We start from the raw sequence: 108,500 nt of genomic DNA, 5'->3' as shown, positions 1-108,500 counted from the left end.
TCAAGTTTGTAGAGAAACGTCGCAAGGAAAAGTGCATATTGCGCGCGACTGCATGAAACTCCCAGAGCTGCGACGGCTGCGTGTATGTATCCCAGCCTCAAGCATGAAACAGAAACCCCGCCTTTTACTTTGAGACTTGTGTAAAATAAAATACATCTGTTCTTGTATAAAAGCGAGATCTACTTTTGCGCATACAACTTGGTCAGTGGTCGGATGCAGAATAAAACGTTCCCGCGAGGTGTAGACCGATACTTAGCTGACGTCACATCGACCTTAGTCCGATATTAAGGGCATTAGAATAAAAATGCACCATAGTGATGTATTTTCTCGCTACTTTACTAATTCTGAATTGGAAACCGCAGTAGACTATCATTTCTACATTGGAAACCCTAATAAGTTAGCAAAATAAAAAAAAAAAAAAAAAAAAAATTGAGGCAATCATTTAAACTAATTTTATAAGTTTATAAACTGCCCAGTTTAAGTTAATAGAACTTTCAGATTTTTATTTTGTACTACACATGCATGTTAACTGCTTTTAGCTTGAAATATTGAGTGTGCTAACTCATACATAATGCCAGTGAACTTTACATTTTATCTCTTTGGCTGATATTAAATTTACCATGTAAGCTCAACTTAAATGCTTCAAGTACAGACAACCTAACTACACTGTTAAAAATTTTCCTGTAAAAAAACAGTAAAGAACTGGCAGCAGGGTTGCCAGCAAGTTACTGTAAAATTAACAGTATCTTGCTGTAGTTGAAATTTATAGTTTGCTACTGTTTTTGCAAATACAGCATAAAGCTGTTATTTTACTACCTTTACAGTAAAATACTGACAAAAGGATTAGCAGTTAATTACTGTTTATTTACACTTTCACAAGAGGTATATTTGCAGGATTTTACTGTAAACTACAGTAAAAATACACTACATGTTACTGTATAAGCTATTGAGTAATGGACTGCTAGCAAAAAGGACTACAGTGTGTTTACTTTTTTTCTAAACCTTGTGATTTAATAAATTATTCCTTAGTCTTGCAATAAAAAATACCATGTTTTAATAGTGTATAAATGTAGCCTTTGAAATAGTGACTTCAACTTTTAAGACAAATAATACAGCTTCAAAGTGTCTTTTCAAAACGTCTCTCTCTTTATTTGCAAAACCCCATTCTTGCAAAACATCTGTACAAAATTATAAGGCAATTGGTAAAACAAAGCCCAAAGCTAATTTGGGTAAATAAACTTACATTTCAGCCATATAAATAATAAATACTTATTATAACAAATAATAACAAATCTCTGTCTGTCCAAACACTGAACTCTGGACACAAACACTCAGTAAATAACTGAGAAAGTGGCTGAATGAATGACTAAAACAGTGTGTGTGAGTGTCTGAGAAAGTGTTTGTGTGAGTTTGTGTGTGTGTGAGTGTCTGAGAAAGTGTTTATGTGAGTTTGTGTGTGTGTGTGTGTGTGAGTGTCTGAGAAAGTGTTTGTGTGAGTTTGTGTGTGTGTGAGTGTCTGAGAAAGTGTTTATGTGAGTTTGTGTGTGTGTGTGTGTGTGAGTGTCTGAGAAAGTGTTTGTGTGAGTTTGTGTGTGTGTGAGAGAGAGAGTGTCTGAGAAAGTGTTTGTGTGAGTTTGTGTGTGTGTGTGTGTGTGTGTGTGTGTGAGTGTCTGAGAAAGTGTTTATGTGAGTTTGTGTGTGTGTGTGTGTGAGTGTCTGAGAAAGTGTTTGTGTGAGTTTGTGTGTGTGTGCATGTGTTTGTGTGTGAGTGTTTGTGTGAGTGTGTGTGTTTGTATTGAGTGTGTATGTGTGAGAGAGAGTGTTTGTGTGAGTTTGTGTGTGTTGAGTGTATGTGTGAGACTGTTTGTGTGTGTGTGAGAGTGTTTGTGTGAGTTTATGTGTGTTGAGTGTGTGTGTGTGAGAGAGAGTGTTTGTGTGAGTTTGTGTGTGTTGAGTGTTTGTGTGTGAGAGTGTTTGTGTGTGAGAGTGTTTGTGTGAGTTTGTGTGTGTTAAGTGTGCGTTTCAGAAATCCAGCTGCACTCGGTGTCACAGTTACAGTTGGTTTCCCACTGAAACAAGTGTTTAAAAAGTTAGATACAATTCCAGTATCACCAATGTTTTCAGATTAAAAGAGAAGGAATATCATGCATCCCTGCATAAAACTTAACATTATCAGCTGTACAGCTGCGTTTCCCAAAAGCGTTATATACTTCAACTTCATCGTAAGTAGATTGTAGAAAGTATTGTCACCAATGGTTTCTACAACCTATTTAAGCTTACAATGCTTTTGCGATTTGCAGCCCAGATCTGAACGTTAAAGTTGTTAACGTTATCTGACCACACTGACCGCTTGAGTGAGGTGTTTCTGCACTGTTTTGTGTGTCAGCTCAGACTCCAATCTCAAATCTGACATGCAAATTAACAAATTAACCCAAATCCAGTGCATTATTCAATCTGACAACAAATCACTTAAAGAAAACAATTTTAGTAAAAGAAACAAAGATCTTGGGCTTAAAGACAGAAATATAACATTACAATCAGCTTATTTAGTTGATATTGGGATCTGATGGCAGGTAGGCTACCAAAATCATTATCACAGCATAATATGAGTTGAACATAAAGGTAATGTTTTATGGCTATGCTAAAAAGCAAATCAAAAGGGTACTCACCTATTAATTCAGAAGATGAAGATGGGTGAAAAAAATCACCCCTTAAACACGTGTGGGCTCACTGTAGTCTTGTGTTCCCAAAAAGCAATGCAAAAAATAATGTAAAGTACTGTTTTCTTTCCTTTGAGCGATCAATACTGTAAAATACCGTAATATTACGTCTAAGTCATTTAACCAACCAAAATTAACAGTAATGTACTGCATTTAAAAATAACAGGATTATACTGTTGATATTTTGAAGTAAATTAACAGCAATTTTTAAGAGTGTAGCTAGTACAGTAAATGCTAGCATGATGAATGCATGTTATTTGAAAACACTATGCTTTAGCACAACACTGTGCATAGTGTTGAATGAGTCCAACTACGTTTTGGGGCCACTGTAGATGCTTTTATCCAGTAGTGTAGGGCATACACCATCTCAGAGGATTTTGCGTATGTCCACCTGATTTTGCGTATGCCCACCAATAAGTGATGATATGGCCGCCAGAACAACGAGTAGACTTTTGACCCAGAACTTTTTCAATCTACTTACGCCATGCCGCAGCACCTTTGGGTTGGAGTGGGGGCGGCATTACGAGGCACCCACACAGACCGCTACTGTATTCGTTTATTAATTAGAGTAATTATAAAGTAATAAAAAGGTTCATAGTAGCATAATGAAAGGAACATTAATAACACCTATTAATTTAAATACATATTTAACATCAAGTTACCATACCATGGCGGGCCTTCGTAAATTCACAGTATGCCCACCTCTTCAGACAGTACTACACAACTGCTCTTATCAATACTTCAAATAAATGTACCATCAGATTAGTTTTTCTGATCTAGTTGACCATTCAATATTAAAGGTTTCGCTGTCCATGGTACTACTCTGCCTAGTCCTAGACATAGACAATGGTTTACTTTCCCTCATTTTATTCTCATTGCCTCCAGAATAAATAATAAATTAAGGGTCAACTGGTGTTTGTAGTTTTACACTGTCATTTCTAAAATGCTATTCACGGTCACACTTTATTTTACAGTATCTGTGTAATATAAAGTAATATTAATTTACTACATGTATGTACTGTCTAATCTGCATGTAAATACACATTGTTATATAGTTATTACTATAGTTTTTAATTTTAGTAACATGTAATATGTGTAACAGACACCATCAAATAAAGTGTTATCCTATTAATTTTTGTTTTCTTCTATTTACAGTAGTACTATGTTATGAACAACATGCACATAATATGAAATTGTCTGGTAAAACTGCTTGTAATTACACATTTTCTATAGAAATAGGTTTAACAAGGACACTGTAATGTAAAGTGTTACCACTTTTCTTCATTTGAAAGTTTCAAAGCCTGCATTATTATTTATATTTAAACATGTCTTTGTCAAACAAGACAAACCTTTAATGTGTTCTAATGCCACATCAAAAACACTTCAGGTGTAAACATAATTAAAATGAAATTCTAAGTTATGAGTTTAGTAACAACAGGGGCAAAATCATGAATCATGGCAGAGTTGTAATTGGAATCGTTAACACAGCTGTAACGCAATCAAGAGTAAACACATAATGATCATCACCGTTTAGGCCACAGTGCTTTGTTAGGAATTGTCCCAATGCTTTGAGATCAATACTGAAGGAACTTTTTAGAATGCAGGAGAACTCTCTAATATTTATCGATCAAAGTCTAAAACAGTTCTGACATATGTCACAAATGGCTGTGCAAGAGATACATAATTCAGACTGTTCTCCCCATTGAATATTTGTTGTTTCACAATGTAGAATAGACATTCTGAAAAACACACAAACTATAACTTTTCTGTCTAGATGTGCTGGACAGTATATAACCATACAATTATGCCAAAACTGTAAAAAAAAAAAAAAAAAATTGTTAATTAAAGGGGGAAAAAAAGAATATCTGGGACGAAGGGAATTTCTGAATCAATGTTCAGCTATTTTTTCCCAATGTTGCTAAGCAACATGACAATTTCAGGATGAGGATGAAACAGCTCCAAATGTTTTGTATTTTGAATATATTCAATATATCACTGATGCCCATTACACATTACTGCATCACTCTAGCAGAGAATGAAAAAATCAATCCGCCCTTGGTGCTTGCTTGGATTTCAGTAGACACGTTGATAATCAAGTAAAAAAGAAAAAAGAAAAGAAAAAGACAATTTGAGATGTTTTCAACATTTCATTTAGTTCTCTTTTTATCAGGACAAATCTCTGAAACACACTGAAAATGTATTAGAAAAATTGCCTTTCATAAATGGTACACGTTATCTGCTTTTGAGTTGGAACATGATTTGGGCAAACACCATTGTTAGTGGGGGTTTCTTAGAAAACATCACTGAGTTTCTTTTAACAGGGAGTACTGGGTTTTATAACAGCATACTGCCTATGTAAGTTCTTGTAAAATACATATGATGACGCTGCTAATGGAAAATACATTTATTACATAGTTCATGGTTTCCCTATAGCCATAAAAAATTCTTCTTGGGAAATTTCCAAAAAACATGTATAATTAAGGCAAGATTCCAAGGTTATTTATCTCTATACATTCGTGCTCCTACAATAACAAAACAGGACTGTAATACAGTATTAATGGTGTACACTGACAAATTACACAAACTATATAAACAAAGAACTCGTACAGGGTTATATCAGGTTCCTTCAAATGTTATTTCTCCAAACAAATAGATGAACCGTCATCTTGAGTTTAAAACAGACTCAGAAACGCTGATGATCTGACCTCCATGTTTATTCAACCTTATGTAGATGATCCTAGGGTCTCCAACTGTTAAGATGGTACCCATACATTTCCATGAGTGTGGGGCTAAACTGTATGGAATATTCCAGATCCATAGTTGATCTGTGAGGAGAAGAAGATAAAACTGAAAACCAACAGCATACGTTATTGGGAACCCCCAGAGCAATACAATTTCCAAGCCTGAGTTCATGATTTTCCCGGATTTTGAATATTCGGATGTTTTGTTTGACATTTTAGTCGGAGGCGCGTCTGTGTTGTTTAAACGCACTATGAGACGCAGGAGAGGGAGATGAGTTGGCGCGCTGGTCAAACTCCGTCGGCGTGGCTTTCGAACAACGCTGCTGAGCATTCATCTAGCGAATCTCCGCACTCTCCCTAACAAAACGGACAAACTACATCTCCTCACCTGCACAAACAAGGACTTTTCAACCTTTGCTGCCTTGTGCTTCACAGAAACTTGGCTGAGTGAAGCCATTCCGGACAGCGTGTTATATCTGCTGGGCTTTCAGCTGTTCAGAGCGGATCGCATCACAGAGTTAACGGGGAAAACGAGAGGCAGTGGAACATGCTTTTACATCAATGAAAGTTGGTGTACAGATGTAACAACGTTAAAGAAGATGTGCTGTCCTAATTTGGAAGCGCGCTTTATTAACTGTAAGCCTTTCTACTCGCCGCAGGAGTTTTCCTGGTTTATTTTGGTGAGAGTGTATATCACGCCAAACGTGTGTTTGAATGCCGCTGCAACAGCTGGCTGATCAAATCACAGACACAGAACAACAATACCCGGACTCAGTTATTATTATTCTTGGGGATTTTAACAAAGCAAACCTCACAGGTGAACTGCCCAAATACAAACAGCACATCACATGCCCAACCAGAGACAGAAATATACTGGATCACTGCTACACAACAATAAAGGATGCATATCGCTTTGTCCCTAGAGCAGCTTTGGGACTGTCTGATCACTGTCTGGTACATCTTCTTCCAACCTACAGACAGAAATTAAAATCTGCTAAGCCTGTATTAAGGACTGTAAAGAGATGGACCAACGAAGCAGAGCTGGAACTACAAGCCTGCTTTGACTGCACTGATTGGAGTGTTTCTGAGGCTGCAGACACCAATCTGGACGAGCTCACAGATACTGTTACATCATATATCAGTTTTTGCGAGGATATGTGCATTCCTACTAGGACTTATTTAACATTTAACAACGACAAACCATGGTTTACAGTGGAACTCAGGCAGCTTCGTCAGGCCAAAGAGGATGCTTACAGAGTTGGGGATAAAGTCTTGTACAATCAGGCCAGGAACACACTGAATAAGGGAATCAGAGTGGCTAAAAGAAGATACTCTGAGAAGCTGAAAAACAAGTTTTCAGCTAACGACCCTGCATCAGTGTGGAGTGGCATGAAACAACTTACAAATTACAGGACTCCTACCCCCAACCCTGTGGTGGACCAACAACTGGCTGATGACCTGAATGTGTTCTACTGTAGATTTGAAAGGCCCAATCTCACACTCCACACCCACTATGATCTTCACTACACACAAACACCAACACCTCCTGCAACCCCCCTCCTCCCCCCTCCTGCAACTCAACCTGCACTTAAGATCTGTGAAGATGATGTGAGCCGCGTCTTTCGACAACAAAGGATAAGGAAAGCACAGGGCCCAGTTGGCGTTTCACCTGCATGTCTTAGATCCTGTGCTAACCAGCTGGCCCCCATCTTCACACAGACCTTCAATAGATCACTGGAGCAGTGTGAAGTCCCATGCTGCTTCAAACGTTTCACTATCATCCCCATCCCAAAGAAACCAAAAATCACGGGACTTAATGACTACTGACCTGTCACCCTGACGTCTGTGGTCATGAAATCATTTGAGAGACTGGTGTTGGCCCACCTGAAGGACATCACTGGACCCTTTCTAGATCCCCTTCAATTTGCTTATCGAGCAAACAGGTCTGTGGATGATGCAGTCAACATGGGATTGCACCATATCCTGCAACATCTGGACAGACCAGGGACATATGCAAGGATCCTTTTTGTGGACTTCAGTTCGGCTTTCAACACCATCATCCCAGCTATACTCCAGAATAAATTACACCAACTCTCTGTTCCCATGGCTATCTGTCAGTGGATTACCAGCTTTCTGACAAACAGGCAGCAGCTTGTGAGACAGGGGAAACTCACTTCCAGCACCTGTACAATCAGCACTGGTGGCCCCAGGGATGTGTGCTCTCCCCACTACTCCCTCTACACCAATGACTGCATTGCCAAGGACCCCTCTGTCAAGCTCCTGAAGTTTGTAGATGACACCACTGTCATCGGCCTCATCCGAGATGACGATGAGTCTGCATACAGAATGGAGGTTAAACAGCTGGCTGTCTGGTGCAGTCAAAACAACCTTGAGCTGAACACGTTCAAAACGGTGGAGATGATTGTGGGCTTTAGGAGGAACACCCCAACATTGACCCCCCTCACCATTCTAAACAGCACTGTGGCAGCAGTGGAGTCATTCAGGTTCCTGGGCACTACCATCTCACAGGACCTGAAGTGGGAGCTCCTGTCACCAAGACAAATTCCTTGTATGTGTAAGCATACTTGACAATAAAGCTCATTCTGATTCTGATTCTGATGATCGAGAGATTGCATTGAGAATGCATTGAGAGAGAGAGAGAGAGAGAGAAATAATTATCAGCTTGAGTCCAACAGAAATTCCAAGCATGCGCAGAACAGAAGGTTTCGACCTTTCCCTCGGGGTGACCTTTCTTGATAGATTCTCACCAACGGCACAACTACAGTGGTGAAAACAATATAAATATAAAGCGTTATGCACAAACCAGTGCGGTTTACTTTATAATGAATTATAGGATATACTTTAGACTTCTGGAAAAAATGGCAAAGCTTGAACAGCAGTGTCTATGGTAATCGGATGACACAATTGGATTCAATCGCAAAAACAATTGGATTCAAACGCATTGTCTTATTATTAGTTCAGTCTTGTGATTGGTTGTCTTTTTTACTTGTTACTTGTTGGTTCCCCCAAGCCACCGGCTCGATCATTGCCCTCTGAGATATCCCAGACAAGGAGAACTTTCGAACCTCCGACTCCGCCTAGACCCTCCGAGCCCTGGACTCCTGCCTTGGCCTGTCGATCCCTCAACATCATCTCAGCTCTACGTTCCCTCGGCTCCGCCGCTGTCCTTCAGCCTTTCGGCTTTACTGGGGTCCCTCGTCCCTCCAGCTCCTCTTTGGTCTGTCAGTCACCTGGTTCCACCTTGGCTCTCCAATCCTCTGGCTACGCCTCGTCTCTCCGATCCTTCAGCTCAACTGGGGACCTCCATCCCTATGGCGCCGCCTTGGTCCTCAGCCCCACCGGCTCCGCCTTATTCTTCTGATCACCCAGCTTTGCCTTGCTCCTCCGAGCCTCCGGCGCTGCCTTGGTCCTCCCTGCCTCCGGCTCCACCCTGGCCCTTCGAGTCTTCAGCTACTCTCCGGGTATCCAGTTCTCCATGGTTTCACCCCTCGAGCCTCTCACGGCTCCACCTTCCATAGCTCCGCCTCTCGAGCCTCTCATGGCTCAACCCCCCACGGGCTCCACCCTGGTCTCATGCTCCATCTCCCCCCCCCCCCCCAGCTCCCTCTTGAACTATGTGTTTTGGTTTTGGGGCATTGGGAGCTGCTCCTAGTGGGGGGGAGATATCAGGGTTATATGTGTTTTGTATGTGTTCCATGCCATGTTAGTTCCTGTTTCCTTGTCATGTGATCTTGTCATGTGTTTCCCATGTTCTTGTGTCTTGCCCTCATTGGTTCATTGTTTCATTAGGTTATTATCAGTCTTGTTATGTCATTGGTTCGTGGTTCATTATCTTATTATTAGTTCAGTCTTGTGATTGGTTGTCTTGTTTACTTTTTACCCATGTCTGTGTATTTAAGCCCTCATTTTTGCCAATGTCTCTTGTCAGGTATTGTTAATGTAATGTTGTTTGTGTAGCGTCATGTCAAGTTTAGTCAAGTTTATGTTTTGTTTCACGCTTGGATGCCACTGTAAATAAACTGCACTTGGGTTCTTCACATCATCATCGTCTTCGTCTGCCTGTTACTGCTAGCAACGTTACAGCTGCATATAGTGAAGCAAAAATACAACATCCACGCATGTGGATGCAGGGTCGCACAAGGTTAAAAAAAAGATCTGAGCATATGAGCAGCTGTAATAACTAAATATGTGGATTTTTTAAAGAAAATCCAGTGCAGAAGTCACCACCACAATGCTAGGATAGCTTAGGTGTGCTGGGTGGTTTCTTACTGGCCCAAGTCAGAAAAGCCCACCCCAGGGGTGCTTCTCATTTCTGAAATTGTGCATCCTTGTTTCCTTTCCTCGCTTCCTAGCTCCACCCTCTTAGGAAATGAGGAAGGGATGCAAGGAAAGGAAACGAGGATGCAGGAATCGAAGAAAGATGTTTTTGTAAAATAAAATGTCCTTGCTCACTCAAGCATCACTACAGAGCGCCGTCTCTGCACAGCTGCATTACCTCAGAGCGCTTGCTGTTATGTTGTTGAAACTTGATTTATTCATATATTCATAATAAATCCTAAAAATTCAAGATGCACTGTTGAAGTATGTGACAGTTATGGTTTATTTAAACTGCAAAGGTGAAACTTGCATTAAAACTGTTGTGGAGAATGTATGCGTGCATTAGGTGTTTCAACAAAAAATCTTGCACATAGGATGCTCCTGTGCTTCCTTGCTCAAGCGTCCTCAGGAAGCTTCCTCCAACCTCAGTCCTTGCCTTTTGCGATGCATTAAGAGAATTGATACGTCCTTTATGATAGACTTTGATAGGTTTCCGGGTCACTGGCATGAGGATGGAGCAGCAAGGAAACGAGGATGCACAATTAAAGAAATGTGAAGCAACCCAAGTCTACATGATATTCAGGTCTCTAAATATTGCTTGGGTCCTTCATTCAATGTAAGTCTTTGTAATTTTTTTCATTCGTTTTATAGTCCGCCAAGCAAAAATCACAAGTTTGAATTCTTTGAAAAGTGATAGAACATCTCTTCTCAAAAAGTCACACAATTTGAAGTATCATCCATGCCCTTGCACAAATGCCATAGAATAAAGGCCAAAGTTTAATACTTAAGGTTGGGGATTGAACAAATGAATAAGTTCTTTATGTTTATATAGTGATTGTGATATTTGCCCTAGCAAGCTCCACTAATGAATGATTTAATTAACAAAAGAATTCCAAGAACTTTTAATAACAGCAGAATTCTTTGAACAACAGGAATACTCAGTGGTAGAGCTACACAAACATTCATATCCAGACTTAATTGTTGCCTGGAACAGCACCATTATGCTTGAAGAGGAAATGAAGCACAATAAATGGAAACCATGTACAATATGTATTTTAAGGACATTGTCACGAACTCAAGGACTTCTCCTGCTCACCACCAGAGGTCTCTCTCACCCGCGTTCTGAAAGCATTATTAACTACACTTCCCAGCATGCCTACCTGGACTGATTACACTCACACCTGTTCCCTATTCCATGAACTATTTAAGCGCTGTTCAAACTCAAGTCAATGCAAAGTCTTGGTTTGCCATTGTTAACATTTCTGAGTGTTTATCCTTTTGTTATTGCCTGCCCATGTTTGACTCCTGCCTGTTTACCCTCTGTTTGATTCTCTGCTGCCTGCCTTTGATTATGACTGTTTACCTGGACATATACTTTGATTGTTTGCTGCCTGCAATAGCACTTAATAGGGACTAACTTTGAATCTTAAATTACCAAAAAGTGTAATAAAAAATAGTCCATGTGAAGCCTTCCAAGTATTCAGAAGACATATGATAGGTTTTGGTAAGCAAGAACACATAATGTAAGTAATTTTTCAGTAGAAATCTTGACTGTTGCACGTTCATAAGCGCTATGACAAAGCTTGTACACAGTGGCACTTGAGAACCTTAATATTCCTGAAAATTTTTCCTTGTGTGTTCCGCATAAGAAATTAAGTCATAGGGGTTTGTATCAACTTGAGTGAGTAAATGATGACAGAATTTTCATTTTAGGGTGAACTATTGAAAGAAGCATTCACAAAGAACAACCTCATTTTTAATTGTGTTTAAGCACAAGAGGATATAAAGCAGTCCTCAACAGTCTCCTTAGTGAATTAAAGAACTGGACTCAAGTAGCAACTGAGCGCCTTTCTATTCGAATTCACAATGGCTGCTACTCACTTTTTTGTGTTGGTCGTGAGCCAGTATGAAGAGCGGTGAGTGATGAGAAGTTCCAAGCTGATTTTGAAGGAAATTAAATCATCCTTTTCTCATCACTGAGCAGAGAAGCACTATCAGTTGGGTCAGGAACAGAGAGTAAAATATATTACGTTTGTATTAATATAGAGGTGCAGGTAGTGTTTCAGGTATAGATTTGATTCTGTCACTGGGTTCTGTCTGTATTAATATCTACATTTACATTTAGTAATTTAACAGATGCTTTTATCCAAAGCGACTTACAAATGAGACACATAGCAAGCAATTTGTCATACAAAGTTTATCTGCAGTATAGGACTACCAATTTCTCACAGTGGCTGGAGTAGTAAAAATGCTAGCTCAGAAGAAAGACAGAAAATGATTTTTTAAAGTTTTTTACATGAAGTGCAGTAGTAAGTGCAATTAGTGTGGGTTGATTAAGTGCTCGCGGAACAGATGTGTTTTCAGCTGGTTCTTGAATGTTGAGAAGGTAACAGCAGATCGTGTGGAGGTTGGAAGTTCATTCCACCACAGAGGAGCAGAGAAAATGAACGATCGTGAAATAGACTTTGAACCTCTATGTGATGGGACCACCAGGCATCGCTCATTGATAGACTGCAGAGAGTGAGTTGGAGTATAGACCTGAAGAAGTGAATTGAAGAGGGTGTGGTTACATTGGCTATCCTGAAAGCCAGAGTCAAAGCCTTGAATTTGATGTGAGCAGCTACAGGTAGCCAGTGGAGTGAAATCAAGATTGGGTGACATGAGCCCTTTTTGGCTGATTGAAGACCAGACACGCTGCTGCATTCTGGACCATCTGCAGTGGCTTAGTTGTGTTAGCTGGAAGGCCAGCCAACAGAGCATTGCAGTAATCCAGTCTTGAAATGACCAGAGCTTAGACCAGGTGCTGTGTAGCATATTCAGACTGGAAAGATCTGATTCCTGATGTTGTAAAGGGCGAAACTTCAAGATTGGGCAGTTGATGAGATGTATGCAGTGAAATTAAGCTGCTAATCTACCACCACTTCCAGGTTCCAGGCTGTTCTGGTTGGTGTTAGTATAGTTGAACCAAGATTAATAGTGAGGTTGTGGTCAACAGATGGGTTGGCTGGGATCACGAGGAGTTCTGGTTGAGCTGAAGGTGTCGTTCCTTCACCCAGGCCGAAATATCAGAGAGGCAGGCAGAGATACGAGCTGAGACAGTAGGGTCATGAGGCTGGAATGACAGGTAGAGCTGTATATCATCTGCGTAGCATTGGTAGGAAAAGCAATGTGCCTCAATGACCGGTCCGAGTGATGTTGTGTACATCAAGAAGAAGAGGGGTCCAAGCACTGATCCTTGAGGAACCCCAGTGGTCAGTTGGTGTGTCTTGGACACCTCTCTTCTCCAGGAGACCTTGAATGATCTGCCAGTGAGATATGACTCAAACCATCAAGCAAAGTCTCTGTGATGCCCAGGTCATTACAGAATGAAAGCAGGGGCTAAGATGAGATAAACTGTGAGATTGAGCATGACTGATGCTCTTATTAAAGAAACCATAATAAGGTACATATCACCTGGCACCTACAGTATAAGACATGTCACATTTAAAAACTCTTATTAGATCGAAAATTAAAATCAAATGCAATAACATAATTTTGTTCCATGTTTCCCATGACAACAATTCAAGAAATTAGTGAACAACTTGTAATGAAGAAATCTACTTATTTAAAATGACACTCATAATGTTGAAAAGGTGAACTTCATAGAAGCATATTCTGAAGGCAATTTTGAAGACTGTTATTGGATTTTTTTCATAAATATTTAAGCCTAATTATAAGATTTGCACATTTCAATTTCACAAATTTCAATCAAATTGAAATGAGTAATCTTAATTCTATAATTTAAATGCGTAAAATATTTTTTTTGAGTGTGACATTGCTGATACATAGAAAAATACTGTTGGGCCTCATGTATTCAGATAGAAGACAAAGGCAGGCCTAACACAGTCCTAAAAACCTAACCCAAGCCCCCACATACCAAGTCATAAATCTTACTGATAAAAATCGCGCCAAAATCAAAGGGAGTCCAAAACAGACTACAAATCCCATGAAGCCTTGCTCACTAAAGGATCAAACTCTCAACTCCTATTGGATGAGGCACACAACAGAACGTCCCTCAAACCATGACATCATCAGGAGTGGAAATACCTCTGAAATGCTTCCGGGATTTGCTTCCAGCAACTTTGTTCACCGTGTATAGACGCAGCTCATCGCTGCTCTCAGGTGCAACCTCATGGCACAAGGAAGTAATGTCCGACTTGAAACTGTGGCCATACAATCTCCATCTCGCTGGACGAATTGAGATTACTCTGTGTTCAACCGAACACTCTAACGGATCCGAAGGAGACCGCCGAGCAATCCGCATCTTCATCCGTTTGCCTGCAGGAGTGAAGAGATTAAAGATTTCTCTTCCAACTTCAATCAAGTCGACACCATCTGAGTTCTCCGCCAACCCACCGAGAATCAGTAGCCGTGCCCGCCAACAGAGCGAAGAAACGGCCTCAGGTCATCACCCGAGCCTCAAGGAACCGGGTCGGAGTTAAAGGACGGATGAACACACATTCTGCATCCTCATGTGATACAAGTAAGAGGTTTACGTCGGGGCAGAGATAAAATATTATTATTATTAATATTGTTATTCTTGTGTTTCAAGGTTTTTGCTTGTACAGTTACGGACCGCCATGTCCGCTCATTATTAATACTCAGGGCATTAATTATCATGAATTTGTTTTGCTGTATTGTGGTCCAACCAAATTGGACTGTTGTGCATTTTCGCCATGGCGGGTGAGACCGGCAAATAGAGTTTATCCATTAAAGAGTCAAAGAACGCGGGACTTTTACGAGCCGTCCACCGCATCTCTGAGCGATAAACTAACAGCTGCTTTCTCTCCCACGATCGCGAAATCGGCTTTAGGGCCGTCACTTTATTCTCTCTCTCTCGTACTAACCACACACACACACACACACACACACACACACACACACACACACACACACACACACACACACACACACACACACACCTTCATGTGTTATAGGATTATTTTGATTTCCATATCTAATCATATCACTGTTTAGTTTGTTGTTGTAATTCAGAAGTTTATTGACTGCATTGTATTAATTCTTAATTGATATTACTGCATAAATAAACTTTGTTTATATTACAAAGAGAAGTGTTTTAGTTTGTTTTGCATAAACCTGTGTCATGCTGACGGGATGTCAGTGCTCGGATTCAAGCCTTCATTCATTGTTTTCTTCCCGAAAATCGATATTCTTCGGATGTCGATTTTCCTAAGAAAACAATCTAATATTGAGACTGTTTTACTATCTGGTTATTAGTCCCTGATTCCAGGGTGGTGCCCCGTCAATGTTAATCCTTATTAATATTCTATTGATTTTTGATAATTGATAATTATCTTTGATGATTGTTGAATTTGAATGATCAATAAGCTAGTGCTTATTGAATAAAAATTATTGCTAATAACCAAACCCACTCCTAAACGTAGCGCACTACATTTACTGGAGCCCCATATGAGGTTTTAATGAGTTAGATTCAATTAATTAATTTAAATATTAATTAATAACTAAAGAAATAATTATTAATTATTTCTGATAGTAACACTGATCTAAACAACCAGTAAAGCCCTACAATACTATATTACTATGCTTTTAATTCAGCATAAATTAAAGGTAGTACAACAAATATATGATGTATATAAATACTTTACTAACTGAAATAATAAATAACATATTTTTTCTCATTTACAGCAATGAGGACTGTAGGTAAAAAGTGCTTAAATGTTTTGAAAATGTTGCAGTGCGATAAATCATAATGGTCCTAAAAACAGACTTCATTTTATTTAAGCAACTATTTTTTTTTTTAAATTAAAGAATCCTTTTTTTTTATTATTAATTAATTTATTTTAATTTTCAGGTGAAATATGAGCTGGATGTGTTCTTCAAACATTTTGTGAGATTCACCCAAAAGGGTTTTCAAGTTTTGTTTTGTTATTTGAAAAACAGCTGCCTTTCAAAACTTTCAATTTTGCCCTGGGTTTGTTTGGATCTTGCATTTGGAATGATTCATTACAATGACTATAAATTAATCCCCCGCTGGTGTTTTTGCAAGTGGAATAACTAATGGAAATAACGGCTTCTAAAAAAACTGTTTTGCTACAAAAGCAACAACAAGATACATCCTGATTATTTTCAAATTAGCAGCTATACAAAAATGCAATCTTCTTGAGTAAGCAAAAGAAAGACTCTTTACCTTGACAGAAAATTTCCAGTATTTCCTTTTGTGTATAGAGGGTAAGATATGGAAGAGTGTTTGCCTTGGTGCAGGAGAAGAAGCTTTCGATCATTGCACATTTGCTTTGTAAAGCCCAGGGTTATCTGTCTGTTTCCCAAAAGCTTTAATTATGAGTCTTAAACAACCCTCTGAGTGATGAAGTTTGTCTTACAGTGGAGGTGCACAAATATAATGCTTTGGGTGACTTTAAAAGGCAAAAACGTTTGTGTAACTCTATTATAGTTAACTCTCTGACACACAGTTATGTAAATGAATGACATTGGAACTGGCCCAGTTATAAACTGAATATTACATGAGAATATAACAAGGACAGTGACATGTCATATTTGAAACACACATACAGTCTGTTCTTTACTAATATCAGAGGCACAGTGGGTTCTGTGTGAGTCTGAGGCGAAAGGCCTTGGCGGTAATAACTTTTAGTTGAGCTTTTAGTGAGTGCTGTCTGTCCTGGTCATGACCCTTTGAGAAGGAGAATAGAGAGCCATGGATACAATTCTATCTTCCACCTGTGCCCACTTCAAAACACATTTTTTTTTATATATTTTTTTAATATATGGATCAGGCAGGGTTGGGGAGTAACGGAATACATGTAACGGGAATACGTATTTAAAATACAAAATATAAGTAACTGTATTCCAATACAGTTACAATTTAAATAATTGGTATTTAGTTACATTCAAAAAGTATTTTGATTACTGAAGAGATTACTTTGTATTTTATTGTCATTTGTTTCATTTAATATTTAGTCCTTTCAGATGGAAAACATTTATACATATGAATGATGTGATCCAAAGAGTGTTTGAACAGCGGTGAAACACTTTCTTATGATGTCATTCATACGAGCAGACAAAGAAGTAAGTTTGAAGTAAGTTTGGAGCAGAAGAAACAGAAATAAACCTTGTGTAAATTGTCAGCTTTACGTTAAGTTAAAATGCTATTTCTAGCCATTTTACATGCACGTTACCAGGCACGATCATATTTTTTATCAAGAAAATTCACGTTGAATCATAGGCTAATTTTTCCCCCCTAGTAAGACCTTTGATATTAGGGCAAAATTCATATTCTTGATAATATTTTTTGTATTGTTTTCCTGTAAAAATATCTAAAAATCCTTAAAACAAGATCAATTTGATTTATCTTGTTTTAGAAACAACACTGCATAAGATATTTAGGTTTTTCAGATAATGTATTTATAACATGTGTATTTTGTCTTACTGTACTGGCAGAGTTTTTATAGTTAAAACAAATGAAAAAATCTACCAGAGCTGAAGAAGTAATCCAAAGTATTTAGAATACGTTACTGACCTTGAGTAATCTAACGAAATTCGTTACAAATGACATTTTACAGCATGTATTCTGTAATCTGTAGTGGAATACATTTCAAAAGTAACCCTCCCAACCCTGGGAACAGGTAACAAATCAAGCAATTCAGTCAGAATTTTAATGGGGTCATGCCATGCTTTTATTTTATTTTTTTTTACTTTTATGATTTTCCTTGAGGTTCACTTATAATGTTAGTCATAATATAGTATTAATTGACCTTTTCCCACCCTTTCTTTGGCCCTCTGTCACATGGTTTTCTGTGCTCTTCCCTTTATGACTTCAATATACACGGCCACTGTTTTAATGATTGTCATTATTTTGCAAACAGCTCCTGCCAGCACTCGTGGAACTGTTTTTATTTGGGGGGGAAATACGGAATGTTCGCCGGGTGGGAGGTCGCACCCCGATCATTTTACCTGTCGACCGGGAGAGGGGATCAACCTCGACTGTTTTGCTGCCAAAATACGGGACGCTTGGTTATACAAGACAGTTGTGATGGCAACCACTAGCGAATTCTTCACTATTGTCTTTCATTGCACATGTATTAAGTATGATCCACATGCACTGGAGTCCTGACCATGGTTTATTTTGCGATTAAAAACGGCTGACTATACAATCCCTTACATATCAAACAAACACACAGAAACAGTAGTATTAAATTGGTTACTCACTGGCATTACTGTCATGTCCAATATATTTACATTTATTCATTTGGCAGATGCTTTTATCCAAATTGACTTACAAAAGAGGAATAATACATCATAAGTAATTCATCTTAAGGAGACAGCAGTATGAAAAGTGCTGCATTACAAAGTTTCACTAGCATCAGAATAGTAGTATCCAAGACAGATTAGAGGGTAACAAGAATATATAAAGTTTTTTTCTTTTCTTATGAGTGCATGGTTAAGTGCTCACAGAAAAGATGTGTTTTTAGCCATTTTTTGAAGAGTCTGCTTCACGGATGGAGTTGGGAAGGAGTGGTGTAACGTGCTCTTTTTGGTTCTTTGAAGACCAGAAGTGCTGCTGCATTCTGGATTATTTGCAGGGGCCTAATTATGCATGCAGGGAGGCCTGCAATAAGAGCATTACAGTAGTCCAGTCTAGTTATGACAAGTTACTGGACAAGAAGTTGTGTGCGGTTCAGAGAGGAACGGTCTTATTTTTCTGATATTGTAAATCTACATGATTGTGCTCTCTTTGAGATGTGCTCTGTGAAACTAAGTTGGTTACTGATAGTTACCCCTAGATTTATGACCATTTTGGAAGGCATTATTGTATTTGAACCCAGCTGAACGGTGATGTTGTGTTCAACAGCAGGGTTGGCTGGAAAGATGAGGAGCTCAGACTTCACTAGTTTAAGTTGCAGGTGGTGTTCCTTCATCCAGGCCGAGATGTCTGCCAAACAGGCACAGATTCGAGCAGTCACTGTGGTGTCGTTGGGCTGGAAAGACAAGTAGAGCTGTGTGTCATCGACGTAGCAGTGGTAAGAGAACCCATGTGTTTAAATGATGGGTCCCAGTGATGTTGTGTATATAGAGAAGAGAAGTGGCCCAAGCACTGAGCCCTGAGGTACCACAGTAAGTAGCTGATGTGACTTGGACACCTCACCTTTCCAGGCTACCTTGCTGGACCTTCCTGAGAGATAGGACTTAAACCAGCCAAGCAAAGTTCCTGTGATGCCCAGAGTGAAAAGGGTGTACAATAGAATCTGATGGTTGACCGTGTCAAAGGCTGCAGAAAGGTCCAGTAGAATCAGGACGGATGATCTCAGCGACTCAGTGACCGAGAGCAGGGCAGTTTCGGTGGAATGTTCACTTTTGAAGCCTGACTGATTGTCATCCAGCAGCTTGTTCTGCGAGAGATAGGCAGAGACCTTTTGAGTGTTTTCGCATGAACTGGTCTGCAGTGTTCTACTTTTGTTGGGTTAAGTGCAGGATTTTTAATCAGCAGGGTTACTCAAACCTGCTTAAATGTAGTGAAAAAATGCCTGTAAGTAGAGATGTGTTAATTATGTGTGTGAGTGCAGTTAGGACGGAGGGAGAGATGGCTTGGAGAAGGTGGGGAATGGGGTCAAGGGGACAAGTGGTGGTGTGGTTGGAGAGGAGGAGTTTAGAGACCTCAGTGTCAGTCAGAGGAGAGAACATAGAGATAGAAGAGATGCATACAGGAGGCGGGTGTTTGAGAGGGTGTGGTGCTGAGAATGTATTGCTGATGGCTGTAACCTTATTTGAAAAAATGTGGCGAAGACATCTGCTGTCAGTGAGGTGTCAGGCGGTGAAGGGGGAGAGAGGAATGTGTTGAATGTTCTAACTAGGTTTGCGAGTGTCTGTGGTGCTGTTGAACTTGTCCTGATAATAGGAAGTTTTTGGCACTGTTCCATTTTTCAATGTAAGTTTCTTTGCAAAGTCTGAATCATAATAGTTCTCAAAAGAATCCTTAGACAAATGTGCCAAACAAAATGATAATCCCACACTGATCAGGAACTTTGTTAAAAAATAAACTTCAGTTACACTTTCCTTATGTTGTTATCCTTCGGAAGGCTATGCAGAGATACTAAATTTCCACAGCCAGGAACAGCACAAAGTTTTTGAATTTTCCCCGACATCACAATCTCTTTGTTAGTTAAATAATTACAGCAATGTTCGCTCTGGGTGTATAGCAATGGCTGTACCTGTCCAGCTCTCGTTATTCACTCTGACTGCACACCAGTGGGAGGACCAAAGAGACGATGATGTAAAAAGGAGGCATTGATCTTTTGCTGTGGAGCCAGTCATGCATTAATGAAAGTCCCCAAGTGACATAGGGAAGTTGCGGAAGTAGAAAACAAGCCGTTTTTGGCAGCTTGGTGTCAATAAATGCTCTTTTTGGTCTTGGGAGGAAGTTTTGAGTTCTGAAACTTATTGTATGTTTTTATAGTATAATAAACTCTTGTCAAAAGATCAAGGAAAATTTGATTCCTCATGACATGACCCCTTTAAGCAATTAAATTAAGGGTTAGTTCACCCACTCATCATTTACTCACCCTCATGCCATCCCAGGTGTATATGACTTTCTTTCTTCTGCTGAACACAAACAAGGATTTTTAGAAGAATATCTCAGCTCTGTAGGTCCATACAATGCAAGTGGATGGTGATCAGATCTCCAAAAGCTCAAGTCAGCACAAAAGTAATCCATACGACTCCAGTAGTTTAATCAATGTCCTCTGAAGTGTTGCTATGGTTACGGACGGTGGCCGAGTGGTGCTTGATTGCCAGGTGTCGCGGGCTGAACATGAAACTTCAATTCACGTGAAACCGGGGTTACACGCAAACTCCAAAATATAACAGAGGAATTCAATCTACCAGACTCATATCCACCAAAAAAGCGACTGTTTGGGAGCATTTAAATGACTGACTGAACACGACGGGTGTAAAACATGCAGACACAAGTCATAGAAAGATAAACATCCTACAAATGGGACAGGATCCTTCACTAGTCGTCCAACAACAAACTAGTATATTGAATAATTTTTCGCTGTGGTGATTTTAAAGTGATGAATTAAAAAATGCAACTTTAATGTTTAAGAGTGCTGACAGCATGCGGTGCATTGCGTGTAGTTACTATCAGCGAGTAAACTTTGAAAAGTTGCATCTTAAATCGTCCTTATTATTTAAAGCATTGCTTGTGTATATTTACCACATTCAACAGTAAATGTCAATTTTAGTCATTATCGGACTTTAAATTGCCTGCTGTAAGCAACGTTACCATTATTATGCATAGTCCACAGGTTTCTTTGTAAGGTGTTGTGGACAGTATTTCTATAGAGTCTGTTGCCGATTCTTTATGCTGGAGTGTCTGACAGACAACGGATTGCTTTACTAAACTCTTGCAGAAGAAAAAAACTGTTGGATGCTGTGAACTACATGTTGCGCACCCACAGTAATCTTATATGTACACTTTTGAAGCACTCCGGTTACATTAGCACATCACTGAACTCGGGATGCACATAAGCACATGTCGTGCCCTAGATTCCAGATTACTGTCTCTAATTATACACCTCCTAATTATTTTTTGTGTATTTATCAGTTTTCTTATTATAGGGCTGTTTTTGCGTTCACATATCCACCAAAAATACGTCCACTAAGACATTCAGTTGTGATATGATATGCATTTTTTACATCAGTGCTAATTGCAAATAAAATAAAAAAATAAAAAAAACGGTTAAACGCGTTTTTTTCTCATACAAGCAATCTGTCAAAAACTCACACCGCAGCATCCCTAGATGGTGCTAAAGGAAGTGTAATAGAGCTTGAAGTCATAATCGCCAAGGAGACTGCTGTCAAGATGTACAGAGTTATAGGAGTTATATTTTGGTCTGTTCTCACCCAAAATGAAATATTTGGGTGAGCTGAAATATTATTCTAGAAATCTTTGTGTACAGTAGAAGAAAGTCATACACATCTGGGATGGGATGAGCGTGAATAAACAATGAGAGAATTTTAATTTTTGGGTAAAATATCCCTTTAAGTCTGGTACATTTGCGAATTGTGAATACTTTTGGAAGCAGAAACAAATAAAAATCAGAATGGACTGCTTATTGCTCAGTATTAACTAAATACTGCCTACTGTAGTTTAAAAAACTAATGGTGAAACAGTTTGCATTATGCAACAAATATAGTATGTAGTATGCAACAGCGTTGCCACATGACTTTATTATGTTTGTCACATGACCACGTGACGTGCATGTTTTATTTCATGAGTGGTGTCTAGCTATCAGCTCGGAAATAAAAGCGGTTATTGTGCATTTTTAATCCAATTTTGTGTCAAAACGCCTCAACTCTTGGCAGTCTAACGAAATAAGTCCAGAAAAATAGATTAAACATTGTGGAGAATAGTACTTCTTATTACAGCTCACTTATCACACTGGAGATGGAAGGTCAAGTCGACTACAGTGCATTCTATAAAAGAATACAGTTTCCTTTCAGTGTGCTCTGCTGTATACTGCACATTTTGGCAAATTATGTAAGTAATCAGTGTACACTATATACTGCATAGTAAGAGTAGTATGAACAGAAACAAAATAAACAATTTACTGCAAATAAATATACTAATTTAATAATTTATATTTATTAAATGTGCAACTAAAATGTAGTGCTTTATAAAATATCAATTTGATTTATTTGTGTTAATATGTATATAGGCTAACTTAAATGTAAATAGTAACATTTATCAGTGCTAATTTATAATTTACTGCTAAAATAAGGGTGCTAATATAATAATATACTAGACTGCCTATTTCTTCTTTATCCCCCAGGACCCACCCCCTCATCCCACTTCATAGCATCACCGACTTCAGTTATCAAAGACCAACGCTGCTATGGCAACCACAGAGGGCTTCTGCCTCAGTTCATAAACTAATGACACCCTCTGTTTCAATAGCACCATCGATTACAGCAACCATATTCTCACCATGATTAAAGGTCTTCAAACTGACACGACTGGGGCAAAACCCATACCGCTGTTATTATCATTTACTAAAGAATGTGTCGCCAATGACAGGGGGAATTTCTCTGCAATTACAGGGAAGAGCAATCAAACAGTGTTTGACAGAGACTGACATAAGTACTAGTGATTCCCAATGTTATCAGTAGAGAGTTTGATAGTTGACACTCAGAAACATAATAATATAATCATATCAGCAATTTCAAAATACAGAAAAGAAAAATAAACCTGGTATACTCTCCTTTCAGTATCAGGTGCCATGATAACATCCATGGCTTTCTTTTTCTCTACAAAACCACCATACCAATGACCATAATTCAGAACCTGTAATTTCGAGTTTGCTTTGCAAGTCATTGTTAAATATCATGGCACTTCCAACAATAGGATGACATTTCTGGCACCCTTTTCCACAAACCTGCGTTGGTAAAAAAGTAAACAGTAGTATTATTGAAATTTGTATGAGAGGACATACTTTGCCCAGAAATGGATTTGCATTGAAGTATATGCTTCATAACACATTATTACACGGCTGTCTGAGTAATTGATTCTGATTTTTCAAAGACCATTGTTTTTTGGCAACACTGTTTAACGCTCATCCAGGAAACACAGCTGTGATCGTGTTCTTTCTATCCACAGTGTCTACAAGTAAGTCAATGTATTTATTTATTTGCATTATTTACTCACCCTCATGTTGTTCTAAAGCCCTATTAATTCTCTCTTCAGTGGAACTCAAAAGTGATATTAGGCAGAATGCTAGCCTCAGTTTACTTTCATTGTATTGAAAAAAAGGTGCAATGAAAGTGAATGGTGAATGGTGAGGCTAACATTCTGCTTAACATCTAATGATGACCGAATTTTCATTTTCAGGTGGACTATCCCTTTAAGTTGCCATGTAATAAAGTACAGGCAACTGTTCATTAGCAAAGTGAAGGTTTAGTTTAGTGTTCCTAGACACGTGGTCTCTTTCTTGTCACAGAATAAAATCATCTAAACTCAAATCAATATTTCATACCCATTTATGTGTTCATTTGGTACAGTTAGTAGCCATGTAATAAGTGGAATAATGTACAGTCACCCAGTCAAGATTGCAAAATAAACCCCTTCAAAATAACTCCCTCTGCTTTGCTTCATGATCACCCTGTCAAGGTTTATTTTGCGATAATGACCGGCTGGCTCTACATTATCCCCACCATAACATATAACATTTATTCCTGATAAATAATTATGGTAATATTAATAATATAAGGCAAAACCAACATAAATCCTCTGCCTTTCTAATGAATAATATTCTACTTAAAAAGAACGATCCAAATGTTCATAATGTGATATGCTAATGTGATATCTCTCTTCTCTTATGACAGCAGTACAAAGCTGAAGCTTCTCAAACTGTGTACTTGTGCAACATAGTCTCAGCCACAAAACACTGTAGTTATGCAGCAGATGATAACGAGTCAATTTAGTGCCATCAACATGTTCTGAAGGCTATAGTTTGGGTTCATCTGCAATTTATGTTGTCAGTAAAAAAACAAAGTGCAGTTTTACAAAACTGCCATATACTTGACTCATGAGCAAAAAGCTCTTTTAAATCAATGACAACTCGACAGTTTATGCATACTGGCATACAGTTTTAGCTGTACAATATATGACTTCATCAACGAAGCACATACTTGTTCTGCTTCAATCAAGAAATCAAAGAATGTATCAATCAATTAATCAAGGCACTTTAATACTTTTTTACACTTTTTCATTTATAAATTTAATAAATTCTAATTGAATTTAAATTCATTATTATTTAAATAAGACTTAATGCAAATGTATACATTTATATAGCTTAAATGTATACAGTACAGAGTTTTTTTTTTCAATTATTTATGTAATTTTTATTTTCAATAAATTGAAAACACGTTTGTCGGAAATAAATGCTTGTGTGAATTAGAGAACTTGGGTGCCAGTAAATGACATTTCCTCATTATCAATTCTGTTTGATGGTTTTAAGCGCACCACTGCGCAGGAAACGAAATGGCAATTAATTGCACGTGTCACGCACACCCTTGTGCTTCACTGCCATCATCAATTAAAAGCAGCACTTAGCTTAACACGTAGCTGTCTTTTTGGACATCTCGCTCATCATATACAATGATGTACACTCGAGAAACACATTCACTCATTCTAAGAAGAGCTGCCATAATTAGGCAGAATGTAACTAAGCTAAGAGCTGTTATTTATTTATTCAGATCCTGGCCTGCAATTAATATCCACAGAGGATTTCCTGAGCAATCATTTGAACACTGAATTTCAAAGTAAATGCTGACCTTTCTTTAAGGCTGTGACTCAATGTACTTTGCATTACAGAAACCTTTCAACACTGATGCGGATGCATCATTGATGTGCAAAGCCATGTGTGAGTGTTACCAAGTTCAGAAGAATGTCAGTGGTTGATGCTACAACCAATCTTGGCTTAGTTACTTGTGGGGAATAACGCAGAGTTCAGTCTCACAGTGTTATTATCTTTGACAAAAACAAAACTTGCAGACCACTCACCAACTAAAAACATAAAAGAAGACGAGCTTGAGTCATGTAGTGTGTGCTAAAATAATTGGAAACAACATTTCCAAAATAAATTAAGATAATATAAATTTGATGAATGACCACAAATTAATTTGTTTTTGATAAACAGAATATTATAAAGTTGAAACCTTTCAAATCCACCTTTGTTAAACAAAAGTAAACATTTAGACATTAAGAAGGGGTTAATTCATAGTATGAATTAACCCCTTCACAAACCCAGTCGGAAAGGAAGTTTATTTGTAATGAAAGTGCCTGTGACTTTTGGGAAATACAACAGTCTGAATGCAGGCAGTTGTGTAAAAAGTCAGGGAGCCCGTGCTTAAAAAGAGGGGCATAAGTATATGTTTGGCCAATGAAATAGCAAGCACACTAGGCACAGATGACTTGCCATGAGAGGGATGTTACATCTAGGTTGTAAAAACTTGCGAATGTGTTTTAAGAAAACCATCCTGCCGCAAAACATATGTCTTGTAAGGACACACCGTTCGTTCATGCCCATGAAGAGGCCACGCCTCTAGTTGAGTGTACTTTAACACCAATTGGGCAATTCGCACCCTGCGACTCATAAGCCAGGGGCGATCGCATCAACGATCCAGTGAGAAAGTCTTTGCTTGGAGATGGACATTCCTCTCATGCATCATTCATAGCACACAAAGAGCTGGTCAGACAGTCTGAATTGGCGGGTGCGCTCAACATATGTGTGTAGCTGGGTGAGGGGGATTTAGCCATCCTGCCCCCTTAAGAAATTATGAATAAATCATGTTTGCCTATAGAGGTGCTGGCTTCAGGTGCGTGATACACAGATATAGTCATCACATAAACTTTGAGCATTGACGGCGTGAGCCCTGCGTCCAATCGCTCTTAAAGAAATGTAAGAATTTCAGGTATGGGGCAGGTCACTGGGTCTTTGCTGTGTGAAAAGCACCAATTAGTGAACACATGCATAAAGGCGTCTCGTGGGTGGTGCTCTAGCCTGTAAAATGGTGTTCATAACCAACTGAGCAATTCTGGCTCGTCCACTGTGCTCCATTCAAAGGGCACACATGTAGGCTTCACAGCTCTGGCTGGGGATGTCAAATGTTGCCTTGTGTTTGAGAGAGAAGGTCTTTCTTCAGCTGTATTTCCCATGGAGACCCGTCCAGTTTTTCTACCATCTCCAGAAACCAGGACTGATTGTGCCATTTCGGCACAATTAACAGGACTGTTTCCATGTCCACTCAGACTGATAACAGAATGAAGGAGGCGCACCGGGGGAAACGCATACTTGCCATACTTGGCCAGCGCGTCCTGCGACTTATATACGCCATTACTGTTGTGTTGTCTGAATGAATCAGAATGTGTTGATTCACGATGTCGGAATGAAAAGCTCTCATAGCTAGAAGGACAGCCAGCAGCTCTAGGCGGTTGACATGCCACGGCCATTTCGCACCTGTCCAGGTGTTGAAAGTCAGGTGTCCATCACACACCGTGCCCCAACTTATGTTGGATGCATCTGTGGTTAGCACCTTACTTCTGAAAATTTGACCCAGCATAACACCCTGTTGGTAGAAGGCCGGCGCTGTCCATGGTGCTAGAGCAGCCAGACAGCGCCAAGTCACCACGATGCGCATGAGCCCGAGGCTCTAGGTGCAATGTGGAACATTGCTTGAGTCAGTACTGGAGAGGTCTCATGTGTAACAGACCTAACGGTAAGACGGCAGATGCTGCCACCATAAAACCCAGCATTCTCTGAAATGAATTCAGTGGTAATGTTTTTCCAGTTTGAACTGAGACAGACACCGAAGAATGAATGGTCTGTACACACACATGCTCACGGAGTCGAGACAAACTCCTAAAAAGGAGATTTACTGGCTGGGGAACAGTGTGCTTTTTGCACAATTGACATTAGACCAGATTTTCCATATGGCAAAGCTGCAAGTGTCTTTGTTCGCTCAGTAGAGCCTCTGATTGTCTAGTAATAACCAATCACCGAGGTAATTCAAAACACTGAACAGACTGAAATGAAGGACTTTAAATTGATACACAGTTCCTTCGAATGCAAATCTAAAAAGCCACCTGTAACGCGGTGCAATTAGTATATGAAGTACGTGTCCTTCAGATCTATTGATGCAAACCAGTCCTGAGGACAGATGTGCACTAAATCTGTTTCTGAGCTAACATTTTGAATGGGCGCATCGCGAGCACAATTCAAGTGTCTCAGAACTAGAATGGGCTGAAGCACACTGTCCTTCTTCAGAACGAGGAAATAACGGCTGTAAATCCCGCTGTATTTATCGCAGTCTGGGGCAGTCTCAATCATGCTTTTTTTGCGAGAAGACTGTGAATCTCTGCGCGCAACACCGGCACACCTGTGGTCGGACCACAGATTGCAAAGCGCCGGTGAAGCGAAGTGGCCGGCATACAAATTGAATCAAATGACCGTGCTTGATCATTTTAAACAACAGTTTTGACACGCCTGTGAGGACTTGCCACGCATTCACACAGCGGGACAGCAGGCTAACAAGCTCTATCGCGAGAAGATTGTGTATTTCGGCTCGTGACACCAGCACGTCTTCAGACAGAACCATGGAAGACAGAACACCGTAGAAATGTTCGATCGTTTTTAGCACCCAGTCAGAAATACCCTTAAGGGCTCGCCACACATCCGAGGGCAATTTGGTTTGTTCATTGTATGATATAATGCGGCGCTCACCATTGAGAAGCGGTTGTGCATAATGTGTGGGCTTTGAAGCGGGAAAGCTCTTTATTGGAAAAGTATGAGTGTCTTGTGTATGTGCAACTAGCGCTATACTCTTTTTTGCATTCTTTATTGCATGTGATTGAATGTGAGACACAGAAAAAACATATTGAACAACAATATTCCTTTCCCGACAAACAGCAGTGGTACATAACCTTTGTCTTTCCCGTGGTCCACTTTAGTGAGGAGAGTGGAATCACTGAATAGGGTGCTGAATAGGGTGCATGCCAGGATTTTGTCAGTTTGTTATGAACTTCTGGGAAGAACGGGGCAGATCTGCAGAATGCGGTCGCTTGACGGTGTCCAGACTAAAAGAACCATTCATCAAGGCGAGATGGCTCCTCTGGAGGAGACCACTCGAGACCAAGCTCTTCGACTGCCCTTGAAAGGATATGAAGCATCTCCTTGTCAGTGGTGTGTGCATGCTCCTCGACCTCGCTGGGGGAAGGGGCAGCAATGTCCTCCATTGACCACTTGCCAGATGCAGCGAGACATAACATCATCCGCAGCATCAGAACTGCAGAACTTGACAAGGCCGTGCGCTCCTGCAGAGGGCCGAAGCTCGTCAAGCACATACTGTATCAGCATAGATGCAGTATATGGAAATTGAGGGGCTTGCGGTGCATGTGCCAGCACAAGGTCCACCTCATCCTGCTCGGCCTTGCGGCCCCACCATGCCTCCTCATGTAATCCCCGGGAGTCACAGAAGAGGGAGGTGGGAGGGCACGGGAGGCTGAATCATCCCTCAGAACGAGGGCAATTCACGAGCGAAGCGTCTTGAGACTCATGCCCTCACAGTGAGGGCAGTCTGTCTCTATGAGAGCTGTCTCTGCATGGGCGCAGCCCAGACAGCGAATGTAGCTCTCATGCTGATCTGACGGCAGGATGTGTCCCTCACATAAGGAACACTTATGGAATGACATCTTTAAAAAGACACAAACACGAAAGCAGCTCTTTTAGATTTATATATATATATATATATATATATACCGTATAGAAACATCCCTTTATTAGGACACTGTATTTTAAAGATAATTTTGTAAAAATCCAAATAACTTTACAGATCTTTATTGTAAATGTTTTCCATGCTTGTTCAATGAACCATAAACAATTAATGAACATGCACCTATGGAACGGTCATTAAGACACTAACAGCTTACAGACGGTAGGCAATTAAGGTCACAGTTATAAAAACTTAGGACACTAAAGAGACCTTTCTACTGACTCTGAAAAACACCAAAATTAAGATGCCCAGGGTCCCTGCTCATCTGCGTGAACATGACTTAAGCATGCTGCATGGAGGCATGAGGACTGCAGATGTGGCCAGGGCAATAAATTGTAATGTCCATACTGTGAGATGCCTAAGACAGCACTACAGGGAGACAGGAAGGACAGCTGATTGTCATCGCAGTGGCAGACCACGTGTAACAACACCTGCGCAGGATCGGAACTTCCGAATATCACACCTGCGGGACAGGTACAGAATGGCAACAACAACTGCCCGAGTTACACCAGGAAAGCACAATCCCTCCATCAGTGCTCAGACTGTCCACAATAGGCTGAGAGAGGCTGGACTAAGGGCTTGTAGGCCTGTTGTAAGGCAGGTCCTTACCAGACATCACTGGCAACAATGTCGCCTATGGGCACAAACCCACCTTCGCTGGACCAGACAGGACTGGCAAAAAGTGCTCTTCACTGATGAGTCACGGTTTTGTCTCACCAGGGGTGATGGTCGGACTCGCGTTTATCGTCGAAGGAATGAGTGTCACACCGAGGCCTGTACACTGGAGCGGAATCAATTTGGAGGTGGAGGGTCTGTCATGGTCTGGGGTGGTGTGTCACAGCATCATCGGACTGAGCTTGTTGTCATTGCAGGCAATCTCAGCGCTGTGCGTTACAGGGAAGACATCCTCCTCTCTCATGTGGTACCCTTCCTGCAGGCTCATCCTGACATGGCCCTCCAGCATGACAATGCCACCAGCCATACTGCTCGTTCTGTGCATGATTTCCTGCAAGACAGGAATGTCAGTGTTCTGCAATGGTCAGCAAAGAGCCCGGATCTCAATCCCATAGAGCACGTCTGGGACCTGTTGGATCGGAGGGTGAGGGCTAGGGCCATTCCCCCCAGAAATGTCCGGGAACTTGCAAGTGCCTTGGTGGAAGAGTGGGATAATATCTCACAGCAAGAACTGGCAAATCTGGTGTAGTCTATGAGGAGGAGATGCACTGCAATACTTAATGCAGCTGGTGGCCGCCCCAGATACTGACTGTTACTTTTGATATTAACCCCCCTTTGTTCAGGGACACATTATTCCATTTCTGTTAGTCACATGTCTGTGAAACTTGTTCAGTTTATGTCTTAGTTGTTGAATCTTTTATGTTCATACAAATATTTACAAATGTTAAGATTGCTGAAAATAAAAGCAGTTGAAAGTGAGAGGACATTTCTTTATTTGCTGAGTTTAAATATACATATATATACACACACACTCACACACAATATCACAATAGCTTATAAGGATATAAAACTCCTGCCGAAGCACTGCGGGCAGTCAGGATACTGAAGCAGCCTGTTCACCAGTGAAGTGTCAAGCGGAACACTGCTGGGGAGCGGAGTCTTCTTGTTGACATGAAGATCACGCCCGCTGACTCGTGTATGTCGACAGTGAAGTAGTAGAAGGCTTCTAGACGTGAGATGAATCGCTGTCTTGAAGGAAAAAAATCTGAGGAATGGTGTTTGCGTGCCTGCTTTTATACCAGACAGCTTTACGCCTAAAAGGGCAGGGCTTAAACACCATAGCCAATTTTAGAATTGCCGTTATTGTAGAAAGGTTTTAACTAGGTTTTACAGAAGGACACTCCCCCATAGCGTCAGCTTCCTGACATAATGTGAAGTGTACTGAGTTGTAAGGCAACAGACAATATCAGAGAGTAAAAACTACTGAAAACTAAACAAAAAAAAGGACACATTGAAAATAAAATAGAAATAAAAAAAACTGTTAAAAATATAACAAAAACTACCTTTGTTGGAGTAACGCTGAGGTGGGAGGTCAAAGGGCACAGGGAAGCCCTCTGATGAACTGGAGGCAGAAAACACGTTCTTCTCCACAGGAGACTCCAGAGAACTTTGTTCTGCAAAAACAATTACAAAACTAGGGATGGGCATTTTGGTCATTTTGTCTACTCGAGTACTCGAGTGGCAATGACATGTACATAACTGTATACATAATAACATGTCTAACAAGCGTCTTTCATTGCGTCTTGTTGTTCCAGTATATCGTCTATTCATTATTATAGGCTGTTATAAAATAATCTGTTACAAAATGTACAAAAGATTGCATAATCAAAATATAATGCATCATATTTTTCATTATGTGAAGATTCTCTGCCCAGCTCAATGAAAGAATGTGCACAACGCACGTCTGCCTGTTCTTCCTTCAGTTTACCATAGTAAACTTAGTAAGCGTGCACCAGTCTTTTTTAGTGACTGTCTGAACCGTCTATATTCAAATTGCAGTTGGCTTAACAGGAGACACCATAGCCATTATGTTTTCAATATGCTTGTTAAGCTGAAGTTCAGTTTTGAATATGCTGCATTCTGTTTCATTTAGCTGTGCTCTGTCTAGCTGTTTGAAACACTCGTCTGCTGTATATGCGCTGCTTCAGCGCATTGAGTCCACTGCCACATACCTGGTGTGTGTGTGTGTGTGTCTCCCCAAGTGTTTGCTCCTATGGGGAAAGCCGCGATGCTCCCTATTGTTGTTGCTGTGATGATTCATGAAGCATTCCATTCAACTCGGAGAGTCTGAATTTCCACCTTTCAACTGGGAAAAGTGCAATGGAGTGACACATTATGTCAGACTTCTAACTTGGCAACTCGTACGGAAATCTTCAACTCCCATTTCGTCGAGATGCAGGTGTGTGTTACATCACGCAAACATTTCGGCACTCAGGGCAGGGAGGTTTACAGTCAGTGACAAACATTCACTTTTATTAAATAATATCCATTAACGAGACAAAGTTCTTATATTAAAGGATATTAAAACGTGTTTAGCAAACGTTTTGCAGAGACAGGTGTTCAAAATACGGTTAATGACACTCTCTTTTGATTATCGTAACGATAGCATTGCAGCATCGTATATCAATTTGGTTGCCATAAGACATCTCTGACAATCAATGTACCCCTCAAAACCAAAATGTAATTAATCTCAAAATTATAAATTAGCTCCCTCTTTGACATGTTTGTGTTTAGTTGTCAGGTAATTGTCACTGAATTTCGAAATAAGTGAAAAGTCACATCATGCATGATCACCATCGATCATCGTTTTCATGATCGATAATTGCTGCAATGTCTGAGTACCCGAGTACTCGTGCCCATCCCTAAACAAAATGTGAACAATATTTTTTTCTGAAGGAAATATGAGTGGTGCTTGCCCGTGCAAAAGTAATAGTCAAAATGCTAGGATGTTGTAGGTGGTTGCCAAGGGGTTCAGGTCAAAAGAGCCCACCCCCTAGTCTCTATAGCTGTGCCCAGAATCACATACTGTCAGAATATATACTGTATTTTATGAAGAACGCACTTCTTGGCAGGTAAAAAGTATGTTATTTAGGAATGCATGCGAGTAGTACGAATAAATTCCGGAAATACACGAGCACTTTATTAGAAACACTATGGTCCTAATCAAGTGCCCAACATGGTCTTCTACAGTTGTAGCCCATCCGCCTCAAGGTTTGACGTGTTGTGCATTCTGAGATGCTATTCTGCTCACTACAATTGTACAGAGGGGTTATCTGAGTTACCGTAGCCTTTCTGTCAACTCGAATCAGTCTGGTCATTCTTCGTTGACTTCTCTCATAAACAAGGCGTTTCCGTCAGCAGAACTATTGCTTACTGGATGTTGTTTTGTTTTTGGCACTATTCTGTGTAAACTCTAGAAATTGTGTGTGAAAATCCCAGGAGATCAGCAGTTACAGAAATACTCAAACCAGCCCATCTGGCACCAACAATCATGCCACAGTCGAAATCACTGAGATCAAATTTTTTTCTCTATTCTGATGGTTGATGTGAACATTAACTGAAGCTGCTGACTCATATCTGCATGATTTTATGCATAGCACTGCTGCCACACGATTAGCTGATTAGATAATCGCATGAATAAGTAGGTGTACAGGTGTTCCTAATAAAGTGCTATGTAGGTGTACTTCATCTGGGAACTTGAGTATTGTCTCGTGACCCGAAAATATGATGTAATAACAACAACTGCAAAAATAATCTACTCTGGTTTTGTTAAGCAAGCATCATTAAAGCACTTGGTGTATATATAGCAATAACAGTTGAAAAGATCCATTCTCCATTTTTTTTTTTTTTTTTTTCAGCATTTGAGCATAATGCCTCCTTAGCTCCCGTGGGATTATGGGATAGTATAGTGTCCAGTTGATGTGCACTTCAGAATCTCGTTGAAAACAGTAGGTCATCCGGGTATTTCTTGCTTACTTTTTTCTGAATACTGAGGTTTCAGACATACTACTCCATTGGCATACTGTTATTGGCATACTATATAGTATGGAAATATGCATATCTGGACGCAGCTTCAGATATTCTGGTTCCTAGATATGGCTTGCGTGCGTTCTTCAGTTTAGGTCTATAGAATTTTGTCACCACTTTTACTATTCATCAGGTGAAAATTGTAAATCTGTTTACTTAGAAAAGAAATAGCACACCTGTCCTAAACAAGTCGCATGATTTGAGGTGTCATTCTGAAATGTAATACCTGGGGTAAGAGGTTTGTTCAAATCAACAGCAATTGTGATGCTTGCCTTAGCAAAGACCACTAATTAATGCTTAATGATTTCATGGAGAGTTAATAAGCATCCTATTTCAAAATACTCTTTGATTTTGTTTTCATGCTTGATTAAATTGCAGGCAGAGTATCTTTGAGTAGCGTTTTTCTGCAGTAAAGCATGGCAATAGCATAGCAAAATGTCCTGAGAAGTTTTTAAAAAATGTAGCTAGTGCACTACTCACACTGTCCAAAATCAAAAATGCCAAAAACCCAGTGAGAGACCCATTTATTTTAATATAAATAGACCTTAAGATCTGCCATGACTCCCATAAAAACAACTATATTTCAAGGCAGACAACACACTGCAAGAGTGCTTGTCAAGCTCTAATGAGAACACCGTGCATTCACTCATCCTGCTTCCAGTGGAATAAGTCAGAGGAGTGCAGGGCTGTTCTCGGGAAAGCTAAACTCTCATTTTTGTAGTAGGCATGAAGTTGGAGGGGGCTAGAGGGATTTAAAGGGTAGTGAGGAATATATCACCCAGACTCAGACAGCTAAAGCTTTGCACACATTTAAAAGGGAGGTGACTGGGGCTGTTTGCAGGCAGCATGGCAGACACTGTGATGCACTGTGATCTGTTTGGAGAATCAATAGTACCTTTCTGTAAATAGTCGGTTACAGTCAATAAGACTTTAACTTATATTTATGACTGCCGGAGTTAATACATTAACTTTTAAAATGTTTAAATACTGTTAGACCTAATTTGACAGTAAAAACTGCTTCATTCTGTTCTGTCCTCTTTCTACCACTTTGCATCCTACTGTGAGAGCACTAGCACAGGTGCGCAAGACTAAATATCATAGTGACTCGTGTTTATCAGTAAATGATAAGAGAAAGACCTTCTTAACAGCTCATTTGTTTAGAAATAAAATTCAGATGGACTTTCAACAAAAGTAATGTCATGTTGCAGTCTAATTTCTGAGGCAAATTTAACAATAAGCTCACGTTCGGCACTTTATATGCGCTAAATGATATTTCCATGGTGCGATTGAAGCCAAATATCTGTTCTGCTCTACTGTATCTCTGGAGCGCTCACACGTCAACCGGACTTCCCTCAATATCGTGGCGCAGATCACAAAACTGATGCGACCCATTCAATTCTAGTGAGAATTGTAACATTTTAAATTGCTATGGAGGAACTCCAACCTCTCAAACAGTGGACAGTCCCGACATGCTAAACAGCACTGAGGAGGAAAAGAGAAACACTGTGCATGCTCCAAAAAAAAAAGTTTTTTAAAATTATACAATCACCCTTACTAAAAATTATCAATATTTTACAGTAGTAACAGTAACTGTGATATTTTGACAAATTTTACAGTTTCACTTTAAATAATCTACAGTATTAGGCAGAATCTATTAGACTTCATTTCTATTACAACTGTGGCAGTTGTATCTACACTGACCTAATCACAATTATGAGGAGCCTTGCATGGTCTTACCTGTGCCTTATTTGACATTGCATTGTAAATATAAGGGCAAGTACATAAAGGGCTTTAAAGTCTGGACCTCCAAGACTACAACAAAAATAACGTCACTTGATACATGCCCTTATACTTGAAAACCATAAACAAAACTATGCAAGATTAAAGAAAATGCCACCCAGTCTACATTAAATACAGTTAATGTCCAATGTAAAATCTGGGTCCTGAAGCAAAACAAGTTGAGGACCACTGCTCTAGTATATATATGAATTAGCAGTGCCTGCATTTAATTGATATGTTCAATCATAATGAGTGTTTGTCAACACAGTGCTTTTGCAGAGGAATCTCATTTAATAGGAATAAGGTTATTTTTTGTTTTACCCTATTCATATGTAGTATCAACCAATAGATAAAAACATCACATTTCTACAACTTGCTGCCCTGGCTCTTACGTTTTTCACTAGCATCTCCAAGTCAACAAAATGGTTGACCTGACAATATGGTTCAATTTGAGCTATTTCAATTAAATATTTGTGCGTGTTAAACTTAACATTGATTTTCTTCAAAATTTCTGTAATAACATTGGCTGTGTCTCATTTCGAAGGCTGCATGCTAGGTAGGACACTTCCTTTGAAGGCTGCAGTATACAGAGTGTCCTCCTTTAAACAAGCCTTGTTTAAACGAGACGGCCTTCGTAGGACAAACGGAAACGTAACGTAACATGGTTGCTATGACAGCACGCCACTCTTTAACAAGCGCGAGCATTTTGAGTGAGAAGGTAACAAAGTCCCTCTGGAAGGGAATGCATGAGGTACATTTTAGGAGAGTTATAAAGATGTAAAGAGAAAAGAAAATAGATTTTACAGGTGTACTTTTAGTCTTACTTTATTTTAATTATATAATAATATAAATATACATATTATACCCTCTGCACCCATCTACTGAGGTACTTCAACTTTAACATTACTTGCATTTGAACATCATATTTATGGGCAAATTGGCGTCATTTCTTTTAGACATTTCAATTGAAGCAAAGAATTGTGGGTTGTGAGTGCCCACGAAGGATACACCTCATGCATCCTCCGAATTCCCGTGAAAGAAGGTCGCATTCGAGCCAACAAATGCGACCTCCAGAGGATGCAGCCTTCCAAACAAGACACAGCCATTGACTGCTTTGAGAAGCTGCTCACAATGCAACAATGCAAAAATAAGAAAAATAATTTAAATATCTATTTACGAATGCATGACTCATCACAAACTCTGTCCTCACTTCAGAAACAAACTTTGTTAACTTTTCTAAGTGCTAAATATGCTGTAAAAAAGTGCTTAAACTTGCAACTTTTTTTCACAAATATTTTTTTTTATTTGCTTTTAATGGTTGTATGGTGTTGAGCATGACTAAAGAGGTGACATGATGCTTTACCGGATCATTAGCTAATCGATGGTGTTTCGTTAAAAGCAAAAATAAGTCTGATCCCAGACTTTCTCAAACAACTAAACTTTAATAAAAGCACCACTGTAACAAACAGAAAATGTGACTCACTATCAAAATTGTAGAGAATGACCTCTAAAATGATATACAGTATACATAACAATATATATATATATATATATATATATATATATATATATATATATATATATATATATATAAATATTTATAACCTTTAATTAAGGTAAAACAATTAAAACGGGAAATATCTCATTTTTCTCAAACACTTTGGCCACAATTATTGGCACCCCTAGAAATTCTTATGAGTAAAATATATCTAAGTATATTCCCATTCATATTTTACTTTTTGTTTTTTTTGTTTTGTGCACCTGGGTGGCTAGGAACATGAAATTGTTCAGCCATGACTTCCTATTTCGTAGGGGTATAAATATGAGGTAACACACAGGCCAAATTCCCTTAATCATCAATCACAGTGGGTTAGACTAAAGAGTATGATGTGCGGAAAAAGGTTGTTGAGCTTCACAAAATGAGAAGTAGTGTTAAGAAAATAGGCAAAGCATTGGAAATGCCCATTTCCACCATCAGGGCAATAATTAACAAGTTCCAATCAACTGGATATCTTAAGAATCGGCCTGGAAAAGGACATGTCCAGTCACAGTGAGGAGGATGGTTCAAGTGGCCAACGAATCTCCAAGGATCTCAGCTGGAGAATTGCAGAAATTAATTGGGTCTTGGGGTCAGAAAGTCTAAAAAAATATATATCAGACATCACCTACATCACCACAAGTTGTTGGGAGGATTTCAAGAAAAAAGCCTCTGCTCTCATCCAACAACAAATCCAAGCATCTTCAGTTTGCCAGACACTACTGGAACTTCAAATGCAACCGGGTTCTATGGTCAGATGAAACAAAAAAATAGCTTTTTGGCAGCAAACACCAGAGATGGGTTTGGTGCACACAGAGATGAAGTACCCAATGCCCATGGTTAAATGTGGGGCTGTTTTATTCCAAGAGGTCCTGGACATCTTGTTCGGATACATGGCATCACAGACTCTATCAAATACCAACAGATAAAAAATAAAAACCTGGCTGCCTCTGCCAGAAAGCTTACAAGGGGCCCTGGTTGGAACTTCCAGTAGGACAATGATCAAAAAAAAAAAAAAAAAAAAATCAAAATTAACACAAAAATGGTTCACTGACGACAAAATCAAGGTTCTGCCATGGCCATCCCAGTCCCCTGACCTGAACCCCATAGAAAATCTGTGGGGTGAACTGAAGAGGAGAGTCCACCAACATGGACCTCTGAATTTGAAGGATCTGGAGAGATTCTGTATGGAGGAATGGTCTCAGATCCCTTGCCAGGTGTTCTCCAACCTCATTAGGCATTATAAGAGAAGAATCAGAGCTGTTATCTTGGCAAAGGGAGGCTGCAAAAAGTATTGAATAAAAGGGTCCCAATAATTATGGCCAATGCGTTTTGGAGAAAAATATTTATTTAATAATGAGATATTTCCCCCTTTTCAATTGTTTTACTTCAATTAAAGGTTAGATTTTTGTGATTATTATTATTTTTTTTAATGAAAGAACAAAAGGATAAACAATGCAGATTTTTTTTTTTTTTTCAGCCTTTGCTCATATTTACCAAGGGTGCCAATATTTTTGGCCACTACAATAATATAATTTCCATACCCAAACATTTAGCCTTTCATTCTGAAAAAGGCACGGAAATCACATCATCGCAAATTTGTAAAAAACAAAACCACAACATTGTTTGATAAAAGTTCAACTGAAAAAATAAATAAAAATAATAATTTTAAATTTAATCCAAATGAACATATTGCGTGAATCCCAAAATGGGTGGGGATCAGCGGCACATCGTTGTCTCTAATTGGTCAGGCAGGGCTCAACGCTAAGGATTTTTTGTACTGGCCCGGATGGGCCAGTGGTTCAGATTTTTACTTGCCCTGCCAAAATTTTCACTGGCCCCAACACAAAAATGAAAAATAGCTGTTTTTACCATCGTGGCTTTAAAAAATGAATCTGAAGCGATTTTTTTGTTGTTGATGATAAATATTAAATTTTTAAGACAATTTCCCCGAAAACTGTATCACATTTATAATTTGCAAGATATGATTCATGCCTTATGTATCACCATATCAGCACTTTACAGATATAAATTCATAAACTCATCATGTTAACCTCAGCTGTCTAGCCATTTTAAACTCTGTGTAGTTTTCACAAGCAGGATCAAAGATTTAGTCACTGAGTTAAAGATTTGATTACTGGCTGAATGTTATACACATATGAATCCCTGAGAGAGGAGACCATGCAATCGGTTGTGATGTGTCCAGTATATACAGTAGGTAGATATTAGGCCTAATCTGTAAATTAAGAGAGTGGATATAAACTTGATATTAGACAACCCAAACAAGAAAAACACTGACTGATACACAAAGCACAGAGAGAAAATATCTGTACAATTCAGAAACGAGAAATGCAACAGGTGTTATGAGAAAGATATGAAGCAGACTGTTTTAAATAGTCATCTTCACCCTGCAGCTGAACAGCTCTGAACATAATAATAACCATAGTGATTTTGCTTTTATTTACATGAAACACCATTAGCATGTTGAATAAATGTTTACATTTTGAAAAACTTTACCTAAATATATAGGCCTAGATTTCCAGCCACATGTATAACCGGGGTTTAACAAAGTTTATTAGGTTTTATTCTCTAAATGCTAAATAATGAGAGAAACTGCGTTTTTTTTTTTTACTGTCGGATAATACATCGTGATGGCGCCGCGGATGGCCACCTCGGTGTGGAGCGCTCCTATTTTTTTGTTGTTTTTGTTTGTTTGTCCTGTGTTTAGTAATCTTTTTCCAGTCACTTTTACCAGAAACGAACTGCTGAACATTCGACAGCATACACCAGTCAATCTTTTCCCAGATTTTGAATATTCAGACGTTTTGCTGGACATTTTAGTTGGAGGCGTGGCTGTGTTGTTTAGGAGAGGCAGGCGAGGGAGACGAGCAGGCGCGCTGGTCAAGCTCCGTTGGCGTGGATTTCGAACAGCGCTACCGAGCATTCATCTTGCGAATCTCCGCTCTCTCCCTAACAAAATGGACGAACTACATCTCCTCACCCACACAAACAAGGACTTTTCAACCTCTGCTGCCTTCACAGAAACCTGGCTGAGTGAAGCCATTCTGGACAGCGTGTTACATCTGCTGTGCTTTCAGCTGTTCAGAGCGGACCACATCGCGGAGTTAACGGGGAAAATGATAGGCGGTGGAGCATGCTTTTACATCAATGAAAGTTGGTGTACAGATGTAACAACGTAAAAGAAGATGTGCTGTCCTAATTTGGAAGCGCTCTTTATGAACTGTAAACCTTTCTACTCGCCATGGGAGTTTTCCTTGTTTAGTCTGGTGAGTGTTTACATCGCGCCAAATGTGTGTTTGAATGCCGCATTACAACAGCTGGCTGATCAAATCACAGACATGGAACAACAATACCAGGACTCAGTTATTATTATTCTTGGTGATTTTAACAAAGCAAACCTCACACGTGAACTGCCCAAATACAAACAGCACATTACATGCCCAACCAGAGACAGAAATATACTGGATCACTGCTACACAACAATAAAGGATGCATATTGCTCTGTCCCTAGACCTGAAGTGGGAGACCCACATTGACTCCATTGTGAAAAAGGCCCAGCAGAGGTTGTACTTCCTTCACCAGTTGAGGAAGTTCAACCTGCCACAGGCGCTGCTGATACAGTTCTACTCAGCAGTCATTGAGTCTGTCCTCTGCACTTCTATAACTGTCTGGTTTGGTTCAGCTATGAAATCGGTTATCAGAAGACTACAAAGGACAGTTTGGAATGCTGAGAGGATTATTGGTTGCCCCCTGCCCTCCCTTCAAGAACTATACACTTCCAGAGTGAGGAAAAAGGCTGGAAAAAATCATTCTGGACCCCACTCACCCTGCCCACTACCTTTTTGTACTGTTGCCTTCTGGCCAACGCTTCAGAGCTCTGAGCACCAGAACTGTCAGTCACAGGAACAGTTTTTTCCCTCAAGCTATCCATCTCATGAACAGTTAAAACTGCCCCATTGAGCAATAATTATGTGCAATTCAGTCTAATCTTTTTTAAACTTATCCAACACATCCAACCTCTTCTGCCATTACATTCTCTTGCACTGTATATAACAGAATTGTATTTAGATTTGCACTATGTATGTGCATGTGTGTATGTATATATGTGTGTGTCTGTGTGTGTATATGTGTATATATGTATGTATATGTGTATGTGTATGTATGTGTATGTGTGTGTGTATATATATATATATATATATATATATATATATATATATATATATATATATATATATATATATATAATGTCTTATTGTGTATTCTATATATACTTTATTTTCTAAATGTTATTATCTATGTCTTGTTGCTGCTTTGTATTGTTGTGCACTGGAAGCTCCTGTCACCAAGACAAATTCCTTGTATGTGTAAGCATACTTGGCAATAAAGCTGATTCTGATTCTGATACTTGCGCTCTGTCCCGTTCGAGTGCGCGTGCACGTTTAACAGTGTCTACGCTGCATGGAGAGATGAGAAATGCACAAACAGAGAGGGATTTACAGTCTTATAGAAATGAACTGTTGATTTCATGTGTTCCAATGTGTGGACTGCTAATTTTCAACATGTTAAAATGAAAAAATTGGGAATTTCATGCACTGTGATTGTGAACTGTGGAATGTGCGGGTCGAGCCTTGGTTCAGGTATTCTAAATAACACGATATACTTTAAACTCTTCACTGTGTTTTTAATCCAGAAAATATATTAACTATAAAAAAAATTCCATGATTTTTCCATGACTTCGAAGAATTTATACATTTCCATGACTTTTGGAGGAGTCAGGAAGCGCGTCATTGTTTACAAGAGAAACTTGTGCCGTTCACAAACCAAAACAGTCCAAAACAATTTCAAATCAATATATAAATATATATATATATATATATATATATATATATATATATATATATATATATATATATATAAACATTTCCAAATAATAATAATAAAAAAAAAAACACTGTAAACAATGACGCGCTTCCTGATTCCTTCTCCACATGACACGTGACCTTACCAACGAGCTTACATCATCCCTCTCATGAGCGCACGTCACAGAGAAGTACAGAAGCCAACATTTGTAGTTAAAAAGTATATAAGTATTGTTTTGTTTCTAAAAATAATCAATCGTTTGCATTCAGAAGAACTTTATTTATCAACTGGAGTCATGTGGATTATTTTGATGCACCCTAAATATGCATTTTGGACCGTCAAAAAATGGAGGACATTCACCTGAATTGTTTAGAGGAGGAGGCCTGAAATGAAATCCTAAAAGTCTTAAATTCTGTTTTGATGAAGAAAGAAACTCCGATACATCTTGGATGGCCTGAAGGTGGTATATTATCAGCAAATTTTCATTTTTGGGTGAACTATTACTTTAAGCCCTTGTTTCCCCTGGTTTCTTTGTCAGTCTTCGCATGTATTGTTTGATGCTCTGTGCTTGGTTCCCTGTGTTTTGTTTCCTTATATTCTGAGTTACTTTGTTTATCTTTGTTTTATTAAAGCTGCGTTTAGATCCTCATTCCTCGCCTGCCTCGTCAAAGAAAGACTGACCAAAAATGGATCTAGCGGCTGTCAGAATTCTGCTTAAGCAAGGGGACCATCCAGTGGAGGATCACATCTGTGAGTTTTTAGAGCTAGCAAATTTAGTGCACTATCCAGACCGCTCTCTGGTGGTTTTCTTCTGGACTGGTCTGAATAGTGCACTGAAGGAACTGATGCCTCAGGCTGATACTCACTGGATACTCTGTGAATATGTGGAGAAGGCTCTGGAACTTTGCAGATCCCTTTACACAGTGGATTATGGCGGGAATCCCAGGCCAAAACCTGCATCTTCGGCTCCTTCGTCCAAGCCGCCACCCACGCCTGCCATGGCCAATGAGCTGGCGCCCACGCCTGCCACGTCCAACGAGCCAGCACCCATGCCTGTAGCCTCAACCATCCCAGAGCCAATGCCTGTGGCCTCACCCACTCCTGTGACTACGCTCCCAGCTGTCCGGAAAAGAAGGAGTCAGTGCTCACAACCACAGAGGTCGTTCCCCAGTCACTGCCAGTGCTCACGACCACAGAGGATGTTCCCCAGTCGCTTCCAGTGCTCACGACCACGGAGATCGTTCCCCAGTTGCTGCCAGTGCTCACGACCATAGTGGTCATTCTCCAGTCGCTGCCAGCTCTTGTCGAGCCTCCCACGGCTCCGCCTTCCATGGCTTTGCCCCTCGAGCCTCCCACAGTTCCACCTTCCATGACTTCACCCGTCAAACCTCTCCCGGCTCCGCCTTGCTTCTTCGAGCCTCTCCTCTCCCTGTCCTGTGGCCACCTCCCAGGCCTCCTGACCCTGTCTCGGCCCTGTGGCCGCCTACCAGGACTCCTGACCCAGTCCCTACCCTGAGGTGGTCTCCTTGGTCTCCTGGCCATCCGCCTGATCTGCTCTGATCTCCTTGGTCTCCTGGCCATCTGCCTGATCTGCTCTGGTCTCCTTGGTCTCCTGGCCATCTGCCTGATCTGCTCTGGTCTCCTTGGTCTCCTGGCCATCTGCCTGATTTGCTCTGGTCTCCTTGGTCTCCTGGCCATTCGCCTGATCTGTTCTGGCCTCTTTGGTCTCCAGCTCCACCTCAGCCCTCTGAACCTCTGGCTCCAGCTTGGTCCTCCAAGCCTGCAGCATCACCCTCGCTCTCCATCCCTCCGGCTCCACCTTGGTCTCAAGCCTCCCTGACTTTGCCTTGTTCCTCTGCTCCCCTTGCCCCTTTTGCCCCCTTGAACTGCCTGTCCCCCCACCCTATGGAGATTTGTTTTTCTGTGGAGCATGTGGATTCTGCTCCTTAAAAGGGGGGCTCTGTAACATATTCTCTGTTTTTGCCTTGACTTATGTTGAAATTCTTGTTTAGTTCCCCATTCCTGTTAGTTTTGTAGTCCTTTTTAGTTTCTTTTCATCATTGGTTTATCCTGATTGTTTCCCCAGGTGTTCCTCATTCTTTTGTTTTCCCTTGTGTATTTAAGCCCTTGTTTCCCCTGGTTTCTTTGTCGCATGTATTGTTTGATGCTCTGTGCTTGGTTCCCTGTGTTTTGTTTCATTATGTTCTGAGTTACTTTGTTTATCTTTGTTTTATTAAAGCTGTGTTTAGATCCTCATTCCTCGCCTGCCTCGTCACATATTTATTTGCAGAAAATGACAACTGGTCAAAGTAACAAAGATGCAGTGTTTTCAGAACTCAAATTATGCAAAGAAATCAATATTAGGTGGAACAACCGTGATTTTCAATCACAGCCTTCATACATCTTGGCATGGTCTCTACCAGTCTTTCACATTTCTGTTGGGTGACTTTATGCCACTCCTGATGCAAAAATCCTCCACCAAATTTCACAGTGGGCATGAGACACTGTGGATTGAAGGCCTCTTCAGGTCTCCATCTAACCATCAGACGACCAGGTGGCGGATCGGTGATGATCTTGGGGTGCTTCAGCAAGGCTGGAATCGGGCAGATTCGTCTTTGTGAAGGATGCATGAATCAAGCCATTTACAAGAATATCCTGGAAGAAAACTTGCTTCCTTCTGCTCTGACAATATTCCCCAACTCTGAGGATTGTTTTTTCAGCAGGACAATGCTCCATGCCACACAGCCAGGTCAATAAATGAACCCCATTAAAAACCTCTGGAATGTGATCAAGAGGAAGATGGATGGCCACAAGCCATCAAACAAATCAGAGTTGCTTGAATTTTTGTGCCAGGAGTGGCATAAATTCACCCAACCGCAATGTGAAAGATTGGTAGAGTGCATGCCAAGACGCATACATATAAACAGTAAATCCAGAGAAACTGATAATTTTGCATTGTTCTCTTAATTTAAATGTATTAATTAAAAAAATTAAGAGACCACTCCAAATGTTCCGTTTCTCTGGATTTATTATTTATATGTATGTGTGGAATAACCCTGATTTTCAATCATGGTTATTCCACACATACACATGCTTTCATGCGTCTTTGCATGCTTTCCACCAGTCTTTCACATTGCTGTTGGGTGATTTTATGCCACTCCTTGCTCAAAAATTCAGGCAGGAATTCAACAGACACTGGAATTTAAGAAACATTTGGAGAGCTGTATATATATATATATATATATTTCTTCATTGGAATTTTTTTTTTTTCTTGTTTTAAGCATAAACTTAACAAAATATGATTTTGTTACATTTTTCAAGAAAAAAAAAAAAAAAAACTATTTGCCAATGGGCCAAGAAAGAAAACTTAATTTAATTTATATATATATATATATATATATATATATATATATATATATATATATATATATATATATATATATATATATTCTGTAATATATGAATATATATAATTTTTTTGTAGTGAAATGCAAATTGAATGTCAAAAATACATTGAAGCCATGTAAGACACCTTACAAAAAACAGGTTTATTATAATTTTATGGGTCTAATTTATAGCTTATTATGGGTCTACTTAAAGTAACAGAACTCTTTTACTAGTCTGAACTCCAGAGACCACAGATGACTCAGACTTCATTATTAAAATATTTAAATGCTCAAAGTCTCACAAGTGGCCACTAGCAAGAACTAACTAGGACATAAACAAGATTGTGTTAATCTGAAACATAAAAGGCATCAGGCCAAAAACAAACAACATATCCCTTTCGAATAAGACAGCCAAACCTTTCCCTATCCCCTTTCAAACTCATGTTTTCCCTCTCTCTCTTTTCCACGGCAAGAGAACTGAACCATACTGTTGCTTAGCAACTTTTGAAGTAATTCTAAGACCTACCCTGACAACAAGGACAAATTATCCTGCGAATGTCTGGGCGCTACACAAAAGCTCTCTCTCTCTACATATGGGAAAGGACAGATATACTCCACGATATAATCTAACATTTTTACACACTGAGAGTACTTCTGAAGTATGTCCTCAATGGAGGGGGGCTGTCACGTCACCATACTGTGGTATTGTTTATGTCATCTTGTGATGTAAGGAGAGACTTTTCTCCCCAGAGAAAACTGGGGATTTTATTGTAGAGTCAAGGCTTTATCTTGCATTCATGCATTGTGTTCATTTCTATGTCATAAAAAACACCAAGCTGAAAAAAAGCAGCTTAAGATGGTCAAGTTGTGTTTTTGAACATGATCAACCACCTAAACAAACTTGGATCAGCTAATAACCAGCTTCAACCAACTAGAAACCATGTGAAGCTGCCATCACAAGTTTTAGCTGGATTTTTATTTTTAACTATTGGTCAACTGATAAAAGGTTTTTAACGGCCGGTTTCAATGCCGGTGGCTGATGCCCGACCAGGGGTTGCATTAACCAAAAAGTCTCCATCATTTACAGATTTTTGAAACATTGACGTATAATTCCAAATGCTGTCGTTTTGACAGATAAAAAAACAATTCAAACTTAAATTCATCAGTCCACAAAACGTTTTCCCAGTAACGTTGTGGAGTGTCAAGGCTGTTTTTGGCAAACTTCATGCGCAAAGCAATGTTTTTGTTGGAAAGTAGCGGATTTCTTCATTGTATCTGGCCATGGACACCATGCCTGTTTAATGTTTTCCGTATAGTAGACTCATGAACAGAGATGTTGACCAGTTCCAAAGATTCCTTTAAGTCTTTAGCTGTCACTCGAGGGTTCTTTTCTACCTCATTGAGCATTCAGCGGTGTGCCCTTTGAGTCATCTTGGCTAGATGGCCACTTCTAGGGAGAGTAGCCACAGCACTAAATTGTCTCAATTTATAGACAATTTGTCTAATTATGGACAAATGAACATCTAAGCTCTTTGAGATAACTTTGTAACCCTGTAACCCTCAAAATATTTGAGTGCTTTTTATAAGTCAAAGTAGCTCTAACCCACACCTCCAATCTCGTTTCATTATTGGATGGCAGGTTTGCCAACTCCTGACTTTAATTAGCTTTTGTTGACGTCATTAGCCTAGAGATTTACATACTTTTCTAACCTACACTGTGAATGTTTGAATGATGTATTCAGTATGTACAAGGACAATACAATATTTTGTGTGTCATTAGTTAAACAGATTGTGTTTTTTCTTTATTGTAACTTAGATGAAGGTCAAACCAGATTTTAAGGCAAATTTGTACATAAATGCAGGTAATTCTAAAGGGTTCACATACTTTTTCTTGCCACTGTATATATGCACTTTTTTCACATTTTCAGATCGGACAGCTAGTTCCTTTTCGAACCATAACTGGCTTGTTTTAGTGCAGTGGCTGACTGACAGGTAGAACTTTCACCCTAGAAATCCTTTCACCACACTCGCTTGGGGAGTCAAAAATCTATTATCTACTGTCATTATAATGGAATTTTTAGCCCTAGTACTTATGAAATGAAAACAAGTATGACAGATAAAAATAGACCATGACAGAAATTTGATAACTCATTCCGTTAGAGTGATGGATAAAGATTTTTTTCTAGTGCAACATTTGTGCCTGGCATACATTTAATTGAATGGAAAGTTAGATGGATACAAAATTGCTGAAATTAAATATCAATATATTACACAATATTTACTCAAAATTCACAAGAAAATGAAAACAAATAATGTTTATTATCTATTGATAAGGTTTGGTAAGGTTGCAGATTTAGAAAAAGGCATAAGGGGGAACTACCAAATCTGTTAATGGTCAGTGGTGGTATCTCAAAATACAACTACTGGCCAATTTATTGGCCTAGCCGATATTTCACTCCGTCACTTGCAACGTTTGAAAAAGACACACAATACAAGATTATAATGATCTTAGTTTTCAAACAATGAGTTGAGTCACAATACTCGCAAAGGCTGAAAGCAGGTAGAGAACTCCCAGCTTATATGATTGCACCATGATCTAAGTGTTGTTCTTCTCTAGGGTGCCCCAGGCAGCTTTGGACAAATAGGCACTGTGGAGGAAACCACCAGGTACAGTTTCACCCATGTTGCATCAAGTCATCTCAAATATAGCATCTAATTGTCACCTAAACTAGTACTGCTATCATTAAACATGACAAAGCTAAAGGATATTGTTCAATGCCCTCTTTTATGACTGCAGTTATTTGGAGGGCCTGGGTAGCTCAGCCAATAAAGACGCTGACTACCACCCCTGGAGTCAGGAGTTCAAATCCAGGGCATGCTGAGTGACTCCAGCCAGGTCTCCTAAGCAACCAAATTGGCCTGGTTGTTAGGGAGGGTAGAGTCACATGGGGTAACTTCCTCGTGGTCGCTATAATGTGGTTCTCGCTCTCGGTGGGGCGCGTGGTGAGTTGCGTGTGGATGCCGCGGAGAATAGCGTGAAGCCTCCACACGTGCTAGATCTCCGCAGTACTCAACAAGCCATGTGATAAGATGCGCGGATTGATGGTCTCAGACACGGAGGCAACTGATATTCGTCCTCCACCACCCGGATTGAGGCGAGTCACTACTCCACCACGAGGACCTAGAGTACATTGGGAATTGGGCATTCCAAAAGGGGGAGAAAAGGGGAGGAAAAAAAAGAGAGACTGCAATTACTGAAATATTTAAGCGTTTTGGACTCAAAAATGACAGGCAGTGCCTGAAGGCTTCTCCTCCACAGCAAACTTTAATCTTTATAAAAAGAGTAAGAATAAATCATCACTGGACCTGGCAAAACTGACCTAGAGACATTCCTCACAATCCTCTTGGTCTCCTTGTGCATTTCCACCACGGTTAAAGCCAGTGCTTTGAGACATGCTGCAAAAATGGTTGCCATTCATAATGACTTGCGATGTAAATTGTGTAGGCTTCAATGGCATGGCCCCAGGAACATCTTGTGTTGAAATATCAACCATGTGAATAAAGAATATCTTTGTTTCACTGGTCTAACAGTGATGCATCTTCTTCAAATGTGGATTTTAAAACCAGAATGTCTCAGGGCTCCAAAATAATGATGACCCGATGTTTTCTGTTGGTCATGGATGAAAATCAGAACAGAAGGTGACTTTTATCAAAAAGTTACATTAAAGGAATATTCCAGGTTCAATACAAGTTAAGCTCAATCGACAGCATTTGTAGCATAATGTTGATTAGCACAAAAATTTATTTTGATTTGGCCCTTAATTTCTTTATAAAAGCAAGAATCTGGGTTTCACTGAGACACTTACAATGGAATTGAATGGGGGCCAGTCTGTAAACATTAAAATACTCCGTTTCAAAAGTATAATAACAAGACATAAACAAAATGCGTTAACATGATTTTTGTGTGATAAAATCACTTACTAACTTTTTATGTGTAAAGTTAACTTCATTGCCATGATGATGTAATGTCAACAAACCCTAAAATGACTGTAAAAATGACTATTTAAACAACTTTACAGCTCAAATAATGCATGAGTTTTAACAGAAGCATTTATAAAGTGCTTTTATAAAATTATAAGCTTCACATTTCTGCATTTAAACCTTCAGAAAATTGGCCCCATTCACTTCCATCGTAAGTGCTTAACTGTACATTTTATTTATTTATTTATTTATTTATTTTTTAAAGAAAGGAGGGACAAGTCAAAATTATTTTTGTGGTAATCAGCATTATGGCACAAATTCTGTCGATTGAGCAAAATTTGTACTGAACCCAGAATATTCCTTTAAATGACTAGATACATAATTTCCTGCGATTATTCTTCCTATGTATCCTACAGTTCTTATTAAAAAATTATTAAAACTTTGTAGGGTTTTTTTACATTTCAACTTAAAGTTTTAAGTATTTATAGTTTGTTGTAAATTTACCTTGTGAAAAAAAATCTTAATGTAAAATAAAAATATTCTGTAAATCTGACACTAAGAAAAAGCTACATTTTTATTTTTCATCCAGGACCAGTGAAAATTTTGCCAGGGCAAATAAAAACTATGGTTTTAGTTAGCAGAAGAAATCCTTTTTGTTGGGCCCTGTCTCCGCAGTGATTGGTTTTCTAGTCAATTTCGCATTTTCGGCAAACTCCCCAAAATAGAAGCTTTCAACATCTGATCTTAAGATGCTATTCTAGACCCTAATTTGAAGGATAATCCAAGGGAAGTGTGTACTTTTACCACGTCATTGCGTTTTATAACCCACCTGGGGTTGGTGGTGAGTAAAAGATGAGTCTTGACCGATTGTGCTAAAGGGCTTTGATTATCTGTAAAAGCACTGTTGCGTGAACAGTTCGAGGAAACCAGTTAATGGTCCAGAGTCCATGCCGCTAACTAACGAAAGCCCAACCCCCCCATATAAACTCCCAGACCGATAACAGTTGTGATTTTGCAGCTAAGAGACCACCAATGAAACAGGGTGACATAATCTTAAATAAACAAACTTATCAGGCATATGTTGGGTAAACATACGCTTATGGAGCTTAAGGAACTCCTTTGTGCAGAGCGCTTTCTATATAGCACAGAAGACACAAATCTGCCAGATATGGCAGAAAAAAAGAAGCCCGCCTTCTTCCAAGAGTTTGAGTTTGGCAGCTATGAGCAGCTCTCTGTGGCACAAAAGAACAGAAATGGTGCTTATCTCATCCGACTCAGCATCAACATGACATACTCAAGGCAATAAATACTGACTTTATTTTGGTGTTTGTTTTAACAGACTATTGCAATCTCTTGTATCCTAAACAAAACCTTAGAGTAACCAAGTACTGCTTAAGAAATTAGCCAAAGTGTTAAATTGTGTACTTCATTTTAGAGTATTCGCCTAGTAAGTAATTTATTTTTATCAGAAATTCATATTGTAATTTTTTTTGGCAGAACTGTGATCTTCGATGTATATGGCTGTTGCTAAGATATAATGGCTAAAAGAAAAAAGAGGCATAAAATCACATGGAGACAGCAGTTCTAAAGGGTGTGCAAAAACTACTAACAAGCAAAAGATTTAGACTATATATTTATATCTGTAAGGTACACTGTAATTTCTGTGAGACTAGAATTTGGAAATAGAACTTCAAACCAAGTTTCAGTTGCCTCACCCAGCAATACTGGCTCAACCAATGGCATGATTTTGGGGATGGACAAGTTTACAAAATTAACCAACTAATTAAGGGACAATATACAGTATATATTTATTATATACTGTATATACACACTAGAGCTGTCGGAATGAACGCGTTAATCGCATGTGATTAATTACATTTTAACACGTTAATTTTTCTTAATCGATTAATGCATTTAAAGGGGTAATGAAATGCTCTTATATATATATATATATATATATATATATATATATATATATATATATATATATATATATAGTTTTATTACCTTACCTGAGGTCCACTGATAAAGTTAGTAAAGTTTTTTTTGCATTAAAACATTCATAATTTAGTAATATATGATCATTTTGCACCCTGTCTCTGGCCCTCTGTCTGAAACCCTCGGTTTTGGCATAAGTGCCTTGTTAAAACTTAAATGTAAACACCCACTGTTCTGACTGGCTAACAGCGTGCAGCCCCTCAAATTATCAGAGAACCTCTTAGAATCGGAAGTCCTTCCTATTCCTGTTGCTGATGACATGCTGCACGAGTGTTTGTATCCTGCTAGCCCGCTTAGCATTGCTTATTCTTATTTTCATACGTTCATCGTTTTATCCTTTGTCATTTTACCATGTGTTTCAGGTTTTTCTGCTTTTCTACTGTTTCAACTGTGTGTATTTTACCTGTTGCTGCTGGCGCCTAGCTTGAGTCTGTGTTTGTAGCCTGCTAGCTTTTTTTTTAACATCGCTTATCCATCTGTTTTCAGCTTTTAATCCTTAGCATATGCCATTTCTCAGCGCGCATCGGGTTTTCCCCGGTATTATTCTCTTATCGCGATTCAACTGCGTGCATTTTCTGCATGCATCCGCTTTCTATTTTTATTGCGATTAAACTGCGTGCATTCTACAGTGCGCACCCGTTTTTATCCTCTGTGTTACACGGATTATTGCATCGATCTCAAAGCACCGCTTATCAAGAACAACCACAACAATAAACAATTGCGTGAGGGATTCACATCGATCTCAAACCCTCACCGCTCAGGAACAACCAACAACAACAACAACAAACAATTACGGTAAGTCATGGCATCCACTCATGTTATTTCTTCTTGCATTGCATGTCACATGTTTATGATAGCTTTTTCGTCAGCAGTGAGGGATTCACATGTGATAAATGTAAGGAATTAGTCAGGTTAATGAGTTAGAGACACACATCCGAACGCTAGTGGAGGTCAGTGAGAAAGAGAAGCCGGTAGATACTGTTTTGTATGCGGGTAGTACAGCGAGCAAAACACACACTTTGGTTCCGGCTCTAGAGCCCCTGCAGCAGGGCGTTTGGGTGATGTCTCGGTGGCATACTCGCTCAACAAAGCGACACCACTCTCCTGTTCCTGTTACAGTTTCCAATCGATTCTCCCCACTCAGTGATACACCCAATGAGAATCATGTTGAAAGAGCCCTAATAATTGGTGATTCTATTGTAAGGAATGTAGAAATAGAGACTCCAGCCACTATTGTTAAATGCATTTCCGGGGCTCAAGTGTCTGACATTAGATCAAATTTACAAGTGCTGGCTAATGCTAAACGTAGATTTTCTAAAATTGTTATTCATGTCGGCACTAATGTTGTCCAGCTTCGCCAGTCGGAGATCACTAGAGATAATGTTAAAGAGGTGTGTGAACTTGCAAAAACTATGTCAGACTCTGGCTCCCTTCCTGCTCACCGTGGAGATGAGGTTTATAGTAGATTAGTGTCACTGAATGGCTGGATGTCTGAGTGGTGTCTGGAGAATAGCATAGGATTTATAGACAATTGGAAGAGTTTTTGGGGGAGAACTGTGCGTTAATCCGAACGTCTGCTAGCTGCCTTGAGACATCACACAGGTCACATAAACTACGACACATAGAGACTCTATCACATAGATATCTCATAGAGACTGTGTCTGTTCCCCGAACTACCAAACACAAAACTCTCACTAAATCATTTAGAAAAAATATGACAAAAAATTAAAGATAAACCTCATATGAAGGTAGCTCTTTCTACCAAAGCAGTAATTGTAAATGAAATTATTACAGATCATAGTTTGGATGCATTCTGTTTGACCGAAACCTGGCTTAAACCAGATGAAAATATTAGTTTAAATGAATCTACTCCCCCAGGTTATTGTTATAAACATGAGCCTCGTCTGAAGGGTCGAGGAGGATGTGTTGCTACAATTTACAGTGAAGTTTTAGGTGTTACTCAGAAGACAGGATATAAGTTTAGAACTAATAATTGTTTAATGTGACACCGTCAGATATAAATAAAAAAAACTCTGTCATCTTTTGCCCTTACTGCAGTATATAGATCACCTGGACCTTATTCTGATTTAGTTGATGAATTAGCTCATTTTTTATCAGATCTTGTAGTTACTGTAGATAGAGCTTTAATTGTTCGTGACTTCAACATTCACATAGATAATGAAAATGACACATTGGGATAAGCATTTAGACATATTCTCAACTCTCTTGGAGTCAGACAAAATGTGACTGGACCAACTCATCGCCATAATCATATGCTAGATTTAATTCTGTCATATGGAGTTGATGTTGATACTATAGAAATTCTTCCGCAGAGCGATGACATCTCAGATCATTACCTCATCTCTTGTATGCTGCGATCAGCTAATGTTACTCAGGTTCTACCCTCGTGCAGATCTTTCAGTGCCTTGGCCTGTTGGACCTGCAGGATGGCCATGGCGTGCAGGGCAGAAGCGGCTTGACCCGCAGCCTTGTAAGCCTTCATGATTAATGAGGAAGAGAACTTACAGGCCTTGGAAGTGAGCCTTGGTCAGTCGTGCCAGGTGGCTGCACCCTGCGGGCATAAATGCACCGCTACGGCACGCTCTACCTGGGGGAGCTCGACATATCCCTTTGCCGCTCATCCGTCGAGGGTAGTTAGGATGGATGAGCCCGCAAAGTGTGTACGGGCAGAAGAAGTTGCTCCGAGCCCAGAAACCAATCATCCAGCTGCAAACGCTCAGGGCAGGGTGGAGGATTCCACTTCAGCGTGATGTTTGCAGCCACCCGGGCAAGCACGGCTGCCATCTCAACATCTGCCTCATCCTGTGCTCTACCGCCCATGGGCGGGAGCTCAGAAGATTCGTCCGCTTCCGAAAGTAGAAGCCCACCCTCCGATGCTGCGACCAAAAGCTCATCCTTGTCGTGAGCAGCGAACGACACATTAAATCGGGTTGAGCCGGTGAAAACGCTCCCACATCCACATCCAGATCACCCGTGGTGCTTGCCGACCCGGCCGGCTGAGCATCAGCCCAGGACGGAGCCAGTTGGGGAGCAGCCGCAGTGGCTCCTTGCTTCATGAAGAAGGAAGTGAGCCGTGACCGCAACGTTCTGATGGGCATGTTCTCACAGTGAGAACATAACCCTTCCACGAAAGCTGCCTCGGCGTGTTGGCGCCCCAAGCACTCGAGACAGATTTCATGGCTGTCCGGAGGGGAGAGATAATGGCCACATCCAGTAGCGCAAACGAGGAAGGACATCTTTAAAAAGACGGCAAGCGTTTGCACGAGCTCATTTAGAAGGAAAAATACTCTTTTGAATATACTCTTTTGCACCCGCAGACTCAGCCACTGAAGCGCCCAGGGGAAGCACAATACTCGACCGTGCAAGGGTGACTGCTGATATGCGCCATAAAATCCAGCAGCGTAAGCGAAAGGTGAGAGAACAAACACAATCATGCATTCGCCTCCGAAGAAAAAATCTGAATGAGTGGTGCACGCCATCTCCTTTTATACCTGTATGTCCGGGGGCGGAGAGTGGCATGCAAATTCCACTCGGCAATTCTCATTGGCCTTTTCTATTTTAAGCAAAGGTGATTGGAGCTCTCAAGATCGAACCCCTAGTGTCACTACATTGACACAATGTCGAGTGAGTCACAGACAGGGAACTGGCTGATTATAGACTGATTTCAAATCTCCCATTTATGTCGAAAATACTAGAAAAGATAGTGTCCTCCCAACTATGTTCATTTCTACAGAGAAATAGTATATATGAGCAATTTCAGTTCAGTACAGAGACTACACTTATCTCCAACCATAAGACACATCATATATGGATACATCCTATGCCATTGCCTGAACCTTGGATTTAGGATAGACCTCACCGAAATTCCCGGCTGGTTGAACTGCGATGCACCTCACCGATCTCTGCCTGCATCACCTTGGTCTAATGATGGACTACACTCTTATAATGGAATACATAGACTATCAATTAATTGCCAACAAAACCCTTCATCAGCCAACTAACAAAGGACAATGCATCTATGTGAATTTCTGCAGTTAATCCAGGATGAACTTCAAAGACATTAGTCATTAGTCATTAATCTTACGGTTCCTACAAAATCTTTGTTTAAACAGTGACCCTTAACACTTACTTAGTTTAATAATTTTAAACCGTGACTTGCATTATACATAATTAAGTAATACTGGCATTATATTTGTGATGTTAGGTAGAGGGGAACTGGTCCCCACAGTGAGCCTGGTTTCTCCCAAGGTTATTTTTCTCCATTAACCAACATCTTATGGAGTTTTGTGTTCCTTGCCATAGTTGCCTTCGGCTTGCTCACTGGTTTTCTAAATACAATTATTATTTAATTACTTATTTTTAAACACAATTCACAATCGTATTTTATCAAACTACACAATGATGACTCTAAGACATTATAGATATTACAGTTTCATTTTCTGTTAATGCATGATTTTCTGTAAAGCTGCTTTGAAACGATGTGTGTTGTGAAAGGCGCTATACAAATAAAAATGACTTGACTTGACTTGAGAATGAACCAGCTCAACAACATTATAAAACTAAATGTCAGGGTTTACACATAATGCACATCCAACACATTGCATCCAAATATATGAAACTTTTAATCTCAAGCACAACTGTTAACACTGACACCCTGTCAACACCGGACGTGAAAGTCACGTCAAAAGCAATAGAACCCAATATAATCAATAATGCTGTCTACCATGGAAGTGTCCTTTGCGGCGCATCACATTGCACCGACAGTAAACAGATGTCCCATTCCATTTTGTGCCGCACACACTGGTGTTACTACTGCCAACAACACAAATAAACAGTTTAGAAAGTTTGTGTCAACATGCCATGTGTAGACAGCCTCAAGCCGTTGCAATGTGTCACGTCAATGGATGCGCCCCAAGTAGACAGGATGTCAGCACCAATGAACTATCACACAGTCATGACATATGAAATATTCATGAATTAAATGGTTTACTCGGGGTTTTTGCGACTGTGTCCAAGTATTTTAACTGCCCATCCTTCAATAACAGTTCCTTTGCAAAGCTTGAATCGTATTATGACTGGTATGATATGAGCCGAACATACAATACACTCTAAAATACGCTGAAGACACATCCACATCCAGTTTCCAGTATCATTCCATCATGTTTTCATACACCAACAACTAAAAATAGCACAGATGGGCGAAAAAACAAGTCCATAACAGAGAGCTTCTCCCCTTCAGAGTTGTAACTTAACACTGCGTCTTTTAAAAGTGGCTCCGGATATGTATCAAGTGGTCAAAGACGTCTGTCTGCGCATGTTTATGTAAAAAAAAAAATAATAAAAAAAAAAAAATCCAGACAGGCACATGAAGGCGTCCTGTGCAAGTCCACTTTGAATAAAGTTAACTTTGTGCTAAACGTCTCCTGTTGTGTTCCACAGAAGAAACAAAGTCTCAAAGTCGAGTTTGGAACAACATGAGGGTGAGTTAATGATGAGATAATTTTCATTTTTGGGTGAACTGTGTTGGTTCATGTATTTTATGTCTTTTATTTTGAAAATCTACTTCCTGTTTCATGTCATGTGGTACCCTGGTCATGTGATTTCATGTTTCCCTCCATGTTCATGTGTCTTGTTTTCATTGGTTTATTGTCTTGTTTTCTTGTTTAGAGTTCTTAGTGTTCATTGGTTATCTTAGTCATGTGTTCTCCCATGTCCAAGTATTCAACCCTCATGTTTGCCATTGTCCATTGTCAGGTATTGTGTTAATGTAACTTTGTGGGATAGGTCATGACATGTCATGTCATGTCATGTCAAGTCAAGTTCATGTTTATGTTTTATCCACATTTGTAGGATCTCACTTTTGTTAATAAAATTGCTCTTGGTTTCTTTACTTCATCATCATCATCTTTGTCATTGCCAGTGCCAGCCCATCGTTACAAACCGTCCCTTTAAAGGAATATTCCGGGTTCAATACAAACTCTAAAATGACTGTAAAAATTAAGATTTAAAGAACTTTACACCTCAAATAATACATTAGCTTTAATAGAAGAATTAATGTAAGTGCTATTATAAAATGTTAAGCTTCACATTTCTGCCTTTGAACCCTCCAAAAATTGACCAGATTTACTTCCATTGTAAGTGGCTCACTGTAACCTAAATTTCTGCTTTTTTTAAAGAAAAGGAGGGATGAGTCGAAATTATGTTTTGTGGTAATCAATATTATGCCACAAATGCTGTCAATTGAGCTTAATTTGTATTGAACTCAGAATATTCCTTTAATTTGATTTAGAAAACAAATTACGTCTCAGCTGTTTCTAACCTTGAAGTCTGGTGAAACCCTCATGTAGTTTTTAATGTGGGGCATTGCGTTGCTCCTACCAGACACATCAGCATGCCAGCCGCTGGTTTTGCCGATAGATTAAGCAAGGAAGAGAGGGAGACAAAGAAAATGAGAATCATAAAACATGGTGAGAAACAGAGAGAACACCTGCTCTTATACCTTTTCTCATGACACCTCACGACATTTGCAGGTGCAGAGAAATGATGATGTATTTTAGAGCGTACTGTGCTGATGGAGAAGAGAGGGTTCTGTCTGATTGCTGTCACCATTCAACCATGAATACACGAGTCGACTCAGACTCATTTAAATATACTGAGTAGAAGTGTAGAGTGTGCTCTCCAGAGTGGGGACTGAGATTGAATCTCTGATCACTTAGCAAAATTGAGGCGACCAGTAAAATAGCTTATTCATGGTGATAATGAGTTAAAATGTTGGGAGAGATGGGTTGAGAAGTTCACTGATATTTCTAAGGAGCAATTTATGGGTCAGACAACTCTTGGGGAAGGCAACTGTTTAGATCACACGGTTTGGAGTGTTCCTGAGAAGTCTTTTCAGGGGAATATTTATGGTAACATTCAAAAAGGGTCATTTCAGACTGAATATTGATGAGTATGTTGTCATAAATGTGGGGGAATGGAGAAATGAGAACTTAATTGAAGTACGAGTGAAGCCAGAGCTGTTTTTGAGCTGTGTGTATGCTGTAAGGTAAAGATCCCCAGCTGCAGTTATAAGAACAAGAAAAGTGGGTTGTCATTGTAATGACTGCGGAGGTGTGGGGAAAAACACCTTTTTTTATTTCAGAATGAAAAGCATGAATGATACCTGGATAGCCCTCCAAACTGGTTCTCACATTATCCACAGATGGTTAAACCTAGAAGTGAGAGAATTTTAAATAATTTATTACATTTTTTAAAATTAATTTTTAATTGACTTCTGTACATGTTTGTTTATTCATTTCTATCTATCTATCCGTGCGTCCGTCCATCCGTCTATCTATCTATATCTTCTCCAATACCATGGAACTGGTCAGAACCTGTATAACCTGAAAACTGCATTACTCTTACATATGTGGTCTTTATATGCCTACATTTAGTATTTCTGGATAATTGCACCTCTTATGAAGGGTCAGGAACTGAATTACCTCAATAGCTCAATGGAGTTGGGGCACTAATTATCAGTGTTCAGTTTGAAGACCTGATGGGTTCGTCTGTGTTCATATTCTCAGTGCTGAATACTTTCCGTGTGGTGACTTTTCAACTGGCATTTAACAAGAGGTCCATCAGAGAGAAATCAATTGTCTCTCTCTCCATCTGAGCAGATATTGTTATGCAAATAACAGTATGGGTGAGAATTCTTGTAACTATTCTCTGAAACAACTCTTTTTGAGACGTGACACTCGGCAAAGGGAATGGGTTTCTTTTTTCTTTTTCTTTTTTCTTTTTTTTGCAAATTGGAATTCAAGTATTGAGAAAGAGAATATGCTATGAATACTAATTGCTAATTAACCATGCGGGATTTAATTTAAAATTTCATAGCGCAGAAGAGTTGTACACTAAAAGCCGATGCTTTTGCATTCATGGAAAGGCAGAAACAGGCTGCACATGTGCGTGCCAGCGTCCCTCCTTGATTCTATCCCAGTTAAAACAGAGACAACATTTGAGAACAATTTATCCTAATAGACAAGAAAGCTGGAAGGGGAATACGCAACTGTGTTAATCATAATACCCATCTGGGCATCTCACTAACAAAGAGGTCCATAATATCCAGAGAAAGTCATCTATCTGCATTCTAATTCATCTCAATGACAGCTGCTCGCTGGAAGTACAGCATTTGAAATTTGCCATCTTTGCTCATTGGCATTTGGTTTTTAGAACTAATCGGCTGACATCAATGATTGGCTGATGGCACCACAAGAATGTGCACAGTCCTAAAGCCACAGTCACACTAGGCTTTGAGGATGCAAAATCACTTCAAACACCACAACGGACAGGATATGATGTAACACTCAAGGGCTTCTGGTTTTAATAAATGATAAATAACAAATAATATTATATAAAAAATTTAAAATATATAATCTACTCGCTTTCCTGCAATAATAAAACCATGCAGCTTCGAAATATGTATTCTTTGTATTGAGCCAAGAGGTAAGTGTGAACGTTTCCATCTTCTAAAGTCACACATCTTCTGGACATCCGAATTCGAAGGCAGTGTTAATCTCGTCAACGAAATCATTGACGAAAATGTTCGTTGACAAAGGTATTTTTGATTTTGCCAACAATAAAGATGACAAGACGAAAAAGGCGCATCATGATGATAATTAAACGATTTATTAAAGCATACTATTGATGAAAATACGACGAGATAAAAATTATACTGCAAGATATTAACAGTGAAAGATATGAAAAGGAGAAGAAACATCTACAGAATCTGTATATAGAAGAAGATATTAGATATAGATCCATCTAAACCAAGGGTCTTCAACAGGGGGTCCGCAAGTTATAGTTTGATCTACCATTGGTGGCATTTGTAATAATCACTCAAACGCAGGTGAGCGACAGCGATAGACAGGAGTATGAATTATCGATATGCTGAAGTCCTTCGCAGCTACATTCCAAATCTTAAAGTGTAATTAAACAGCGCTAGTCAGCAGATAACAGCCTGCTTTCAGAACAATGGCATACTTGCCTGGTGTAAATAAATAGTTAGTGCTGACATTATCAAGCTGGCATTGACGTTCCACACACACAAGATTTTGACTCTCAAATCAACAAAATTAAAGGTGCACTCAGTCATTGTTTTCCTCATTACAAATTTTTACTCGATGAAATCAACAGTAATTTTAAAATGTATGTATAAAATCGATCACTCACATGAGATGAAGACTCCATTTTAGTAACCTTATAAAAGTTGTTTTATTCTGCATGGACAGGGTCTGTCTGTTTTTCTGTCTGTCTGTCTTTTTCTTTCATATTGTAGGTTTGGCACAGGGATTTACAGAAGAATTTAAAAATTTCACTTCATGTCAAAAATGTTGCAGACCCCTGCTGTACATCCTTGCTGAAAAGACCAGCTAAAACCAGCTTAAGCTGATTGGCTGGTTTTAGCTGGTCGCCCAGCCTAGCCAGGCTGGTCAGTTAGCTGGTTTCAGAGGGGGTTTGAACACTTTTATGCTGGTCAGACTGGGAGATTAGCTATGACTATCCTGACCAGCCAAGACTGCCCTGACCAGCTAAGACCAGCCTGACCAACTAAGACCACCCTGACCAGCCTGACTAGCTAAGATCAGCATGGCCAGCCTGACCAGCTAAGACCAGCCTGACCTTCTAAAAAAAAAAAAAGTGTTCAAAACCCCTTTAAAACCAGCCTGGCCAGTTTAACCAGGCTGGGCGATCAGATAAAACCAGCCAACCAGCTTATGCTGGTTTTAGCTGGTCTTTTCAGCAGGGCAGCATTTAATGATTATTTCAATGGCTTTGCAATGTAAACATCATGAAGTATACATACAATAATTTGGTAGCATACCATCCACGTGTTTATAGGCACAAAACGCAACACTCAATTTTATTCAATATGTAATGGGGGTCCCGGCTCCATCTCTCTACCCACCAAGGGGTCCTTGGCCTGAAAATGGTTGAAGACTCCTGATCTAACCCATTAATAATTAGGGATTTCTCCGCTTGAGCTGCGTGAGATCATCACAGGCAAAATGAACCACTTCAAAACGGGGTAAATAGCCTACCTCATTCAAATGCATCCTATTTATACATGATTTTAATCACCATAGTAGCCTATATCCATAACATATATGTAATATAACAACGTACATCTGCACAGTGAAGCGAATGAACAGGTGAACTTGAACTAAATGACGTGCTAGTCAGAATATGTATAATTTGCAATGCGTAACTTGCATTGTGAATTTACTGTTTTCGTAAGAAACACGCTACACGCAATGTAATATCCTTTCAAGGAAAATTAATAAGTCTCTAAATCATGAAGAATTCAGAGTACAGTAGGCTAACTTCTAAAAAGTAGCAAATACTTTAGTCTGTTCATTATTATTTTAGGAGCTCATTTTATTTTAAAGGCTATGCATATTTATATGTTTGATACATTTTTAAATTAGAAAATGTTCATAAATTCTTTCCATAAATGTTTGAATATTTGATTAAAGTTTGGTCTGTTACAGCTTGACACCTTTTTGCCCATTTTGCACATTGTCGTCAACGAAAAGATTTTATTTTCATTGATTAAAATTGTCATTTTCATCAGACTAAAACTATCAACGAAACATTGACTAATTTTAAAGGACATTTTCATCAAAAGACAAACTATGACTAAAAAAATAAAATTAAAAAATTAAAAAAAAAGTGAAAAAATTAACACTTTCTTTGTGGTCTTTGGGGGTTGAACTTGAACTTTTGTGCGCAGGGGAATGTGAAATTTCTTCGCATTAGAGTTTCTGGTCTCCCACGTTCAGATGCATTTGAATGGGACTGAATGGAGTGTGAAGTATAGTGTGTCCGCGGCTTCTGTGACATGAAAGGCAGCAGACAGTGACAACAAGTTGATAACACAATTTCACGCTTTTAAGAGTGCTCAAAACAATTATTAAAAAAAAAAAACATCTAGTATACTACAATGAAAAAATTGTGATTGATATTTTGCAAGCCATGTATTCAGAATACATCAATAGAAAAAGATGCTTTTTGCAGTTAGATCAGCAGGGGCTTTTCAAACCACTTACCAGCAGCATCTTGGTTTCTGGACTGGCTAATGTTCTGCATGGGCCATGTGTGTTCGCTGAACAACTGTGAGAAACAAAAACAATGAGATATGCTTGTTAACTGTATGTTATGATATCTCATAAAATGGTGAATCTTCATTACATCATTACATTTTAGTCCCCTTTTGAGGAAATCAAAACACAAAAAAGCTGGGCCCAAAGCTGGGCTAGGAGAGAGTATTTTAACATTGAAAAAATGGCACATTTTAGTTTTAGAGTTAAAGCTCTGTGAGTCACTCACTGGAAAAGAGAGAGCTCTGCCCAAGGGAGACGCGGGTCTGCCGACATGGAGACTGCACCCGCGGAATATACATCACAGGGGCTACCGGAGTAATCGGCACCTGTGGAGCACCTGTCCCAGTACAGGGCATATTAGACCCCGTAGTGGGGCTGGCTGCGAACTCCTCCGCCGAGTTTGCGGACCATAAGGCTAGGGAGGAAGGACATCCAGGGACCACGACTTCGTAAACTCGACTGGGGGTAAAAGCGCACGTTTTCGCCTCAGGGGAGGGGAAAGGCGCTATACGCAAGTGATACACCCGGCCAGCTGTTCCGTATTACCGAACTCTACCTGTTCGTACCTGAAAGAACACGGGACGAAACCGGCTCAACCCGGAGATTGTAAAATCTCGCAAAAGTATTGGGTGTTGCCCAGCCTGCTGCTCTGCAGATGTCTGCTAGAGAGGTGCCATTGGCCAGTGCCCACGAGGATGCCACACTCCTTGTAGAGTGTGCTCGAACCCGCAAGGGGGCGGGCACAGCCTGGGTCTGGTAGGCCAATGCAATAGCATCCACGAGTGACAGAAGGGGAACTGAATACTCCTGGCTCAATTTCGGATTCTTGCCATAACCAATGCAACACCTCTCTGCCTGTGTTTTCTGAATTCCTTTAATAATGGAACAGAGACAACATTTCTGAAGCATCCTACAGGCACACATTGCCTTTTCATGAACATCAATCATTTGTCTGTATAGAGAGAAGAGGGGCTGTAGCAATTGCCTATGAGGGCAGAGGAAAAAGAACTTGAATCACACAAGAATGTGAAAACACTAAATACATCACCTTTCATAATCTTAGTTGGCCCCACTTCTCCAAGGCAGGTCCTTGATATCTTCCTGGAGTTGATCCAATGAGATATACCCTATAGAAAAAATTAATTTTCAGAGAGAATTTTTTGTTTGTTTGTTTGTTTTCTCAAAATTGTAATACAGTCTCAGGAAGGCACTAACACACCTAAAAAAAATTCACCTGGTAACTTTTTTTTCACCTTGTGGTTCAGGGCTTCTATACAAAATACTTTCTCCTATCCTAGTTTAATATTCAGAGACGACTTAAAGGTGCTGTAAGCTATTTTTTTCATGGAAAGGTATGCAAAAAATGTCCTACTCCCTGAGAGATATTACTGAATCTTACAATAAGTGTTGTAAGAAATCTCAAATGTCTCTGCAACCTCTAGAAACAGCTAACAAAAATGTGTCCGCAGTCCGCGGATAATGGCGATTTCAACCTGTCAATCATTTTGCATTTTCTAAAAGTGTTTACAATTGCTGCGAATTGTAGAATGCAAATCTTGTTCATAACAGTTGTCTGTTGAGGGCACTGTTTTGGTACTGTTGTTTTTAACTACCATTTCTACATGATGTCAGTCTCAATAAAACTAATGTGTTATCTTTGGAGGGCATGGCTAATCCAATGGCTCAGAATAGATAAAATCGCTTACAGCACCTTTTAAGTAAGTAATTCGAAGGTTGATTTCCAACATTGTGGCTCTCTGTGTCATTATAAAAACATTGCTGTATAAGATTGAGCATCATGACACTGCATTTGGGGCAGGACTATTGTTTGACCAACCTATGGCAGATGGGGGATGTGTTTGGGGTCATTATTTTTGCATTAATTCTGATTGGTGATGCAAGTAGCGCAGAAATTACACACTTAACCTTTAACCAAAAGCTTATACCTCCCTTTCTTACCTTAAATTAAAATACTGTCTCTGAGTCTTTCGCTTGCAAAGAGTCTTACCTTGTTTCTGATAGATCATGCTGATTAATACAATCAATTCACTCAGTGAGCTCAGGAGCCTGGTATGCTCCCAGGTATTCCAGCAGGTCACTTTTGAAGTTGGTGGGAGACTCCCCTGCTGTTCCTGGACTTCCCTCTGGTAACCAGGTGTACAGAGGACTCATCCACATCCTGTGATAGAGATATAAACAGGATATTTACTAATGAAGGGCCAATTGAAAGGGTCTGAACCATTAAAACCTTCAGTTGATGTAAGAGATTATGAGATCATGAGGTGAGATATCATATTTGGTGCATCAGTCATAGTTAATATCATGTATACTATACTGTAAATATGGGTTAGTACCATTTATAATTCAAGCTCCGTGTTTCAAATAATATGGCAGTGAAACATCTTTACTGATTTTATGATATAGACCCTTGATACTCAACCGACTCAGCTGCTCGAGAACTCTTCATGACTCTTTAATCACAGTGTTGCCCCTTACAGTTTTTTTCAATTGCTAACAAGCATTGTTCAATACTGAAGCCACATTTTTAAAACTCTTCATACAGTCTCCATTACCAACATGAATCTTGGCCAAACAGTTAATCTCACCTCCAAAACTCACTCAAACAAACAAAACACTTCATATATTTCTCAAAATAAGCTCGTTCCACAATAACACTGGCAACAATTCTCATTCAGAAAACATACATTTCATTCATTTCACACTGACCTAAAAAACACTAACAACAGGGAGCATTACATAAATTATGAACTTTTATTTTTAAAGTTTGAATGATTTTTCACATAAATCAGCATTTCATTATAGAATAACACCTTTTCACTTTATTGAATGTACTAAAGCATATGTAACAAGAATGAATCAGAAATGCTGCAATTTGTTTTCTTTGAATATAGTGCTTTATTTGTGAAATAAAGGAAAAAAAAACTCCTGAAATTCCAGGGCTGCAATGATAATAATAAAAAAATTCAACACATCAACAACATGTGTAGTCTAATCAGTGATTGTAAAGTACTATGAGGGTTCTAGTCCTCCCTCTCTCTTGCATTTGGCCACAAGTTCTCATCAACATCACATCTGATGTCTTCTCTGGCAATGCATCTTGGTAAGTACCTTCTGGAATGTCTAATCCAACCCTGGCAGTCTTCAGGAGAAATGTCTCCACACCCCACATTCATTGCCTCCAGTAAAGTCATCTGGTCATGTGGATGGTGGTCATAAACCTTCCACCTCCACGTGAGAAAAACTCCTCTATGGGGTTTAAGAAAGGGGAATATGGAGGCAGGAATAATACTGACATCCTGGGATGTGCAGCAAACCAGTCTGTGACTCCAGCAGAGTGGTGGAATGCCACATTATCCCACACAACAATGAAGGTAGGGGAGTTTGATGCCCCTTGCCTTCTCTCCTATGCTGGCACAAGTCGATTATGCAGGTCATCCAGAAAAGAAATAAGCCTCTCTGTATTGTAGGGGCCAATGAGTGGTTTGTGTAACAGCAAACCATCATTGGACAGTGCTGCACACATCGTGATGTTAGCTTCTCTCTGGCCTGGGACATCCATGGTTGCTCTCTGTCCAATCACATTTCTTCCCCTGTGGCGTGTTTTTGCCAGGTTGAATCCAGCTTCATCCACAAAGATAAAAGTATGCAGAGTTTGGCTGACTTCCATCTCCATTACCCTCTAAATTACAGGCAGTTTTACAGTAATTTACATTATGCATAACTGTGTATGTACCCTGTTTGGTTACTGAACAGACATCTTACCTGGACATACTGATACCGGAGTTCTTTTACACGTTCACTGTTTCTCTCAAAGGGTATAGTGTACAATTGCTTCATCCTTATTTTATGTTTCTCTAGGACTCTGGCAATTGTCGTTGTGCTGACCATATTCACATTTCCAAAAGTGAAACTGTCTGCCAGCACTCTGTCCCGAATTTCCCGCAGTTTTATTGCATTGTTGCATGTCAACAATGGCAATTTCCTGCACATCTGAAAAGATTCTGCCTCTCTCTCCTCTCGGAGGCAACCTTTGGATCCTAAAACACAACAATTACTGTATTGTAATAGGTTTCAAAATGTCATTACATGTAAAAATTTAGACATACTGTATTATACTGTAATATGTAGTTCAGTTATCATCAAAGGATGCTCATGTCACCTGTTGTTTTGCCGGAAAATTCGTACTATTGATGCAACTGTTGAACGGTGCAGATTTGGTTGCACCCTTAGACCAGCCTCTCTCAAAGAGAGACCATGGTTTACAACATGGTCAATAATTGTGGCCCTTATCGCATCAGATATCACTGCTCTTGGTCTTCCTCTCCTTTATCCTCCACGCACTCTCCCTCTCTGTACCACTCCTCTTTCCCCACCAACCTGTCTTCTTTGATCCATATTTCCGAACAAAATCAGTTCCAAGCTATCCCCTTTTACTAAAACATGGTAATGAGACTAAAGCAGGACACCTGGGTAAGCTTTCAGTTGAAATTGCAATTAGCTTGGAATGATTATTATTTCATTTTCTGTTAAGGTTTTCTATATTTCAAAATAATTACTGCAGAAATGCTTGAAATTTGCCATCATTCTGTTTTGAAAGCAGTGCGTTAGCATTTGAAAAATGAGCAGATAATATAAAGTGTTTTGCAGGCTGTGGAGTATGAATGACAAAAGTGTTCGTGGATTTTGAAAAATTTGGTCATTGAATGCATTTTGTCTGAAAGCAATGAAAAATGATTCACAGTTTGGTCCGCGTAGACTTCTGTTTCGCTGAATGTATGAAGAGTTTTGAAAATGTGGCTTCAGTATTGAACAATGCTTGTTAGCAATTGAAAAAAACTGTAAAGTGTCTTTAAGGAGGCTTGTCCAGTGGACACAAAAAAACCTTAAAGGGATAGTTCACCCAAAAATTGTCATCATTTACTCACCCCTATGTTGTTTCAAATCCGTATGACTTCCGTGGAGCACATATCGACATGTTTTGCAGAACGTTAGCCTCCCTTTCACTTCCACTGAATGGAAAAAAGATGAAATGAAAGTAAATGTTAAGTGAGGCTAACATTCTGCCTACCGGTTTGGAACAAAATGAGGGTGAGTAAATGATGAATTTTTGTTTTTTGGCTAAAACCCTTTAAGACTGCAAAACCTGCTGAAATGACTGTGCATCTATCCCTAGCAGCCTCATTTTCAGTTGGTTGCTACAATATAGTTTCAACCCTGACTAAGGTTCTTAGTCAACATATTTTGACATGTAGAATAGTTTGATGGAGGAAGGTGTTTTAAAACGTGGCTCTTTATGCAGTTGTGCTTCCGAACTGACCAGTGTTGAGTGCCACTAATATACAGTATATCCTTTTTTAATGTCAAGGGTTTTGCATTTTACACGTGGACAAAGGCACACATATACACACACAAAAAAAACTCAGCATGCTAGAGTTCTCTATGAGAAGTCCAGTAACTGATGATTGGAAAAATATGGGGACTTTTCTTGACAGAGTGGTTAAAGCGCATCCTCTGAGGCTCTATGAGATCAGATCAATATGGATTCAGATTGGAGCCATTACAATAAAGGCAGTGCAAAAGCCCATCAGAAGAGACCTTTGCCTTTGTGAATAATAATGAGAATATGACTTTGGCAGCAATATCGAAGGGATACCTGGGATCAGACAGAACCCAATGAGGAAAGACGTCATGCCTGTTATGATATTCAGTGTTCATCACTGTGTTTCAGTGTCTTCAATGTTTGAAGATGAGGGAGATAGGTCGGCAAAATGAATATATGTAAAGGCCGTAGAATAGAGTGCACACTGTATAACATTCACAATATACTCTGGCCTTGACACAACTGCATCTGTATCTAGCATACACCCAGCCAGTTCACATAGCTGAGCTTGTGTTACCATAGTGAGAGAAAAGGAATGTTGCTGTTTAGAAGCTTTGCCATTTTCATGAGATAAGCGGTTATCTCTTTCAACCGTTCAAGAGAAGAAATGTTAGAGATTTCTTTAAAGTTACAAAGTCAAGCATGTGTCCTGTTTTCATGAAAGTACTGGGTAGCCCACCAAAACCATGGCCTGGGAATAGTGCACCTGAATCTGCTAGTGTTTGTGCTCTGTATAGAGTTAAAAGCCCTTTTATTTCAGGGTCCAAGCAGACAAGTTGTTGGAACCTTATTGTATTTATTCTAATTTTCTTCTTCTGTCTTATTTCTCTGACCTCCGTAAATCTAAACTTCAGTAGTTCGTATGTTAATGTAATCTTATGTTGAAGCAGTAAATGTATTTGGCTTGCTGTCCGTATACTGGAGGGCTCGGAGCTCGAGACTCGACTCGAGTCCTGATTACCCCCCCCGGACTTATTTAGAGAATATGTGGAGATGGGGTGGAGGTGGGATGTCAGGAGAGTTGTCACAGGAAGTAGGTAAGCAGCGGCTTATATACTCCTGTTCGTGGGCTGTGATTTGTCAGATTAAAATTAACATGCTCCTCCCGAATCTCTGTTAATTAACTCCATTTGGTAGCATGAGCTCAAATCTCACCCTTTATTCAGGCATCAAATGGTCAAATGGATTTCCATTTCCAACAAAGCATTTAGTCCAATTTGCTGTGCATCTAGAGAGAGACATACCTTTCAAAAAGATATCGAAAATTTTGATTTGTCAAATTGTTTGACAGATATGAGCCAGAGCCAACTGAAACTTAACAATCTGTGGACACATGCCAAATGTAATACATTTTTGGCTAAAAAACAAACAAACTGCAACTGTGATTAAGAAACTTGAAATTTCCGACCAAAACAACTAGATATGCAACAATGTATCGGCTTAACATTGGTATTGGCCAAAAAGTAATTATATACACTACAGGACATTAGCCGTTTGTTTAAAAACAGTCGATAATTAGGGCCGATTTTTTCCTGTCAAACGGGGGCGGAAAAACACCTTGGACAATTAGCCTACAACTCGTGCTGTGTGTAAAATAACATTTCTCTTATGTGGAATTACTTTGACTTGGGTGGCAATGATGGCATAGTTGTAGTTAATGTGAGTTAAGAACATTCAAAAAATTAAGAAATCTTACCAATTTCATTTGAGCAAACAAAGACTATTCAAAATTCAGTTAAGGTGAATTATTAATGTGCTTCTTGTTTCAATGCATTGTTTATAACTAAGGCTGGGTAAAAATATAGATTTTCTGATGCATCGCGATCTTCGTTTGAACGATCTCGATATCGATCTTAAATACCAAGATCGATCTTTCACTCTATGTGGCAACCCTCTATAATGCAAGTAAATCAACATCCAATCAAATCAAAACGAATCGAGATCAGAATCGAATCGAATCAAGAGCTTGTGAATCAGAATCAAATCAAATCGATCCAGATCAATACCCAGCCCTATTTATAACTGAGTCCAGTTACTCTGAAACATGTAGAACACATGAAGAGACATAGTTATTTACATTTATATTGAAGTTGTGTAATTAATTATCAGTGGTTTGAAACAAGACAGCATAAAAAGCAGAACCACCAAACTAAAAGTCATTCTAAATAATCATATAGCATCTACAGGACGTATTCTTTCAAGATTGGCAAATATGGTCTATCTGATTGATTGATTAATTGATTGATGCTTACCTTATTTTATTTTTGCAACTTTTATTTATAGAAACGTGGGAATGGAAGAGGTGGGAATGGAAGAGGTGGGGATGTAATTGGGAAATGTGACGTGCCAGATTCAAACTCAAATTGCACATACGTATGAGCACCAGGACTCAATGTGTTGTACCACATGCTGTAACCACAAGGGCACAGCACTGACAGCTTTTATTGCCCTGTGCATGAACTGACTTTTTTTAACAAGTAGTTCAGGTTGAGCAAATGTGCTAATATAGCATGATAGACTGTTTGAATATGAATATGGCCAGATGGTTTAAATATTAAGGGCTCAATTTATTGGTTTCATTTTCTTCTCAATATTCCACAGTTTAGTGTGTGTGATAACCTAACCGCCAGCCTAACGTACAGTATGACTCTAGTTTCTGTCTCCTTTAATGATATTCTGTTCCCGACACACTGCAAATGAAAGGTATCCAACTAATATCTGAAAGCAATGGCTAATTCATAGGCAACCACTCTGACCTCCCTTGCAGCTCTACCTTCTGTTGGTATTAATATGAAACCATGGATGATAACTTTATTAATAGACACCTTTTTTACAATGTTGTTTCATTTAAGCAATTATTACATGTACAGTAGCTGATTTAAACAGTCCATTTCATGTCAGAGAGGAGTCTATAACAACATGATTGGTTCATTAAGATTTGTAAAGCTCAAATTCTATTTAGGATACATCAACTAAATTTCAATTTACTCTCAGTGTCTGCTCGGTGTGTTGTCATAGCAACAGACCACAAAGGTGTCATTAGGACTGGCAAATGCACGACTTCCATTTCAGATATGAAAATATGTTGTTGCACTCTGCAATGAGAAGTTTATGAGCATGTATCTATACCTATACCCCTCCAGTTCCACATGGGATTGGACCACCTACCCCTGTGTCTTCTGGTACCAGTCGGCTCGGATGAGGTTTGAGGTAAGAATGATGACTCTAAATCCCTCCTCATACTATAGCAGCATAATTTTCCTGAAAAAGGATGACATGATAACATTAAAGGGATCGTTCTCCCAAAAATGGAAATTCTGTCATCATTTATTTCCCCTCATGTTGTTCCAAACCTGTATCACTTTCTTTCTTTTGTTGAACACAAAAATAGAAATTAAGCAGAATGTCCAATCTGCTCTTTTTCCATACAATGAAAGCAGAAGGGGACCAGGGACAGCCATGGTCACCATTCGCTTTCCTTGTTTGCTTTTGTGTTCCATGGAGGTAAGAAAGTAATAGGCAACTGGGGAAAACAATTACAGAAAGTAAATTATGACATAATGTTAATTTTTAGGTGAGCTATTCCTTTCATTTGCTCTACAAATCTCTTTAATTTTTGTTTTAATCTCAGTACAAAAAACATTTACCAAGTCTCATATTATAGCCACATAATTTTGCAACATAATAGCATTATTTTACCTTAAACCATGTTTCTTGTCTATCAAGCAACATAAAGACTACCTTTAAAACAGTATGGCACATATAATATGCCTTCAGATTTGTTTTTTTATTAATTATAACAAGAACGGCATGCACTGAACTACAAGATATATGCAGTGCTATTCAGTCTTGGATGTAATTTAATTACAAAGTAATTATTTACTGTAATCTAATTACTTTTTAGCAACCAAAAAAAGTGGTGTCACACACATTTTAAATGTAATCAGATTATAGTTACTGACTTTCAATTAATTTAATTACTATTAAGTACATAATAGGGTTGTGCTTATTTCTAATATATTAGATATGTAGAAAACATGAATTGTTTGATTTGCCTTTTTGGAGTCCAAAATGCTAAAAATCCTGTTATGGTTGTCTCTACTATCTGTTGTTGAAAACATGAAACATTTTTGGAGAGAGAAAACAGTACTCCAGGAATACATCACATTAAAATTCAATACTGTGCCTGTTTAACATCTAATTTCAACTCATCACAACAGATGCTCAGATGACAATCTGCACTTCTACATGGATTGCAGAGACGTTAATACTCTCTAGAGTATCTTGAGGAGTACTAAATTTTCTATGCATTATTGTCCGGACAGCTCATAAAATGCAAGCTTGAATGCAGTATTAATGAATTTCAATAAGCAATAACACCGCCACTGTTACTTATTTGACACACAAAAAACAGTAGGCTTCTGTAAAATTACCATATATGTTAATTACATCTGTAGAACAGTTTATTTATACAATGTATTCTACAGGTTTCTTACAGAAAAGGCAATGATAAAATCTAATTTTCCTTACACACTTTGTCACTGAAATTATTCAAAAGAAAAAAGTTCTTATACTCACGTATGATGTCTGCCAAATGCAATGTCCAGTTTGGCTTGTCAAAATGAAAAGCAAGTCAAATTCAACAGAAAAAACAAAAACAAACAAACACTTAGTATGTCTTAATTTAATGGCACATAGTAACAAGCTAAGACGGTATGTCACAAATATTCCCAACATTTAATACCAATAACAAAGTTACAGAGAAACATAAAACCTTTACAGGTCCTTGAACTACCATAAAGTTTAATGCTTCCCTCTAGTGGAATAAGCAGCTTATTGCATCGGTTTTGGTGTGGGGAAAAATAGGAACAGTTGGCAAGAGAAGGTCAGGAGACCCATAAAAAATAGACAACCTGGCAGAAACGAATGTGTGGATATCTTTTGGCTTGCTCGATTAACCGAGCCTTGAACTCTCTCTTTTCTCCATGAATGATTATTTTTGTTTGTTTGTCCTGTGTTTAGTAATCTTTTTCTAGTCCGTTTTACCAGAGACGAACTGCTGAACATTCAACAGCATATAGCAGTCAATCTTTTCCCGGATTTTGAATATTTGGACGTTTTGTTTGTCATTTTAGTCGGAGGCGCGTCTGTGTTGTTTAAACGCGCTATGAGACGCAGGCGAGGGAGACGAGCAGGCGCGCTGGTCAAACTCCGTCGGCGGGGTTTTCGAGCAACGCTGCCGAGCATTCGGACGAACTACATCTCCTCACCCGCACATACAAGGACTTTTCAACCTCTGCTGCCTTGTGCTTCACAGAAACCTGGCTGAGTGAAGCCATTCCGGACAGCGTGTTACATCTGCTGGGCTTTCAGCTGTTCAGAGCGGATCGCATCACGGAGTCGGGAAAACGAGAGGCGGTGGAACATGCTTTTACATCAATGAAAGTTTGTCTACATATGTAACAACGTTAAAGAGGATGTGCTGTCCTAATTTGGAAGCGCTCTTTATTAACTGTAAGCCTTTCTACTTGCTGCTGGAGTTTTCCTCGTTTATTTTGGTGAGTGTGTATATCGCGCCAAACGTGTGTTTGAACACAGTGCTGCAACAGCTGGCTGATCAAATCACAGGCACAGAACAACAATACCTGGACTCAGTTATTATTATTCTTGGTGATTTTAACAAAGCAAACCTCACACGTGAACTGCCCAAATACAAACAGCACATCACATGCCCAACCAGAGACAGAAATATACTGGATCATTGCTACACAACAATAAAGGATGCATATCGCTCTGTCCCTAGAGCAACTTTGGGACTATCTGATCACTGTCTGGTTCATCTTCTTCCAACCTACAGATAGAAATTAAAATCTGCTAAGCGTGTAGTAAGGACTGTAAAAAGATGGACCAACGAAGCAGAGCTGGAACTACAAGCCTGCTTTGACAGCACTGATTGGAGTGTTTTTGTAGCTGCAGACACCAATCTGGACAAGCTCCCAGATACTGTAACATCATATTTCAGTTTCTGTGAGGATATGTGCATTCCTACTTGGACTTATTTAACATTTAACAACAATAAACCATGGTTTACAGTGGAACTCAGGCAGCTTTATCAAGCCAAAGAGGATGCTTACAGAGTTGGGGATAAAGTCTTGTACAATCAGGCCAGGAACACACTGAATAAGGGAATCAGAGTAGCTAAAAGACTCTGCATCAGTGTGGAGTGACATGAAACAACTTACGAATTACAGGACTCCTACCCCCAACCCTGTGGTGGGCCAACAACTGGCTGATGACCTGAATGTGTTCTACTGTAGATTTGAAAGGCCCAATCTCACACCCCACACCCACTCTGACCTTCACTTCACACAAACACCAACACCTCCTGCAACCCCCCCTCCTCCCCCCTCCTGCTACTCAACCTGCACTTAAGATCTGTGAAGATGATGTGAGCCGTGTCTTTCGAAAACAAAGAATAAGGAAAGCACAGGGCCCAGATGGCGTTTCACTTGCATGTCTTAGATCCTGTGCTAACCAGCTGGCCCCCATCTTCACACAGATCTTCAATAGATCACTGAAGCAGTGTGAAGTCCCATGCTGCTTCAAACGTTCCACTATCATCCCCTATTCTCTGGACTAAATTACACCAACACTCTGTTCCCATGTCTATCTGTCAGTGGATTACCAGCTTTCTGACAGACAGGCAGCAGCTTGTGAGACAGGGGAAATTCACTTCCAGCACCTGTACAATCAGCACTGGTGCCCCCCAGGGACATGTGCTCTCCCCATTACTCTTCTCCCTCTACACCAATGACTGCATCGCCAAGGACCCCTCTGTCAAGCTCCTGAAGTTTGCAGACGACACCACTGTCATCGGCCTCATCCGAGATGACGATGAGTCTGCATACAGAAGGGAGGTTAAACAGCTGGCTGTCTGGTGCAGTCAAAACAACCTTGAGCTGAACACGCTCAAAACGGTGGAGATGATTGTGGACTTTAGGAGGAACCCCCCAACACTGTCCCCCCTCACCATTCTAAACAACACTGTAGCAGCAGTGGAGTCATTCAGGTTCTTGGGCACTACCATCTCACAGAACCTGAAGTGGGAGACCCACATTGACTCCATTGTGAAAAAGGCCCAGCAGAGGTTGTACTTCCTTTGCCAGTTGAGGAAGTTCAACCTGCCATAGGCGCTGCTGATACAGTTCTACTCGGCAGTCATTGAGTCTGTCTTATTTATTTTTTTTATTTTTTTTATTTTTTTTTTCACATTTTAGAATAATAGTAAAGTCATCAAAACTATGGAATAACATAAATGGAATTATGGGAATTATGTTGTGACTAAACAAAATCTAAAATACATCAAAACTGTGTTATATTTTAGCATCTTCAAAGTAGTCACCCTTTGCCTAGAATTTGCAGACATGTAGTCTTGACATTTTCTCAACCAACTTCTTGAGGTATCACCCTGGGATGCTTTTTAAACAGTATTGGAGTTCCCATCTATGTTTGGCACTTATTGGCTGCTTTTTTTATTATTTGGTCCAAGTCATCAATTTCAAAAACTTTTTTTTTTTTTTTGTAATTAAATTTTAGTTTTATAATTAAATAAATTAATATGGTGGCACAATTATATTTTTTTCTACAAAACTAATTTCAAACATTTAAGCATACGCCTTCAGATCAAAATATTTTTAAGATCATGAGAAACATTTCTGTCAAGTGTTTCAAAACTTTTGACCGATAGTGTATGTGTATATGTATGTATATATATGTAGGTGTGTGTGTGTGTGTGTGTGTGTGTATATATATATATATACAGTGCATCCGGAAAGTATTCACAGCGCTTCACTTTTTCCACATTTTGTTATGTTACAGCCTTATTCCAAAATGGATTAAATTAATTATTTTCCTCAAAATTCTACAAACAATACCCCATAATGACAACGTGAAAGACGTTTGTTTGAAATTTTGGAAATTTATTAAAAAAAAAAAAATGAAAAAAAAAATTAAAAATCATATGTACATAAGTATTCACAGCCTTTGCCATGACAATTGAGCTCAGGTGCATCCTGTTTCCACTGATCATCCTTGAGATGTTTCTACAACTTGATTGGAGTCCACCTGTGGTAAATTCAGTTGATTGGACATGATTTGGAAAGGCACACGCCTGTCTATATAAGGTCCCATAGTTAACAATGCATGTCAGAGCACAAACCAAGCCATGAAGTCCAAGGAATTGTCTGTAGACCTCTGAGACAGGATTGTATCGAGGCATAGATCTGGGGAAGGGTACAGAAAAATTTCTGCAGCATTGAAGGTCCCAATGAGCTCAGTGGCCTCCATCATCCGTAAATGGAAGAAGTTTGGAACCACCAGGACTCTTCCTAGAGCTGGCCGCCTGGCCAAACTGAGCGATCGGGGCAGAAGGGCCTTAGTCAGGGAGGTGACCAAGAACCCGATGGTCACTCTGGCAGAGCTCCAGCATTTCACTGTGGAGAGAGGAGAACCTTCCAGAAGAACAACCATCTCTGCAGCGCTCCACCAATCAGGCCTGTATGGTAGTGTGGCCAGACGGAAGCCACTCCTCAGTAAAAGGCAAACATCATCTCCTGGCCAATACCATCCCTACAGTGAAGCATGGTGGTGGCAGCATCATGCTGTGGGGATGTTTTTCAGCGGCAGGAACTAGGAGACAAGTCAGGATCGAGGGAAAGATGAATGCAGCAATGTACAGAGACATCCTTGATGAAAATCTGCTCCAGAGTGCTCTGGACCTCAGACTGGGGTGAAGGTTCATCTTCCAACAGGACAACGACCATAAGCACACAGCCAAGATGACAAAGGAGTGGCTACGGGACAACTCTGTGAATGTCCTTGAGTGGCCCAGCCAGAGCCCAGACTTGAACCCGATTGAACATCTCTGGAGAGATCTGAAAATGGCTGTGCACCGACGCTCCCCATCCAACCTGATGGAGCTTGAGAGGTCCTGCAAAGAAGAATGGGAGTAACTGCCCAAAAATAGGTGTGCCAAACTTGTAGCATCATACTCGAAAAGACTTGTGGCTGTAATTGGTGCCAAAGATGCTTCAACAAAGTATTGAGCAAAGGCTGTGAATACTTATGTACATGTGATTTTTATTTTTTTATTTTATTTTTTTTTTAATACATTTGCAAAGATTTCAAACGAACTTTTCACGTTGTCATTATGGGGTATTGTTTGTAGAATTGAGGAAAATAATTAATTCAATCCATTTTGCTGAATCGGATGATCAGTGGGAGAGCAAGATAAAGGGGGGCCAGAGACGCCAGTTTGAGAGAGAGACGCATGCGGCCGTGCTGCATGTGTGTGTGTTTGGTTATGTTTGTTTTATGTTGAGTTTGATATTAAACTTTACGTTGACTGTTTAGCTGGTTCGTGCCTCCTCATTACCCGTCCTCATACTGTTAAAGTATAAAGACAGGCAACTTCACGGCCTGGCCACGCCCTCCTCCTCATCACAGTCTCGGAGAAATCAGCAGGCTCTTCTTTATAATAACTAGTGCCGTGAAGGCTTGGTGGACATTTGTCTTCTGTCTTCTTCCTCTTGGGACATACATTCATCTTCTTGGGTTAATTTTTTGGGACAGATACTGGAGCTTCATCAACGCTGCTGGATAAGTCCCAGCCTCCCTCCTCTGTCTCTCTTTTTCTTTTTAGAGTAGGTGAGGGGTTGCTTTCATACTTCACAGGGTTTGTTTGACCATTCCCACACTTTTTAACCAATGGATTTTCATGGCTTCTTGATTGCCTTTCAAGTCATTCATGATAACTAAGTGATTTTTTTTTTATTTTATTATTTTTTATTTGTATGTCAGAGAATAGCATTTTGAATTAATAGATTTAAACAATTATAGTTATGTTTACAAATGTCTCCAATAAAACACTCTATGCTGGCTTGTGTATAAGTGATAATGTCTCGCCAATGCAATATTTTAAAACAGAGCAAAACTAGAACATAAATTCTCCATAGAAATTTCAGTGGCTTTTTCAATAATTTATTTTTTTTTTATTTTATTTTTTTTTTTTTTTAAGATTACACTAACTTCCATTTCTTTTCCAGGCCTGGAAATCTCAATTCAAAATTTTCCATGATCATGGAAACTCTGGCCACAGCCATGGCCTATTTTTATGGTTTAATGTGCAAACATCGTCCACTTGTCCTGAGCTGTCTGCAGGAGTGGTTCTTAGGATAGGCCCTGGGGAAGGGGGTGGGGGGTAGTGCCCCCATGTCAATAAGACCCACAGTGGTCCCCCTAATTTTTGAGTGGATAGAAGCGGGGTAAAGTTTGTTGAATATTCACCAACGTGTGTAAAGGACCATCTAGTCCACACACTGCGCTAAAACATCGCTGGTGTCCAAGCATTCATTAAAATGACTTGCATATTCAATAATGACTTACAAAAAGACAATACAAAATATTTCCACATTCTAAAGGTTGTTGTTTTATTTTTATTTTTTTAATGTATAACTTCTGTATAACGCTAGGCCATGAAAGCACATCAGAGCATTTTCAGGTGTAATTCTGCAGCTACAATAAGCGTTGACTGTTTTCAGCACAATGTTTTATGGCTGTATAGTATAGATTTATACTCTTTAACCTAATTGTGCTAATGATATCTTCTGGAATCTGGAGATATTGGTGGAAGTTTTAGTGTTAGTTCAGCATCTTTAGACTTAATGTGCATCAGTTTGGGAAACAGGTTTTTATGAAAACAAGAAAAAAAAAATGCTAATTAAAATTACTTTAAAGGTGCACTCAGTCATTTTTTGAAGTTTGTCGAAGTATGGCTTACACTGACATCTTGTGGTCATTCAAATACAGTAGTTTTTCAATGCCATTATACAAATTCACAATGCACAGTAAAACAGGATTCATTTAATCCATGTAGTATTCAGCTGGTCATGTGATGCTAATATGGGTGCCCCCATGAGGCGCCCCTGCTTTATGTACAATAAAAGAGCTTTTATAGGGTTACTGATATGACTGAACTCTTTTATCTGATGTGAGTAGTCATGATTTTATACATATGTTTCAAAGTTACTATTCATTTCTTTAGAAGTAAAACTTTTTAAATTACTGAGTGTACCTTTAATAGTGTGATTTCCTGCATTATTATCCTGCCCGATTGAACGCTTCTACGCCTAACTTAAGTTAGAGCTTATCTTGGCAAGCGTTCATTTATTTTTATTTTTTTAATAGAGGAAATATTTTTTTGTGTATGTTTGTCTGGATTTCATTTATAAAACAACAAATAGGTATAGAATAATGTTAATATTAAGATTGTTCCCCAAACATTCACCATCATTAATTTTATGCTTTGCACTGTACAATGAAATTATAAGTTTACTTTTTCTGACATAAAATACATTTGGGAAGTTGGCATGTCCTGTGGTGTGACATGCAATACTCCATCTAAAACTTTTAAAACAACATTTTCAATTTGTATTATTATTATTATTATTATTATTATTATGCATACAGCTTTTATGAACTCATAATAATTGAGATTCTACATGGAATACTATTTGTACTTTTACACAATCATTTGTTACACTGCAAGACCATTAAAAATGAAATAGTAAAGCATCAAATATGTTACAAAACAATCTTAAAAGAAATTGTGACCATTTACAAGATCAGTACACATTCCTTATACCGTATAAATTCTAACCTAAAATCTTGATAAGTCATTGATTTTATAAATCATTTTTACAGGATTTGTCATTGTAAAGAACAACATGGCAAGATGGCTTAGGGTTTGTGAGCAGACCCAGAATATTACGGTGTATTAACATTTGTCATGAACCTTTTTGTTCATCATTTGTTTCTCAGTTTTGGTTGGTAACTAATTGTAATAATAATAATAATAATAATAATAATAATAACAATAATAAAATAAATAATAGTATGTTGGCAAATATTCAAATGCCAAATGTTGCTTTATACTTGTTCAGAGGAAATGTAATATACTATATATATGAAATATGTAGGCATCACTGCAAGAATCTTGTCTAATGAAAAATTAATGCAATAAAAGTTCTTTGTTTTGATTCTGCATGCACCATTTGTAACACACATGAAAACAACAGCGAATATTTTCTTCAAAATAAAATCTGAGTGATACTTTATCGACATACCGACTTACTTTGACTAAAGGCTCTCTTGTATTGATGTCTTAAAAATCCTGAAGCTTCTAATATTATTTTAATAAATATTGCTTTATATAATATAAGCCCTATAAACGTTTTAGTTTTATTTTATTTTTCCTTTTGTTTTGTTGTTATTTGATTTCAATGTATATGCACGTTACAATTTGATCTCAGTCTGAAATTACATGTTTTCATGGATATTTGCCTTTTTGTTATATCCGAACAGAGTTTGATTAAAAAACAAAAACATCAACAACACTGACTTTAGGGAAGTGGGGGTGGAGCAGGGATTGTCCAAACCATATCCGCCAAAGATGATATAAGAAATTGTTTCTTAACATTACAAAATCTACAGAACAAATGAACCATATTTAGAGATACACTTTACAATATGTTATGTTTTAACAAAAAAATCATATCGGTCCACAGATCTAATGCAATACCTTCATGGACTCCCAGATGTCCTCAGACCGCTGGGTCGAAACCCCTGGAGGAATTGCATGCAGATACCACTGGGAGATTTTATTTACAGGCATAAACATTTTCGTGTCGGTTATAAACAAGTATTATGATCCTTTATGAATTCACCATCTCGAGCTAGATGATTCACAAAATGGATGTTTGTCAAAGCATAAACTGAATTAGATTATGTAGCATTTTAAACAGTTTTGCAATTAGAATACAATTGTTAGAGATACAGGTTCGGGGCTTCCTGAAATGCTATAAACAAGCGTGGCGTTATATCATACTAAACATATGTTAGATGTAAATAGAAAAGGTAATGTTCATTCTTTTAAGCATTACGAATGCAGTTGGATTCTAAAGGCTTGTGTTTCGTGGAGGAAAAATAGCTCCGCCCGAACAGGGACTTGAACCCTGGACCCTCAGATTAAAAGTCTGATGCTCTACCGACTGAGCTATCCGGGCTCTGAGAACGAAAGTCAGCGTCGTGAAACTTATTTACTACTGTTTTCGTGTCATAATGCTCAATCACGATTTCAGGTTGACTTTGAATGTAATATATTCTCCGCTCTTCAGGTTTTTCCATCAGTGTGATGTTGGCAAGAAAGGTTATTTATCAAGAGAAGATCTTAAGATCGCGGTGGTCATGCTGTTTGGTTAAAAGCCATCCAAGGTAAATATATCGACTTTAAAATAATCCGGGAGCTACTTTCTTTATATATCCCCAAAATACACACTGGCGGCCAAAAGTTTGGAATAATGTACAGATTTTGCTCTTATGGAAAGAAATTGGTACTTTTATTCACCAAAGTGGCATTCATCTGATCACATAGTCAGGACATTAATAACGTGAAAATTACTATTACAATATAAAAAAAAATAAAAATAAAAAAGTTCAGAACTTCTTAAACTTATTCAAAGTGATCCTCCATGTGCAGCAATGACAGCTTTGCAGATCCTTGGCATTCTAGCTGTCAGTTTGTCCAGATACTCAGGTGACATTTCACCCCACGCTTCCTGTAGCACTTGCCATATTATTATTATTATTATTATTATTTGGCCATTTCAAGCATTGTATAGCCTTCATTCCTCAAAACCATGATTGACTGACGAGTTTCTAGAGAAAGCTGTTTCCTTTTTTTTTTTTTTTTTGTTGCCATTTCTGAACTCATAGTGAAATGCCAGTGTTTGTGGCAACTCAAAAACAAACACAAAGACAATGTTAAACTTCATTTAATGAACCAAATAGCTTTCAGCAGTGTTTGATATAATGGCAAGTGATTTTCTAGTACCAGCTTAGCAATTTAGCATGATTACTCAAGGATAAGGTGTTGGAGTGATGGCTGCTGGAAATGGGGCCTGTCTAAAAATTACATTTTTCAAATAGTGATGGTGCTGTTTTTTACATCAGTAATGTCCTGACTATACTTTGTGATCAGTTGAATGCCACTTCGGTGAATTAAAGCACCAATTTCCTTCCGAAACAGCAAAATCTGTACATTATTCCAAACTTTTGTATGACAGTGTATATATTGATATAGTTACATTTAAAATAAATAAATAAATAAATAAAATAAATACAAATTGGTTTATAAATTAAATAAATATATTGTAATGCCTAGTTTTGAAAAATCCAGACATTTAATTAAATACTTTATATATGAAAACTACTTCTTATATAATTATCTCTTTATTTTGAACTTGACAAACATAGTCAGAATTAATAATAATAATAATAATAATAAATTGGTATTAATCAAAAAGTGGTAAACAACCTTACCACAATGCTAAATTTTAAATTTCAGTCTGATGTTGTTGACTAGTATTATTATACTAAAACTTTCATCAAGAAACTTGACATCTTCTGAAAGCAATGCAAAAAATAAATAATTCATGAGTAAAAAATATCCTTCCTATCCTTGATAAAAATCACTTCATTAAGCTCTTTAAGTAATCTCTGTAGGCAATATTTGAATAGCTGAAAGCAAAGTCGGTTTGTTTTATAATATCTAACATCATTCCAACTGAATTTTATTAAGGGTGATGAGGTGTAGTTTTAAAAACCCACATGACAGATGACACGTAATGGTTGGCGTATGACACATTGTTTTAGCTGTTTTCCTCGTCAGTGTTGGTTAGAATGTCAGGCTCTCTCGCCATTTGAGATGTTTGACTTCCTCCATAGCGCTATAAGGTTAAAAACTCAAAACTCAGTAGAATTCAAATGGGCCACGCAAGTTTTGAAGTTGCGCCGCGATAGAGAGAAACCGGATTGAGTAGCCAGAGATCACACGTTCCCTTACGACTCAGTACATTCGACATTGTGTAGTAATGCATATGGGGAGTGCCTTCTTACACGACCTATTTGAAACCTCTCTACAATAGCGCCAATATTCTAATATTGGCTATGGTCTTTGAGCCCCGCCTGTTTTGTCACGAAACTGTCCGCTATAAAAACAGGTGCACAAACACCATTTCCTCAGAATTTCTTCCTTCAAGACAGCGATCATCTCTTGATCAACTTCAGCGTCGATATACACGAGTCAGCTTCCCTATAGTGAGCATCGCATCATATCATACAGTAAGCAAACCAAATTGCCCTCTGTTCCATTACGCGGACGCGTGGCGATTCCTAATGGATATTTCAGAATGGGTGCAAAAAATGATCGAACATGGTTATACGATCCAATTTGCATGCCGGCCACCACGTTTCAATGCCATTATGTTTTCCATGGTTTCACCCGAGAACGCGCCAGTGTTACGAGCCGAAATACACAATCTCATCGTGAAAAACGCAATAGAGATTGTGCCAAATTGACAAGCACAAAAAGGGTTTTACAGCCGTTATTTTCTTGTTCCAAAGAAAGATGCCGTACTTTGGCCAATCCTGGTTCTGAGACATTTAAATCACGCACTCATAAAGCGCCCATTCACAATGATTACTCAGAAACGGATCTTATCGCATGTACGCCCACATGACTGGTTTGCGTCGATAGATCTGAAGGATGTGTACTTTCATATCCAAATTGTATGACATCACAGGATGTTTTAGAGATTTGCGTTCGAGGGAACAGCATATCAATTCAAAGTCCTGCCCTTCGGACTGCCTCTGGCTCCTAACACATTCACAAAGTGCATTGATGCGGTTCTCGCCCCTCTGAGACTGAGCAGCATGCACATCTTGAACTACCTCGACGATTGGCTGTTACTGGCGCAATCAGAGGCTCTGTTATGCCAGGACAGAGCTTACTGCTTCAACATCTAAACAGCTTGGGCTTCAGTGTAAATTAGGCGAAGAGCAGGTTCTCCCCCAGCCAACAAATCTCCTTTTTGGGAGTCCACCTCGACTCCAAAATTAAGAAGGCACTCCCCATATGCGTTACTATGCAATGTCTCATTCCCTTCGTCTCAGGGAACCGAGGTTACGTGACCGAGACATTCTGCATTCTCCTGTCTGTGGAGCACAATCTGGAAGCCGGCTGGAGTGCACTCACGCATGACAGCTGCATGTGTGAGATGAGAAGCATATTTAGAACGGCAGAAGAGTGTCACTGAATTTGCTTCGGCGGCCCAAAATTTCACTTGGGTGGCTGCTGAAAAATTGTCAGTACCTGAAAAACCCTTAATCTTAAATTCCGCCCCCCCCCCCCCTCCCCCCATTTCTCCGACAGAATGTGTACCGTGTACATGTTGCCTTAATAGAATGAAGTGCACAATTCTTGCCATGCGGTGGCGATTTTGTGTTACCGCGATACAGAAGATAATCCAAAATTTCTACCGGTTGCCAAATTTCTACCGGTTTATCACCCACCCTTATTAACCATGTTACAAATCAATGTAATTTATTTATATAACATTCTTGATAAACTTTAAGCAGGGCTAAGAGATCAGAGGGACAACAAATAAAATATTTTTTATCTGAGTGAGTACTTGATGTTCTTGATTTTTTTTATGATAATTTAGCAGTCATTTTATATTTTCTCTTGCAGTCTTGATTGAGAATGGCTCTTCCAAAGACGGCTCAGGTAAGAGCATGTAATTAAATTGCTGTTTCAATGTTTGTGTTAGGTTGTCATTTGAATAAAGATCAATCATTTCATGATATTCCTTTTGGAAATAAAATACAAATCTTAATTGCAATTTATGTAAGAATTTCTTTATATAATGTTTAACTTTAGTACCAATGTTTCCAATTTAGTCATTTGGTGACTTAAAAATAGACATTTATTTTATTTATTTTGGAATTATTTTTAATTTATAGGTTTTCCTTAACCACAGTTAGTTATGTATCCATATAAGGTTTGTCCATTGTTTGAAACAACCCCTTACTCCAGTGCTGTTTATTTTATTGTTGTTGGATTCACCTTCTGCAGCCGCTCAATCCACACTGCATTCCAAGAATGATTTGCTCAGTGTCGCTGTTTGTACATGGAAAACCAAATTTTATACCACTCAAGCAAAGTGAAAGAAAACGATCTTGACTTAAATGCTGGGTAATGTTTTTACACATTGCCAGTAATGAAATCCTGACAAACAGCTCTAAATAATGTTGCCGTGAAATGCATACAGGAGGCCCTTTTGACAAACAGAAACATTGGAGAAAATGGGGGTTTAGCAGGACAGTCTTTTGAGGGAAGACATTAAATGGTTGAAGACCTAGATTAGTAAGTAATTTGTTTCTTGTTTTATCCCACAAGCAAATTGCTTTTGTATGCTGCCCTGTGGGAAAGCATAAGCTAATCTAGTTAAAGTGGCATGCTTTGTGTGATGAAATATTCCACCATTAAATCTTGCTCAGAGCAAATGGTGAATTAAATTGCTCCTCTTTTGAATTTCATGTGATTACTAAATTAGTGATGGTCGGGAGGAGAGGGTTGCTGGTGGTGATGTGGTAGGCTTGACTAGACTTGGTAGGGAAATGCTTTGGCTGGCTCATCTCACAGAAAAGAGGCCATTTAAGGCTTCAGCGCTATACACCATTCACAATACTACTGCCACTTGTGTAGCCCACTCGTTCATGAATCAGACTGCACTGTAACTGTATGTTGGTTTTTTAATTCAGCCAGCGAAGACAATGCATAACAAAGATGTGTTGTCTTGGAATTATTTTGTGCTATTGTTGTTTTTTATTTTTTATCTCATAACATTTAATTCAGACTGCAATTCATCTTTGGGTAAAACATGATTTGTCTGTGTAAGGAGGTTCAGTGCAAAGGAGCCGAGAAGCAAGGTTTCCCGGTTCAGGTAGGTGTTTAATTTGTCCAGCTTGATGCTTACAGTTTTACAGGAAAATATTTACTTTAACATACAAACATCACAATAGCTTTTGTAGCAGTGTGGCCTTTCTTGTGCCAATCTCTCTCTCTCTGCATCTACTGGCGGTGTGGCTCTTTTATGCCGCTCTCCCCGTGCTCACTGAAATTAGAGACAGGTGTTAGACATAATTTTTAGCTCAGGTGTAAGCGCCCTTACCGCTTTCTCTCTCTCCGGAGAGATGCTTGACCACGGGTGCCAAAAACAAAAAACATACAGCGAGTGGCAGTTCTGTGGACGAAAACGCCTTGTTGTTGAGAGAGGTCAACAGAGAATGGCCAGACTGGTTCGAGCTGACAGAAAGGCTATGGTAACTCAGATAACCACTCTGTGCAATTGTAGTGGGTAGAATAGCAACTCAGAAAGCACAACATGTGGAACCTTGAGGCAGATGGGCTACAACAGCAGAAGACCATGTCAGGCCCTTTATTAGGAGCAAAGTGTTCCTAATAAAGTGCTCAGCGAGTTTATTTTTTATATAAAGCCTGGGAAGAGTGCATGTTTACATTTGCATGAATCTCACTGCAGTCCAATATTTGGCATTTGACACTGGATTTTACATTTTCCTATAGTATTCTCGGCAAATGTTGGTCTTCTGTGCAAACTGTAAAATATAAATAGAATGTGGAAAATATAACAGTAACCACAACATGGTGCATTTACCTTTGCGTTCAAGAGCGTTTGTGTTTCCTCAACGCTAAATATGAAATATCCTATATCATGTCAAAGTAAAAGTCATGAATGTCAGATGAAATATACAGACTGTGGCAGCGGGGGCGTGGTCAAGCATCTCTCCGGAGAGAGAGAAAGCGGTAAGGGCACTTACACCTGAGCTAAATTATGTCTAACACCTGTCTCTATTTTCAGTGAGCATGGGGAGAGCGGCATAAAAGAGCCACACCGCCAGTAGACGCAGAGAGAGAGAGACTGGCACAAGAAAGGCCACACTGCTACAGAAGCTATTGTGATGTTTGTATGTTAAAGTAAATATTTTCCTGTAAAACTGTAAGCATCAAGCTGGACAAATTAAACACCTACTTGAACCGGGAAACCTCGCTTCTCGTCTCCTCCTTTGCACTGAACCCCCTTACAGCACCATTCTGAGTAAATTCTAGAGACTGCTGTGTGTGAAAATCCCAGAAAATCAGCAGTTACAGAAATACTCAAACCAGCCCATCTGGCACCAACAATCATGCCACGTTGAAATCACTGAGATCACATTTTTTCCCCATTCTGATGGTTGATGTGAACATTAACTGAAGCTCCTGACCCGTAGCTACATAATTTTATGCATTGCACTGCTGACAGACGATTGGCTGATTAGGAAGGAAAAGGAAAAGGAGAAAGGAAGATGGTGAAGGGTGGTGTGTAGAAAACCAATTGAAGAATGGGGAAATCACAAATTGTAGTAAAATTGTAGGGAAAAGAGGATAGGGAAGGACATTTAGAAGAACTGAGATTCCCTTGACTGATGGGCTCTTTATTTTAGTGAATGGCATTCAGCCCTGCCATCGTTTAAAGGCTGGAGGGAGGGAGAGAGAGAGAGAGAGAGAGAGAGAGAGAGAGAGAGGTTATAAAGAGAAAGGCATAATTCTCCTTGTTTTATTAAATGCCAAATATTGTGTCTCACATAAACACAAGCCTATGTTTTTGGTGGGTATTTAAGAGAGAGAGACAGGGAGAGTTCTTACCCCCTTTGTTGTGGGTAATAAAAGTGGAGGGCAAACTGGCTGATTAGATGCCCTGTGCGTCTATAAAAATAGATTATAATTTCATTCAAATAAGCATTTAATAGATGTCCATGTCTACCGAATTATAATTGAAGCACCATCCCTTATGTGCTGTTCATAAAATCTCCATAGGCCAAGGTTGTCCTAATTCTCTCAAAGTTTGGTAGCACACATTAAGAGAATGTGGTCATGTATTATTAGCAGGGATTAAAACAGTTCAAGGAATGAAAACCGGAAAAGTTTTTTCAAAACGTAACCGAAAAGGGGAACAAAGACCATTTCAGTTGTTCCGAAGTGAAAAGTTATTTTTAAATGCAGGTATCCATTTAATAACCTGTAAATTTTGTTCCGACAATTTTTGTCATGAAACCAAAGATCAGTGGGTTTATTACAGTAAATTTCCAAAATTCCACCACTTCCTGTTGCCTGAAAAAATGAGGCTTCTCTCTTTTTAGTTGAACATAATAAGCATGTGCTTTGATCCTGAAGGAAAACACTGCATCACACATTTCTTATATAATTACCACGATGTTTTTGTTGGAAATCAGCGGCTTCCTTCGTGGTGTGCTGCCATGGACATGCCTGTTTAATGTTTTCCGTATAGTAGACTCATGAACAGAGATGTTAACCAGTTCAAATGATTCCTTTAAATCTTTAGCTGTCACTCTAGGGTTCTTTTTTTTACCTTATTCTGCATTGTGCATCATCTTGGCTGGACAGCCACTTCTAGGGAGAGTAGCCACAGTCCTAAATCGTCTCCATTTATAGAAAATGTGTCTTAACTGTGGACAGTAGGCTCTTCGAGATAACTGTGTAACCCTTTCCAGCTTTATACAAAGCAACAATTCTTGATCGTCGGTGTTCTGAGATCTCTTTTTTGAGAGACATGGTCCATGTCAGCAGATGCTTCTTGTGAATAGCAGACTCAAAATGTTTGAGTGCTTTTTATCAGAAAAAGTAGCTGTAACTCACACCTCCAATCCTGATTCATAAATTGGATGCCAGGTTTGCCAACTTCTGACTCTAATTAGCTTTTGTTGACGTCATAAGCCTAGGGTTCACATACTTTTTCCAACCTACACTGTGAATGTTTGAATAATGTATTCAGTATGTACAAGAACAATACAATCATTTGTGTGTTATTAGTTAAACAGACTGTGTTTGTTCATTATTGTAAATTAGATAAAGATCAAACCAGATTTTAAGACAAATTTATACATAGTGATTGCAAAGGGCTCACATACTTTTTCTTGCCACTGTATATATAAATGCATCTGCTGTAGTAATAGTAGAGGTAAAAAGTGAATTTCTTAGTTGTTTCCAAGTTTTCACTGAATTATTGTTAGATATGATGCATTAAAACAGATTTAATGCTGCCAGGCTTTGACTGAGAAGCAGATCTGTTATTAAAATTAAACTATCCATATTGTTTTACTTGTTCTTTTTTATTTATTTATTTATTTTTTTTAGGTCTTTTTGATAATGTTTGGTTTCATTTGGCTTATTACAGCTAAAGAGTCAAGAGCAATGAGTGTGTGTTTCCTTCTGTTTTACCCCAATGTTGGTTATTAAATAAGTAAAAAGTAAATTCAGGACTTTATTAGATCCAGGGAAACATGGTCTGTGCATGCACTTTCTAAGGTAAAAAATAAATATATAAATTAACCCACTTAAGGTGAAATTCAGTCCAAATGCAAACATTATTAACCATTCTTTTATTTCGTTCTAACCGGTTACCATTTGGAAAGGAGGCTGTGGGACAGCGGAACCGTTATGAAGAAATACAGTTTCTGCTAAGAGAGGTGTTCTATTACTTTACAAAGGGATCTGACTTTCTTGTGGCAGATGACCACATGGGTTTAAAATATCCTTTATATTTACATTGTAAGAGAGCCATATGTAAGGGACCAGAATATTATATAGACTTAGTGGCTTTTGACTTGGGACATTAAGCAACCACCTACTGTAGCCATCCCCCAGAACACTCTAGAAACCACCAAGCAATGACCTAACAGCTACCACGAACACCCTAGCAACTGCATAGCAACACTCTTCAAGCACCAATAACACCCCAACACCTCATCACATCAGCGAGTTTTGCATGGGCAAGCACCAGTCACATTTTCTTCTGAAAATATAAAAATCTTTTTTCCCTCATTTTTGTTTTAAGAAAGAATTAAACTCACTAAGCACTTAATTAGGAACACAATGGTCCTAATAAAGTGCCTGACGTGGTCTTATGTTGTTGTAGTCCATCCTCCTCAAGGTTTGACATGTTGTGCATTCTGAGATGCTATTCTGCTCACCACAATTGTACAGAGCGGTTATCTGAGTTACTGTAGCCTTTATGTCAGCTCGAACCAGTCTGGCCATTCTCCGTTGACATCTCATCAACAAGGCATTTTCGTCTGCAGAACTGCCACTTACTGCATGTTTTTTGTTTTCGGCACCATTCTTAGTAAACTCTAAAGACTGTTGTGTGTGAAAATCCCAGGAGATCAGCAGTTACAGAAATACTCAAACCAGCCTGTCTGGCATCAACAATCATGCCACGATCGAAATTACTGAAATCAAATTTTTTTCCCCCATTCTGATGGTTGATGGAACATTAACTGAAGCTCCTGACTCGTATCTGCATGATTTTATGCATCGCAGTGCTGCCACACGACTAGCTGATTAGATAATCGCATGAATAAGTGTACAGGTGTTCCTAATAAAGGGCTCAGTGAATACTCACTGTGCACACAAAATACATTTTGTTTTAAAAAGATTTTATCATCAATTGTCTGTTAGGTGTGAGGTTCTCAATGGATGTTTTACAGTGTATGTTTTGCCATGACTCAAAGTGCATTGGGGCCATTACATCTGTCCCTAGATCTTTTAATTAATTTGCTCCCTTTCCAAATGTCATTTATCCCCCAGTTTTCCAGCCACCACTGTCAACGTGGCCCACCCAGATCCCCTCGCCAAACTCCCTCTTTATGTTTGGTATTTCCAAGAGAATGCTGTCTAGAACTCTTTTTCATCTCAATAACAGCACTCAGAGAAAAATGACTACCCTGCAGGCAAGAGTGAAAGATATTACATCTTTAAACACAGTGCTTTCAGATGACTGCCATGTAAAGAAGAGCATACACTTCAGATGAGAGCTTTGTAATAAACCCTGCATTCTCTTTCTCTCTCTCTCCATATGAGAAGACGAGGCAAATCTTCTGTGCATTTGATGTACTTTGTATGTTCCTCCACTGTCTTACTGTGCTCTGCATGTTTAACACTTTTGCCTCAGTGCATTTTACATAGCTTTAATGTTGATACATATTCAGTCTGATCACAGACCTCATGACTTTTATTGAGTGGATTAGCTTCTGATTAGAGGATCTAGACAGAACCAGTTATTAAAACATGATGTGCACATTTGACTGCATTAGCAAATCTGTTTTGACCTTGTCTTTTGTGACAGTACAAGGCATGTGCACAGGCAAATTTATGTTCTCAGCCAACACCAAAGTAACTAACAGAACAGTGCATGTACAGTACCATGCAAGTAGCAGTTACTAGGACAGGTAATTAAGACTAAATGTCACACACTTTAGATATGATTTAATATGATTTATATTCAGATTTAATGCATGCATAGCACTCCGTATATGTGCTATCTATTAGATTTGGTTGTGAATATCCATTGCATTGTGTGACGAGGAGGAGGGCGTGGCCGGGCCATGAGGGTGCACGGCCAGCGCTAAATCAGATGTTCAGTGGGAGAGCAAGATAAAGGGGGGCCGGAGATGCCAGTTCGGGAGAGAGAGACTCACACGGCCACACTGCATGTGTGTGTGTTTGTTTATGTTTGTTTTATGTTGAGTTTCTCATTAAACTTTACATTGACTGTTCAGCCTGTTCCCGCCTCCTCCTTGCCCATCCTTTAACTGTTAGACATTGTTAAAATGCAATTACGGTGGTAGTAATCCAAGTAACCATATTTAGAGCAGTGTTTTTGAAGGGATAGTTCACCCAAAAATGAAAATTCTCTCATCATTTAATCACTTTCATGCCATCCCAGATGTGTATGACTTTCTTCTGCTGAACACAAACAAAGATTTTTAGAAGAATATTTCAGCTCTGTAGGTTCAAACAATGCAAGTGAATGGAGACCAGACCTTTCAAGCTCCAAACATCACATAAACACAGTATAAAAGTAATCCATATGACTCCAGTGGTTTAATATGTGTCTACTGAAGTGATGCAATCACTTTTGGTGAGAAACAAATCAATATTTCAATCCTTTTTTACTACAATTCTTTACTTTCACTTTTACTTTCAGAATGTGAAAGTGGAGATTTATAGTAAAAAATTACTTCCACAGTTGTAATGAAACATTCTATTACAGTTTCCTGTGATAAATATTAGTAAGGCTGTTGATGTGCAGATGTAAAAGTTTGGTAATTGATGTTGGTGCAGGTGTTTTCCCTTTCCAGAGCTGTTCAGAATGTCAGTGCTTAAAGCCATTTGAAATGGTTGAATTGCTCCATAGCTCTTTAAAATAGAAAATTCTCATGAAGAATTCATATGGTTCGCATAAGTTTTGTTATCTTGCCACAATATTGAGAGAAGCCCAGTTTAATGAGACAGTTATATGATCCGCTCTGCGCTATCCTTTCACCAGAGCTCACGTATCGAGGGAAACCTGGTTATGCGTGCTCCAGAGATACAGCAGGGTTCAGCAGAGCACGTCTCGCATGTGATTCTCGGTGGATTGCACACCACTCACGTGAAACCAGTCTTTAAGCACCCCACGCTCATCCACTTTCCAGCTGAGAAGCAAATTTAGCATTTTATTTTATTTGCTTATAAAATGGCAAAAGCAAGATGAATTTGAATATCATATAATTTGCTTAATTTCGGCCGCCGAAAAATTTCAATACAGGAAAAACCCTGTTCTCACAAAAAAGCAGAGGATTTAACAGTGGTACTTAAAAATGTACTTCAAGAAAACAAACTGGCATGGCAGCCATCTCTCTTCACTGAGAGTCTCTGTCCTCTAGGCCCCTACAGACTCAACAGTCCAGCTGAAATATATCATTCAATTGCACAACTGACACTTTTTATTTAATTATTTATGGACTTCTCCTCCAATTCCACCGTCTCCCTGTGACTCCCCTGCAGTGCCCTCCTCACTCTTTGGGAACCACTGCATTAACAGAACTGTATCAGTGGGTGAGAAGTGTTTTTTTTATTTTTCTTTTTCATACTATCTCAGTAGAGGGCGCCATTTGTCCTGTTCTTTTGTTGTTGTCACTGATTTCTCATTCATTCTAAAACTATCTTGGCCAGGGAGTTTTCAGCCAGATTTTATTGTCAAAAACATCCTTCAGTATTCTTTGTGCTTTTTTCACTAGCCATGCAGAGGGTTTGTGTATGTGTTTATCTTGAACTGAGAAATTATTATTAAAAAGTTATTGCTTTAACGGTTTGCTAGAAAATACTATACCAATGATTCCTCATCAGTAGCCATTATTTTTGAAGTACTTTTTTGCCCTAAATTATCTTATTTTTTTAAATGAATAGTGCCTGAACTAACATTTGAGGCTGTGGAGAAAACACAGTAAAATGGGTCTCACGGTCTCTGCGGATTATTCCACCCTCCCTGGAACTGTTTGTAGGATGTTCCAAAGGGAGGCAAATGTATAATTAACAAATTTGTTGTAGAAATAATTTTAGCAAGTAAGTTAGGAGTGACCAGAGGAGGAGGATATCAGCTGACCTTGATTCAATCTACTTAGAATGGTCAAGGGATCTTATTTCATTAACCCTGCTGACCCACCATTTAAGAGGAAAACTTGTGTGTTGGAGCAGAACATTTATACATGAAGGCCGCCTCTCCAAGATGTTGAATAGACTCAGTATTGCCTAAAGCTTTCTCTGGTTCACTTTCTTTTTATCTCCCTCATATCTCATTGGCTTTGAAATATTTCAAACTTCCTGTAAGCCTCCGATCAGGCTTTAGAGCATTTACATCCTCCGAGGACCTAAAATAGTCTCCAGCAAAAAGTACGAGCCTTTTAAAAAATACAGTTGGCTTTTAATTAGAATTGTGAATGTTAATGAACCATCAAATTCATCTCGAGAACAAAATTGGTGTGAGCGAGTTCACTCAACCCTTGTTTGAATTCTGAGCGACCTGAAAATTAGCTAATTTTAGAACAGAGATTGAAAGTCAGATTCTGATTTGCAGCTTGGCTGTGTTCTTAACTGTGTACATCAGCACTGACAAATGATACATTCAGCTATGAAATATATGTGCGTCAGATTGTTTTACTAAGGCCTCCCTTTAAAGTCAACATATCAAAATGGATTGTGTTTACTTTCTTAATACATGTTCTAGGACCTATTGTGAATGATAAGCATATATGCATGTATGCCTGCTTTAAATGACTTTCCTTTTAAGTTGACGTCACCCAGCCTTTTTTTAACCCTTCTCAAACCACCTGCCATATTGATAGGTGTCATATATTTAATTCTGAAATCCATCACACTACGGAAGTAAAATGGATTGCAAAAGCCATTTCAAGTTGACTTTAAACCGTTTTAAACTAATATACACAGCTGGAAGCATGAATATACACAGCTGGAAACTTAAAGGGCAACTGCCAGGTAGGTATTTCCCAGCAAAGCCTACATGCAAGCAAAGTGTCTTAATAATTACAACAGTGCCCATATTGACTGTGTTTGTTCTGCCAGCTAAACTTAAGCTCTCTGTCCTGACTTTCTCTGCACGATGTCCCTGTCAGCCTGCCAATAGTTCCAAGTTCTCTCCTATCTGTGGCTGAAGAGTCAGCACAGAATGAGGTGAATGACTGTTTCATCTGCACCATCACCCCTGTCCTCATCTTCAATTGGGGGACATACTGGAAACTAAAGCGTGCTGAAGTGCGTCGCTTCCATTAAGAGCTGAAGTGGCAGCCTGCCCAATACAAGTTAAAGGGACAGTTCACACAAAAAAGAAAATTCTCTCATAAATTATTCATTTTCATGCCATCCCAGATGTGTATGACTTTTTCTGCTGAACACAAACAAAGATTTTAAGAAGAGTATTTCAGCTTTGTTGGTCCATACAATGCAAGTGAATGGTGGCCAGACCTCTGAAGCTCCAAACATCACATAAAGGCACTAGGCAGCATAAAAGTAGTCCATACAACTCCAGTGGTTTAATATATGTCTTTACATTTGGCTGACACTTTTATCCAAAGCAACTTACAGTGCCAATCCCCCTGGATCAACCTAGAGTTAAGTGCCTTGCTCAAGGACACAATAGCGGTGGCTGTGGGGACTGAACCAACAACCTTACACTTACCAGTTTAGTGCTTTAGTCCACTACACCAGCACCACTCCATGATGTCTTCTGAAGCGATGCAATCACTTTGGGTGAGAAAAAGATAAATATTTCATTCCTTTTTACTATAAAAAAACTCCACTTTCACTATCAGAATGCCATCCCAGAAAGTGAAGATTTATAGTAAAAGAGATTTATAGTAAAAAAAAAAAAAAGGACTTAAATGTTGATCTGTTTCTCATCCACACCTATCATACAGTTGCAATCAAAATTATTCAACCACCCTGACCAGCAATACATTCTGGTGATGTGAATTAAAACACATCAACTAAAACCTCAGTAAACAGTCAAAGTAAGTTTTTAATACACATTTGAGTGATTTTGAGAAAAAAGTGTTCAGTTTACCCAAATTTTAAAATAAAAAGTAACTAATTCTCTCCACAAATATCATGTCAAAAATATTCAAACCCCAAAGTCAATCATTTGTGAAGCATCCTTTATCCTTAATAACAGCAAATAAATGTTTCAGGTAAGTGTTCTCAGGTTTTGGACACCTCTCTATTAGAATTTTTACACATTTCTCATGAGCAAAAGCTTCCAGCTCATTGATATTCTTTAGTTTCTGTGCTGCCACTGCTTCCTTGAAATCCCAACAAAGGTTTGCAATGGGATTTTAATGATGGACTGAAAGGGCCATTTAAGCACATTCCACAACCTATCCCTGAACCAGATTTTGCAAAACTTGGATGTATCCTTGGTGTTATTATCTTGCTGGAAAGTCCAGTGATCACCGAGCTTCAATTTACACACTGATGGCATCACATTTTTCATGTCAAAATGGCCTGATACCTGAAAGAATCCATGGTGTCAGTCACATAGTAAGAATAGCCGTTTCCTGCAGCCGCAAAACACCCCCATAACAGGACTGACCCACCACCATGCTTGAATGTGGGGATGGTGTCGTTCTTGTCATCACCTTGTCATCTTACTCCAGACGTACTGCTGACCCATGGGTCTACAACTCATTTTCAGTTTAGTGTCATATGTCTATAAAACCTTCTTCCTGGACTCCACAGGTCTTTCCTACTTTTTTCTATTACTTATTGAATATTCAAGTCAACTGTAGAGCCGAGGAGGTTGGGGCCGGGCTGGAATGACACACGCCCAGTCCCGATTCAGCCTGATGGGGCGCGCGAGGGATAAAGGCAGCCGGGGACGACAGTTCGAGAGAGAGAGAGAATTACAGGCAGCTACCCTGCATGTGTTTATGTTTATGTGTTTTGGGTTAAATTGATCATTAAACTATTATTTATATTCTCAAGCCGGTTCTCGCCTCCTCCTTTCCACTGAACCCCCTTACACTGTTTTGCTTTCTTCCACACCAAAAGAAGGTTGCTGTTGTGCATCTGCCTTACGGAAACTTGGATGTCTGCGGAGATTCCGGACTCAGCCATTGAACCCGCAGGGTTCTCCGTGCACCGAGCAGACAGAGCGAAAGACCTCTCAGGTAAAAGCAGAGGTGGTGTTTTATGGTCAACAAATCCTGGTGTGATCAGAGGAACGTACATTCTATCAAGTCTTTGTGCTATCTTGATCTTGAATTTCTCATGCTTCTGTGTCGACCATTCTGGCTACCGAGGGAATTCACAGCGGTCATTATCACAGCTGTTTACATCCCCCCACAAACCGACACAGACCAGGCACTCAAAGAACTGTTCAGGATTATAAGCAAGCAGGAAACCATGCACCCTGAGGCCATGTTCATTGTGACCGGGGACTTTAACAAAGCCAATTTTAAATCAATCGCACCAAAATACCACCATCACATCAGTTTCAACACACTCCCTTCTGGGATGGCTACAAATCCCTCCCCTGCCCACCATTTGGCAAATCAGACCACTCTTCCATTCTGCTTCTGCCTGCTTACAGGCAGAAACTGAAGCAGGAAGCACCCACCCTCAGAACGATCCAGAGCTGGTTGGACCAATCAGACACTACGCTACAAGACTGTTTTGATCAAGCGGACTGGGAGATGTTCTGGTCTGCCTCTGATGGTGACATCGAGGTGTACGCTGATAGCGTAACATGTTTCATCAGAAAGTGTGTAGAGGATGTTGTGGATAAATAGCGATGTTCGCGCTGCACTTGATGCGCAGACCTCCGCATTCCCGAAGGACAAGCCAGTTATGCACTCCGCAAAACTATCAGAGCAGCCAAACGCCAGTACAGGGACAAGACTGAAGGACAGTTTAACACCACCAACTCTAGAAGCATGTGGCAGGGAATTAATATCATCACGGACTTTAAAGGGAATAAAAACTCCGCCATGAACACCGCTGCCTCTCTCCCGGATGAGCTAAATACTTTTTATACTTGTTTCGAGGGAAATAACACAGCCCTCGCGGAGAGAGCTCTCACGGCTGAAGCTACAGAGGTTAGTTCACTCACCGTCTCTGTAGTGGATGTAACCCGATCCTTCCGACGGGTGAATATCCGTAAAGCCGCGGGTCCAGACGGCATTCTGGGCCGCGTCATCAGAGTGTGCACGAACCAGCTGGCTGGTGTTTTTATGGAAATTTTCAACCTTTCCCTCTCCTTGACTATGGTCCCCACATGCTTTAAAACGTCCACCATTGTGCCTGTACCAAAGCAATCCAAAATAACTTGCTTAAATGACTGGCATCCTGTTGCTCTGACCCCCATCATCAGCAAATGCTTTGAGAGACTAATCAGAGATTACATCTGCTCTGTGCTGCCTCCATCACTGGACCCACTGCAGTTTGCTTACCGCAACAACCGCTCCACTGATGATGCCATTGCATCTACAATAAACACTGCTCTCTCCCACCTGGAAAAAAGGAACATTTATGTGAGAGTGCTGTTTGTAGACTTCAGCTCAGCATTAAACACCATAGTGCCCTCTAAGCTTTATGTGAAACTCTGGGCTCTGGGCTTAAACAGCTCACTGTGCAGCTGGATCCTGGACTTCCTGTCAAGCAGACACCAGGTGGTTAGAATGGACAGCAACATCTCCTCATCACTGACCCTCAACACTGGAGCCCTGCAGGGCTGTGTTCTCAGCCCACTCCTGTATTCCCTGTACACACATGACTGTGTGGCAACACAGCTCCAATGCCATCAAGTTTGCTGATGATACAATGGTGGTAGGTCTGATCACTGACAATGATGAAACGGCCTACAGAGAGGAGGTGCTCACTCTGACATGCTGGTGTCAGGAGCACAACCTCTCCCTCAACGTCAGCAAGACAAAGGAGCTTGTGGTGGACTTCAGGAGAAAAGACAGAGAACACAGTCCCATCACCATCAATGGAGCACAGGTGGAGAGAGTCAGCAGCTTCAAGTTTCTCAGTGTCCATATCACTGAGGAACTCACATGGTTCGTCCACACTGAGGCCATTGTGAAGAAGGCTCATCAGCACCTCTTCTTCCTGAGACGGCTGAGGAAGTTTGGAATGAACCGCCACATCCTCACACGGTTCTACACCAGCACTGTAGAGAGCATCCTGACTGGCTACATCACTGCCTGGTACGGCAATAGCACCGCCCACAACCGCAAAGCCCTGCAAAGGGTGGTGCGAACTGCCAGACACATCATCGGAGGTGAGCTTCCCTCCCTCCAGGACATATATACCAGGCGGTGTGTGAAAAAAGCTTGGAGGATCATCAGAGACTCCAGCCACCCAAGCCATGGGCTGCTCTCACTGCTACCATCAGGCAGGCGGTATCGCAGCATCAGGACCCGCACCAGCCGACTTCATGACAGCTTCTTCCCCCAAGCAATCAGACTTCTGCACTCTTGATCTCTCACGATCAATATACATCAGAACTGCACATTATTAATCTTATTATCTCACACTGGACTGTCTTAAATTATATTCTCTGTTAACATCACACTGGCAACTATCAACCGACAGCCTGAATGTCAATAAAGTACAATACAACCTACTGTATATTTTATATATACTATATATACTTTTTTTTATTGTATAATGTGTATTCTATATTGAGTGTATTGTATACTATACACTATTCTATATTGTGTGTATTGTATACTGTATATTTTATATTATTATTTGTATATTGTGTTGTGTGTAATTATGTGTATATTAGATAAAGCTGTGCTCAAAATTTTGCATACCCTTGGAGAATTGGTAATATATGTACCATTTTTAAAGAAAACATGAGTGAGCATCAAAACACATTTTGTTTTATTTTTAATGGAATTCATATTCAACTGTAGGTTATAACAGAATGGCACAATCATAAAACAAAACATGGCATCAAAGAAAAAAATGAAATGACCCCTGTTCAAAAGTCTGCATACCCTTAGTTCTTAATACTGTGTATTGCCCCCTTTAGCATCAATGACAGTGTGCAGTCTTTTGTAATAGTTGTCTATGAGGCCCCAAATTCTTGCAGCTGCCCATTCGTCTTGGCAAAATGCCTCCAGGTCATGCAAAGTCTTTGGTCGTCTTGCATGAACCGCACGTTTGAGATCTCCCCAGAGTGGCTCGATGATATTAAGGTCAGGAGACTGTGATGGCCACTCCAGAACCTTCACCTTTTTCTGTTGTAACCACTGGAGGGTCAACTTGGCCTTGTGCTGAGGGTTATTGTCGTGCTGGAAAGTCCAAGAGCGTCCCATGCGCAGCTTTCGTGCAGAAGAATATTTTCTAATAACATGCTGCATTCATCTTGCCATCAATATTCACAAGATTCCCCATGCCTTTAGAGCTCACACACCCCCAAAACATCAGTGAGCCACCACCGTGCTTCACAGTGGGGATGGTATTCTTTTCACTATAGGCCTTGTTGACCCCTCTCCAAACATAGCGCTTATGGTTGTGACCATAAAGCTCTATTTTGGTCTTGTCACTCCAAATAACAGTGTGCCAGAAGCTTTGAGGCGTGTCAAGGGGTTGTCGGGCATATTGTAACCGGGCTTTTTTGTGGCATTTGCAACTCAACCATGCAGCTAATTTTTGTTCAAGTATCGTCGTATTTTGCTCCTTGATACAACCACACCGTCTTTTTCCAGAGCAGCCTGTATTTCTCCTGAGGTTACTTGTGGGTTTTTCTTTGTATCCTGAACAATTCTTCTGGCAGTTGTGGCTGAAATCTTTCTTGGTCTACCTGACCTTGGCTTGGTATCAAGAGATCCCTGAATTTTCCACTTCTTAATAAGTGATTGAACAGTACTGACTGGCATTTTCAAGGCTTTGGATATCTTTTTATATCCTTTTCCATCTTTATAAAGTTCTATTACCTTGTTACGCAGGTCTTTTGACAGTTCTTTTCTGCTCCCCATGGCTCAGTATCTAGCCTGCTCAGTGCATCCACGTGAGAGCTAACAAACTCATTGACTATTTATACACAGACACTAATTGCAATTTTAAAAGCCACAAGTGTGGGAAATTAACGTTTAATTGCCATTTAAACCTGTGTGTGTCACCTTGTGTGTCTGTAACAAGGCCAAACATTCAAGGGTAAACTTTGTAAACTTTTGATCAAGGCCATTTGGGTGATTTCTGTTATCATTATGATTTAAAAAGGAGCCAAACAACTATGTAATAATAAATGGCTTCATATGATCACTACCCTTAAATAAAAGACAGTTTTTTTGAATGATCAGTCGTATTTTCAAAATCAATGCCAAAAGTTCACAATTTCTGCCAGGGTATGCAATCTTTTGAGCACAACTGTATGTAAATTGTGATGTGTAAATCTGTTTATTGTAATTGGTATATGTCTCATCTATGTCTCATCACTGTCACGACTGCTATGTTCACCCACTATTGCACTTGTGTATATGGTTGTGTGACAATAAAAGTGAAGTCCTCTATTAGCTTTTAAGACTTTTGAGCTTTTAATTGCATTATTTTTTTTTTTCATAGAAATACATTTTTGCTTACAATGCTAAACTTAAATTTTAAAACTTAAATAAGTGCCATTGCAGATTGATGACTTAATTTTGTTTTAAATCAATTATTTGTGTAGCCTTACATATTTAAGAAACAGCTACATGCAATAGGGGTTGAATAATTATGACATGGCTGTATTTAAAAACAAATCCTGCTATTTACAAATATTAGGTTATAAATTCACACTATGACTTTAAATGTGTCACTCAACTGATATAGATGTAAATTTTAAAAATTCTGGGTCATCAGAAAACCTTACCTTTGTAAATCCTTACTGTCCTGGGGGGGTTTAATAATTTTGATTGCAACTGTATCTCTTCTGAAGACATAGATTTAACCACTTAGTCATTTTTATTACTTTTATGCTGCTTTTATGTGATTTTTGGAACTTCAAAGATCTGGTCACCATTTACTTGCATTGTATGGACCTACAGTGGTGAGATATTCTTCTACAAATATTTGTTTGTGTTCAGCAGAAGAAAGAAAGTCATACACATCTGGGATGGGCATGAGGGTGAATAAATGATGAGAGAATTTTCATTTTTGGGTGAACTATCACTTTAAGCTCAAACAACAGCATTTATGGCACAATGTTAATTACCACAAAAAATAGATATAATTGGATATATTGTAACTAATAGTGGATATATGTCAAATTGGATATAACTTTGCACACATGAGGTTAGTAAGTGATTTTAACACCCCAAAATTATGTTAACATTTATAATACATCTTATGGCTGTACTTTTGAAACAATGTGTTTTGTAGCATTTATGGACTGGCCCCATTCACTCCTGATGAAAGTATACCTTACTATAACTAGGGATACTATTACTATTTTTTTTAAGGAGGGACAAGTCAAAATGATTTTTTTGTGGTAATCAGCATTGTGCCACAAATGCTGTCATTTAAGCTTAAAGACTCTGTGAAATACTTTTTTTTATTTTGCTGCTTATAGTTCATATCTACAGTATTAGCTTTAAGGTAATCTATATGCTAGTTTACTTCTAAACGTAGACAAAACTCGTTTTCAGAAGATATCAGCATTTCAGATATGCAGTATCTCTCTTCCAGCTAGACAGACCCAGACACAACCATGATGTCAGATAGAGGTTGAGAAACTTTGTCCAATCGAATGCTTTTTAGAACGGGAACACACCCTCCCCTTACATCTGATCAGTGCACATGGCTGTGTTCTAACATGCGCTGATGAGGTCTTTGCAAGGCACTTCAAAAGAAACCATAATCCATGCTGTAGGGTTGTTTCAAACAGAATTGGCAATAAGAATCACTTAAAAAGTGAGTTTTTAAAGAGCGTTATCACCTTTCAGCCCTCTGAAACTCTCACAGTGGAGCGTAATTGTCTTTGAAGGGAAAAGGGCATAGGGATGATCAATTCTGAATAGAATGCGCAAGCACACGTGGGAGTGTTATGCGAGGAAAGTTGCTGGAGTTTATTCCTATGTTAAATGCAGGCCTTTTTGTGAGGTTTTTTGGGATGTACAGCATGAGTAAGTGTTCTTTATTTTTTATGTCTAGTGTATTGTGATTAAAAACATTGATATGTTGTGATCTTTTACTCTCTTGTTTTTCATTCATCTGCATTGACTTGCACAACGGCTCCAGCCTCGTCGTAAGCAAAGACCGCGATGCGCTGTGTTCGTTTGTGGGCTGGTTATGTAGTTACGTGGTCTGTTAGATCATCGCTCGGTTCTCAAGTATTGGAAAAACGGTCAGACTCTGTATTGAGATTGCTTCTTATTTTCCCCGGCTGAACTCCAGCTCTGGCATGAGAAGCACCAGGGGTATGTGTGTGTGTGGCTTTGTTGGGTGCTATGATGTAAACTAAAGTCTATTGGCTATTTTTTTATTTTTTTTAAAAAGCAAGAGCCGTAAAACAAGTCCTTCCTCAACATCATGCTTCAGTAGGATATATCGTCAAGGCACTTCAGGGGGACTTTAACTTGTACTGAAGCAGGAATATTCCTTTTAATATAGAGGGAATTAAAAAAAAAAGATATGAAAGTGGGGGAGACTTGTTGAAATAGGGTTGTGACTTGATGCAGGCTGAATTTGAACCTGTCCTTATGAGCATGTGCACTACACACTTTGCCATGGCTCATCAAATAGCCCATGCCCTTTGTGCACCTTTTTTGCCAAGAACACTCCTGGCAACTTTAACAGACATGTTTTTTTTTTCTAATTTTGTACAGACAGTGTGCTTTCCACAGCTGTACAACTCTTGTCCCTGTTGTCGTGGCTGTGGAGGGCAGTGTTTTGTTACGGTTGGTGGGCTGGTGTTGCTGGGTCTGGCATGTTAACATGCATGTCACAGTGCTCCCCAGCAACAACCCCCCCCCCCCCAGTCCCCCCACTTAGTGCGCCGCTGTGCCTCTCATCAATTCAGCAGACACGCTAAACAGATTCCTCTGACTTTGGATGCTAGCTCTCTAAACTTCCTCAGGGGAGCCATTTCCTGCAAATCAAAGTCCTGCATGCCAGCCGCTGAGAAGAAGGCACAACAAGCTGTTCCTCTGAGCTCACAGGAAGAGGCTTCTGGAGATACTTGGTCCCACTCCTCACTCTCACATTCTCAGCCAAATGTAGTGAGCAGACTCAGCCACTAGCCTTTTAGTGAATGGAACGAGCAAAAAAAGCTGATTTTATTCCTTAAGATAAGAGAAAATAATGAGAGCACTCTTTGGAGACACTCAGGTCTTTTGGACACTCATGCTCTCAGAGACATCTTATCTTTTGCTCTCTGCCTGCTCTCATGCAGGTGTGGTGCTTTAGTAACACACCCAACCCCACTGTGAATTACTTTTTGATGGTTTAGTTGAGATTATTCATCTTATTAACTCTTGCTCTGGGTTTGTGCTCTCTCTAGATTGTGGCTTCTTGAAACTGGAGGACTTCAACAGTGCCTTCAAGTGAGTGGTTCCTCATCTGCCGGAAAGAGCAGTGCTGGAGGCTTTCAGGTAAGAGTTCAGACCAGCAACATCCATAGGAGACTGGTCTCACTGTGAATTTGGCAACAGTAAGTAAGCTCTTCAGGTGAAATCAGTCTGTGCTGCCCCCATTGTTCGAAGCTGGAAGTGTTGTTAAAAGTATGGATACATGTGAGCTCCAGTTTCAGGTGAAATGTCCACAGAGTGGTGCCCAAAGCGAGTTGTAAAGCGTGGTTTTTAGTTGTACAGTAAATGATGTAATAGTCAACAGGAATGCACATTTTATCAACCATACACCTTAACCCAAACCCCAACCCTAAACTAACCATCAATGAAGAAAATGTTTTAATCTTGGAGGCAGGGCCGCATTAAGGTACTTCAGGGGCTTACAGTCCGCTAGGCCCTGCCAGTCGTCAGAGATGGGGGTGGGGTGGGGGACATTGTTACATTATGATCATGTGCTACACGGACTGGTTTCACTGTTGCGCACCATCACTGTGTTTATATTAGCGTCTCCCGCTGGACACGCTTACATCTCCTGTGCAGGTTGACAGGGGAGAATAGGTTTTTGTTGGTAGTGCCACATCATTCATCGAGTTATGTGTTCTCTGATCCTCCCTTCACTCTTTCCTTTTCCTCTATACTTCTTCTTGATTTCCTTTTGCAGAACAGATTAGTTTAAGATGAATGTAATAATGCCATGAATGTGTTGAGTCAGATTTGATTCACTGTTTTTTATGTAGCAAGGGATTAAAGCAGGCCTTCCACCTCAACCACAGCAACAAGCTCAACAGAAACAGCAGTTTGTTACCAAAATCCCTCCAGTGTGAGCAAAAGTGTTTGATACAGTCCCATGTGAGAGTAACACAGGGCTGGAGAGTTTGGAGGCTCACCGTGTTGAGAGCTGTCTGCTCATTAGGGCGAGAACAGTTCCTGTGCACCATGCTCCCTGTGGAGTTTCCCAGCCCTGACCAACCCTTTCCAATCCTGTTCAGCCCCGTGGCTGCTCCACATCCCTCCACAACATCATCCTCACCGTCTTGCTCAAAAGTGCTCTGGGCTTGTGAACAGGTGGGATTCCAAGCTTGTGCATGCAATGTGTTCACACCCATTCCAAACAGTTATCACTAGACCCAAAGCTATTGCCAGATCCCAGAGCCAATATGACATTCGACAGTCTCCCACTTAGATCTCTGCATTACTTTCATACTATGATGTATCTAGAGGTTTCAGCTTGTGTCCCTGCATTTGCAGTTAGTGACACATTATTATCAGCCCTCTCTGCTCTGTTTCTGCTCTTCAAAGAGGTGATGTGCATGCTGTACGTAGCAACGAGACAGGGGGCAATTCATCTCTTTCATCCTTTGTTTGAGGGCTCAAGAGCTCGGCTGCATGTCAGAGATGTAATAGGCATCTCCTTGTGGCTGTACATGTGTACGCTTGTTTGCTTTTTTGGAGAGATTTTGTGCTTTGTTTGCAGTGACTCATCCTCTGCAGTTGGGCAACTGCTGCGTGATGCAGCTACTGCTGAGAGCAGCACAGTTGTCCTGCAAGCCCAGTTAACATACAAATGCCCTCTCACACCACACAGGCCCTGATCACTGACAGCCGAGATACAGTGTCCATCTGACCTTAAGCTTAGCTGACATACTGGGAGCTGATGACCTCCGAACCTTAGTGAGTCACCTTGACATGCCAGCGCTGCATTGTTTTTAATTAAATGTCGCAGTTGTGTCAGAACCAAAGTAAGCTTATACAGGGCTCAGCGATAAGGATGTACTGGGGCAAGTGTGAGGAAGTTTCAGGCCGGTTGACAGAATTGTGACTTGGCCTATCGAGCTATTGTTGGGTTGTCAAAGTATATGCAAATTTTTTCACCATCGGGCTGAACGATCTGGGCTCGTTGGCGCAGTTATGAGTCCTTTTTCTATTGGGGTGCTGCAAAATCAGGATTAAAAGAACTGATTGAGCAAGCGGCCAATCGTGATTCGCCACATCACTAAAGCCGTTCCACCAGAAAAAGTCTCAGTCCTCAGTATTGGGTTCCTACAGTCATGGAAAACCTGAAAATATCAGGGAATTTTTAAAGTTGTGTTTTCCAGGCCTTAAAAATTCATGGACATTATCTCAAAGGTCATGGAGTCAGTTCTTTTCAATGAATTAGTTGAAATGGTTCACAAATTGGTCTCAGTGATTCAAATGCAAATTGTTCTGAATCTAAATGTTTTTTTAAAAAAATCATTGTTTTCTATGATGTACATTTTTGTTGGGAATTCTGCTTATTTAAATGTCACCAAGTTAAGGTATTTAGCTAGTTAACACAGATTAAGTTTTGTACAAATTGCGAGTCTAGAAGCATCAGTTAAACAGGTTAAAAATGATAAACAAATCACTTTGTGCCATCGTTTTCCAGCACAAGTGTGTTTATGAATTTTTTAGCTGTCATAGATGTGATAATATAGCTGGATAATTTCCAGTTTCCTTAAGTCTAAAAAATGTTGTGACTTATTTGTTTTTCTTATCGTTTAATTAAAGGTACACTCAGTAATTTGTTTTCTCATTAAAAAGTTTCTTTTAATTCCTATAGAAATTAATAGTATTTTTTTAAACCTATGTATAAAATCATGAGCACTCACATGAGATGAAGACTCCAGTCATATCAGTAATGTTATAAAAGCTGTTTTATTTTACATGGAGAGGGTCCCATTTGAGGATCACATGACCAGCCAAACACTACTCACTAAATCTCACTAACCACCCTGTTATTGGACACTTTCACTCATGGATTAAATTAATCATGGCTGACTGTGAATTCTGATTTTCTACAATTGCATTGATAACTAAAAAACTATTGTGTTTGAATGATGTTGCATCCAAGCCCTTTGGTGTCAGTGTAAGTCCAAGACAACATATACACAAAAATTACGGAGTGCAAATTTAATGTCAACTCTGGAAAAGGGTTGTTAACAATGTCAGTTCAGTTTTAGAGTTATTATTAAAAATGGATCTGAAACATCTTGCATAGGTTTTTAGTTGTTTTTACCTATTTATCTATTTTAACAAATATTTTTTCATATATATATATATATATATATATATATATATATATATATATATATATATATATAAATAACCATAGAAGCTGGCATGGCCTTTATTACTAACAAACCAACTAATGGAATTTCATGTAAATATGTATCTTTCTGACACATATAAAAAATATGTTGAACAAAATTAAATGAATTATATTTTTGGTGAGGCCAGTGAAAATATTGGCAGGGCAACTACTACTGGCCCGACTGGATTAGCAGAAAAAAACTTTATTGTTGTGCCTTGCTTAGACAAAAAAAAAAAAAATCACAAATTATGTCTTGAAATATTAATATTGTGCTATACGGCATAAAGTTATCCATTTCTGTCAATGATGTCCATATTGATACAAACAATAAACTAAAGTTCAAAGTTTTTTCCTTTGAATCATTGCTGGGGATTCCCTCTCACCTTCCCAGGTGTTGACCTTCACCAGTTGCTATGTACCTACTGCTATGAACGGCATGTAGATGTTTGACTTAGCAAAAGCAGAGAAGCACCTGGCACAAACAGGATCACTCTGAGCACTGTGTGTCTTGGCGCATTGGCGTGTGCGTCCCCAGATAGCACATGTCCAAAGTCATAACCTTCACGCTGATTTGCCATCTTGTTTCCCTTTCTCCAACTTCTCCAGTTCTCCTCTGCCCGTCATCCTGCCAATGCTGACAGAGTGTGGCAGCAAACGGACAAAACGGGAGAAAAATTACAGGGAACGGGGAAAAAATTCCAAGGAAGAAGTGATGAAAGAGAGGGAGAGCTCAACTTGAATGTTATGTTTGGAGTTTATCTGCACACCCAGGGCTGTTTTTCACAACAAAGCGATAAGCTGGAACACCCACCTTTGGTGTCACTTTCAGAGGGTTTGCAGGGTCTGTTTGTGTTTGTTGTCATGTTTGCTCTTCTTTTGTACCTTGAGATAAAGTGAGGTCTCTGAATCTGTTTATGTTGCAACCCCTTTGTGAAGAAAAGAGCAACACCCTCATCCTGTTCTTTTTGGCATAATTATAGCAGAACAATGGAGCGCCCTGCAGGCTTCGCACCATTAGCAGACGTGCTGTTGCCTCTTTATGTGCTAAAGATTGATGGACATGTGCTGCCTCCCTGAATGAATGTTAACACTGCCATTTCTCTTCGCTGCTTGTTGCCATGGTGACGTGGTACGCAGAGCTGGTGCCATCACACCTTGAGCGCTGCCTGTGGTTGTTTTGCTTTTTTTCTTCATCTCCATCTTCCGTTACACTCTGCTTTTACTCTTTTGTTGTCGCTGTTTCCAGAGCAACTATCTGCCATCACCTTTTCATAAATACCTGCTGCACACATTCTTGCAGTTCTTGAGTTACAAGAATGCAGCGGGTTTTTTTTTTTTTTATCTTATTCACTCTCTCCTCCTCCTTCCCCTCCACATTGCTCTCATTCTCTGACCCGCTGAGGAATCTCATGTTTCTCATTGTTTTCCTCTCTGATGTCCCAGCTTTAGCCTGTTTGTGCTGACAGTCTCGTCCTCACTAATAAGTCTGAAGGAAGAAAGGAAAAGCACTGTACTTCATTTCATATTCATTTTAGTGGAGTTTTTTAAGTGCATCTGTCGATTTACTTTACATTTTAAATTTTTGCGTTACACTTACATCTGCCTCTTTATTGTGACTATACAGGAAAAGCT

General features: G+C 39.4%; 1 non-coding gene and 2 pseudogenes across 1 annotated transcript; 1 reads left to right on the top strand and 2 right to left on the bottom strand.

Annotated features, from left to right (window-relative positions):
- Positions 1 to 30,995: 30,995 nt before the first annotated feature.
- LOC127454980 (tyrosyl-DNA phosphodiesterase 1-like) lies at positions 30,996 to 80,567 on the bottom strand (annotated as a pseudogene).
- Positions 80,568 to 80,879: 312 nt separating this feature from the next.
- On the bottom strand, positions 80,880 to 80,952 carry trnak-uuu (transfer RNA lysine (anticodon UUU)). The gene has a single exon. It is a non-coding gene; the product is annotated as a tRNA-Lys (tRNA).
- A 55-nt stretch (positions 80,953 to 81,007) lies between these two features.
- On the top strand, positions 81,008 to 103,784 carry LOC127454978 (EF-hand calcium-binding domain-containing protein 11-like; annotated as a pseudogene).
- The last annotated feature ends 4,716 nt before the right edge of the window (positions 103,785 to 108,500 follow it).

This window comes from Myxocyprinus asiaticus, chromosome 17, assembly GCF_019703515.2.
Source record: "Myxocyprinus asiaticus isolate MX2 ecotype Aquarium Trade chromosome 17, UBuf_Myxa_2, whole genome shotgun sequence".
Classification (NCBI taxonomy): Eukaryota; Metazoa; Chordata; class Actinopteri; order Cypriniformes; family Catostomidae; genus Myxocyprinus; species Myxocyprinus asiaticus.
The sequence above is the reverse complement of the archived record's forward strand: the minus strand, read 5'-3'. Positions and strand labels throughout refer to the sequence as shown.